At 34.1% G+C, this 139183-nt stretch overlaps 20 protein-coding genes, 1 long non-coding RNA gene and 1 pseudogene across 26 annotated transcripts in view; 14 read left to right on the top strand and 8 right to left on the bottom strand.

Annotated features, from left to right (window-relative positions):
* Positions 1-1915: 1915 nt before the first annotated feature.
* On the bottom strand, positions 1916-5419 carry LOC125212868 (homeobox protein knotted-1-like LET6). The gene is made up of 4 exons (XM_048113148.2): positions 4724-5419; positions 4345-4603; positions 2451-2695; positions 1916-2365 (listed from the first exon to the last, which is right to left on the bottom strand). The coding sequence occupies exons 1-4, from the start codon at positions 4982-4984 to the stop codon at positions 2162-2164; spliced, it is 969 nt and encodes a 322-aa protein (XP_047969105.1). The 5' UTR covers positions 4985-5419; the 3' UTR covers positions 1916-2161.
* Positions 5420-19972: 14553 nt separating this feature from the next.
* LOC125215830 (uncharacterized) lies at positions 19973-21917 on the bottom strand. Of its 2 annotated transcripts, none has more exons than XM_089067772.1 (5): positions 21554-21917; positions 20874-21284; positions 20619-20708; positions 20481-20548; positions 19973-20368 (listed from the first exon to the last, which is right to left on the bottom strand). In XM_089067772.1, the coding sequence occupies exons 1-5, from the start codon at positions 21767-21769 to the stop codon at positions 20338-20340; spliced, it is 816 nt and encodes a 271-aa protein (XP_088923898.1). In that variant the 5' UTR covers positions 21770-21917; the 3' UTR covers positions 19973-20337. The 2 variants fall into 2 exon arrangements, with proteins under 2 accessions (XP_088923898.1, XP_047973355.2); XM_048117398.2 differs by having other exon boundaries at positions 19973-20372; positions 21554-21916.
* A 13379-nt stretch (positions 21918-35296) lies between these two features.
* Positions 35297-41143, top strand: SRF8 (STRUBBELIG-receptor family 8). Of its 2 annotated transcripts, none has more exons than XM_048116628.2 (16): positions 35297-35612; positions 36555-36687; positions 36768-36839; positions 36928-36993; positions 37081-37152; positions 37250-37321; positions 37531-37602; positions 37695-37760; positions 37876-37941; positions 38050-38366; positions 38838-39085; positions 39432-39703; positions 39804-39939; positions 40215-40357; positions 40457-40613; positions 40699-41143. In XM_048116628.2, exons 1-16 carry the CDS (start codon positions 35507-35509, stop codon positions 40849-40851), a joined length of 2151 nt encoding a protein of 716 aa, XP_047972585.1. In that variant the 5' UTR covers positions 35297-35506; the 3' UTR covers positions 40852-41143. The 2 variants fall into 2 exon arrangements, with proteins under 2 accessions (XP_047972585.1, XP_047972584.1); XM_048116627.2 differs by having other exon boundaries at positions 35300-35612; positions 38826-39085.
* Positions 41144-42214: 1071 nt separating this feature from the next.
* On the top strand, positions 42215-44746 carry LOC125211556 (chromatin remodeling protein EBS-like). 2 transcript variants are annotated; one of them, XM_089066955.1, is made up of 6 exons: positions 42334-42352; positions 42466-42643; positions 43095-43437; positions 43550-43618; positions 44215-44341; positions 44498-44746. In XM_089066955.1, exons 2-6 carry the CDS (start codon positions 42571-42573, stop codon positions 44522-44524), a joined length of 639 nt encoding a protein of 212 aa, XP_088923081.1. In that variant the 5' UTR covers positions 42334-42352; positions 42466-42570; the 3' UTR covers positions 44525-44746. The 2 variants fall into 2 exon arrangements, with proteins under 2 accessions (XP_047967368.1, XP_088923081.1); XM_048111411.2 differs by having other exon boundaries at positions 42215-42643; positions 43084-43437.
* A 12012-nt stretch (positions 44747-56758) lies between these two features.
* Positions 56759-64194, top strand: LOC125213688 (hyperosmolality-gated Ca2+ permeable channel 1.2-like). Of its 2 annotated transcripts, none has more exons than XM_089068075.1 (13): positions 56759-56913; positions 57023-57082; positions 57590-57936; positions 58322-58480; positions 58893-59028; positions 59525-59626; positions 60140-60256; positions 60357-60437; positions 60937-61277; positions 62421-62666; positions 63026-63350; positions 63472-63705; positions 63812-64194. In XM_089068075.1, the coding sequence occupies exons 3-13, from the start codon at positions 57623-57625 to the stop codon at positions 64076-64078; spliced, it is 2322 nt and encodes a 773-aa protein (XP_088924201.1). In that variant the 5' UTR covers positions 56759-56913; positions 57023-57082; positions 57590-57622; the 3' UTR covers positions 64079-64194. The 2 variants fall into 2 exon arrangements, with proteins under 2 accessions (XP_088924201.1, XP_047970317.1); XM_048114360.2 differs by having other exon boundaries at positions 56760-56913; positions 57593-57936.
* Positions 64195-65959: 1765 nt separating this feature from the next.
* On the bottom strand, positions 65960-67627 carry LOC148930299 (uncharacterized). Its single transcript, XM_089066413.1, has 5 exons — positions 67490-67627; positions 67223-67296; positions 67045-67118; positions 66243-66304; positions 65960-66163 (listed from the first exon to the last, which is right to left on the bottom strand). Exons 1-5 carry the CDS (start codon positions 67625-67627, stop codon positions 65960-65962), a joined length of 552 nt encoding a protein of 183 aa, XP_088922539.1.
* A 4028-nt stretch (positions 67628-71655) lies between these two features.
* Positions 71656-72633, top strand: LOC148930300 (F-box/kelch-repeat protein At3g06240-like). The gene has a single exon (XM_089066414.1). The coding sequence runs from the start codon at positions 71656-71658 to the stop codon at positions 72631-72633; it is 978 nt and encodes a 325-aa protein (XP_088922540.1).
* Positions 72634-76155: 3522 nt separating this feature from the next.
* Positions 76156-77046, top strand: LOC125209413 (putative F-box protein At2g02890). Its single transcript, XM_048109015.2, has one exon. It carries the CDS (start codon positions 76156-76158, stop codon positions 77044-77046), a length of 891 nt encoding a protein of 296 aa, XP_047964972.2.
* A 1454-nt stretch (positions 77047-78500) lies between these two features.
* LOC125210311 (hyperosmolality-gated Ca2+ permeable channel 1.2-like) lies at positions 78501-81895 on the top strand. The gene is made up of 12 exons (XM_089066415.1): positions 78501-78814; positions 78895-79053; positions 79154-79289; positions 79490-79591; positions 79774-79890; positions 79979-80059; positions 80205-80545; positions 80656-80766; positions 80842-80901; positions 80976-81300; positions 81426-81659; positions 81767-81895. The coding sequence occupies exons 1-12, from the start codon at positions 78501-78503 to the stop codon at positions 81893-81895; spliced, it is 2109 nt and encodes a 702-aa protein (XP_088922541.1).
* Positions 81896-82043: 148 nt separating this feature from the next.
* On the bottom strand, positions 82044-86046 carry LOC125210313 (Putative pyridoxal phosphate-dependent enzyme, YBL036C type). Its single transcript, XM_048109872.2, has 7 exons — positions 85712-86046; positions 85416-85482; positions 85049-85095; positions 83655-83742; positions 83422-83555; positions 82688-82786; positions 82044-82402 (listed from the first exon to the last, which is right to left on the bottom strand). Exons 1-7 carry the CDS (start codon positions 86021-86023, stop codon positions 82322-82324), a joined length of 828 nt encoding a protein of 275 aa, XP_047965829.1. The 5' UTR covers positions 86024-86046; the 3' UTR covers positions 82044-82321.
* Positions 86047-88989: 2943 nt separating this feature from the next.
* Positions 88990-89566, top strand: LOC125212425 (Stigma-specific Stig1 family protein). The gene has a single exon (XM_048112597.2). It carries the CDS (start codon positions 89026-89028, stop codon positions 89482-89484), a length of 459 nt encoding a protein of 152 aa, XP_047968554.1. The 5' UTR covers positions 88990-89025; the 3' UTR covers positions 89485-89566.
* A 463-nt stretch (positions 89567-90029) lies between these two features.
* On the top strand, positions 90030-91890 carry LOC148930301 (putative pectate lyase 2). The gene is made up of 4 exons (XM_089067342.1): positions 90030-90725; positions 90912-91015; positions 91142-91280; positions 91456-91890. The coding sequence occupies exons 1-4, from the start codon at positions 90030-90032 to the stop codon at positions 91672-91674; spliced, it is 1158 nt and encodes a 385-aa protein (XP_088923468.1). The 3' UTR covers positions 91675-91890.
* A 4054-nt stretch (positions 91891-95944) lies between these two features.
* On the bottom strand, positions 95945-96804 carry LOC148930302 (E3 ubiquitin-protein ligase RHA1B-like). Its single transcript, XM_089066416.1, has 2 exons — positions 96769-96804; positions 95945-96286 (listed from the first exon to the last, which is right to left on the bottom strand). The coding sequence occupies exons 1-2, from the start codon at positions 96802-96804 to the stop codon at positions 95945-95947; spliced, it is 378 nt and encodes a 125-aa protein (XP_088922542.1).
* Positions 96805-101826: 5022 nt separating this feature from the next.
* Positions 101827-104660, top strand: HT1 (Protein kinase superfamily protein). Its single transcript, XM_048109870.2, has 3 exons — positions 101827-102685; positions 103171-103626; positions 104244-104660. The coding sequence occupies exons 1-3, from the start codon at positions 102266-102268 to the stop codon at positions 104493-104495; spliced, it is 1128 nt and encodes a 375-aa protein (XP_047965827.1). The 5' UTR covers positions 101827-102265; the 3' UTR covers positions 104496-104660.
* A 58-nt stretch (positions 104661-104718) lies between these two features.
* LOC125210314 (uncharacterized) lies at positions 104719-107546 on the bottom strand. Its single transcript, XM_048109873.2, has 3 exons — positions 107086-107546; positions 105839-105988; positions 104719-105184 (listed from the first exon to the last, which is right to left on the bottom strand). The coding sequence occupies exons 1-3, from the start codon at positions 107428-107430 to the stop codon at positions 105068-105070; spliced, it is 612 nt and encodes a 203-aa protein (XP_047965830.1). The 5' UTR covers positions 107431-107546; the 3' UTR covers positions 104719-105067.
* A 596-nt stretch (positions 107547-108142) lies between these two features.
* On the bottom strand, positions 108143-110296 carry LOC125210315 (uncharacterized). Its single transcript, XR_016136775.1, has 4 exons — positions 110148-110296; positions 109997-110068; positions 108877-108939; positions 108143-108420 (listed from the first exon to the last, which is right to left on the bottom strand). It is a non-coding gene; the product is annotated as an uncharacterized LOC125210315 (long non-coding RNA).
* A 2030-nt stretch (positions 110297-112326) lies between these two features.
* LOC125210198 (uncharacterized) lies at positions 112327-114800 on the bottom strand. Its single transcript, XM_089067907.1, has 2 exons — positions 114123-114800; positions 112327-113205 (listed from the first exon to the last, which is right to left on the bottom strand). Exons 1-2 carry the CDS (start codon positions 114705-114707, stop codon positions 112501-112503), a joined length of 1290 nt encoding a protein of 429 aa, XP_088924033.1. The 5' UTR covers positions 114708-114800; the 3' UTR covers positions 112327-112500.
* Positions 114801-119882: 5082 nt separating this feature from the next.
* Positions 119883-121054, top strand: LOC125212540 (acyl-CoA--sterol O-acyltransferase 1 pseudogene; annotated as a pseudogene).
* A 2115-nt stretch (positions 121055-123169) lies between these two features.
* IBR1 (indole-3-butyric acid response 1) lies at positions 123170-125536 on the top strand. Its single transcript, XM_048111304.2, has 6 exons — positions 123170-123435; positions 123595-123711; positions 124412-124546; positions 124646-124771; positions 125027-125128; positions 125205-125536. The coding sequence occupies exons 1-6, from the start codon at positions 123304-123306 to the stop codon at positions 125352-125354; spliced, it is 762 nt and encodes a 253-aa protein (XP_047967261.1). The 5' UTR covers positions 123170-123303; the 3' UTR covers positions 125355-125536.
* A 576-nt stretch (positions 125537-126112) lies between these two features.
* LOC125210699 (uncharacterized) lies at positions 126113-128203 on the top strand. Of its 2 annotated transcripts, XM_048110271.2 has the most exons (10): positions 126113-126233; positions 126418-126649; positions 126724-126771; positions 126849-126908; positions 126979-127062; positions 127136-127240; positions 127324-127532; positions 127619-127736; positions 127805-127917; positions 127998-128203. In XM_048110271.2, the coding sequence occupies exons 2-10, from the start codon at positions 126446-126448 to the stop codon at positions 128023-128025; spliced, it is 969 nt and encodes a 322-aa protein (XP_047966228.1). In that variant the 5' UTR covers positions 126113-126233; positions 126418-126445; the 3' UTR covers positions 128026-128203. The 2 variants fall into 2 exon arrangements, with proteins under 2 accessions (XP_047966228.1, XP_088922408.1); XM_089066282.1 differs by lacking the exon at positions 126113-126233 and having other exon boundaries at positions 126315-126649.
* A 2318-nt stretch (positions 128204-130521) lies between these two features.
* LOC125209414 (uncharacterized) lies at positions 130522-131829 on the top strand. The gene is made up of 3 exons (XM_089066417.1): positions 130522-130563; positions 130767-131211; positions 131660-131829. Exons 1-3 carry the CDS (start codon positions 130522-130524, stop codon positions 131827-131829), a joined length of 657 nt encoding a protein of 218 aa, XP_088922543.1.
* A 6926-nt stretch (positions 131830-138755) lies between these two features.
* Positions 138756-139183, top strand: part of LOC125209417 (uncharacterized) — a 1654-nt gene continuing 1226 nt past the window's right edge. The window contains exons 1-3 of the mRNA XM_048109019.1: positions 138756-138968; positions 139047-139094; positions 139155-139183. The exon at positions 139155-139183 is cut by the window's right edge and continues 31 nt beyond it. Coding sequence (XP_047964976.1) covers positions 138756-138968; positions 139047-139094; positions 139155-139183 — 290 coding nt within the window. The remainder of the gene's footprint in view (positions 138969-139046; positions 139095-139154) is intronic.

Below are 139183 nucleotides of genomic sequence, written 5' to 3' on the forward strand. Positions count from 1 at the left end.
CTAAAAGTAAATTTTTTTTATTTTGATCCGTTTATTATAAATTGAAACTTTTTATTTTAGAAAACTTTTTTATTTTAGAAAACTTAAAAATTGAAAATTTTGTTTTTATCTTTATCTTACTTTTATTATTTTTTTGCTTAAAATTTACTATATCATTTTAAAAGTTTCTATTTGAGTATGATATAGTATTCATTTAATTACAACGAGTTGCATGTTATCGAACAATAAGTCTACGTAAAATATATTTTTATATCACTTGATTTAGATCATTTCTATTAAAGATAGTTTACCAATTAAGTTGAATTGTAGACTTTACGTAAGAACAATAAGTCTACGTAAAATTTACATAAGATTCGGGCTTCAACCACAAGAATTTCGAGCTTGAAAGTTTTAAGTTTTAAGTCATATTGTTACTTCCTACAGAACTAATCCATTTCTATTTTTAAAACTTTTTTTTGCTATATACTAGTACTCCCTCCGTCCCGGCTAAGATGACACGTTCCTTAGCCGGCACGGGATTTTAGGATAAATGGGTTAATGTGTTTAATTGGAGAGAGAAAAGGTAAGTGGAAGTATTAAAATAGAGAGGGAAAGAGAGGTGAATATTTTAATAAGGGTGGGTAAAAGTGGTTGAGTATATTAATTGTAGAGAGAGAGTTTTCAAAAAAGCAAATGTGTCATTTTGGTTGGGACAAACTAAAAAGGAAAACATGTCATCTTAAGCGGGACGGAGGGAGTACTACACTACTACTAATATAAACTACTCCCTCCGTCCCACTTTAGGAGTCCCGGTTTACTACTTTTGGATGTCCCACTTTAGGAGTCCCGGTTTACTACTTTTGGATGTCCCACTTTAGGAGTCCCGGTTGAAATATTCCATAATTGGTAATATGCCCCACATTCCACTAACATTTTTCCACTCACATTTTATTATAAAACTAATATAAAAAGGTAGGACCCACATTCCACTATATTTTTTCACCAACTTTTCTTTACATTTCTTAATACCCGTGCCGAACTCAACCGGGACTCCTAAAGTGGGACGGAGGGAGTAATTAGTATTCCCTCCGTTCCATAGTAATGGAGGCGTTTCTTTTCGACACGAAGATTAAGAAAAATTGTGTTAGGTGAGTTAAGTAAGGGAGAGTAAAGTGGAAAATGAAAAAAGTTAGAGAGATGGAGTGAAAATAAAGTAATAGAGAGTAAAGGAGGTGTCGAAAAATGTGTTGACTTTTACTAAAAAATAAAATGACTCTATTATTATGGAACATACCAAAATGGTAAAATGACTCTATTACTACGGAACAGAGGGAGTATTTATTAACACTTCTTTAATTCTTTTTCATTCATTTATTTATTTTATATTAAAACTCGTATATTGAACAAGCCTCCATAATTAGAGGATGGATAAAATATTTTGTAACTAAATGAAAATTACTAATTGCATAATAAAATACTATAATTAGCACTAATAGCCCTAGCCCTAGCCCCGTAGCATCTAATGTTCCAACACTAAGTTTATACTTCCAAGAAAAAAATATTGCCCACGGTTCATTAAAAAATATGGTTGAAGTATTATTAATCAAAGATACTCGCTTCATTACAGGAATAATGATTAATTTGGTGAAGAGACCAAAATGGAGTAAATAATAATAATAATAATAATAATAATAATAATAATAATAATAATAATAATAATAATAATAATAATAAAATATACTCCCTCCGTCTACGAAAATTCGTCTCGGTTTGACCGGGCACGGATTTTAAGAAATGTAATGGAAAGTGAGTTGAAAAAGTTAGTGGATTATGGGTCCTACTTTTATATATTAGTTTTATAATAAAATGTGAGTAGGAATGAGTTAGTGTAATATGGGTACCACTATCAAAAATGGTAAAAGTGAAATGGGACAAATTTTGGGGAACGGAAGGAGTAATAATAATAATAATAATAATAATACATTTAGTAAGACCAAAGTCCAGGTCCACTTTAAGCATTACTACTGAAAATATATATAGCAGTGGCATACGAACTGAAAGCTACAAACTATAGACTTTCAGCAGTTAAAAGTTAGCTACAGCACTATAGACACACATACTAAATAGCAGTTCTTGGATTCATTGGTGACAAATAATCGGATCAACGTCTCAAGCCACCTCTTTAGAGGAGCGCAGGCGATATATCCATCGGGAAAGGATTGCCTAAAACATTGTCCATGTAATAGTGAGGGTGTGCAGCATCCATCACCACGAACTGCATGTCCTCAGACGGCTTCCAGTGCCGTTTCCTTTGGTTGATGAACCAGTTGTTTATCTGCTTCTGATCCAGACCGGTCGATTCAGCCAACGCCAGCTTCTGAGATTCCTGAGTTTGAATAATGCACTTTACAATCTTGTTGTGTTGATCATTTTCATGAAAAATGTTTTAAGTCCTGAGATGATTTGCATACCGATGGATATGGCCACTTGTAATGCCTGCTCCACCAGTCGAGGAGTTGTTGACGGGCTTCTTTAGGCAGCTTTCCTTTCTTTCGTTTCTTCATGAATTCCTGTTTGAGGCTGCCAAGATATCCGCTGTATTTCCGTAGAAGCTGGCCTTTCAGCTCTCTGTCTTCTGCTTGAGGGTCTATGAAGCTGTTATTAATGTCGACCTCTTCTTCAGACGAGCCGTTAGTCTCCATTGCTTCGGTACAAGCTGATAAAATGGAAGAATAATTAACCAAGTAAAAAAAAATGATGTCTTCATAACTTGAACATTGGAAATGTTTTGGACTGTAGAAGTAAATCGTCGTCGTTGAAGAATTGCAATAACAAGACATTATTTCAGGTATGAGAAGAGTGACTACTACACATGGCTTCTGCTAAGCATCAATCAAATATTGTGAATTAACAATAAAAAGTCACCATCTTTAAAGTTCAAAATGTTATCAGAAATTCAATATCCACACCTGCAATTAAAAAGGTCTTACATAGATTCTGAGCCAAGAATTTATAGTATAACAATTATCATGTACAAATGTTTTTGACTAAATGAGAGTAGGGCCACAATGGATACTGATTGTTCATGTAAAACAGAAAGGGCCGCCAATCACAAAAATTACAATTTGAAATAAGTTAAATGGTTAGCTGGTAGTAATAAAATATAGTAGTAGTACTACTTAGTATGTGCATTGAAAATTTGAAATATCCTTAAATCCATATAGTATAATCAGTAGTTTTATAAATGGAGTAGATAAATCTGTCTGACACATGCAACAAATTTAAAATATCATATCTATGTCAGGGATACTGTAGAATAAAAGAGCTCATAGACTGATAGACATCTTAATGGTAACATAGAGTATTTCTCAGAATCGAACACTCATTAGCAGACTATGTATGCACATCTTTCTGACTTACCATAAAGCATAATTAAGAGCAATATTTATTGACCATATCTAAGTGTAGCCGAGTTCAACTTGAAGGAATGGCTTATACACATATAGAAGTGTAACCACATTTAACCTATAGAGCTATGGTGAAATTTATGAAAGTAGAAGTTTAAGTAAAGAAACAAGTGTCTCCTTATGAGCAACTTCAATGGACCTAATTCACAACAAGGATGGCATTATGTGCATAGCATTTTTAATAGTCTTCAAGAAATGCTTGATTTAGATCAATACTCTTTTTTTTTTTTTTTTTTTTTATCAGAAGTTGTTGGGAAAGCTGGTATTGTTAAATTCATACACATTTAATTTATTGTTTCAACCTCTCCACAATTCATGACACTAATACTGGTGCTAGTCTATAAAAATCTCATAAAATAAAGAAAACAGACTAGAAAAACTCAAAGGTGATACACCAAAATAAATCACACATTAATTGCAAATCCATACTAATACCCCCAACATATTATACTCCACATGACTTGAAATAAGACATTATTTAATTATCTGCATCGACAGTGGAATATCTAACAATATATATTTCCAGACTAATGAGTCCGAAATATAAGGGTTAGCAGAGGGCTCTCTTCATGAAACTGAATTTCAGAGTAAAATCAAAATATTATACTACCATATGCCTATATCAGGATATATAGTATACCTAGAATGATTAGCTCAAAATAGGGCATGATTGATGATATCAAAAGAAACATAAAAAATAGTGAATCCAAAAATATTATTTTTTTAAAAAAATTAAACAATGGATCTGAAAAACACCAAACAAAAAATCCTAATTTATTTCTGGGAAACATGCACATGCAGTCATCGATTAGATACAAGAATTCAATTAGTAAACAGTGAGAGAGATCTGTGAAAATATGCATAGAAAAAGAGAGATGTTTGAATTAATTGAATTTACCAGCGGAGGCGGAGGCGGAGGCGGAAGGGGAGAGAGCGAGGGCTTTGAATTGGCACTCAATTCTGGATAGAAAAAGCATGGCTTCTTTGAAGGGTTTGGAGAGCTCTTGCTCGTATTTCGTCAGCATCTCGCAGTAGGCCTCCATGAACTGGTCCAGCGCCGGATCTTCTCCGACGGAGCTCGTGCAGTGCCGGCTCATCGCCGCCGCCGACGCGCACGCCTCCTCCAGCTTCGCCACCACCTCCGCCGGCGCTCCTATCTGTTCCAATTTTCAATTTTCAATTAAAATTTCTACACACCTGTCTCTATCACCTCTCTCTCTCCAGAAATCAAGGGTTTTGAATTAAGCTTTTTTTAGAGAGAGAGAAAGGGATTATACCTTTTGGCAATTGGCATAAGCAGACAAGAGGCGGTGGTAGTGAGGATGAGCCATGATTTTAGCCTTGGTGTCGTTGGTGCTATCCATGAAATAATAGCCTGTGCTGGTGATGTCATTGGTGGAAGGGAGAGGGAGAAAAGGGGGGTTTCCGGCGCCGGAATCAGGCATGATTATGGGGCAGTAACCGTTGATATTGTTGTTATCTCCAAAGGCCATGAAGCAGGAATTGCTGCTTGAGCCACCACCACCACCACTTTCCATGTCTCAATATGTGTGATTGAGTAAGTGCCCTTTGGTTTTGGTTAAAAACCCTTGAAGAAGATTTGATTATGATTTATGTGGTTTCTCTCTCTCTCTCTTGGTTGTACACACGCATAAGCAATCTGTCTTTATTTGCAAAGAGGCTCCCGAGTTTTATGCTTACTTGTTCAGCCTTTTTACAGAAAATCCTAAATAGTGGTTTGTTGTAGTTAGTGTTAGTCTTTAGTCAGTTGATGAGGAAAAGTAAGGGTTATATCTTTAGGCGTTGGAAATGGGAAGGAGGAGGAGAAGGGAGAGAGAAAAGGTAGGGTGGGTAAGGGTAAGGGTTGGATTGTGGAGCAAAGCGTTACCTTCCCAATGAAAACTCTCGCTCTCTTTTCTTTCACTGCCACTGAAACACTGCCAAGACTGGCAAACTAGGGAGGGAGAGAGATTGTGTTAATGTGTAAAAGAAAAAGGGAAAGGGAGAAATGAACGATCAAATCGAGGGTAGTTTAGTGAAGCAGATGTGGTTTTTGGGGCACGGAATCACAATTCCTGTGCTAATTTTTGTTTACTGACCAAACCCCTGCCATACATCTATTTGTCCACTCTTTCATTATTGGTTTTTCGTTTCTCTATATCCAATTTCTTTATTACTGTAATAGCCAGGATGGCAAGGCAATCCATTTCTTTAATTCTTGTAAGAGCAAGGCCATCCACAATGCTGGATGGGGAGGAGGGGCCGGACCGAGGATCACGGCGTTGGAGGTGGCGTAGGCGGGGTTTGGGCTGCGACTGGGGACTCGCTAGTTTGAGGCCCGTCTCGGCGTAACCTCAAATCTTTTTTATTTATATAAAATTCGAACTTTTGCCTATAGATATCATATCATTCTATAATGTTGGAGTTCAAACTCGAGTTGCACAATTAAATGATCGACCACATTCGCTCAAGTATAAGGAAGAATAAGTAGTTTTTTGTCTTTTTAATTTTTTTATTTTTACGAATTGTAAATTTCTATTTTCTAGGTTTTATAAGTTTTAATTTCTAAATGAACAATGAATTTTCCATGTTATAATTGTCCAACATTTTCAATTTTACGACTAAAATAGTTAGTATAGTTGTGAATAATGCAATGTAATGTTTGTAGTCTAGATAGGGCCTGCAAGATTGTGAGAGTTATGGTCTGACACAGAAAATGGGAATGATGACGTGACTGAGACTTGTGGCCAGGCCCCAAGACAGGGTCAAGGATGCCCTCATACATAATGCCCTTTCGTCGGGCCACAACTATTTGTCACGTTATTATAATTTCCTTCATTTTCTGCATCAGATCCTAACTCCCACAATAAGGCATACACTCCCGCACCTCTTCCTGTGCCTTTGACGATAATTTATTATATTCATTGTTTTAGTCGTAAAATTGAAGTACAATAAACAATATTACTAGCATGCAACACAAAATTACTTCATTAAATAAATTATTTTATTTACAAATACTTGAAAACAAAATGGAAAATGCAAAAGTATGGCAGTGCTGGAAAACGTTGGTGCGCGTCCAAATATCTTCGATCGGGTCTTCATGTCCAAATCCGTCAGAGCATTGGAGGAAGTACTTGTCACAACCAACGAGTGCATCAATGACACACAGAAATATCGGTTATCACATCCGAAAAGTCTCAACTATCTTGAGACGAAGTGAATAACAGTACTCCCTTCGTCCCAAGATAAGCGAGTCACATTCCTTTTAGGGATATCCCACTATAAGTGAGTCATTTCCCTTTTTAGTAAAAACCTCTCTTTTACTTTATTCTTCATTACTTTATTCTCTCTTCTCTCTTTTATTTTTCTCTTTCTTATACTTTACTCTCTTCACTTTAACTCTTTAAATATTAGTAATTCTTTAAATTCCGTATCCAAAATAAGTGCATCGCTTATCTCGGGACGGAGGGAGTACTATTTTGTACGAGAGGCCACCTCACTATCACAATTCTAATCTTGATGCTTAATCCTCACATCGCATCATTCGATAAGATCTGATGTTATTTTATACTACCAGTGGCTATACATGTGATTTAGTTTACACCTAAGTTAATTCGGCTCTGTCACAATCATTCATATTTTAAAAATATGCTCGTAGTAACAAAATTTAGAGTGAACTTCAAAAATGGTCCCTGGACTTTAAAAATATCACCAGTAGTCCCTGGACTAAGGGTTAATATCAAAAACGATATTTTGAGACGAAAATGCCCTTTTGAGGGGTTTTGGGGTTTTGGGCAATTTGGTCTTTTTACACTTTTAACATTTTAAATCTGATATTATTTTAGTTATGTACTAAATCTGATATTATTTCAAAATTATCATTCTTCTTCCCTTTTGTCATCCTTCACTTAGTTTCTTTATTTCAATATTAGATTTAATTTTACAAAATTAAATTTTAAATTTCAGTTTTTAAATATCAATAAATTTTTTTAATTATAAAAATTATTAAATAACAAAAATTATTAGTCATAATCAATATTTGATAGTGTCTAATATTTAATCAATAAGATATAACAACGTCTTAGTTTTAATCAATATTTAATAGCTTTAATCATAAATAGACAATATAACACGATTTATTCTAAAATAAATATGCGTCTAATGTAAGACTAATATAATTTTCGTTTATTAATTTGAAAACAATCAATCAAAATGACTAGAAAATTTCAACAAAAATACTCCTATACAAAATTTTTAGTCGACTTCATAATATTCAATCACAAGAAATTATAACAACCGAACGAAGGCTAAATAGAATAGCTCTTATTTTTCCATCACGGTTAACATTATTTTTCTGTACTTCTTCAATTCAGCTTAATATTATATTAAATAATAAAAATTAATAGTTTTAATCAATATTTATAGTTTCCATGAATTAATAGTTTTAATTAAAAAAATTTATTGATATTTAAAAATTGAAATTTAAAATTTAATTTTGTAAAATTAAATTTAATATTGAAATAAAGAAACAAAGTGAAGGATGACAAAAGGGAAGAAAAATGATAATTTTGAAATAATATCAGATTCAGTACATAACTAAAATAATATCAGATTTAAAATGTTAAAAGTGTAAAAAGACCAAATTGCCCAAACCCCTCAAAACCCCTCAAAAGGGCATTTTCGTCTCAAAATACCATTTTTGATATTAACCCTTAGTCCAGGGACTACTGGTGATATTTTTAAAGTCCAGGGACCATTTTCGAGATAAACCCATAGTTCAGGGACCATTTTTGAAGTTCACTCCAAAATTTATGAAGGTAAATAGAGATTTTTTTAGTGACTGGTCAATTAAAATCATAAAGGTAAAAGTAATTTAAACATGATTAATTTGTTTTATTTAAACTTTATATTCATAGCGTCCCAATTTCTATTAATTCTTGAAATATTAAAAATTATGAAATTTTAGTTAATTACATAATGCATCAGAACTTCCCGCATCAGATATATCGCAATTTCAGTATGTTAGAATATTGTACAAGCTAGCTTAGTTAAATGACAACGGACTATCAGTTTATGTATCAAGAAAAAATTTAACAAATTTATAAGTTTGATACATCTAGCAAATAAATTAAATAGGAGTCAAAGTTATTCGAAATACTCCATACAACTATAACCTTTGGCAGAGCATGCATGTTTACACTTGAATTATGTAGGAGTAATATTTGGGTGTAGTTTCCTTTAAAAATTAGTAATCCACATCTAATTATCGCGTCATATTTTTCAACACAGACTAGTCACGGCGCCTATCTAAGTAGATATTTGTAGTAAAGAATTGAATAGGGCAAAAGATATACGTATAGGTATAGGGAAAGCAACTAAATAATTTGAAAGCACTAAATAATTAATTTTTCTCATCCTCCCTTCCCACCACATATTAAAGTCAACTTCAACAGTTACGGAGTACTATGTTTAGATTAAATCATTAATAAGTATTACTCTTTTTTCATTTTACCGTAGTTGAATATTGGTAGTTCCCTCCATAGTAATTTTAATTTTTTCATAACAAAAATTAATAATTGTAAAATCCTTTTTACTAGTGAAAAATTATTTTAAAATATAAATATAAATAATTGAGTCTAATCATTTAAAATAATTTAAAATTAATAATTTAAAATCATTTTTTCATAACAAAAATTAATAATTGAGTCTTTTAATGAACTTATGTTTAAAAATATTGAAAGAAGTGTCTAATCATTTTGAATAAACTCAATATACAGACGTCATGGTTGGAGAAAGTATAGTAAGATGTTGAATTGGTGCAATGAGCTGTGCAGCAATAAATGTAAACACAAGCCAAACTAAACTAAAAAGATTGATTGGTATAAAGCGTAGACACACGAAAAACCAATTGTAAATAAGGAATGCAGTTTGATAAATTTTGAAAAAGAACAGACTACCATATATGTTGTGGATGAAGCAGAAAATTGGTTTAACTAAGTGGTTTTCCACTGCACTTGTCAATGTGCAACACAACACTTGCACAATAATAAAAACAAAAGAAACAGATATAGAAAACGATGAAGTTACTTTTGCGTCGCGGAAATGTGAGTTCGACACTACTGTTCATTTGATTTTGTGGTTTTTGGGTATCCCCAAAAATAATATCGTGACAGCAAATAATCATATGGAGTAGTGTTATTTGTCTGATTCCAATTTACGTAGGGAAAATACATGTAGCTCAGCTTTCATTTATCGATTTTTTAAAATTCATGTATGTATAATAAGAAGAATCATATTGCATACAATTACACTAGATCTATATGACTTGATGCTGTAGTATAAATTTTGGTGTCCCATTTAATTTTGTAATCATCAACTAGGTTACTTCCACCAAATTAAGGGCATAAAGTTATTTATCACTTGATTACGAGAAACGGCTAAATGTTTACTATACCGAAAATTTGGTACTAGTAAAATCATATAGTAGCTTTTATTATACCAAAATTTGCATTATACTAAATTTTTGGTATAATCATGTTCATCACGGGGTAATTACAATGTACATACAAAATGTTGCACCAATGTTTCAATTGAGTACAAAATATTTTAAGTTAACAAATATCATACAAAAAGTTTGATTAGTGTTACGAATTAGTACATTTCATCTAAAATCACTAACACTATTACTTTTTCTTATTTTTCTCCAAAATTATGCCCTAAAAAATATGATATTATTTCTCTAAATAATACCTTATGCATTGCCATATGGACATTTTATCAAGCAATGAATTAACATTTAACTTTCAGCTAATATTTGTAGCTAATTTAGAGTCGAAAGGATGAAAAATAAGAAAAAGTAACGATGTTAGTGATTTTTAGACGGAATGTACTAATTTGAAACACTAATCAAATTTTTTGTATAATATTTGTTAACTTAAAATATTTTGTACTCAATTGTACCATTGGTGAAACATTTTGTATGTAAGGTGTAATTATCCCTGTTCATCACAGATACTATAATATTTTATTTTTAATATGGTGTATCGAAATTTGGTATACATGAACTTTATGGCATGCATGCCTTTGGTACAGTATATTGGAATCGCGCAATACCATTATAATACTGTTATTATATACTCCCTTCGTCCCCGATTAGGAGTCACACTTTTCCATTTCGGTCTGTCCCCAATTAAGAGTCATACTTCATTTTTACCATAAATAGTAAGTAGGTCTCACATTCCACTAACTCAATTCACTCACATTTTATTATAAAACCAATATAAAAAAATGGGTCTCACATTTCACTAACTTTTTCATCCAACTTTTCTTTACATTTATTAAAACTCGTGCCCGGTGAAAGTGTGACTCTTAATCAGGGACGAGGGGAGTATTATATATGTATGATATGGAGTATATAAATGTATAAAATATTGTATGAAATTTTTGTATGTCGCAGTATATGAAATTTCATACTGTTACCGTTCGATAAGGTATCATATCAGGAAAAAAAAAAACTGATAAACCCAAAATATGATATTATAAATATCTGAAAGTATGATAAATCCGTATTTTGATATTTTTCTCTGCCACTCATTATTTTAACCACAGTATCAATTATTAATCAATCATTTAGCATTAGGAGTACATTATCTTTCATAATTATGATATGACCTCAAATATTTGAAGAAAAATGTTGGTTTATAATTGAGTTATTTATGTAAATAGGAGTACATTATCTTTCATTATTTTTTTTTATTTTTTCCTCTAGACTTCAAGTTTTTAACACAAATAAACTAATTCTAATTTTTCTAACTTTTTCATAAATGAAAAATCAAAATGATCTGAGTAAATTATAACTTATGTGGTACTACATCATCTTGATATTAATAATTAAAATATAAATTTAAAATTTCATGTCATCAAATTCCACCTCTTGTGTCATATTCATATTACTCCACTTCTATTTTCCTTGCTCTAGTCTTTTCCTTTCCATTATATTCCGTGTTTTCTCCCGAGACTCTCTTCACGCATCTCTTATTTTCGTCCCACTCTCATTTCAGATTATGGGAGAATATTCAGCTGCTAATATTCACATCTTGTAAGAAAGTATTGGAGTGGATGTTGAATAAATACTTTTGAAATGGGAGCTGGATCCCCTGCTGTGCAAAATGCCACAGCAGGGGATGCTGTGGTGATCCAAACCCTTCATTCTTAAAATGAAAATAAACAATACAAGTATATAAAATTAGTTTGTGGTGTAGATCACCACAGCATCTCCTGCTGTGGCATTTTGCACAGCAGGGGATCCAGCTCCTTGGAAATGTTTATGATAGGATACTTAGCTATATAAAAATCAACTTTTTGGTAATCGGGTTTATTTTAACAATGTATGGTTATGATGCCAAGTTTCATTCAAGTCTTGTGTTCTAAATTAAAATGAGGAAAAATTTATCCCTCATTTAAAACTCTAACTTTGAGGATTATAATTTTCGGCCTCAATTTAGCAAAATTTTAATTTTCAGCTGCCACATACATATACTCCCTTCGTCCTGGTCACTTTTGTGCACTCATTTTATTAAAATGATAATAAATATTTAAAGTGGAGAAATGGTAAAGTAAGACAAAGAAAAATGTTGAGGAGAGTTTTATTAACATTATTCTCTCTCTTGCTTTACCATTTCTCTACTTTAACTATTTATACCCTCCGTCCCATAGAAATTGGCTCTTTAGAATTGACACGGATTTTAATGCGTAATTTGTTAGAGTAAGAGAGAAAGAGAAAAAGTAGTTGAAATTGTGTAGTAGATGGTGGACTCATAAATGAAAAAGTAAAAAGAATGAGAAAAAGATTAACATAAATGGATATGTGACTATTTCTATAGAACAGACGAAAAAGAAAATATGGCCAATCTCTATAGGACGGAAGGGAATATAATCCAACCTCAATATGGTTCCAATTTCTTCAATAAGAATATACTACTAGTATACTCCTGATTACAGCACCAAATCAACTTTTCCAAATTAAATTCTTAAATTCAAAATAAATATACTCTCTTGATCTGTATGTTATTAATTGACATCAATTTCATTTTTCTTCCATCCCTAATTAATTGATACCCTTACATTTAAATAATACTTTGGATAATTGACCCCACATTCCATTAACTTAATCCACTGATATTTTATTATAAAATTAATACTCCATCCGTTCCATAGTAATGGTGGAGTTTCTTTTCGGCACAGAGATTAAAAAAAATTGTGTTAGGTGAGTTAAATAAAGAGAGAATAAAGTGGAAAATGAAAAAGGTAGAGAGAGAATAAAGTAGATGTAGAAAAATGTGTTGACTTTTACTAAAAAGGAAAATGACTCTATTACTATGGAACGTACCAAAATGGTAAAATGACTCTGTTACTATGGAACGGAGGGAATACTTCATATAAAAGTAGGATTCTCATTCCACTAATTTTTTCCATCTACTTTCCAATGCACTTCTTAAAATGCGTACCAAGTCGATCAATATCAATTAATGAGGACGGAGGGAGTAAAATATAATAATAAACTATAAGTGAAAAAAATAATGAAATATGATCTCAATTTTATCAAATACTCCATCCGTCCTATTAAAGATGAAACATTTGATTTTCGGTCCATGATTTTATGTAGCGTTGTTTTGTGAGTTAATGAAGAGAGAGTAAAATAAAAGTAGGAAAAAGTAGAAAGAGTGTTTTTTTTTTAAAAATATATTACTCCCTCTGTCTCCAAAATTCGTCACCATTTGACCCAGCACGGGTTTTAAAAAATGTAATAGACAGTGAGTTGAAAAAGTTGGTGGCATGTGGGTCCTACTTTTATATATTAGTTTTAAATTAAAATATGAATGAGAATGAGTTAGTGGAATGTGAGGTTCACTACCAAAAATGATAAAAGGGAAAAGTGATAAATTTTTAGTGACGAACGAAAAATTAATTAGGTGACAAATTTTCAGGAATAGAGAGAGTAGTATTTTTAAAAGTATAATTCAGAATGAAAAATGTTTCATTTCCATTAAAAAAAAAAGGTGCAACCTGTATCTAATGGATAATCCAAAATGAGAATGGACGGGGTGAAGCATTGAAAATAGTAAGAAGGGTTCAATTATTTACCTGTAAATATTGACGAGAAGTCGAGAACTGTTATTTAAAGCTGATGATTTGTGGGGTAGTCTAAATGTCTATTCACATTCGAAATTTTCATTTTCCCAATACGAAATAATTATTGTATTCTATGTAGAGAGTCGAGGAATCTCTATTCCACTTGTCCAATGACAGTGGTGAATAGATTTAATTTGAACATTTTTTGTCTGAAAATATTCTGGGGAACACTGTTTCAAATTCTCTACATGCATAAAAATACATACGAATCAAATGCTACTAAGTACTAGTAGTATTTTATACGGAGTAGGAGTACCTATTTATTTAATGGCAACTTTATGTGTTGTTACAATTGCATCAATGTAATCTATGTTTTCTTGTCAGTTTTATGACAGCAATATTTGAAGAAACATTCCAACCTTTTTAGGAGTTATGGTGTATGTTTTATTTCCTTGTAGTAATATTATAGATTATACAATAGTCACAAAAATAAGCTTATGTGACATTTCAATTAATTTTTTGTTCAATTATTGTGTGTGAGACATTTCAAAAAGGGGAATACAGTATATTTTTTTTAAGTGTGATAAAGAAAATAAATTATTAAGATTAAATAGCGCGGGCAGGAAAATAAAGGTTTAAAATTAGATCATTTTATAGGATAGTGAAAATGCTTGCTATTAGTAGTATTATTAGTGACCGAGGTACTAGAAGAATTCTAAATCAATTTCATTTTTACTTTATTTTTTATGACTTCTGAGTCGGTACACAGAAAAAAAAGCAGTGAAACATATAACTAAAATTACGACTCAAAGTCAAAATCTATGCATTTAGGGTTTAACATGGTTATCATCCCAATCAAGGGAGAATAATTAAAATAGTAATAGGCTAATTCTAAGTATGCTCTACAATCCCCTCTCAGATAATTCTTATGAGAAGATAAGAGGAACCTAAAAAGCAAACAACTAACTAAGTCATCTAAAATGATTGATAGATTGAAGAACATTGCCTTCATGGGATGTTGGGAGACTAAATATGGCTAAGATATAATGAGTTATATGGATTTATTTGATTGTATGGTAGATAACGTGAGGCCTATGTTAGGAAATTAAAACTTAAAGTTATTTTTATCTTAAAGCTTATTTTACTTTCACTCAAATTTTATTACTAGGAGTATTAAACTACTCCTTCTGATCCATTAGATGCGAATTCATTATACGTGAGACATTTCTTTTGGATATAGGTTTTTAGGAGTGCAAAAACATTAGAGAAAAAAAATAGTAAGAGAGAGATAAAAGACTTGCTTTTTTACATAAAAGAAATTTCTCATTTAGTGGATAGTTTAAAAAGGAATACGCTAATATGTTAAGATTGGACTCATATTTAATTTTTTTATCTACTTTTTTCTAGTAATATTTGATGTGGAAAAATATCACGTCAAAATGCAGGTGTAAACTAGATGAGTAGTACCATGTAGCAAAAGCAGTGAAGCTGAATTGTTGATTGAAGGCACGGTGGAGACAGTAAGAATATTGAGCTGTTCAAAGCTTAGGTTTTAAGTCATGTACGATTAGCATTATGTTCTGTCATATGGATTTTACACCCCAATTAATTTTCAACCATTTTTAAATCAATACTAGTGTTCAGACGTTACGGAGTGTATGTAATTGAAGACTGATTACAGCTGAATTGTTAGTATAATCATATACAGTAGTAATATTATATTTGTAGGTAGAAAAATATAGGAAGCTAGGGTTTATGTAGGATAGCTTTTCTGAGTAGCATTTGCTTTAAGTCTTGTCTATCACCAGCAGTCTATCTGCCTATGATAGAAGATGAGGAAAGAACAAATTAAATGAACACATACTAACATACAAGAAAACTACAGAGAGCATCCTCAATAGCGGACGTTCCGGAAGACGTTCGACTGACGAGCGGCTCCTCCATCGCAGGTCTCATCGGAGATGTTGGAGGGCATCATCCAAAGTATGAGGCGCGATTTGGGGCTCCCACCTCTCACCGGGAGTGCCGTCGGGACTGACCAAGGGGACGACGAGGAGTGAGACAAGGGTTGTGTGTGTGAAGGGATGTCAATGTAGCCCGTAACCTGTGGGCTGATCCGAATAGTTCGTCTCAATTGAATTGAGTCTTTTAGTACTAATACTCCTTCCAACCCAATTAAGTTGAATCATTTTCCTTTTTTTATAACACAAAAACAAAACATTCAATCGCTCTTCTTTTATTCCATCACTTATTTTACTCTTTTTTTTAACTTTTCTATATTATTCAACTTTTTAACATAATTTCTTAATCTTGGTGCAACTTAATTGGGACAAAGTGAGCGGAGTATTATTTTACGTTAGTGACATTTTCAACATACATAACGAAGAGAGTGATGAATATTTTTCAACATACATAATGAAAAGAGTGATGAACAAATATAAGATCGTTAATTCTTTTCTAAAATAGGAGTAGTTTGGAAAATGACGTTGGATAATGAAATCTAATTCGATATACTTTCAAAAAGTAAGTTCAGCAAAAAATAACACTAGTTACAATGCCAAAAGGAAATTTAGCTAGTAATCACCAATTTGGGCATCTTCAATTATTTATACTGGCTCAAATTTAAAGAATATTCTCTATATTGGGCGATTTTTAGTTTTTAGTTTTATTTTAGTGTAAACTTAAAAATATGTACTTCTTTTTGCTCAAAAAATAAAAATGGGATTAACTTTAAAATACTATTGGAGCTAATCGTCTATCTTATTTTTTATTTTAGTATCCAAGAAACATGTAATTAAACTTTCTTTTCCTTGCAATTTTCATAGTCTCCCCGATCCTTTATTTCAGTACTCTCTCTTCCTTCAAAATAAGAACTTTTAAAAATAATAAATTTTAATGTATAATTGATAAGGTAAAAGATAGAAAGAAAAAGTGATTGAATCATTGTCATGACCAATGAGTCTCACCTCGTTAAAGAGTAAAAAGTTTTCTAAAATAGAAAAATTCCTGGTTGGGCATCATTTAATTGTCGTGGGTTTTAATTTTTTTTAAATATGAAATTAATACTACTCCTGTTCATTAAAAATAGAAATTATTTTCATATTGATATGTTCCTTAAAATTAGAAACTTTGTAGTACTAGTTAGTAGGAGTACTATTTTAGGAAAAAAATTTCTCTCTAATAAGGTGTGACATATTTATTCTCTACCAAAATACTTCATGCACTATTTTTCCTATATCTTTTATACTTTACCAATTGTGCATTATAGCTCTTTCAAAAGTTTCTATTTTTCTAATCATGAATCGATTAGAAAAGTAGTTCACCAAATTTCTTCAGTTAAATCTTGTTAGAGTTGTCGTAGGTTTTGCAATAGCATATCGACTCACTCGCACAGACTCCTACTTCTTGCAAAACGGATTCTTTTGGGATTGATGTCATCGACAATATATTAGTAGTTCAGTTCTTAGCGACAGCTATTAATCGTGTATCGTATAGTCTCCCTATCACCCAACACATTGCTATAGACGTAGAAGTGGTTGAGGACTTTGATGTCGTTATTGGAGCCAGTGAGACTAAAAATGCATATCAAATCTATAGTCATTGGCTGGTGATGAGAGCCCCGTGCTAGCGGATGGTACATGTGCCGGCCTTACATAGTGATGGATAATATTTCTATTCCAAGTGCATGCACTCAAATGCCCTTTTTAGCTAAAACACTGCCCTAATGCTCTTTATCTCTTTTAATATCTATCAACTCACATTCAATTGACATTGATCTTTATAAATTAGTATAGTAATAAAAAATGGTTTACTCCCTAAAGTGTGATCGGCAAAACCCCTTTGGTAGAATACAAGAACACAAAACCCCTTTTCTGAGTAAGCTATAAATGCTTATTACTCGGGGGAATATTTCTTTTGGAGTCTTTTATTTTCCCAATAATAAGCAACAAAATATTTTTTTTAGATAGAAAAATGCTACTCCTACGTCATATATTAATCTGATCTCTTTGGTGTTGTATTAATATTGGAGCTCATCACTTTCTACTTTACGCCAAATTAAAATTTACCACTTAGGTTTGTCAATTGGTTTTTTAGGTGACCTTTTTTCAACAATTGTATTTATGCTTAAAATCAAGAGAGAAATTGATAAGTGGGGGGAACTTGAGGTGACCTTTTTTCTTTACTCTTTCTATGTGCTAATTATCTTCTATTTGAATGAGGTTCCATATTACGCAATTGCCCTTTTTATGGAGTATGTTACTATTTTTCTAGGGAAAAAAAGTTGCTTAATCTAACATGAGCTATATAACTAACATCTCTACTAACGTTTGTCACTTACATAAGTAAAATAGAAGAAACCCTCATTGAAACACATGAGTGTAACAACATTTAAATACATATAAATCAACTTATAAAGTTTTTCCATGCAATAGGCGATCACAATTAGTGTCACATGTTAAAAAGGGTTAGTAAATGAACACTCTTTTTTGTAAGAAAGAGGTTGTTGTCAAATGATTATTTTCACTATCTCTGCTGTGGACATGACTCTCAAAACTCACCTCCAAACATTGTAGTATATGTGATTGGGCAGCAACGAATAATTAGAAATAGTTACAGACTTACAGGAGACCACCTTTTACCAATAATATAAGTAGGCTACACATCATAGACATATGTCTAGATCACCATATATAAGGTAGCTGAGAAAACAAGACATTCTTTAATTTGCAGAGACAGCCCAGAAAAAAGAAAACAGAAACCCCCCAAAAATTAAATAAAATTTTAAAAAAAAGCTGCAATTGGAACAAATGGGATAAATTCCAAACTTATCTATCAAGAATATAGTACCCTATGTTTGGGTGTTGATGGGATTATTTTGCAAATAAAAGCTATTTCAAACTTTTTCCAATTTGCATTTGTGTAGCTTGTTGTTTTTCACGAGAGGGAAAGACACCCATTACTGATTACCCCATCCTATTCTTTTTACATGACATGACTAATAAAAGCACTCTACTCCATCACCATGTAATTTTCTTTCTTTTTACTTATATTGTTATTTAAAAAAATTATTAAAAGTATTTATTTTTGAGCGATTTTAGTAAACTATTAGGCACGGTTTTGGTGCTGAGAAAACCCTAGATGTGGAGAAAAATATATTTTGAAGATAGCTAGTACAATCGAGAGTATAACTTTTGACCGACAAACTTATTGCTTTTCTTCATCAATCCATGCCACTATGAATGGAGAAAATTTGTTGTGGGGATTGCATACCACATCATACTATATATTCTTTCATAACTTTTCTAATTAACACAAGTTAAAGTATATAAGCATACTACAGTCTACACACACAAATATATACATATATATATATTGGGTTTTGTATACTATAAAACCTTCGTAGTGTATAAAATACTAAGGATTAGGAGTATATAAATCTAATGTCAGTATTAATACTAGAATTTAATTATTCACTTATTCGTTGATTATTTACATATATATGCAGTAGTTTTCAAGTACTCCCTTCGTCCGGCATTAGGAGTTCCGGTTGAGTTAGATGCGGGTTTTAAGAAATGTTTGAGTGTGTAATAATTGGAGCGTGTGATAATGGAACGTGAGATCCATTTGCATTATTATTTGCTTTATTCTTTGGGTGTGTTTCTACTTGTGCTTTTTAATATTTTATTTTATAATATTTTTAATTCACTTTTTATGGAAATGTCTAACCAAGACTCCTAATGCCGGACGGATGAAAATAGTGAATCGGAACTCCTAATACCGGATGGAGGGAGTAGTAATATATAATGAAAACTGAAATGTGACATCATCGACTTTCCGACTATATGATTCCCACTCCATTCATTATGAGAATAACACTTGATGGTTGTCTGTTTGAAAAATAATGATATTATATTGCTTTTGGGCACATGCTGGAATTGAGAGTAGTGTGTTTTAAAGAACATTTTAAAAAGTGTTACTTAAGATAAATTTGTTGGGAAAAAATGGACTTCTAATAATAAGGCCCATCCCAAGTATTCTTTAGGTTAAGAGTCGAATTCATTAAATATAAGGCCCAATGGCCCATGCCAAGTATTCTATTGGTTAAGACTCGAATTCTTTAAATATAAGGCCCATCATAGGCCTCGTTATATAATTCTAGGTAGAATGGGATTTAGGTTTTGAGGAGCCTGGGTATTAGACTCTTTTTGTGTTGTTATACCTAGATTCAATTGTAATTGTAGAACAATTGTGTCGCCTAGGTAGAGTGGGATTTAGGTTTGGAAGAATTCTAGGTAGCCTGGAACTATGTTTATTAGAGTTTTTTGTGTTATTATAAATTGATTCAATTGTAATTATAGAACAATTGTACCCAAGAATAGTTCCTAGATCAGATCAAAATATATGTGGTACCAAGATCAATAACTTTTTTTTTTCAACCAAGATCAATAACTTATATAGAAAGGTTACATCACACACACTTTAAGGTATCCAAGAAAATCCACCAAAGTTTCCATCAGTTCAAAAGAACAAATTTAAGACCACACCTACTAGAAAGGAAAGAAAAAAAAATGAACAAAATCAAGAGTTCACATTTATCTAGAAAAAAAAGACAATAATTCAATTGCCTATATAACTAATACTACTAGTATATAGCTTCATTTGGTAGCTTCTTCATCCAACTGCAAGGAAGCAAGAAATTTCTTGAGACAACTATTGTAGACACAAGGCCTTTCCAAGTGAACCAAGTGACCTGCTTTCTTTATGCCCTCAAATGTGGCTTTGTCTCCCAACTGCCTAAATCACACAAACATCATAAATCAAAAATCTTAATTAATCTAAATTGTTTCCCACAATCTCCAAAATGAGCTAATTAAGTGTTCTAGCTAGTATTCAAGAACATACTCTTTCATTTTTTGGGCAAGTTCCAGCTTAAATATTTGATCTTCCTCTCCCCATAGAAGATGTATTCTCTATAAGAAATGAAGATACATAATGTTATAGATCATTTGTTTTTATTAGATGCTTAATTTTTTATAATACCTGAGAAAAACATGGGATGCTTGTCTCTTTGGTGCTAACCACAAGGCCTTCCAGCAGCTCAGCCCTTTCCTTTCTATTGCTAAACATCACCTGTCATTACCATTAAAAATGAAATATTTATTTTTTTAGATTGCCACTCTAAACATGACAAATTTCCTAAAATAGAATTAATATCAACTATGTTTTTTTCTCTATAAATTATTTACTCTCTAATTAACTCATATAACAACACTGCATAAAATAAGTCCATTCCACCTCGAGGAAGTCTCTATGGAGGCGATCGGGGAACCATAACTTCTTGTATGCGGCGACTTTGAGAAGTGCCTTGCAACCCTTGACGGAGGTGGGGAGGAGAAGCTCAGACGAGGAAGAGAAGCCGAGCTCCTCGAGTGTGGCGTTGCTAATGGAGTCCGTCATGGCCAGTATCGACCCGGAGATGACCATGGCGTCCACCATCTCCGGGTGGAGCTCCGCCATCTTGAAGGCCACCATGCCGCCGTAGCTGAACCCCACCACCGTGCATCTCTCTACACCCAGCTTCTTTAAGCCCTTCAGCAGACATTGTGCCTGGAACGTCGGCGACCTGTCCGGGCTGTCGGAGAAGGAGCCGCCGAAGAAGAGGAGGTCGGGAACGTAGACGGAGTACTTCTTTGTTAGAGATCCCACCTACCAATTCCAAAACACGAGGTTTAAGAGTTTAGATTTGACTCAGCACGAGATTTAAAAAATGTAAATAAAAATCAATTGAAAAAATTAGTGATATTTGAGTTTCATTTTGATATAGTAGTATAATTTAATTTTTAGTGAAATGTGATACATATTTACTATTTATAGTAAAGTGGAAATGGACTTTTATTATGGGAATGACTAAAATGACAAAAATAGACTCTATATATTATTAATAGGGGACGGAGGGAATATAAAATAAAATATACCTGGAATTGCCAGGTGACTATGCCCTCACCGGCGAAGCCATGGACGAGCACTACTACAGGTTTAATGCTCGTCTTGGGCTTCTTCTTGAGGGTGTCTCGAGGGACCCAAATGTTCATGACGGTGCCCTCGTCGATTTGGACGGTGTGAGGGACTATGCCGGCCATCTTCATCAGCCCATGTATGAGTGGCTTCTGAGCTGCTACTAGATTCACCATCCTCTCTCTATTCTGTTCGATCAGCTACAAATAATCAAAAAATATAGTTGGTGGTAGATATATAGTTATAGCATTATCAATTCTCCCTATGTTGAATTTGATGAAACATTATGTGTATGCATCTTGTGATTGAGAGATCTTGTTTATGAACTAATAGCTGCTGTTTATATACTTCACCAAATTAGATGTGTATAATACTCCGCTGTAAGTATTTTCATAACATATTTTAATCGGTTAATTTCATTAATTGTGGGAGTGGGCCCTCCTCCTACGCACAAAGCAATCCAACATATGCCAAAAAAATATCCTTGCTTTGTCACGCCACCAAATTCATTGTTCCTTGCACGAAATCATCCTTAAATAATTGTTGAATTTGGGTAACTAAGACAAGAATTATACTATGTTGTTGTTTGAGTTTAGGTCAACCACAACTTTAAATAAACGAAATTGCCTTATAATAGTGCGTTATACGGAGTCATTTAAATTTACAAGAGAGAATACACTCTTATTTTTATTAATTGTCAGGGAAAATAAATTTAAATTAACAAACTATACATTTATAATTTCGTTAACATGGATTATAATTTTGCAGGTTATTGTCGTTCGGTTGAGATTCAAGTAGTCAATATAAATCTATTCTTCCTTAAAAGAAAACCAAAGAAATGTAGTTGCCAGTAGGGTAGCCAATATGAGAAACAAGTGTTTTTATTTCATTATTATTCGTTATTGTCACTCGATTTCAATATAATAAAATGTTGGATATTCGTTAATTTGTTACTAGTAGGTTGCCTACTTATGATGTTGCTGGTAGTTGAGGTCAAAATAAGGCGCTTGCTATATTATTATGTAATTTATATATCTTTAATATATCTTTTCGATATATTAATATTGATGCTATAGTAAATGTTTTGGTCGACGCCTATTATTAGAATCTACTAAATTACGAGATTGTTACCGTTTAAAAAATTTTGAACCGATTGGATTTTTGAATGATTAGACATATATGTATAGGGATGTGATCAAATGAAAACTCTAAATATTGTACAAACTCAAAACTATGATCTGGAGCATTGAAAAATATCAACAGATCACAAAAAAGCACAAACATGAAAATGTAAACAGAATTTCAACGGAAGTCAATGAATGATGCTGTGTTGATATAGTGTTGATACTGTGTTGACATTAAAATCTTGAAATTTTACATTGTGTTGATATTGTATTGTGTCGAGGAGTTTTGAGTTTGTACAATATATAAGGTTGCATTTCATCACTACCTATATAAGGTGAGGTTAATATAATCATATTTATATCAAATTAAGGTTAAATTTGGACCATAAAATCAAAAAAATGAATTGTGGAGATCTAAGATTTTTAGCGGTCATCATTTTGATGTGAATAGGACATTAATGGATAAAATGATATGACTTTCAATTATTTTAAATATACATATTCAATTCGAAAACCCTTCCCAAAGTTGTGTATTTTTATACAATTAATTCTAGCTAAAATAAAATTATATCTATACATATATATTAATATAAAAGAGAGTTTTAGCTTTCCTTTAAAATATTTATAAATTATCCTTATTCCAAAATATTTATAAGTTATGGTATCAATTTAAATATTTGTGGAATAACTAATCACCATTTTATATTTATGTATATTTATTTAACATTGTCAATTACTTTCGCAATTATTTTGATGATTATTACTTATTAGTCTCACTCAATTTAGGAGTTACTTTGTTGACCACAATATTCAAATTAGTGATTGGACAAAATATAATTATTCGTTATTATTTTGTAACCGCCACATTAATGATTCATTTTCAATACTTTATATCTATAAACATGTATCATTTGCAAGATTTTATTTCACTTCTTCATCGTCTCCCCTCACTCCATCACAAATTTGCGGCAAAAGTAAAAATTAGCTTATTACTAATTTTTAGTTATTTATCTAAAACAAAAATCATTCATTGTTTATTTTCCATGCATGGAACAAGGATTCAAGGCAGGGTTCCAAGGAATTTATATAATACTTTCAACTTTTTGTCTATAAATATGTATCATTTGCTAGCTTATAATTCATTCCTCATTGTCATGTCCCATTGCATCATGGATTCTTTGCGAATTTTTCTCGATATGGTTCTTACTCTTTACCTATAGTAGTACATTTATTTGAGATTAATTTGTTTCAACGATGTTAGTTCATATTACAGTTTTTTCTTGATGCTAAGTTTGTTTTATATTTTTTTAGTTTTATTTTAATTTTTATGTCCAAACTATAATAGTTCTATCTTTACAAATATAGAAATCACATAAGCTCTGACTATCATAATATTTTGAAACTACAAAATTGCACATTTGTCACCAACTTCATCACTCCATAGTATGTATGTTGTAACGATAAGTGTCGTAATTAACAAATATTTTCATTTTATTTAATTTTATATCTATAATTATTTAACATATTATTCTATATAGTACTACTACATTTTTTCATTTTTTAATCTTATGTAATGATGTTGTTTTTAATTTATATAATTTATGCAAAATATCTAATTAATAGAACAAAAATATTATGTGTCGCCCATAGCGCGCGTAGGCTAAGGGTGTCTCCGGTGGCGCCCCTTCCACTAGCCCTTCCCATGCCACGTCAGCACTAGCCCTTCCCATTCCACTGCCACATCACTAGCCCTTCCCACTGCACTAGCCCTTCCCACTAGCCCTTCCCACAATTAAATTAAAATTCACTGAATTAAAATTTGACACAAATACGAACGGGAAATACAAATATTTCATTAAAAAAAAACATACATCATTCGAAAAAAAAAATTACATAGTAGATAGAAAAAAAAAACAACCACATCAGTGTCCACCCCTCCGCGTCCAAACCTCTTCGATGATATCCTCCTGAAGTCGAATATGGGCATTTCTTTGCCGCATGTCGGCAAATGCGCGCAACCGCTCAACCTCTCCATGAGGTACCCCCATGTTCACATTCGCGGTGGCCACGCCGTGGCTTGGACCGGCACCCGTGTCATCTTCGCTGGTCCACTGAGTCAGTTCGTCCCCTTCACTTTCGACAATCATGTTGTGCAAAATGATACACGCGTACATGATGTCGCCGATGTTGGGAATATACCACTGCCGTGCCGGACCCCTCACCATCGCCCATCGACTCTGGAGCGCACCAAATGCGCGCTCAACATCCTTGCGCGCTGCCTCTTGCCGGGTCGCAAAGTAGGACTTCTTTGGCCTGATTGCATGCTTGATCGTCTTCACAAAGACGGGCCAGTTTGGGTATATCCCATGTTGTGCTGGTTGCCGTTGGCGACGAAACTGATGGCGGGACCAACGCCATTGCACTGATCGTTGAACAGGGGCGACGACTGGAGGACGTTGATGTCGTTGTTCGACCCGGCCACTCCAAAATAAGCATGCCATATCCATAGCCGGTAGTTAGCTACAGCTTCAAGGATCAACGTGGGATGCTTGGCTTTGAAGCCGGAAGTGTGTATCCCCTTCCAGACGGCGGGGCAGTTCCTCCACTCCCAATGCATACAATCGATGCTGCCCAACATCCCAGGGAACCCGTGCACCGACCCGTGCATATTAATCAGCCGCTGGCAGTCTTCGGGGCTCGGACGCCGAAGATACTGATCCCCGAATATCGCTCTAACGCCCGCGCAAAACTCCAACAGACACTCGACGGCTGAAGACTCCCCAATGTGGAGGTACTCGTCGAACATGTCGGCCGGGCCTCCGTACGCCAGTTGCCTGATTGCGGCCGTACACTTCTGTATTGGCGTGTGTCCGGGTTTGCCAGCCGCATCCTCCCTGATTCTGAAAAACTCGTACCTTCTCTCTAATGCACCAACGATATGCATAAACAGAGGACGATGCATCCTAAAACGTCGGCGGAATAAGGCATCCCCAAAACGCGGTTCTGGAGCAAAGTAGTCCTCATACAATCGAATATATGCAGCAATGTGGTCCCGGGGTACATGCCGTCGGCGATGGATCGGCCGAGGCACGGCCGCCGCCGCCTGCTGCCGCCGCTGCTGCCTCTACCGGATCCGTCGATCAATCGCCGCTTACACAGCGAGATCCAATTCATCATCACTAAAGCCATCACTATCACTAGCGACTCCGCCACTACCACCCGCACGACTACTCGCCATTATAGATAATTGAAAAAAGAGGTTAGAGAGAGAAACTTGTCAACACAAGTGGTGTAAATGAAATGATGTTGGAGGAGCCCTATTTATAAAGTTTTTTTTTTTTTTTAAAAAAATTAAAAATTCCGGACGTCCGACCTTCGCCACAGTGGCGGACGTCCGGTCGGACGTCGACGCGAGGGGCGAGCCCTTCGCCGGGGCACTCGGGACGGGCGTGGGCGCCCTTCCCGCTCCCTACGGCGCCCGTCCGGTCGGACGTCGCCGACAGGCGAACGGAAGGGGCGCCGATGGAGACACCCTAACACTAGTAATAATAAAATACGAAATGGGAAATATGTAAAATAACTAAGTCCAACTTCGGGTCAAGCTTTTGTGGCCCAATAAAGTACCACCATAAACCGAAGGGCTTTTGGTTATAAATACTTTAAAGCCCAAAAAAGAATAATCTCTCTCAAATTCAAGCTCTAGTTAATGGGCCAAAACATTGGGTTCACTATATATTATGAAACAAAAGCATAGTTAGCAACATTAATTTTTTAATATTACTATAAAATACTATTTGAAATTACTTCCTCCCTCCACTGATAAATTTTTCATTTTACCATTTATATCCGTCCATCAATAAACTTCTCATTTGTTTTCATTACTTTTCATAATGGATCCCATATTTAATTAAATTTATCCCACTAAGCTTTTCAAAAAAAAATTTCATTATTCTTTAAAACTTATGTTGGGTCAAAACTTCCCTTATATTGGTTGACGGGAGTATAAATTTTAATGGCAAATTGTTGATTATGGTTTCCTTTGGTTTTTTTAACACTTTTAGTAATTCTGCACAATGGAAACTTTAAAATTGGCACTCTACCGACACCTTTTCCAAATTTAAAATAAACAAATATATATTTATTTGTAAATGCAATAAAATGAATAAAATTGTTGATTATGGTTTTCTTTGGTTTCTTTAACACTTTTAGTAATTCTGCAAAATGCAAAATTTAAAATTGACACTCTACCGACACCTTTTCCAAATTTAAAATAAAACAAATATATAGCACTACTATTTATATGTAAATGCATAAAAAATGAAATATATATAGAAGAGAATCCAATTCATTGACGAAGACAGAAAATATTCATTGTCAGGGAGTCAATTATGTAACTAGTAGCCGTGATTTAAATATTATTATAATCCTTCCAGCACATAATTTCGTTAAACAGCATCTGTGTTGGGTAGAATCTAACATTAAACTAGTTATGACTTTTACACGTAACTACATAGTAGTAGTTTATAAAAATCAGTCACCAGATGGTACAACAAGGTAGACTTTCTAAATTAACATTTTATTAAATTAGAAATTATAGTAGTATAATAATTGGGCACACTCACATTATATATTAAGTCAATTAGTGTAGTTGAACTGCAGCTCCAAGTAAGGCGAAAACAATGTAGGAGTAATAATAAAGCAATTGAAAAGGCTAGAGACAGAGACCTGATTGGTCCGAATACGGAGCCGTTATATTGGAACGTCAACAATTATCAATATTGAGACCTGATGTAGTAGTTGCTTGGGTTCGTCGTTCAAACAATATGGTAGTACATATTCTACCTCGTAGCTCCTTTATGTATCCTCCCTTTATGTTTTGGTCTTTTATTCTGGATTGTATCGGTGAATACTTTTAATCAATCCACCGTTGTTTCTTAAAAAAGAAGCTAGAGACAGATTATGATTTCAAATAGGAAATTAGGAATTCAATAATTAATTGAGATCTGCATGAAATTGAGCTAAATAAAGACAGATAATTTCTAGAAGAAGTAATAAAAGTATTGTATATTTATCTTTTATTTTCATAATATTAATGATCAAAAAATATCCTGCATCATATTTGGACAAAAATTATCGTATATTTGTCTTGATGTATGACAAATTAGTATATTTAGGGCTTATTCAATTTGCAAGATTATATCTTGGGATTAAATATGTATTGTATTTGATTTATAAATTGAATCTCACAACTTAATCATACATGGATAATCATGTATTAATCAATCATAACCTTCATCTCTAACTAAAATAATTTCACAACTCAATCCTGGATTATATCTTGATAACTATTTTATCTAGAGTGCCATATTAATTGTATCATATATGTATATATAGGCAGGGATGTGTTAAAATGACAACCCATCTTAAAATAACTCCATATCACCATTCCTAGCCAATCATTTGTACATGTGGACGAATAATCAGCTGCCATGTGGCAATCATAAAAAATTTGCAAGGGTAAATTTACGCGGACTGCAACATCCAATACTCTAGACTGCAAGGTGGCGCGGCCTGCAATATCCAATACGCTAGACTGCAATCTATAGATTGTTATAAATTGTTGTCTAGCGTTTATAATATTGCAGTCTAGCATATATAATATTGTAGTCTGGCGTGGTATCACAGTATCATTTTAAGAGTGTTGTCATTTTAACGCACCCCTGACAAACATGTACAATGTGCTAAATTTAAGTTTGTTTTAACTGTATTGTGTGTTGTGCCTTGTGGTGCGAGTCGATTTGTTTCAAAAATTAAACACACTAACATCTTATAAATTGAATCATATGAATTGAATCTATTTTGAGAGATTTACTTATAGCTTACTATATGGATTCACATTATTTTGCTTTTAACATAAAGAAGGTTGTTTGAGCAACGTGATTAATAAATGGGGCTTTAATTCCTTATCAATTAATAGCAAACCCGGGAATATACGAAATTCATTAATAAAATTACCGACAACAACCATAAAATTGTTCGTGATTATCGTTAAATTCCGTGCTCCAACAAATTAGACTTCATACTTTTTTTGGGACCTCTAACTAACTCTATTAAAGATTAGAAACAAACCTTTTTGACATTTGGATATATAACATAATCACTTCATGTTCTAAATATTTTTTTATTCACGTAACATTAAACTCAATTATTACGACAACAAATTGCAATTTAATTGATCGACGTTGTTCGTTTAAATATTTGGTTGATGTATGCGACGGGTAAGTTATAACTTAGTTATCAAAAATTTTACTCCCTTGCTTAAAGTAAATGTGGATGTGACCGGTGTTGATTTCAGCAACTACTTGTTTCTAAGTTCAAACAAACTATATTATCAACTACTTCATGGTGTTGATATTTCACCTATATTAATTTTTTGGCATAAAATAAATAAGTACTATATGAAGAACAGGTGAAGAATGGTTGGGTATGGTTATGGCACAATAACATAATGAATTCAAATAGTAGTAGGAGTATTAATTAATTAGGTAGTACGAGTAGTATTTTATTTTGCAATAACTTTTTAAATTTTTGATCTAATTATGGAACTTTTGGAGTGTCCAAAAAATCAAATGTACTTAAATAATGCTATTGAAAAAAGAACACACACACATATATAAAGTTAATAAAATCAAAATGTTTCAATTTAAAAGTAAGCTTCACAGGATTAAATAGTAGTGTGGGAATCATTCTCAATTGATTTTGGAAGAAATCGAGGTGTTTTATACTATGATAGTTGTATAATTGGGTAACAAAGGAATTGCATGGTTGCCTTTACAGCAAAATTATAGTATTACTAGTATCATTGATGCTGCCTCTTTTCTCAAGTCAAGCTTTCTTGATTCTAGAATATATCATCCTATAAAATTAGGTTTGAGTGCAAAATACATTATTGTGTTACGTAAATGCTCATATCAATAGTGTAACACAATACAACTAATATCTTATTTTTATTTTTATAAACCAATTAGTATATTTTTTTTAAAATTAGTATTTTGACACGAGTATTCATGTTTCATTGGTCTATATATAACTTAATTAGACTAGGTATTTTTATTGTATCTGCTGCTCTATTTTCTTTTTACTTAACTCTCTTTTCTAAACACTATTTTTTAAAAATTACGTGTCAAAAAAATACTTTACTTATGGTAGAACATAGGGAATACTACACAATTAATATTAAGAATACGATATATTCCTCTGTTCCACACAAATTATAGACATGTGAAATGTACAGATATTAATACACAATTAGTAAAGTAAGTGAGAGAATGGTAATGATACTTAAAATAGCGTTAGTGTATAGTATGACCCACACTATTATTAGTGTTTAATAAGTTGTAATAATGTACCATAATGGTATAAGTTGCAAATAAATTAATGGATATAAGTAATGAGTTGGGAACAACTTTCCATAAATAGAAATGTCCATATATTTTTATGGGATGAATGAAAATAAAAAATACACATATTTTTATAGAACGAAGGTAGTAATATTTTTTTAAAAAATTCATAATAATAATTCTCTATTTATTATTTATTCTGTAATAGTGTTAACTCAATCCCAATCTACTAGCTAAATAGGAAGCGTGTTATAAATTTAGTTATGCTTCATTGTCGATATGACTTTGAGTCATACCAAACTTGCAACTGATGACTGGGGGGATGACGCAATGGGTGGTCAAATGTAAATAAAATCAGTTGGGATTTCACCCAGAGTTATCGATTATGTACTAACGCAAAGATTTTTTGTTTGGTTTTTGCAGTATAGCATAAAAATTGAACTTTTATTTGAAGATCTGAAAATTTATATACTGTAGGAAACAATCATAAACCCTTACAATTTAATAGTATTATTAATAATAAAGAATGCAACTTTAACGGTAAAAATTTTATTTTGATTGATCCAATGCCAATTAATAATTGTAAAAAATATTAAATGAGACATATATGGGTGTGACACCAGGTGTCTCAAATACATAGTCGTTTTCATTAATATGAGATCTGATATTTTGCATTCATGCTATTCACAATCGTTACATTTTCGTTTTTAGATTGGATAAACTCATTTTTTATACAAACACTGTACCATCTAATTATATAAACATTATAATATGTATTTGACGACACATGTTTGAGATAGACGCATCGATATCATAGATGAATTGATTTGTACTTCTAAGGTTTTTTATATTATATAGTACAGTATTAAAGTTCTATACATGATATAGTAGTAGCAAGATTTAGAGTGGGATCGAGAATTAATTAGTGCATTTATTTGATATATGTATTGATGGGGCCATAACTCCCGAACATGTGATCTGTCACATTAATACCTCGCAACACTATATTGCACCTTGTGCTTTTAACATTTTTTGCCATTTAAGTCATATATTATTCCAATCATGCACGGCTGGAAAAAGTTAAGCAATGGGAAAAGGTACCTGGGGTGAATATGTAATGTAGAAATAACAAGAAAGAAGCTCTGTCTATACCATTTTTCAACTACTATACTTATTTCTCTTATAATATAACAATTTGGTACACGATAGTAAAATAGAGTGAACTACATGAATGGTACCTGATCTTTCACTTTCGCACATAAATAATAGTGCCTGAATTTTATTTTATATTATTTTTGGTACTCCGTGACAAAAATAACCTTAGGTACCAATCATGTGATTTCTTTGTTATGAAGGATATTTTTGAAAATATTAATTAAATGGTACCAAACATGTGATTTTTTCCCCTTACTTATTTCTTTTTTTCTTCTTTCTTTTTAGTATTTTATCCTCATTTCTTCTTTCTTTTTTCTCCTAAGTTTATGTTTCCTCTTTTTTCTTTTCTCTTCTTTTTCTTCTTTCTTTTTAATGTTTTATACATACATCTAATTGCATTCACAATATAAATCAAGAACAAAACACATAATTAAATTAATTATTTCAAGTAATTAAATCAATTGAATATTTTTTGTAAAATTATTTTATACTCATTTTAGGATTGAAACACCTAACTAAAAATATTCAACTCTTTATATCATTATGAATACAATTCACAATTTTAAATTTTTATTAAGACTATATTGATTTGTTATTAATTTTATATAAAGTAATAATAATAATAATAATAATAATAATTATTATTATATAATATTATACTATGATTCATAATTTAAATAATTATACTATAACAAATTATTAATTACTACTATTTTTTATTATAATAATTAAATATAATTATGACTATAATTATAATTAAGTATATTGAAATAAAAATAAAATAATTATTAATTTATAATATCAAAATAATAATAATAATAATATCAATTAATAATAATAGTACAAAGACTGAGGAGAATGAAAGAAGATATTATAATATCACTTTTGGTACTAGTTTTGTGTATGCCCAAAATATCCTCTATGACACAAATAGGGAAAATGTACTACTACTATTTGAGGTGAAAATTGCATTGAGTACCTAAAAATGTGATTTATAGGTACCAAAAACGATATAAAATAAAGATCAAGTACTATTTACGTACGAAAGTGAAAGATAAGGTACCATTTATGTAGTAGGAATAAGGAATATTTTATAGAGTCCTATTATCCACAAATCCACTCTTAAAGACCAAACCACCGAACCCTACCAAATTAGGGCTTTTAGATCTAGTTTTTTATGGATGAGATACAGAAATTTATAAATTATTTTCGCCTTCATCACGAGCCTATTTTAATTCATCTGAAGGTAAATAAGTCATACTAACATGTTACGAAGATTTAACTTCGTTCCAGAATATATTACTTCATTCAAGTAGGTTTTTACTTCATTCTAGTAGGTTTTTACTTCATTCCAGTAGGTTTTTACTCCATTCCAGTATGTAAATGTGGTTTCGCCGTCGCGTGTCGTTCTTTCTCTCTACAATATCTATCACCAACGCCATGGCGCTAATATGGTTTAATAAACACATGGAATAATGTAATAAATTGTTGGAATGAAGTATGTGTAGAAACATTTGAAGTATAGAATGAAGTAATAAACCTATATAATGAAGTAAAATGGGCTTGTAATGATGCCGAAAATTTTTTCATAGCAGCACATCTCATCAAAAAAACTAGATCTAATGGCTCAGATTTGGTCTTTAGTTCGGTCTTTAAAATTGGTTTGACATTGATCACAACTCATATTTATAGTAGTAATATATAGATATAAAAGAACTTGTACTAAATTATCTGTAATTATATTAGCGGTACTCCTAGGATATATTAAAAGATAAGGAGTATATAATCAATACTTTTATATGATTATAATGATTTGTTTTACACGCACCACCAATAGTATTGGGTATGTAGAATCACATGCTATTGTTAAATATTTTTCTGATTTTTAAAATTTAAAAACTATGTGTGTTATAGAATCACACATTATACACTGTAATCACTTGTACCACCACACTAGTCAAACTGTGAAATTAACTTCCATGAACTTCTCATGCAATAAATTTACTTTATTCCTCCATTAACTTCATATAGTGCTCCAAAGTCCAAATGCCACTCTAACCTATCACATGCTTTTTAATAAAAAAAAAGCTATAATATTTTTAAAAATAAATTGAGAATTTGGGATTAAAATGGACAAATTTTTTTATAGGATTACCGTAAAAAAGATGCAATACCCAAATTTGTGTAACTTCCAGTTTGCTTTATTTCGACCCAAAAAGAAGCCTAAAATAGTAAACACACATTGAAGCAGCGGCGGACGTAAATTTCGCTATCAGAGGAAGAGGACAATATTGTCATTTCCGACCACTTATTTTCCTCCTGCCATCGCATTTGTTTTCATCCAAATGTCTAATGCCAAATGGGGCCCAACGTCGGTGCCAGTGGCCTCTTCGGAAATAGTCGACCTTTCAGGGGCATTATCGTCAACTCAACCATGCCCCACAAATATTTAGAAAGTACACTGTCTTTCATAAATGAAACACCCTTGATACGTTACTCCCCCGCCTACTCCCAGCCAGCTCTAAATTTTATGTTAAAATTCGTTAATTCTTTTTTAATAATTTGGGTCAACATGCAAACATTATTTTCAGTAAATTCTCTTCCTCCCTACGCTACAATCTACATATAAAGGCAAATATCCTTACTCCTTCGGTCCAAAAAAAATAGGACATTGTGAATGACATGAAAAGAGAAGTAGTGTTAATGGAATGTGAGATCCATATTATTAGTAAGAAAGAATAGAAAAAAGTAAGAGATTATTATTGAAAACTTTCCTTTTTTGAATGTGCTCTATTTTTCGTGGACAACAAAAAATGACAAATATGCTCTACTTTTTGTGGACGGAGGGAGTATTTGGGTTACTGTATCTGTATCCATTTCTTATTAATAGAGATGACACCGATATTAATAATACTGTGTTACGTGGATATTGATTAAAGTAAGAGATAATAAAGTAAAAAAAAATGAAGAGAAAGTAAAATATTAAGAGAGATGATTACTTTTTGCCAAAAATAAAAATGATTTAATTGTCTAGTAGCTTTCTGAAATAGAAAAACGACTTAATTGAGATGAAATGGCACAGGTAGTACTCCCTCTGTGACTCCGTCCGCCATTAGGAGTCACATTTATGAGCGGCACGAGTTTTAAGAAATGTTAAGAAAAATTGATGGAAAAAAGTTAGTAGAATAAGAGTCCCACTTGTATATATTAATTTTAAATGAAATGTGAGTGAAATGAATTAGTGGAAGGTGATACCTTATTAGCATTTATGATAAAAGTAAATTCAGACTCCTATTCGCATACAGACTAAAATGAAAAAATGAGACTCGGACAAAGGGAGTGCAAATAAAAAATACTACTGCTACTAATATTTACTTTTATTCTAACAACTGGGAACTATTTTCTGTATAACTATAAAATAAAGTTTAGATACTCGTTAAATTACATAATCGTTCTAGATTGCATGACAAATGACATCACACTATTGACACTGACATCCACATAACAATTTCAACACTTTGAATTTAGTAAAACCCTACCTCATCACGTTAAAAACACTGTATTCATCCAAAATTTCAATTTTCCTAATTTTTTCATATAAATAAGTCCGGATATATATACGTGTCAAATTTGGCAGTATATACCTCTCATAAAAAAATACTACTCCTATTTTTCTATTTTTATCAAAAAAAATGTAATTAACTAAAGTATGAAGAGTCTTCATCACCCTCACTCATAAGCGGTTATAACTAAAGCCTATAACTGTAGCCACATTTTCTGATTTTCAGCAACAAAATATTTCGAATATAACTATAGTCTATAAATATACTGATTTAGGAACGAGAGAATAGTGCGATTTATTTTCACGAAACACACTTTCTCGAAAGGGAATATCGTATCAGAATTCCCAAATTTTTCCTATTTCCGAATTCTGAATATTTAATCGTATAATTTGGAAGAATAATAAAAAAAAAGCTTCCAATAATTAGATTCTTACTAATAATTTCCTATTTGAGTCGACAGAATTAATTATAGTTTACTCAAACTGGCCTCACACACACTCTCTCTCTCTCTCTCTCTCAAGCTTCGAATCTCAGAAGAGTGCTTTTAAGGCTTACCAATGTTGACAACTCAGAGGATCACGCCTCCTCCTCTACAGCTCAGCTCTCCGGCAATGCGAGATTAGGTTAACTTTCGCGCTCTCAATTTCAGTAGCTTCAGCTCAGCAGCGGCGATGGAGCGCCGACCGGCGGCGTCGTTTTTAATTGAGCTCGCGGTTGTCGCAGCGGTGATGCTCAATTCGTGTGCCGCGGTTGGTGGAACTACTGATCCTAGCGACGGTACGGATTTGAGAGCTTTTGCTCTGCTTCTTATGGTCCTTTTTTTGCTTTTGTCTTTTTCGTTCTCATCCTGCTGCTGTTTGGCTTGATTTGATTGGAGAATTTGTGAAAGTGAAAGAGCAAATGAGTTTCATGGAAAGTGCCTACTTTCTTTTGGCAAAACTGAAGTTATTTTTTTTTTTTTATTTTACTATTGCGGCGTGGCTCTGTTTTTGTGTGAGAAGATGAATGCTTGAGATTTTACATTCGCAGTTTCTTTTTATTTTGAAGTTTATATTTCTGCTTTTTGAGCTGTGTGGTTTTAAAGAGTATAGTAATGTTGTTGTGAATATTTTGGAGCCTCGTGCAGGCGCCTTAGTTGTGTATATGGAAGGAATGAGGAGAGTGTTATCTAGTTTTTGGTTTCTTGAAAATGTATAAGAAATGATTGTATATAATTAGCTATAAGTACTCCTATTTACTAATTTCTGCATCCAGTTAATCTAATTCGTATCACTTATCTGATCTTGTGTGCTTTTCTTTTGTTCGAAGAAACAGATCCGAAGAAATGAACATTGAAGATTTGCTGCATTTTGTGTCTTGTTCTGCATCTTTTGTATATACAGAGAAAATAACCAATCTTTTTGCACATAAAAGATTGACCACTTATCTGTAACCAATAAACTTAAAATGTTTTGTGGTACATAAAAGATCGATCTTTTTTCCCCTGACATTTTTCATCAGGAATTGACTGAAAATGACTCTACTGCGGGGATTTAAATAACCCAATTGCTGTTTTTTTATTAAATGATCTCCTTTAGGGCACAATTCATGTAGTTGCTTGTGGAATAGGCTTGTGCATTGGTCTTGATGCTTCATGGCAATTCCTGATTATTTGTGTTTTAATTATTTGATTGATTGCCTTTGAGGATGCTGAACTGAACATTTTCATGCAATGTCCAGCTCAAGGGCTCCAAGTTCTCTACACTTCATTGAATAGTTCTTCACAGCTAACAGGCTGGAAATCAAGTGGTGGTGATCCTTGTGGAGAATCATGGAAGGGGATTACCTGTCAAGGATCTTCTGTCGTCTCTATGTGAGTGTACTACCCTGTGTTTTTGTTGCTTTATTTTACATGTCCCCTAGATATGAGAAGCATTGTTATGATTTAAACAGCCAGATATCTGGATTGGGACTGACTGGAACAATGGGATACTTGCTCAACAACCTTGTGTCACTCAAGACATTGTAAGGAAACAATTTTTTCATTTATAGTGATAGTTCGGATTCTTTTTATTTTCTTTACGCTAAATCTTTTTTTCTCAATATGTGGCAGGGATTTGAGTAACAATAATATTCATGATTCGATTCCGTATCAGTTGCCTCCCAACCTGACGAGCTTGTAATGTCAACACTGTATATGCTTTCGTTTGCAGTCAATAAATCTTCTGAATCATCAGTTCTAATGTTAGTCCGTGTCCTGATGCAGAAACCTTGCAGCAAATAATTTGAGTGGAAATATTCCGTATTCCATATCTACCATGGGCTCACTTAATTATGTGTAAGAGGCTCATTATTTAAGAGTTAGCATATTAACAGGAAATGCTAGCATTGTGTGATCTAATGGTTTTTAATCTTTCTTTTATTCATGGTTTTAGGAACGTCAGCCGAAACGTATTGTCTCAGGCAGTTGGAGATATGTTTGCGAATCATTCTGATCTAGCAACTTTGTGAGTGGATTAATTATCCATCTTCTGATGCCAATTCGTGAACAATATCCATGCCCTTCTGAGACTACCGTGATTCCATAATTTCCTTTGGCTTACTCACAATCATCCTAAATCTCACAGCGTCTCTCATTTTTTTGATTAAAACTTTACTCTTTACTAGTAACTCTGGGACATTTTTGTCTAGGATGTCTAATGCAAGCCTATTTCAGGGATATATCCTTCAACAACTTCACTGGTGATCTACCACTTTCATTTGCCTCACTGACTAATCTTTCAACACTGTGAGAATGACTGATTCCTAATTTTTTCTTTTCCACTCTCATGTTTTTGTCTTTTACCTTCTATTAAGATCACGTTAATACTTCGTTGACAGCCAAGTACAAAGCAACCAATTAACAGGTTCTCTCAACACCCTTGTCGATTTGCCTTTGACAAATTTGTAAGTATCGCCTATGGACCTTATCATGAGTCCTTTAAATAAATGGAAGGCCTGACAAGGCTACTGCTTTTTCATCAATATATCTTATCTGTTTTTCCTCTACTAAATTCTGCAGAAATGTTGCAAACAACCATTTTAGTGGGTGGATACCACAAGAGCTAATTTCTATCCCCAATTTTGTGTAAGTGATTGATGTCGTTTATGTATGTTGAGGATGATAAAATTAACTGAACATTTTTAGTGATCTTGTCATTTTAAACTGTCCCAGCTAACTTTTCTCACATATCAGATATGATGGAAACACATTTGCAAATGGCCCCGCTCCCCCACCACCACCATATACCTCACCTCCTCCCGGTAGATCTCGCAACAACAGTAGGAAAGCTCCTCCATCTGGTCATACACCTCAATCCAATACTCCAAACAAGTCTCATGATGAAAGCAAGAATGGGTCAAAAGTTGGACTTATAGTAGGCATAGTTCTGGGATCTTTGTTTGCTGTAGGCTTCTTTCTGCTTGCACTGTTTCTTTGCTTTAGATGGGGAAACAAGAAGGAAATTGCAGCACGTCCCTCGACAGGAAGTCTTCCTCTCAGTGGTCATAAAGGTGACAACTCTACATCCTCATTAAGTTGCAATTTAAAAAACTTCTTTTTTTTGTTAACATTAACCTACCTTTCAACACTTACCCTGACTTTCAACTGTAATAGTACAATGAAAACCTATGACCTTATAAGTTTTTGCTGCGTGGAGTTTTTTGTTTAGATGCATGAATATTGCTATAGTTGGCAAATTCATTGTTAAGAACCATGCTGCTTTTTCAGCCTCAACTAATCAGCTCTTTCAATCTATCTCTGGCTGGCTTTAATTTTCGAGATAGCCACTCCTCTCTTTTTTCTGTAGCCTTGCTTGCTTCGAGTAGCAACCTTTTAATTTCATATGATTTGAATAAAATTAAGTGCTTAGGAAATTGAAACAGAGATACAAGTTTATTGTGGTTTAATATGTTCATTTGTATTACTGCATGAGCTTATTATCATTCATCTTCATTGTATTTTATCTTTAGTGAATGTTGTAGAGATGCAAGAGCAAAGGTCAATGCCCACAGCTACTGCATCTGATCTAAAGCCCCCACCAGCTGAAAGTGTTCCAGTCGAAAGGTTGCAAGGGAAAAATGGATCTTTGAAAAGAGTGCAGTATCCTATAACTGCTACTTCTTATACAATTGCTGCTCTTCAGACAGCAACTAATAGCTTCAGTCAAGAGAATTTGGTTGGTGAAGGTTCTCTGGGTCGCGTTTATAGAGCTGAATTCCCCAATGGAAAGGTAACAACATTATGGTCCTGGGTTAGGTGCCATCTTTATTTTTTGAAATCGGAATACAGTTAATAAGAAAGAGGACTAATGGATAGTTTCTTAGTTCATGTTCTTCTAGAGCGATTATATGTTTCATTGCTCCTACAAGTTGTTGCTTTCAAGTGAAATGTGCTTATATACATATATTTCTTACTCTTTTTAGCCTAGGAACATGAGCAATAGATTTTATGATTTCTGCACATGCTAAGATCATTTTTTGAAGTATGAGTTATATGAAGGATGACTGTTATTATGGACAGTGATGTGCTTACCTGTGTCTGTAAGTAGGATACCTTATATATAATTGTGTCTTCAGATAATGGCCATCAAAAAAGTCGACCATGCAGCACTGTCACTGCAGGAAGAAGATAATTTCCTTGAGGCCGTCTCAAATATGTCACGTCTGAGGCATCCAAATATTGTAGCACTGGCTGGTTTCTGTGCTGAGCATGGGCAACGCCTTCTTGTCCACGATTATATAGGAAATGGTAGCTTACATGATATGCTGCACTTTGCGGATGAGAGAAGCAAGATGCTGACATGGAATGCACGGGTTAGGGTGGCACTTGGCACTGCTCGAGCTTTGGAGTATGTTAATCTAGAATAAGTTTTGAAACCTTAGTTTTATACATGAAAACACCATCACGTTTTACTGGATTGATTCCTAAAATTGATTCATGTTGCTTAGGTACTTGCATGAAGTGTGCTTGCCTTCCGTCGTCCATAGAAACTTAAAGGCGGCGAACATATTACTTGATGAGGATTTCAACCCACATCTTTCAGACTCCGGGTTGGCCTCGCTGGCACCAAACACAGAACGGCAGGTAATCTATAGGGTGGATTTCCTTTGTAATTGGGTTCGCTTCTATTCACTTTTTCTTTAATACGAATTCTCAGATAAGAAGCGATTGATTTAGATTTGAAATACACAGCTGTCCTTATCGGATGAAATGCATGTTTGTGGCTTAAGTAAGCATAAATTAGGAAAGTCTCTGTTGGATTTTCGTATCAATCTGATCCTTAAACGTTTAATTTGAAGCCGCATTGCTGACTGACCAAGGACTAATGAAAGGTCTGATTTTCCTGATAATGTTGATAGGTTTCTTCAACCCAAATGATTGGCTCATTTGGTTACAGTGCACCTGAATTTGCCTTGTCCGGAATATACACTTTAAAGAGTGACGTATACAGCTTTGGTGTGGTTATGCTGGAGCTTCTGACAGGACGCAAACCTCTTGATAGGTACATATGATTTCACATTCCTGCTGATGGTATTGCGCTTTTGAAAATCTAAGTGACGCGTCCAATCTGTTTTTCCAATCTATCTCTTTCTTTGTTCAGTTCACGAGTAAGATCAGAGCAGTCACTTGTTAGATGGGCGACTCCTCAACTCCATGATATCGATGCTCTAGCAAAGATGGTCGACCCGTCCCTAAATGGAATGTATCCAGCAAAGTCTTTGAGCCGTTTCGCTGACATCATAGCACTGTGTGTCCAGGTAATGTTCTTCACCATTAATACGTAGTGCCATAATACATGAAATTGAGACAACAACTAGCTATAACTGTTGTTTCTCAATGCAGCCCGAGCCAGAATTCCGACCCCCAATGTCGGAAGTTGTGCAGGCACTGGTCAGATTGATGCAAAGAGCAAGCATCGTGACCAGGCGGCCGAGCGAAGATACTGGTTTTGCGTTCAAGAGCACTGCAGACCATGAGGCAAATGACGTGTTATAGCAGGTATCAATAATCATCATCAATAGCTGAACTCACATCCTTTGCAATTTTGTACGCAATTGTACGAGGGCGAATATGCAGGCGGGTTTAAAGCTAAGGGGAAAGGAAAGAAGAAGGAAGCTTGATAACTGGAAAAACATAAAATGCAGATAAATGTAATTAAGATGCACAGAGTAACTTATTTATACATTATCATTGAGGTATCTATTATTCCATGCCAATTGTCTTGTTTATTTTCCATTTGCAAACTATTTCATTTTTCACTTTTAAAGAGGATCAATATTTATTATTAGCTAAGTTGCACTTTCATTTTGCTAGCTATGTTTATTTTGGTTTGTCGTTACTAGTTGCACAAATGTTAGGCTCTGCTTTACTATGTATTCCACACACAACGATGAAGCAATACTAAGTCCATATGAATGGTGCATGTAAGGCCATTTCACAAATGCTCAAAACCTTTGCTTTTCTCTTTTCTTAATCAATGCAATTTATTTGATAATAACTCAAATTAATCATCTCATTTCTGTTGTTTGAATTGATTCTATTAAAAGGGGAAAAACACAAAAACAATCCATATCCAGTTGGGTTAAAAGGGGTAAAACACAATCAATCCATATCCAGTTGAGTTAAACAACTCCATCTGTCTCAATTAAGATGACTCCATTTTTATTTTTCGCATGTGTTTTAAAAAAATTATAATAAATAGTTAAAGTTGAGAAAAATAAAGTACTAGAAGAGAAAATAATGTTAAAGAGAGTTTCTTCTATATTATTCTCTCTCACTCTACTTCCTCCACTTTAACTATTTATTATAATTTTTTAAATACGTTCAAAATATATAAAAAAGTCATCATAAATGAGACAAAAAATACTTAACCTATTCAACAAAAGAGTCAAATAATTCTCTTATTAGTCGCTAAAGGACATGGAAATTTCATTTTCAATATCTCTATTTATAATTTGAACTTTACAGCTGGGAGTTTTCATACTAAAATAATACTAGTATTAAATGTAGTAAATATTGCACATCAATTATGCCACCTCCCTAGTCTCATCCCAATATCCAGATTTTTTTTGTCAAACGTGTTTGTTCTGTTCTGGTTTCTAGCAAATTCTTTTTCTAGGTGATGCCATATTAATTTCCAAAGTTTAACTATTTATAAAAATCATGCTTATTTGGCAACCATTTAAATAAACACTACTACTAAGTAATACCACTTGTATAGTCATATTGAGTAATATTAATTCCCAAGGAAAATATCCCAAGTTATTTTTCTTTTCTGATTTGATTTTCATGAAGAAATTAATGGATTATAATTTCAAAAGGCAGGTCCCCTCCTCTTCCATTGGCAGTAGGTAGTACTGCTAACTGCATCATTAATAATGACTGCAGCGGGATCTGATTAGCAGCACTTAAATCAGGATTAGTGTTCTTAATTCTTTCTTAAACTTAAACACTCAATAAATACCATATGAATACGGACAAACCGTAGTTCGATTAGGTTTTTTTTTACCACAAAATTTTACCCCCAAAAGTAGTTCTAGGGTTTACGTAATTCCATTTCCGATTCAGCCTCCATTTAAATGTGCTTTTGATTTCTCTATGTTTTGACAGAATACATTTCACCGGCGTTTCTGAAATCTTCGAGAGGAAGATTGCTGTTTCTCGAGGGAGGGAGGGAGTTAGATTGAGAGAGTAGTTTCTTTTAGTGGACCATCCATGGCGAAAACAAGACCTGGGAAGAGAGATGCGGATTCCTACACAATTAGAGGCACCAACAAAATCGTGAAAGGTATATCGAGAGATGTAAACTCTTGCTGTTTTGCTTTGAGAGTGCTGCTGCGGAATTAGGTTTTCTTGTTTCATTGTGATTAATGGTGGAAATGTAGCATTGCAGTGGGGAACTCGTATTTTGCATGCATGTTTCTGGATTCTATACATTTTTTTTTCCTTTTTCTTTTATTTTTATTTTGATAGCAAACAAATCTTTGATGTAGTTGCGTGAATATTCCTAATTATGAGATTACGTGCATAAATGTTGCACGTATATTCTAGTATCAAGGAATAAATTGGTTAAGATTTTTAGGTGAATTGGCATTTTCTTCAATGTAGGACAAGTTTCTGTTTATTGTTTTTGTTTTAGCCATGAAATTGGGCTTCTGCTATTCACACACTATATGGATGTCTGTGGACATTTAAGTGTCTAAATTTAGTTTTTTGATTGTGTTTGAGTGGGAATTCAGCTGGAGATTGTGTCTTGATGCGGCCATCAGAGAGTAACACTGCGCCTTATGTGGCACGGGTGGAGAAGATCGAGGCTGATAACCGTAACAATATGAAAGTGCGGGTGAGGTGGTACTACCGGCCAGAGGAAGCCGTTGGGGGAAGAAGACAGTTCCATGGAGCCAAGGAGTTGTTCTTGTCAGATCACCATGACATGCAGAGTGCTCACACAATTGAGGGAAAATGCGTTGTTCACACTTTCAAGAACTATACTAAGCTGGAGAATGTTGGTCCTGAGGATTACTATTGCCGCTTTGAATATAAGCCTTCGACTGGAGCTTTTCTGCCAGACCGTGTGGCAGTGTGAGTGGTGCATTTTATATTGTGTGCTTTTGGCTAATAATGATGAATTATGTTGCTCTATCTTATGTCTTCTGGAGACACTAAATTGTTTTCATGTGATTGTGTTTTGAAGGTATTGCAAATGTGAGATGCCCTACAATCCTGATGACCTGATGATACAATGCGATGAATGCAAAGACTGGTGTGTGAAAGCTCATGTCTTTTGTTTGAAGTACCTTCTCCTTTTGATCATTATTTTACCCAGTCATCTTGTAGTCATTAAGCTGATATAATATGCTGAGAAAGCTCTTTATCCTCTTTTAATCATTCATAAACAACTAATCTACTGCCTAGGGAGAATTGCTCTTAGTTGTCTACATGATTCCTTATTTCTTGGTCCTATCTTCATATGAAGCACGTCAATTATTCTCACATTCTTCTCTTGTTGTATTGTGCTCTTCGTCTGTATAACTGCCAGATGTGCAATTTGCTCTCATACTCTCATCCTAAGATATGGAGAATTTCTTTGCACCAGCCTATACTATCCCTGTACTTGTTGATTTAGATCTCAATAGTATGTTTTTATGGTACGGGGTGACTTGGTGAGTGGATGAATCAGGACAGGCACCTACTTGTGTTTGGTGCATCTGAAATGTTGTTGCCCTTATCGAGATATTCTGAGCAATATGGAATTTTCGTTATTTGTCATGTCCCTTCCCCTGAGGAAGCACTCAAATTATCGTGGGTTTAATGATTTTATCATGACGTTTTTCTTCATGTAGTGTGATCCTTTTGTAGGTACCATCCTGCTTGTGTAGACTTGACAGTGGAAGAGGCAAAGCAATTGGATCACTTTATTTGCTCCGAACATGGATCTGACGAAGACGCAAAAAAGCCCCAACAAAACTCACTTACAAATGGCAAAGTAAGCATGCTTGTTTTTTAGGCAAACCTATTTAGTGTTTCGACCTCACCTATCTTGTTTAAGTAATCGTACAAAACACCTTTGCCGATCCTCGAATACATGTATTGTATTTGTGCCACCATAGTTTCATCCGATCTATTTTTCATCCTCGTGCAGGCAGAGACTAAGCGCCAGAGGAAGTAAGACCACTATGCATTCTGCTGATCTCTTAAACATTGTTGTATAGGTCGAGGTCGAGAACTCTCCCCCTGCTTTGGTTTGTGGTTATCTGTAAATAATGACCTAGCAGAGCATATACTATGCAACTATGTAGGTCATGCTTCCTAAACAGGTTAATCTGTGTAAATTGTAGACTTGCTCTGCAAGACTTTTTATATGCTGCAATCTAATTTAGTTGCTAGTGTATCCACGTTGTACCATGAGGTAAATTGATAGCTTTTGTGATCAAAACCTTCTATTAGTATCAACAAAAGTTTTACAATACCTGTTTACAATTGTTCATAGAACTCAATGAAATTTAGAAATATGATGAGTTCCAAAAGGCATAAAGTTTATGTGGTCTGTAATTATGATTTTTTACTTGGTTATAAAGTGAAATTTGACGATAATTTATGTATTCACGTATAATTAACTCATAAGCATGTGAATTACTATAGTTTGTGTATTCACATACAATTAATGCATTTGATTATTTATTAATTGGTAGATGGGGTTTTGAGGCATTACTGGTAGTAATGATAAGGCCTGGTTTTTAGTTGGAGAAAGATTGAGAAGCTTTTGATAGAGAGAGGAGCATATTAGCGTGAGACAAGTGGAGAATATAGACAAAATAAGTTGGAAAATAATTTCTTCATGTCTACACATGTTCATAGACCTACAAAGATATATTCTATACTAAATAAATAAAATAAAATCAAACAAAACATTACATATACTGTTAACTAAATTTAAATACATATATTCTATTATGTTCATAGACCTACAAAGATATATTCTATATTAAATAAAATAAAATCAAATCAAATCAAACAAAACATTACATATAGTCTTAACTAAATTTAAATACTTATATTATAGTAGTATGTATCGATCGAGCCCAATAACAAAATCAGTTAAGACTTTATTACCTATTACAATAAGCTATCAGCCTATCATACCCAATTTAGGTCGAGCCCAACAAGACCTTTGTTACACAAGAAAGCCCAAAATAGATAAAATAAAAATATATGCACAAAAATAATACTCTCATCCACAAAAAAATGTCGCATCAACACTACGATACAAATATTACTCCCTCCGTCTACGAAAATTTGTCCCAATTTTCCATTTCCGTCCGTCTCCCAAAATTTGTCCCATTTCACTTTTACCATTTTTGGTAGTGGATCCCATATTCCACTAACTCATTCCTACTCACATTTTATTATAAAACTAATACTTTAAAAGTAGGACCCACAATTAACTAACTTTTTCAACTCACTTTCCATTACATTTCTTAAAACCCGTGCCCAGTCAAATCGGGACGAATTTTTGTGGACGGAGGGAGTAATAAAATGATGGTTGTATGGATTCTAAATGAAAAATTACAAATATTTGTTTTCTAGATAAAACAAAAAAGTTATAGCAATTTTTTTAGAACGGAATAAATATTTAAATTCATCCTAAATACTTCTCACTAAAATTAGTCTAATTTCTATTCAATAAACATTTTCATCATTTTCTTTTCTTTTTCTTCTCTCTTCAATTTTTAGTAACTATACATTAAAATTTATATTGTCCATAAATAAGAGTATTTGTATGCACAGAATAAATATAAAAGAAATTAAATGTACATGCCGTAATATTTCATTTTATAAGTAGTGCACGCAAACATACGTGGCTTTTCGTTGTGGAGGACCAATTACCATGTGAACTTTTCCCCCCAAATGACGTGATTAAATGTAATATAAAATGGTCAATAATGTGTATTAAACAATCAACTAAACGCAATTTGCGTCTTTTTATCTAAGAAATAATATATTTATATATTGGGTATGGTGAATATGAATCTCAATGTCATCGACAACTACGGTTTCTTGTTTCACTCGCACCAAAAAGAAGGTTATTATTTAATTCAATTATATATATGAACATCCTACGATGAATAAATAAACTACTAGTACTTGTTTTATGATTAATTACTTTAAATTTAATCGAAATTTATATCTTTATCTATCGTTATAGTTTCTCCCATGTTTGGCTTATCCTTCAAAGGGTATTAATGAAAAGATAACACAATAATATAGTACTGTATCTCATACTTTTCGATTTAGTTATTTAAGTTGGATAAATTTCAATCAACATTACTCGATCCAACGAATCCTAAAAAAACCATAAAGCTAGTGTTCTTCATTGGAACTGACATAAAAATTCAATTCAGTTTGCTTTGGCTTCAAATGTTGCAACTCCAATTTTCTAATAATTTTTTGCATTTCGTAATTGGGGCATGTAAGTATATTGATGGGATGCCTCACTAGGTTAATTACAAAAATCGACTTAGCCAATTCCGCATTATATAAGTAGAAAATAATTGTAACAAAGGTAAACTTCTTCATATACATATTTCCTTTTGTGGTGAAAAAATCTAGCATGTCTCAGTATTTGATCATAAAATTTGAATAACAATTTAACTTTGAAAGAAAGACTTCGAATATTTTGAATTCGAGTCTATGTGACACAATCTTTAAATTTATGAAGGACTATTAATTTGCAAAATTATATGCAAAAAATGAGATGGTGAATTAACATTCGCAAGCACGTGAAGCAACCATCTCTCCTCTAGGTCAGATCCATATAAATGGGGACAAGGTCCCCTTCCTATTGGTAAATTATTTTACTCTACTTTGAATTTGAAATGATAAATTTTGTCATTAATTAGGAAAAGTATTAGCCCAATTATCATCAAGGTACGGTATCTTTAGATATCATGTAATTAAAATTGCGTTGAAATTGGAATTTTGTTCAACCGAGTTTGAATCTGTAATATTTTAATTTAATTCTATTTTTAATAATTCATAAAATATTATATTTTCAATTCTTTGTATAATACGTAAAATAAACTAAAGCAAAGTATTATTTTTAGTTTATTTTTTTAATTTTTATTGTGCACAATTTTTATTTTATTTTTCCATATATTTTGAGTTGTTTTGTGTGAATGCATGCTTTATGTGTTTGATATGTGTGTGTGCGCATTGTATTATCTATGTATTTTGTGTGTGATATGCATGTTTGTATATGTGTACCGTGTGTGTGGGTGCGATGCAATATGTGTTATACACATTTTTCCACATCTACTTTACTTTCTCTTACTTTTTTTTCTTTTCATCTCCCTACTTTTTTCATTTTCAATTTTATTCTCTCTTTACTTAACTCACCTAACACAATTTTTCTTAATCTCTCTAAAAGAAACGCCTCCATTACTATGGAACGAAAGGAGTATGCATTTAGAATTTTAAATATTTATTTTGACTAAAATTCAAGCAATAGATTAAAAGAGTTGAAATTACTCTCAATTACATGTAATAAACACAATCTAATCTTTGTATCCTAACCATAGATTAAAAGAGTTGAAACTGAATTTACTGTTAATTACATGTAATAAACATAATCTTATTTCTCTATCCCAATGCCGGAGTTTGAAATTGAAATTACTCTTATTTACATGTAATAAACACAATCTTATCTTTCTATCCAATACCAGAAATTATATATTAATAGAGTCAGGAATTGAAATACTAGTTAAATGTTTTAAACACAATCTCATCTCTCTATCCAATACTCGAAATTATAGAGTTTGAAATGAAAATAACTCTCAGATCTATTATCTATAAATGTAATAAACGCAATCTTCATCTCTCTGAGTTTGAAATTATAGATTAAAAGAGTTTGAAATTGAAATTACTCTCATTTATATATAATAAACGCAATTTTATCTCTCTATCTCAATACTAGATAACAAACGTTGCCTCTAATTTTACCTTCAAACTATTCAATAAAAATAACATACTCCTGTATTAGTATTGACTTAGTAGATATGATCATATGAATATGACAACGCCAATCCTACTTCTTATCCCCATTTATGTATCACCCATTCTAACCCATGCTTTCTTAATAAATTCACGTTGCAAACGTCTCTCTCCACAGAATTTCAACAAAAATACAGTGGATGTGAATCAAACAATAAATTTGGAATATTAATTTGGGTTACTAAGACACGAAAAAGATTTCATAATTGAAAATTTTACTATTTCATTACACGGCGACCAGAAGTTTGTCTATTTATTTCAATCTAATTTTACTCATAAAATAAGTAGAATCTATATATTTTATGATGGTACTATGATTCACTATATTTTCAGTTGAAAAAATGGGAGTTTTCTGTTATTGAATCTAAAAAGTATTTTGTCAAAGTATCAAATCATTTTGCTCACGACATGATTGAAAAAACTTTTGCCGACCTAGATTTTTCTTGTACAACTTATTTATAAATATAGTATAGTCGTAGTAGTAGGTAAATGAATGCACACATGTTGCATCCGCGTTATGGCCAACGTTACAACTATACTAATTCTATTATTTCTATATTGCCGACATTATAGGCGAAAAGAAATCATAAACAAATAAATAATTAGTAAATAGGAGTATGTAATTGAGTCAACAATTGGTTATTTTAATTTGTGAGTGTCGATTCTGTTTTTTCAAAAGGGATTTGGATTTTGGCCTCCCTTGATTGAATCTTTAGAGACCCACTAAACCGCCACCTGGCCTCGCCGACATGATTTCCACACTTTGATACGAATATATATAGATTTCTTAAGTGGAAGAATCCAAGTTTTGATTGAGAATTTAAATTTTGTCTTTTATTTAAGTTTTATTGACGCTGGTATCACTATAAAAAACTTATTTTCTAAAAATATAAAAATTGAGTTATTACTCACATTTGAAGTGTTTTAAATATAATCATAATTAATAATGAAAAAAAATGTTAAATTGATGATAAGTTTATAATCTTTTATTTTTAAGGTCGCTTTTATTTATGTCCCTAGTTTAAATTAGGATACAAATAATAAGGATATTTTATAAAATGTTTGAAGTATTGTTATGTACATAAATTAGTATTCTTAATAGCATTAAAAAAATATTTTATCTATTTTTTTTTTGTTGTTGTAGCGTATGTTCATGTGTTTGAAGAGTATTTGGTATAGTATACTATCTTAATAATTTAGTTTCATAATATATTATGTGTCGTGTTTCTAAAATATAAAATAAACATAGTGATGAATTTTAACCATTTTCCTCTAACTTGGATATTTAGAGATGTATCTAGTAACGTGATCAGATGAAAACTCTAAATATTGTATAAACTCAAAATTATGATCTGGTGTTAGTATGCCTTGAATTTGTATATGATTAGGTTTCCTAATTGGGATAGGATTATGTTTCTTAGGCCCAGTCTGTCTAATATGTGCCTATATATATGGGAGTAGAGCACATAATCTGTATCTGACAACTGCAGTCATAATACATTTGTTCTCCATTTTTGCCCGTGGACGTAGCCAACATAACGTTGGTGAACCACGTAAATTCTGTGTCTATTTACGTTCTTTTGTTTCTCGATTCACAATTGCCCTATTTGTCACAACAAACTGGTATCTAGAGCCTTGGTTTTCGAACTAGGGTTTTGAATTCCGCTGCGAGGGTTTTGTCTGGTAAATCGAGATGTCTGCTCTGAACGTGAAGGTTGACAAATTCACCGGGAGAAATAGTTTTGGTTTATGGCAGATCAAGATGCGATCTCTGCTGAAGCAGCAGGGTTTGTGGGAGCCGCTCAAAACAAAGAAGGCTACGGAGGATGATAAGGAGTGGACAACCCTAGACGAAAAAGCCCACTCGACCATCATATTGAGCCTGTCTGACGATGTTATCATCGAAGTTGCGGATCAGGAGACGGCTGCTGCTCTTTGGGCGAAGTTGGAGAGTCTATACATGACGAAGTCTCTAACCAACAAGTTGCTCTTGAAGCAACGTTTGTTTCGGTTACGCATGCAGGAAGGTACGCCCCTTCGGGATCATCTGGAAAATTTGAATAAAATTTTGCTAGATTTGCGTAATGTTGAAGTTAAAGTAGAAGACGAGGATGCTGCTTTAATTTTTCTTGTGTCTCTGCCTGAATCTTACGAAAGTTTTGTTGAGTCTTTTATGACTGGCAAGGAAACTCTTTCGTTGGAGGATGTTCGATCTGCTCTCCACATCAGAGAGGATCCCCAACAGGCAACGAGTTCAGCCACAGAAGATCTGCCATCGGGATTATCTGTTACGGGTAAAGGACAGAAGAAATTCGGACAAAAGAAGCAGAACTCAAAAGGTTCAAAAGGTCCTAAAGGCCCTAAGCCAGATGACATCTGCAGATATTGTAAAGAACCAGGGCATTGGAAGGCTGATTGTCCAAGGATAAAGAAGAAATTGGGCAAGAAGGAAGATGCTAACGGTTCTGCGACTGTGGCAGAAGCTGATGACACAAATTCGAAAGAAGAATTGGCCTTGGTTGCGGATGAACAGCCACACTGTAATGATGTGTGGATTTTGGATTCTGGAGCGTCATATCATCTCTGTCCTCACAGGGAGTATTTCAACACTTATGAGCAGATAGATGGAGGCAATGTTACCATGGCCAACAGTGCTGTCTGCAAGGTTGTTGGCATCGGCTCAATCAGGATTAGGACTCTGCACCTTGAACGATGTTAGGCATGTTCCACAGATGACGAAGAATCTGATATCCCTGAGTACATTTGATAGTAAGGGGTTCAGTTTCAAAGGTGAAGGTGGAGTAATGCGTATTTTGAAAGGTTCGAAGGTGGTTCTGACAGCTTTGAAACGGGGTACCTTGTATGTTCTGAGAGGTTCCATCGTAGCAAATTCTGCTGATATTGCATCATCCGAGGTTGCAACCAAAGATATGACCAAGCTGTGGCATATGAGGCTCGGTCATATGGGAGAACGTGGCATGAGAATCATGTCGAATCGTGATTTTCTTTTGGGCCATAAGGTGCAGAAACTTGATTTCTGCGAACACTGTGTGTTGGGGAAGCTTCATCGCAGCAAGTTTCCAAAGAAAGGTGTTCATCGAATGAAGGGGACACTTGACTACATTCATATGGATTGTTGGGGTCCCTCACATGTTGAGTCTATTGGAGGACACAAGTATTTTGTGTCAATGATTGATGACTACTCGAGAATGACTTGGGTGTTTATGATGAAGCATAAAGGTGAGGCATTCAAGAAGTTCAAAGAGTGGAAGACTCTAATTGAAAACCAGACTGGGAAAAAGATCAAGCGATTGAGAACAGATAACGGTCTGGAATTTTGTTTGTCTGAGTTCGATGAGTTTTGTAGGAGTGAAGGGATCGTTCGCCATCACACCGTTAGACATACACCACAGCATAATGGTGTGGCAGAACGCATGAATCAGACGTTGTTGGAGAGAGCAAGATGCATGCTCTTCCAAGCCGGTTTGACTAGGAAGTTTTGGGCAGAGGCAGTAAACACGGCTTGTTATCTGATCAACCGTGGACCTCACACTGGCATTGACTGCAAGACACCGTACGAGGTATGGTCTGATTCACCTGCAGATTACTCTATGTTGAGAGTTTTTGGGAGTACTGTTTACTATCATGTGAGTGAAGGTAAATTGGAGCCAAGAGCTAAGAAGGGAGTATTTGTTGGTTATGGAGATGGAGTTAAGGGGTACAGAATTTGATCATCTTCAGAGGGTAGAATTATTCTCAGTCGGAATGTGGTATTTGATGAAAATTCTATGTTAACTCTACTGTCAAGTCTATTGCTACAGAGGATTTGGATGGTGTTGATGAACAGGTGGAGCTGCAAGTCACTCACGATGTGAGTGAATCACAACTCCAAGGTGGAGAAGATCAACACACTACTGCTGAAGTCGCCGATACTTCTAGTTCGGATGTTCATCCACAAGCTCGTCAGAGAAGCATTGCTATTGACAGAGCAAGGAGGACAAATGTGAAGCCTCCGTTGAGGTATGGTTTTGAGGATATGATGACATATGCATTGCAGGTTGCCAATGAGGTCGAAGATGAGCCTTCGGCAGATGAACCACCTACCTACAAGGAAGCTATTTCAGGCAGTGAGCGTGCCAAGTGGCTCGCTGCAATGCAAGAAGAGATAGAATCACATTTGAAGAACCTAACTTGGGAATTGGTTCCACGGCCTAAGGGGAGAAAGATTGTTACTTGCAAATGGATTTTCAAGAAGAAGGAAGACACTGCACCAGATGAGGGCATTAGATACAAGGCTCGTCTAGTTGCAAGAGGGTTCACGCAAAAGGAGGGGGTTGACTATAATGAGATATTCTCACCAGTGGTCAGACATACTTCCATCAGAGTGTTACTTGCGATAGTTGCACATTATGATTTGGAGCTTGAGAAACTAGATGTGAAGACGGCTTTCCTGCACGGATTGCTTGAGGAGGATATCTACATGTCTCAGCCAGAGGGATTTGTGGTTCCGGGCAAGGAGGATTATGTGTGCAAGTTGAAGAAGTCCTTGTATGGACTAAAGCAGTCTCCGAGGCAGTGGTATAAGAGGTTTGACAGTTACATGATCAAGCTGGGATTCAGCAGGAGTCCGTATGATTGTTGTGTCTATCACAACAAAGCTGACGATGGTTCTATGGTCTATCTTGTTCTATATGTGGATGATATGCTCATAGCTGCGAAGTCGAAGTCTGACGTACAGAAGTTGAAAGCTCAGCTTAGTGTTGAGTTTGATATGAAGGATTTGGGTGTTGCGAAGAAAATTCTGGGCATGGAGATTTCTAGAGATAGAGAAAAGAAAAAGCTTTCTCTGTCACAGAAGAGCTACATTGAGAAGATTTTGTCAAGATTTGGCATGTCTGCATCTAAGGCTATTGATACTCCAAGTGCCACAAACATTCATTTGTCATCTGATCTTGCACCGAAATCCGAAGTTGAGGAGGAGTACATGTCTCGAGTCCCGTACTCTAATGCAGTAGGGAGTTTGATGTACGCCATGGTCTGTACTAGGCCAGATATAGCGCATGCTGTCAGCGTTGTTAGTAGGTTCATGGGAAATCCTGGAAAGGAGCACTGGCAGGCTGTGAAGATGATTTTTCGTTACTGGAGAGGTACGTCTGATGTTGGTCTCATTTATGGAGGTGATACTCACTGTTTAGTGACTGGTTATTCTGATTCTAACTACGCTGGAGATGTCGATAGTAGAAGATCTATGACCGGTTATATTTTCACTCTTAGTGGTTCTGTTGTTAGTTGGAAAGCAACTTTGCAGGCTGCAGTTACTTTGTCTACTACTGAAGCAGAGTATATGGCATTGACAGAAGCTGCTAAAGAGGGAATATGGTTGCAAGGGCTAGTTGGTGATCTTGGTTTACATCAAGATCAAGCTGTTGTGTTATGTGACAGTCAGAGCGCTATTTGTTTAGCCAAGGATCAAGTCCATCATGAAAGGACTAAGCATATTGATGTGAGGTATCATTTTCTAAGAGATGAGAAGAGAATTGAGGTGAAGAAAGTAGGTACTGCTGATAATCCTGCTGATATGTTCACCAAGTCAGTCCCGCAGAGCAAGTTCCAACATTGTTTGGACTTGCTTAATGTCATGAGCTGTTAGTTGCCCGTGGAGGGCAAATCTGAAGCAAGAATGGAGAAGTTTGTTCGTCTGGTATTATGATGATGCGTCTGCAAGGGAGAATTCAAGTCAAGGTGGAGATTTGTTAGTATGCCTTGAATTTGTATAGGATTAGGTTTCCTAATTGGGATAAGATTATGTTTCTTAGGCCCAGTCTGTCTAATGTGTGCCTATATATATGGGAGTAGAGCACATAATCTGTATCTGACAACTGCAGTCATAATACAATTTGTTCTCCGTTTTTGCCCGTGGACGTAGCCAACACAACGTTGGTGAACCACGTAAATTCTGTGTCTATTTACGTTCTTTTGTTTCTCGATTCACAATTGCCCTATTTGTCACAACATCTGGACCATTGAAAAATGTCAACAGATCACAAAAAAACATCAACAAGAAAATGTCAACATAATTTCATCGGTAGTCAATGATTGATGCTGTATTGATATTGTGTTGATACTGCGTTGACATTAAAATCTTGAAATTTTACACTGCGTTAAAATTGCGTTGAAACTGTATTGAGAAGTTTTGAGTTTGTACAATATATAAGTTTGCATTTTATCACTACCCACCGTCTATCTTTGTATATTATAGAATAATATTTGATTAGATTGAATAAACTTCATTAATTTGGTATCACATATTTTTCCTCAACTAAAAAAGTAGTTGAGTACTATATTTTAACGATTTTTAAAAAAATATTATATTTCTTAAGTTGGATCAAAATTTCCTAAATTTGGTCAACATTTTTTATTTTCTTAAAAAGCACATTCATAATATTTTAACGATTTTACTTAATTACTACTATATTTCCTATGTTCGATAAAAATTAGCTAAATTTGGTCAACGTTTTTTTACTAGCACGTTCGTAATATCAATCAAAACAAATGTTCAAATGATCACTGGAGGCCAGTTAAATATCATTAATAATTTAAAATTAATCTACGTGAAGTAGTTGCATAAAAGTTTGAACTAATCAAGTGGAGTATCATAACCTAATTAACTAACTATATGAAAGTAGTCATTACTCATTAGCTCTAGCCTCTAAATGCTAATTGAAAAGTTTTGTCGACATGCACACGGCACCACACACGTAAAAGAGGCTAGAGTTGATTTAACTACTAAACGCTAATTAAGAATGTGAACTATTTAAAGTCAATATATGATTTAGTACATTCTAAATATTTTAATGACACTATCAAACACAAAACAAATTATCTTATGTGTTCCTAGTCCTACTATTAACACTTCAAATGTATGTGTTCTTATCTTATGTGTTCCTAGTCCTACTATTAACACTTCAAATGTATGAAAACTAAATAAAATGGCTAGAGTCCTTAGCAAGGATATTTTAATAAATACAATTAACTACACTAAATTGCATTTTTAACTATACCAACAACGCTTTTAAAAACGTTCTTATTTATGGTGTCCCAACTAAAATTAGAAGACATAAATAAAAATGGCCCAGAAAATAAAAAAAATTTAGATAATTTATTAATTTTAAACTTAAGGATCCTATCTTTTGCGTTCTAATAATAATTTTTTTTTAAAATTTTCCAATTTAAATAATTGCGTATTTGTTTTTATGTTCTTTAAGTTTTTTATATTCAAAATTTGTACGATACCAAGAATGAATTTTATTTGCCAAGATTAAAGCAAAATGAAATCGTTTCGTAAAATCGAAAAGGAATAAAATTTATTTCAAGATAATTGAAAATGAGTCATTTTAGTTTTTCGCAGTCATTTAAAAAAAATGATACTACTAATAAATAATTAAAATAGAGAAAAGTAAAATAAGAAAGAATAATATAAAAAAGATTTTTCTCTTTGTTATTCTTTTTCTTATATTAATCTCTCCCTATTCTAATTATTTTTTATCATTTTTTTCAAAATTAGTGAAAAAATAATTACTCAAACCTGAGACGAGACAGATAGAGTAATTTAAAAAGAGATAACATAAAAATAAAAATAAAATAAAATAAAATAAAATAGCATTACAATGAATGATGCTTTATGTTTGTGTAACGCTACAGCGAAAAAGTGCGTTAGCCACGACTCCTATGGGTGGCGGAATATTAAAAAGTAGCCGTTATTTATGCATGCACGTGGGCCCTATAATCTGTTATCGGGTTTTTTCAACTTTGTGTTGTGAGTATTTAAAGTTGCCGAAATTTGATAATTACAAAAAGTAGTCAAAATACTGATAATAAGTAAACTGTATTAATGTACTACTACTATTATTGTTGTTATAGTTGTTTATTATTAATTTATTTGTGTTTCAACTTATAATTCAATTAAAAATTACTTTAATTGATACAACATTTAGTTAATTAAAATAGAGAAGTACTCCGTAATAAATAAGTATAGATTAAGAATCCTAATAGTTTTTTGATAAATAATGCTGTCTAAAAATCATATTCTGAGGCATTTTTGTTAATTTTTCGCTTCAGATTTCTTTCCTGTGGAATTATATTTCATAATTAGAGATTTCTTTCGTTATTTTCAAAACGAAAAAAATAATAATTAGTGGACTAATTGTAGACAATATAATTAAATTCGCTACGTGTGCCACATATATAAATACAATTGTTTATAACTTAAATAATTTTATTTGGACTGCGAGAACATGCTCTCCTTTTCCCCAAGTCTTTATCGTTGCAGAACACTACAAAAGAAGCAAATCACTGCCATTAAAAATAAATAAATTCTTTAAAATTGAGGAAAAAAGAAGTTGCCGAAATTTGCTTCTTCAGAATATTCCAGAAAATCTCAGTTTTGTTGCTGCTCTCTCTCTCTGTATCTCTCTCTCTTCCTGTGTAATTCGGTTATGAAGAATAACTGTAAGTACATGCTGGTGGTTTGTGGATGATTTATCATTTATGTGACAGAGAGTTACTTCAATTTTGATTTGGCTCTGGAACTGACATATTTATTCTTCCTTTGTTACAGTTTAAGTGATTAATAGGCTTTTGAATTTTGGATTTTCGACGCAGCATCAATTCTCCATCGGTATGTGTTTATTGGTGATTTTTCAGCTGTCATGCAGTCATTGTTGGGGGATTTGGTTGAAAAGTATTTGTTACTATCGGTCGAAATTGTTTATTTGTTGATGCGCAGTGAAAAAAATGATTGGGGAAGTTCAATTGCTTCTCTGCTTGCCTTTCCTCTTTTTTGAGCAAGTTTTTAGTTGTTTCTGAAGGTTTGATTGATATGTTGATTTTGTCATAAGTTGGTTCAATGTGCCGATTTGCGTTTATGAAGAAAATTAGGTTCTGATAGTGACAGGTAACTGGTTGAAATGCCACGGAATACTAAGTTCTACATGATTTTCTGTTTTTATGGACTCTATGTTAGGAAAAACGGAGTTGGTTGATTCTTATTAGTGTTTGGCTTGGTTTGTTCAATACAACTTTCATATATTAAGATGTTGGATTTTCAAGATTGAGTGCATTACTTGAATCGTAATGTGTAACATGATTGTCTCCGCTTCGTCTACTCACAATTTCTTGGTTTTAGCAGGAAGTTGAATAGTTGTGTAGAGGTTGAAAGATGGCTACGTTTGGGGATATAGGAGTTGCAGCGGGCTTGAACATTCTCTTTGCTGTGGCTTTCCTAATTGCATTTGCTATTCTACGCCTTCAGCCGATTAATGACGGGGTATATTTCCCCAAATGGTATCTCTTGGGTGTGAGAAACGGTCCTTCACAGCAAGGCTCATTTGTGACCAAATTCGTAAATTTAGACTGGAGATCATATATTAGGTTTCTGAATTGGGTGCCGGATGCTCTAAGAATGCCTGAACTGCAACTTATTGATCATGCAGGGCTGGATTCAGCTGTCTATTTGCGGATTTACTTGCTGGGGTATGTTTACTTGTCTAATATTTTCTTCAACTTACTACACCGGACTCACAGGCCCTTGTTTGTTTTCACCTCTATCAACTTAGCTAGCCTCCGGGTGCATGAAATAGTCCTTTATTTTCAATGTCTGGGAACTTAGGATTCATCTATATACAAGTGAGTATGGTGTGGTGAAATGACAATTTTCTAGTGCCATAGGCTTTCTCTGGTGGTAGAATTGCAAGTGAGTTCGCTAGGATATTTTTGACTATTTTTGTACTTCTGAAAAATTCGCGAAAGGTGGGGATAGGAAGTATAAATATCTTTATGGAGTACTAATTTATCAAAGATATGAATCTTTGAGGTTCATCTCTGTTCTGCATGCTAATTATGTACATTGATTTCACAGACTTAAGATATTTGTCCCAATTGCTTTACTTTCATGGGCTATCCTCGTGCCAATTAACTGGACAAACAACACTTTGGAAAATGGTGGTGCAAGTAAGAAGCTAGAGTACAGTAACATTGACAAACTTTCTATTTCAAATGTTCCATATGGATCACCAAGGTTAGTTTACTGTCAACTACGTACTTCTATAGTTCTATTGAAATACTGCAATTTCTGCAATGTTCCATATGGATCACAATCCTCATATAAGGACTGAAATCGCAATCCTCATAAGGACTGAAACCACAATGTTTGGGCTAAAGTAAGCATATTATTCCAACAACCAATTATCTTAAGCGATATGTGGTGTTTTTCTGAAGATTTTCACATCTAGCTTTAGGGTGAAACTGGCAACCATGAACCATCTATAAATTGACGTCTTTACCTTTCACCACGTTAGTAATTTTGGACCATAGTAATGGTGTTCATTGTTTTAATTTATTTAGCTTTGTAATATAGCAGTCAGGCACTTCTCAGATTCTTACTTTCTTAAGGTTGTGCTCGGCATCTGACTAATGTATGATATTTACAGGTTTTGGACTCATATAGTGATGGCCTACGCATTTAGTTTCTGGACTTGCTATAGTTTACGGAATGAATATGCAAAAGTTGCGGAAATGCGTTTACACTTTCTTGCTTCTAAAAAACGCCGTCCTGATCAGTTCACTGTAAGATGCAACTCTTAGATATTTGTTTATTCAGAGTGTAGCTTGAAATTAGAGTGTTTTTAGGTACAAGGGACATATAATTATTATCAGGGAAAGTTTGGCTTATGTTTTCTGAGATTATTGTTGCTATTTTGAAGGACAATACTCTTGTGGTACTACATGATATACACTATATAAGGCATAGGCCTGTAATAATGACAAATATAAAATGTGTCAAACTTGAGGTATTTTTTCTCCTTTTTCTCTTTTGAACGCGTACCATCAATTATACAATTTACAAACTTGTTAGAAATATGGGCAAATGTGATTTTCATGAAAGCTTGGTCCAATTTCATATGAATCCTTGCTTGTATTACCTTTCCCCATTCACAGCTTTAGTAGCTATTAGTTGACTCCTTTAGATTCATGTGTAGGATATCCTGTATTGACGCTATGGACAGCTCTCCTGTCTCCTATTTTTTTAATTCACGGATGATGATTACTTATATCTTCTCAGGTTCTCGTGAGAAATGTGCCACCAGATCAAGATGAATCAGTTAGTGAAGCGGTGGAGCATTTTTTCTTGGTCAACCATCCAGATCACTATCTAACTCATCAGGTTTCTTAATTTTACTTTCTGCATCTTTGTTGATGTCAAATAAATTTAAGGACTGATAGTTAATATATTTACTACTATCAGCATAAAGTCAGAAACAATTTTGTTTTGAATCTCAACCGTCAACATAACTTTTATTCTCTGTGAGTTTGATGTATACACTGTGTTTCTATGGAAATTCTCTTTTATGACAAAATTTCTGGACTTCGTGCCAAGTTCTAAAACACTTTCACTGCAATTACTATTGTTCATCCTATGTGAAAATTGTTCTTTCCAACTAGGTAAAGGCTTAATGAGTGAAGATGAAATCCATCTTTTACAATTTATTAACAAATGCTTAAATAATACTCCACATAAATTAATGTAATTTTTTTGCACAAGTTCATCTCATAGTATTGTGTCCTCGTCGGGCTACTTGGTTTTTTTGCCATATCTGGCACGTATTTGGACGGGAATTTGGATATGCTACTATGTTGTATGCATTTATATTTTCCTTATGTCAGGATATTTTTGCAGGTTGTAATCAATGCGAATAAGCTTGCGAAACTGGTACAGGAGAAAAAAAGTAACAAAAATTGGCTTGACTATTACCAGTTAAAATTTGAAAGAAAGAAATCAAGGCCAATGACAAAGGTACTTTATATGTACAGTAACTGTTCTATTTCCTTAGCAATTTGTACATATTATTTCTAGATTTGTTAATGATACTGTTAACTTCTTTCTAAACTTGCAGACTGGCTTTCTTGGCCTTTGGGGAGAGAAAGTGGATGCTATTGATCACCAGATAGCTGAAATTGACAGGTTAACTAAGGAAGTAAGGAGACACCCAAAAATTTATATGTTGTTTTGTTTAAAATTTGGAAATGGTCGTCACTCTAACCTGCAAAAAAGATTGTGATCCCATTTTTTTTGGTAGCGGGAATGATACGCTAAATAATATTCATACCGTTGCCGATTTAGAAATGTTAACATAGCCTGCTTTGCCTTCATATTACGATTGAAACGTATTAAGGAATCTGTTTAGTGTTTGTTTTTATTAGTCTCAAGTCTCGAATGCTTTTTTCTTCCATACATTCTTAATAAGAATTTTAAAACATTAACCTTTTAAATTATATACATATTGTTTTTATATAACTAAGCCTTATTTGTGGTGTTAATTTTGTATAAGCGACTTTGCTAATCTGTATTTTGATGATTGTCTGTTTAGGTTACATGTTCCTTAATCACTGATGGTTTGCTTCTGATTTAGCTTAATTTCTTATTTTGATGGACTAATAATCTCTGTATAACTAAAACATTACACACAAATGCAGATAGCTGAAGAGCGGAAGAGGGTAAAAAGTGATCCTAAGTGCATCATGCCAGCAGCATTTGTTTCCTTTAAAACTAGGTGGGGTGCTGCTGTTTGTGCTCAAACACAACAATCTAGAAATCCAACTCTGTGGTTAACAGATTGGGCTTCGGAACCACGTGATGTCTACTGGGATAATCTTGCTATCCCCTATGTTTCACTGACTATTAGGAAGCTTATCGTCAGTGTTGCTTTCTTCTTCCTCACATTTTTCTTCGTGATTCCTGTGACTTTTGTGCAATCTCTGGCAAATATAGAGGGTATTGAAAGAAGAGCACCATTTCTCGAGCCGATAATTGAAGTGTAAGTATTTATGCCAGTTATCTTGTGACTGTGTTGAACTTTATTTATGTCGAATGTTACTTCCATATAACTGATTTCCCCCTATTATTCTTGTCTATTTTTCTTACCATTCCATTTCCTTTTACTATGCATTTTGATCTCTGTTTATCCTGAAACTTTTTTGCCCAATAACTGGTGAAGAAGTGAGGTGCCCAATAATTGCACCGTTGATTTTGGTTATAACTGTATAACTTTGGGAACCTTCCCAGTATATGGTCGGTCTTTCTGGAAATGGTATTATATGATTTTTGAAAAATGATAAAAAAAAAAGCTGTGAAAGAACATGAACTAGGAAATTGTATGGTGTAAAGCTGTCCGTTCATGTGCTATGTATAATTACAACTTCCACTTCAAGGTAAATTAGAGAGTCTTCCCATTGTCTCTGAGCTTTGAAAGATGACTTGGCTTGTCAACTTGTACTTGTACTGAATCCTGATGAGTGCAAAAACTGGCCATGCATTCATCGTTTCTTATTAAAGTCAAAGATGACTTGGCTTTGCCAACTTAGGGGGTGTTTTGCTAAATTTGTTTTGGGCATTTTACAGACTCCAACATATTTAACGATTGCAAGTTTAGGATGACATTAGGGGGTGTTTTGAGGAGCTTATAAGCTCAGCTAAACATATAATATATCATTACTTTAATTCTCTACTGTTGTCTAGTAATGACTGCAAATTTAGGATGACATTACTGTTGTCGATGTTAAATTACTATCTGCTAGATTAACACTGAGAGTTTGATATGCTTACATATCGACACCTTGTTCTTTTGTAAATAAATTGAACTTCCAAGTTTATTGTTAAATTCTTTGTTAAGAGTCAGGCAAACCTATTTCTCTGCGAACGTATTTCCAGTTTTTACATCTTTGTCTTTCTCTCTTTCTTTATGAGTACATTTTTTGCAACCCTTCTGCCCGTTTATTTTCCTTTTATTGTTGTTGTATGTGCTTCTCTGGAGTCATAAGTGGTCCATGTAGGTAGGTTCATTTGAATAAGTGTTATCTTAACCTTTGATTTATCAGCAACTATCAATGTGCGCCACAGCGTATAGTTTTCATGGTCTACTAACCATCTTTCATTCATAATGATTTTTTTAATCATGCAGTCCCTTTATCAAGTCTGTAGTACAAGGAGTTTTACCTGGTATTGCCTTAAAGATTTTCCTCCTTGTTCTACCAACAATACTGATTATGATTGCGAAATTGGAGGGTTTGCTGTCAATATCAGCTATGGAGAGGATATCTGCTTCCCGATATTATATCTTCAACTTTATCAACGTCTTCCTTGTGAGTGTAATTGCTGGAACTGCATTTGAACAACTTGATAGTTTTCTTCGACAGTCAGCAAATGAGTAAGTTACTCAAGCATACACAGTTTTCTTTAAATGTGAGCTAGTGAAACTACTTTGGTTCCCAATTTCAACAATTTTTATATATTTGCCATGACACATGATTATTTCTTCAAGCATCGATTATTATGAGATCATTCTTAGTTTATATAAGGGGTCTGTCTTATCAAATACTTAATGATGAATCTTTATCTCTTCGTTGTCTCCATACTTCCGATCATAGTTTGTAATGCTTGATTGATAGTGGTAGTAATTTGTAACTAATAGATCTGCAAATAGTCAAACAACTGAATATCTTATAAGGATATTTTTTTCTATTTTACGAATGTGCTCCATTACTAAGTTTTGGTAACTAATTGCAGCATAACTAGAATAATTGGTGTGGCGATCCCTATGAAAGCAACATTTTTCATTACTTACGTGATGGTGGATGGATGGACTGGTGTTGCCGGAGAAATCTTTAGACTGACACCCCTGATACTGTTCCACCTAAAAAATTTCTTCCTGGTGAAGACGGAAAAGGATAGAGAAGAGGCAATGGATCCAGGAAGCATCGAATTTCATATGGCCGAACCACGGTTACAATTATATTTTCTTCTAGGCCTTGTCTATGCTGTGGTCACCCCTATTTTCCTTCCGTTCATATTGGTTTTCTTTGTTTTGGCTTATGTCGTATTTCGCCATCAGGTATGTTTATAAATCTTTACTTGATCCTTGTCTAATTTTCTGGTTTGTTTTGCTTTACTCCCTTCCTTCTATTTCATGTTTTAGTTGAACTGAACTGATGTAAGCATCTCTTGCTTTGCAGATCATAAATGTATACAACCAAAAATACGAAAGTGCTGCGTCATTTTGGCCGGATGTCCACGCACGTATAATCTATTCATTGGTCTTTTCTCAGATTATGCTAATAGGATTGATGAGTACCAAAGGGAATTCCCAGTTCACGCCATTCCTCATCGCTCTTGTAGTGTTGACCATTTGGTTCCATTTGTTCTGCAAAGGCCGTTACGAACCTGCTTTTGTTAGATATCCTTTGCAGGTTGCTGTTACAAACTCCTCTCATGTTATCCTTTCAATTTTTTGCTAACACAGTAATTCCTATTGAATCTAAACCTCAAACCGTCACATTTCATTTTGGTTCCCAGGAGGCAATGATGAAAGACACGCTGGAACGTGCAATAGAGCCGAACCTGGATCTGAAGAGTTATCTCCAGAGTGCCTACATCCATCCTGTGTTTAAAAACGAAGACGAGGAAAAAGATGGAGAAGATGATGAGAAGATACAAGAGAGTTTGCTTGTAGCCACGACGAGGTCACGAAGAAATACACCTGCTCCCAGTAAATGTAGTGATGGATCCTCACCTTTACTCCCAGAGTCTGTTTCTGAAAATGCAGGCTCTCAACGATTGTGATTGTCAAAAACTGTAACTGAATGAGAAAAATAGATAAATTTTCGTGTTATATACAAATGATTGGATGTGAATACTACTTCCTCCGTCCCATAGTAGATGTCATACTTTCTTTTTTAGTTTGTCCTACAAAATGTCACATTTTCTTTTATGGAAAAAGCCCCCTCTCACATTAATATAAATACACTATTTTCTCTCTCCATCTAATACACAAAACAACATCTCCTAAAATCCTGTGCCATTCCCCATGTGTGCTATCTAGTATGAGATGGAGGGAGTACATGGTATTTGGTTGCATGTGAGTTAAGGTCAATACCATGCGTCAAACTTTGGGGTTTGCTAATTCAAATCATCTCTAACTATTTACACCAAATTCAAATATATTTACATCAAACTCAAATTTTACACTTTCATTGAGAATGTCTCATAAAATTTTTGCAGTAACTCCATTAAAATATTTAATGTTGTTCCGTAGAAAACTGCAAAAATGAGTTTGAGTTTGCAGTCAGATTGAAAAATTTTTCTGCACCAAAAATGAGATTTGACATATGATACGAGATTGGTCTTAGTCAATCAGTCTGTATATAGTGATTTGCCCTAATCAGATTGAAATAGTTGAATTTCAATTTGAAAGAAAGTGTTTTGCACATGTATCATGTATGCAAGGGAATATGTAGAATTTTAAGCATTTAAGTTTTTGTTGGTAGTGTGTGACCCCTCAATGGGTCATCGATGTGCATATAGCCTTAGCCAGACAACCCATTAGAATAACCTCATTTGTTTAATTTCATTTTTACCCGCAGGGGCTTAGCGCAGTTGGTTCAGGGGGAGCAGATATTGCTACAAGGAGCTGGGTTCGAATCCCATTACTGGCGTGTGGGAGCTTCCATCTCTCAGGCACAAGTGTGAGGCCTTGGGAGATGGGCTCCTGTCAGGACAGTGGGTTGAAGGCCTCCTCTCTAACGGGCCGCTGTGTACCCTGATTGAACCCCCTCACAAACTGTCGGGCCGGTGTGTGGGGGCGGCCAGGGTGACCGCATCACCTTTTTTGGTACAAGAATAACCTCATTTGTCAGTAGCCTATTAAACTATCCGTTATTAACGCCATTAATATGATGAAACCCAATTAAACTACTAAGTACTAACGCCATTTAACGTTATTTAATGTCATTAAACCAGTGTTTAAGCCAAATTAACGCATTTTAAACCATTAAATTAACGCCACATTTACACTTAAATAAATAGATATACACTTCATAACCCTAAACTCATTTGTGTGTTTCTACTTCTTTTTCAGGCCATTCTTTTTAGATGACGTACAAAATATGTTTTACTAACTATATTGTTGGCATGGGTGGCATCGGTAAAATACGTAAAAAACACAAGTAGTTGCATTTTGGGAGATTTTCCAACAGCAAGTCTCCAATTTGTTGGTCATGATTAGCAACAAATTGTCAACCTATAGAACATCTCAATAACTTCATTCTTCAACTTTGTATTCTATTGTTTCATACTCTTGCACATTTTTCCAACTTTTTGGTAGGTAAAGGTTCATGAATGTTACATACATCGTGGGGGATTGCCTTTTGGGGGTGGTGTTCTTATTTTGTCAGTTCTTAATTTGGTGTGTTCTTCTTGAATGTAGTTTGAGATCTGCCAGATATATCCTGACTGTAGCTGACAGAATCCTCATCATCATCTTCCAAGCATCGCTTCAAACTTCCTTTAGCAATTCATTCAATCCCATTTTGTTTAGTAACAACTGATAAATCAGGTGTGACAAAGCCTTTACTAGAGACTAGAAAAAGAACTTAAATGGGACTTACAACAACCTCCAAATATATGGAACAGAGGTCTTCTTAATTTTTTTTGTAAGAATTACCTCTACAATATCAGAATCAAAGAGTAAATGCACCAATGTTCTGGAACATACTTCTCAACAATTTCTGGAATATTACAAATTTTGTTAACTGTATATGGATATCTACGATAATACTCCTTGCTATTCTTGCTTTGAATCTTAAACAACACTTCTTGACCCACAAGCAGCTCCTCAATTTTCCAAGGAATATACTCCATAGTAGAATTCTACAACAACCAAAAAACAGAATAAAAATCTAAAAATAACTACTACTGAAGTTGAATTATTTTATTGATCTTTTAATACCTCCATATTACTCCCTATCAAGTCAGTGACCCCTTTTCCAATAAGTTGAACCAGCGGCGGATCTAGTAAAAATCAAAAGGTATACCCCAATTATTATAAGTAGTCTTGTGGTAAAATGCTCTTTTCCATAGCATTGACCCAGGATCGATCTCCCTCAGGTGCAGTTTTGCTATTGTGCTGTTTGGAATAATTAATTGTGTATAGTTTCTATCTAATGTTTGATTTGATTAATATGATATCAATAGAATATTAGTTGTTCTTTCATTTGTTTCATACACAATAATGTTCTTTATTGTTGGATATAATTTATTATCTGTTCCCTCATTTATTTTATACTCTACAAAGTAATGGATGTATTATTGGAAATCTTTATTATTTATGATTTCTAATGCTCATATTTGAGATTATATATAGAAAATATAATGGGTTTTGTTTTAGTTTAAATATTTGAAACTTTTCTAAACTAAAATAAAGTCATTGTTATACAAATATCCTATAACCTCCACTGAAAATAGTAAAAAAAACTCAAGTAATAACATGGAAAAGTAATCTATTTTTATATAGATAACATTTTGTTTTAGTTTAAATATTTAAAACTCTTTCTACTAAAACAAATTCTTTGTTAGTTATAGAAATATTCAAGAACCTCCATTGAAAATAATGAAATTTTTTCAAAGTGATAATATGAAAAATTAATCTGTTTTTTTGTATAGATAACATAAAAAAATAGATTGGAATTGAAATCTCCAAGTCGGTGTAATTATTTATCGTACTCTCAATATGAAATTTCCGGATCCGCCACTGAGTTGAACAACTTCTCTATCCCACAACAAAAGGGAAGCATTACTTGAGTAATCAACAATGTTCACAACAAACCTGAATCTAAATAAGGAAAAGAGGGTATTGAATTTAATAACTTCTTGCAAATATGAACACAAGAAACCAATAATGAGAAAAAAAAAATGGAGGCAGATTAACACCTTTCCACAACAACATTATAATTCTTAATACAGAACTCACAATGAAACTTCTTGTCATTCAACACTGTGAGTTTCTTCACACAAGTCTTACATGCTAAATAATAGTACCATTTTCCAAAATGAGGCTCAATTGATTTAACTTTATCAAAAACCCAATAGAATCCATCCAGATGACCAAAATCAGAAATAAACTATTCCAATTAGATTCTTAATGACTGTTTTTTTAAATTATATAATAAATAATTTACAGATAAAAACTTTCAATACCTCCAAATAAACAACATCACCAAGAAACTTGACATCAAGATCATCAAACTCTCTACTAACCATTACTCCAGTTTGATCCACTGAAACTTGTTCACGGAAAGTATCATCATCCTTAATCCTATACATTACAATCGACATTTGTTAGAATCAATCAACCTTAAATAACTATCGATATAATCTTAAATAACAATACATGTTCCTAAAATCCTTAACTTGATCATTGATTAAAATCTTGGATGTTTGATAATGAGTGGATACACCAACCTCACCTAAAAATATGATAAATAAACATTAATAATGATACATGACAATAACAAAACTATACATAAATAAGATAGAAATACAACCTTTGAATACATTAGGCTTACAAACCTGCACTATGATTATAGGAACAATCCCTTTAGCCTTTTACAATTGAGACAAATAAGATTCTACATTCCACATTGGAATCCCAAATTGTACACAAAATTTTATTATGGTTGTTAAAAAGGTAGTACAATTTTGCTTCACAACTCTTCCAAGGCAGCAATGACCGCAATGATATCTGCCAAAATAAAAATCAAATCAGTGCACCAAAAGATTGTAAAATAAGGCGTGCAACACAAAATATATCACAAAACTTATACTACCAAAAGAGGATGACTGGTCTTCATTCTCATTGCTTGCTATATCACCAAATGATTTAAAAGAAAACCATTATCTCTTACCTCATACATCATACATCTCAGTTCTGAAATTCATAATGAGTATGTATGGGTGATTAGTAGCTTTGTTTCTGAGGATGTTGTCCCTAACAAAGAAATTTTTTATATAATAGATGCCTCCTTCATTAAGTTTGTGTTCCAGATTCTGAAGAACTTTTTTTTGGAAATGTGGCTTGAATGTATGTCCCCTGAAAATAAAATAAATTAGATATTAGATATTAGATATTAGATACTATATATTAGACATGATAAATAGATCATTATATGTATAACTCTTTGTTTATATGCAAATATATAATATAATTTTACAGAGATAGCTAACATATACACTAATTTTTATCTCTATTGTTTAGCAGGTTCACAATATTCCAATTCCAATTCCAAATAAGATTAAGGTTGATGACAACGAAGATCAAATGGAAAACTAAACAATGACAGAAAGATGGTAAACATTTCTTAAAACAAACTACATAAATCATTTTATTCTTAATAACTTCCTAAACAATTTCATACTCAATAGGCTAAAAACTTTTGACCAGTTACATGGCAAAGAAGATTCAATGGATTGGAAAAAAGGTGAAGAACAAAAAAAAAGAAAAGAATCAACAGAAGAAAACAAACATCAAAGGTGAAGTAGTAAAGTAGAGTTGCAATAAAAGAACACCCTAAATAACTAAAGATATTGCATATAAGATTAGGTTGAATAGATGATTACTAGGAGAATTAGACAGATGGAATTCTATGATGGTGTGGAAGATGTTGCAGGGTGAGTAAAAAAGAAGTAGAAGAGGGTAATTATAGATGTTTAAATGCAAATACAACAGAAAAAAAACAAATAAACTTTGGAAAACAGACATAATCATGGGTGAAACCTTTCAAATAACAAAAATAAATTATAATAAAACACAATCAGGTATAAAAAATTCAATTACGATAAAAAAAAAACTGCTGAAAATCTGAAATAAGTTAGTTAATAGAACTACTAAATAAATAGTATTTAAATAATGTGGATTTTTATGCATCCTGTATTAAATATAGGGCCTATTAATTGGGCCACCTGACATCCCTAATAAATGACTTTTTGTTAGTGTTCCCCTATTAATATCAATTCTATTTTACTGGAATACCAAGAACAAAAAGAAAAAAAATTCAAATAAGAGATCAACCGCCTCTCATTTTCAAGGATGAAGAGAGAAATATAGCTGTAACCAGTGGCGGAGCCAGAATTTTAAAAGTGGAGAGCCCAAATTACCATTAAATATTTTGAGTGGTTCAATGCTAACGACGCGTAAATAGCTTAGACATGAGCAATGTAAAAAGGCGCGGTTAAAAAAATAAATGATGAAAAAATTAATTAGAGAATAGATTTTTTAAGCATGACATCGATTTAACTAATATTCCATGGTATAATTTCATATATTTATTAGATCAAAGACTTATTTTCTATTTTGATTTTCTTATAATAAAGAACATCAAAAAGTTATCTTCTATTTAGATATATTTACATATTAAAAAATTGATTTTATTTCTATAATTCAATTATTAAATCATTCTTTATGATTATAAATTAAAATGATTTTCACAAAATTACTAGTGAAAAAAATCCATACAAGTTAAGAATGTGAGAATCCATAAAATATAAATGAATATAAGAATACCAATAAAAATTACTCCTACTATTTTGAGAAAATAAAGAATAGCCACAATTGAACTACGTCTACCAGCATAGCTTTAAAATCAATTTTTCTATAATTATAGTATTATATTAAGAGCATATTTTTACATTTGAAGAGCTAAATATTTTTTAATGATAAGTTAAATTATTTAAACAAAACTAACAATATTATTATAAATCTAATAAAACAAAAATGAATACAGTACAGATGAAACAGGTTAAAAAATATTGGATGCTCCCCGAAGATTTCAACCTCAGCACCTCATGGGAAGAAGACTAGAATCTAGTCCAACTACGCTAACATTACACATATTTTATTTAATGATATAGTAAATACATAAATAGCTAAGGGGCCCAAGGGCCCCCCGGCCCCACCGTGGCTCCGCCACTTGCAATCAATATAAAGGAGACAGAGAGAGGATGCACGTCTATAAACCTCTTCAAATCTGCAAATATAACTCATCTTGAAGGAGAATGAGAAAGAATAATAAAAGTAATCATTACACAAAGAAGATAGAGAGAGGACGCACGCCTTAAACCTTTAATATTCTACATTCTACAATGTGGAATGGAAAAGAGAAGAGGAAGAAAAAAGAACAAAATATAGGTAACTTTTTCCATTTAAAAGCATTAATAAATATATTATTTTCCATTTATTTAGTCTTTTAGGGAGATGTATTATGTAGTAATTTATTTAGATAGTCTTCTAGGGAGATGTTGAATTTTTTTGATGAGAGTGTAATCTTCATTATCTTTTGTACATGGAACGACAAATGCTGCAATATAATGTGCATATTTTAGACACAACATCATGTCATTTTAGTAAGATTTTCCTCTTAATATATTGCTTGTAATGCTATATAATACTATAAAATTAAATTATAGATTGACAAAATCTATTTTATCAGTTTGAAATATACAATTGTGAATCTTACTTATAAAATTTATAAAGAAAATTTATAAATAAATATATTAGTAAATTTAATTAAAGAAAATCAATCCTAGTGGAAATGACAATTAATTGAACAATTTAATTTACTATTTCCTGTATTCTATTTTTTAAAATTTAATTGAACAATTAAAATAGTTTTTAGATTCAAATAAAAATTCAATTGTTCATTCTAGTAAGATTTTCCTCTTAGGCCATTTTTTAATCAAATAAATGGAAAGTCTAAGTCAGAACATAAAAGATGAGAAAAATAACCAATTGCGGAATTCTCAAATTTAAGACGTATATTTAGTACTAATAATGCTCCACCTTTTATATAAATCTTGGTCACCAGTACCCGTGGCAAATCCATGATTATTCATTTTGGTATATGATAAATAATAATAGAAGCTTTAAAATCTAACCAATTCTTTTTATTTTTTAAATTTATTTTCTCAATCAGAATTTGTGATTTTATTTTTGATATTAAAAACATCATAAAAGATGTGCATTAGAAGGGAATTGGAAAATAAAAACTAATTATATATTATGACGACATAGGAAATTAAAATATTATTAAAAAAGCTAATATGATTATGATGAAGAATTGAAGATATAAAAATGTTTTAAATGTTTTACAAAATTATTAAATTAAAATTAAATAAAGCAATTAGTAACACTCGTGAAACTAGAAAAAAAAAATCTAATCAATAGGAAATAAGTTGATTTAGTTTCCAAATATTTAGGATTTTACGAGATAAACATATGTATTAAACCCTACCTCTATATTTAGGGCTAAACAAAGTCTATGTATATATGTATATGGCCGTCCATCGATAGTTCCATCAAACACACCGCCATGAACTATGATGTGTTGAGAGAAATTCTCTTGCATCTGCCTGTCCAATCTCTCCTTAAATTCAGAGCTGTCAGCAAATTTTGTGCCGATGTCATCAATTCTTCATGTTTTCGGAAACTACACATTCACAACAACAGATCAGATGACACGGTATGTCTAGAAGTAATTTTATCCAATGATGGAATTCAAGTCCAACACACGAAGTCATTAATCTCGTATAATTTCAAGGACTTAGGGTTAATCTCCGATGTTCGAGTTATGTTATATGGGCCAGTTAAGGGTCTAATCAGCTTCGACCTTGCAAAATGGAACCATGTAGACCTGAAACCGAGGCCGCCAATAGTCATATGCAACCCTTTTCTAGGCCAACTCAAGCTTCTCCCACTAATTATAACCTCTTCGTGTAGAATACCCTTGCGCTCGGTTGCAATTGGTTTCATCGATGAAGATTACAAAGTAGTGCAACTGTCGATTTGCAAAATGCACCATTGTCTACACGCCCATGTGTACTCAAGAAGCGCGGATTCTTGGAGGGAGTTGGCCTTTGATAATGATATAGGATATGTTAGTCGTATAAAATCCATGTGCGAGAATGGCCACTTTGCCCACTGGATATCGGAGAGTAAGTCGAATGGAGAAGTTGCGATACTAAGCTTGGATATGAAGAATGAAGTGTTTAAGAAAATCATGTTGCCGGTGGATGAATTGTATTATTATCTTCATAGTACGATTTTTGAAAAAGATGAGCACTTGTTTTGGCGCTTTTATTTCCCGCCCGATATATCATCAGTGCATATTTATGAGTCGAGATGTAAAGGAAGTAAATTGAGTTGGATGTATATGTTGCGTGTGGAACTGCCCTACACTTGGACTGGGATAATACCTCGATGGAGGACTGGTTTTTTTGTTATCGAGCGTGAGAGGGATGCATATGTGTATGATTATCGTGCACATAAATTTGTCTGTATAGGTCCCTGATTGAGTATAGAGGTAGCTTCGTTTCACTTCAAAAAGACAATTGAGATAGTCTTGCTATACATTATTACGCTTTCGATATTAAGTCTAGCATTTTTTGAAGTTTTCAGTTATATTTTCTTTTATGTTCATATGAAATGGTGTGGTATAACATAGTACTAGATTTTATCACTTCCTACTATAGAAAACATACCACACACATCTCTCGAATACGTGTAAATTTAAACGTGAATACGCCTCTATTGACTAAATCACGTAATCTTATTTAAGCAACATAGTTAATAGATTATAGTGATAAATTAAACCAATTTAATCACGTTATATAATGTCATTAAACCAATTTAGTGTTTAAACCAAATTAACGCCTTTAAACCATTAAATTAACGCCACATTTAATTAATGAAAATCAATCCTAGTGGAAATGATAATCGAACAATTTAATTTACTATTTTCTGTATTCTATTTTTTAAATGTAATTGAATGATTAAGGTAAATTTTAGATTCAAATGAAAAATTGGAGTTGTTCATTTAATCTAAAGCTCACATCCAATATTTAATTGAATCTTAAACATTATTAAATTGTTCAGTTTGATGTAAGATCCAATTGAATTAAGTAGCACTGTATAAAAAAGAGTCTCAAGTGTATCGAATGAAACTATTACTACCTTTTGCTACATGTTCTATTTTAAATGTATTTAGACAATTAAGGCGAATTTTGAACTCAAATGAACAATGCAATTGAATCTAAGAGTATCCGCATTGGTGCTCAAAACTCCGTCTGTCTGTCCGTGCTAGCTGCAAGGATGAGTTCGTCTGCCGCTGCGAGTCGTCCGTCCGTGGCAGCGGCACGGCGCTGCTCTTAGCTAAGAGCACGTCCATGCCGCTGAGCACCCTTACGTGACGTGTTCTGATTGACCAACGGCATAGCCGTTGGCATATTCAAATTTTTTTTTAAAAAAAATTCGAAAATTATTTAAAAAAATGTTTTTAAATAAAAAAAATATTTTCCCACTTCCCAAAAAATTATATCCGTTTTCTACCCACTTTTAATTTATTTTTCAATTTTTTCCCCCAAAATTCACATTTTCATCTATAAATACCCCCACTTCAACACAAAAAAAAATCACATTCTCATCTATTATATCATCTACATTCTCTCATCTTTTTTATAATATTCTCTCATCTAAATTCCCACCACAGTACACAATGTCCGGCTCCGACAATCACCCCTTCGGCAATCGCGGTTGGAACCACGATTGGTTCGACTCCGACTCAATCCCTAGTCTAGAAACGCAACTTACGGCCCTCCTCAAACCCAAGGTTCGCAATTTCCGGGTGGCTACCGTCCTTATCCGGTGGACGACCAAAATGCCTCTGGGTTCGGGTGGCACCCAAACCCACCCGAACCCGGATCGGGAGAGAGCAGCAGCTCTACTCTTACTCCTACTTCTATTCCTACTCCTACTCCTACTCCTCCTACTCGTGGCACCCGCACCCCGTACACTCCGGGTGGATGATGGCGATGTTCAAAGCCTACTTGGCAGTCTCCGAAGATCCGGACGTTGACACGAACCAAACCGAGGATACGTATTGGTAGCGCATCACTCGTCTTTACAATGAAACCCGGCCGGAGGGAACCATTTATCGCAATGATAGTATGGTGCGCAATTGCATCTTCAGATGCAACGAGACAATCGGTAAGTTTCAGGGTTACTTCCAACAGAAAAAGCGGGCGGCAGGGAGCGGCAAGAGCGAGCTTGACATCATCAGTGCCGCCTTGGCGACCTACCAAAGCTTGGAGTTCAAAGCGTTCAAGTACCTCGCTTGTTGGCAGGAGGGGCTCCTTCATCCGAAGTATAGGGGCGGCGTAGTAGCCTCCTCCAGTAAACGGTTGAGGTCGATAGCCCTATCCGACGGCGCCTTCGATGATGTGGCTACCCAGCTTGCCGGAACTAACTTGGGTAGCCCCGACGCTGGCACGAGCAGTTCTCGCTGGCCGCAAGGAAGGAAGAAGGCGACGGCCACCCGCCGTCGCGCCCCGACTCCATCCGCCCCCGCCCCCCCTCCCGCTCCCGTTCCCTTTGTGCCTCCTCCACCCCCGAACAACACGTTGTGGACCCTCTTGGGTCAACTCTATTTGAACGATACATTTAAGATGACTCCGGAGCAACTTGCAACACATGAGCAAATGATCCGGGGTCTCAAGAGGCAATTGGGGATAGATGACTAGTCTTCCACGTGTGTAATTTTTAATTTGTAGGATTTTAATTATGTATTTTTTTATTTTCTAGGATTTTAATTATGTATTTTTATTTTTTAAGATTTTAATCATGTAATTTTTATTTTTTAGGATTTTAATTATGTGATTTTTTATTTTTTAATGTATTTTTATAATATAGAAATTTTTTTAGTAATTGAAGTATTTAAATTGAATAATAGAATGGTGAGACCCTTGAGCTTGTCCTTAGCTAAGAGCACGGATATGAGTGTTGTGCTCTTAGCTAATGACAAGGAGTAAAAGTGGGTCCGGGCCCACTTCCGTGCTCTTAGCTAAGAGTACAGATGAGGATGCTCTAAGTACTACTCCCTCCGTCCCACTTAAAATGCAACATTTGGGAATCGACACAAGATTTTATGTAGTGTTGTTTTGTGAGTTAATGAAGAGAAAGTAAAGTAAGAAAGATGGGAAAGTAGAGATAGAGTTGTTTCCATTTTAGGAAACATTTCATTTTTAATGAGATAACAAAAAAAAAAAATATTTCATTTTTAATGGAACATATGGAGTATTAAGTTATTCAATTGATTTAAGTTGAATTGAATTATTTAGTTAAATCTATTTGAGAAAATCTAAGTACGGTTGAACTATTCAATTGATTTTAAGTTCAACTAAAGTATTTAATTACGTCTATTTGAGAAAATCTAAGCACTATTGAATTATTCAATTAATTATGTTTAATTGAACTATTTAGTTACATCTTAAATTCATGGTTAAATTACTTTCTAAACCCTAGCAAAAATAACCATGAATTAAAAATCCTCAATTATTTAAATACATCTAAGATGTATTAAATTTAAGGTCAGTTGAAATTCCCACTTAATGTTAGATCAGTTTTGCTTAAAACCCTTAACTTTATACGGTTATGTTTACATCAATTTGATGTATATCATTTTTGATTTAATTATTAGTGTATGTCATTATTGTACAATTTTTGTAATTATTATTATTAGTATTAATTAATTGGTAGGGTATATAATACAGTATTCAACAACACGTGCAAAATTCGGCCGAGGAGGCGACCGTGTTATGGGAAAATAAATTTATAGCCCATGTTTTGATAAAATTTTTAATACAAAATAAAAATAAAGAAATTAGTAACAATCGTGTAACTAGAAAAAAGATCTAATTAAAAGAAAAGTTGATTTAGTTTCCAAATATTTAGGATTTTACTAGATATACACATTAAACCCTAGTTTTATATATGCATGTCGCCGAATGATGGTTCCATTAAATACACCGCCATCACCATGAACAACGATGTGTTGACAGAAATTTTCTTGCATCTGCCTGTCCAATCTCTCTTTAGATTCAGAGCTGTATGCAAATTTTGTGCCGATGTCATCAATTCTTCATGTTTTCGGAAACTACACATTCACAGCAACAGATCGGATGACACGGTATGTCTAGAAGTAATTTATTCTAATGGTGGAATTCAAGTCCAACACAACACGAAGTCATTGATCTCGTATAATTCCGAGGACTTAGGGTTAGCGCTATCTTTATGCGATGAGGATGTTCGAGTTTCGTTGTATGGGCCAGTTAAGGGTCTCATCAGCATCGACCTTACGAAATGGAGCTATTTGGACATGAAACTGAGGGCCCCGCCAATACTCATATGCAACCCTTTTCTAGGCCAACTCAAGCTTCTCCCACTAATCACAACCTCTTCGTGTAGAATAGCCTTGCGCTCGGTTGCAGTTAGTTTCATCGATGAAGATTACAAAGTAGTGCAGTTGTCAGTTTGCACAATGCACGGCCGTCTACATGCCCATATGTACTCACAAAGCATGGATTCTTGGAGGGAGTTGGCCTTTGATGATGATTTAGTATATGTTTGTAGTATAAAATCGATGTGCGAGAATGGCCACTTTGCCCACTGGAAAGTGGAGCGTATGTGGGAAGAAGAGATACTAAGCTTGGATATGAAGAATGAACTGTTTAAGAAAATCATGTTGCCGAAGAATAAATATCAGGGTAGATATATTAGTCAGATTTTTGCAAAAGATGAGCACTTGTTTTGGCGCTTTGAGTTCTCTCGTAAACCGGTTGATAAAGAAGTGGCTATTTATGAATCGAGGTGTGAAGGAAGCAAATTGAGTTTGGACGTATATGAAGCGTGTGGAACTTCCCTACAGTGATATTGGGATGATACCTCGATGGAGGACTAGTTTTTTTGTTATCAAGCTTGCGGGAGGCGCACTTGTGTATGATTATCGTGCACATGGATTCGTCTATAGGTTGACCAAGGGGTCCCTGATTGAGTATAGAGGGAGCTTCGTTTCACTTGAAAAAGAGAATTGAGAATTAGTTATTGTTATAGGAGTACTATTAAGCTTTCGATTATAATTCAAGCATATTTTGAAGTTTTCAATTATATTTTCTTTTATGTTCATATAAGATGGTGTGGTATTTATCAATCTTCCTATTATAGAAAACAGACCACACACACATCTCTCATAGGAACGAAAATTGATCAGTGTTGTAATTATCCTGATGATCAGAGTTGACACCTGATATGTGTAGTACATACCAATCAAACTCTAGTGAACTCTAGATATGATAGTATGATTAAAAAAACACAATTTGTGGAGGCCAGTTAAATATCTTCAAATGATTGAAAATGAGTAGTATAAGTATATATGGATTAATAGTTTAAAAAAGAAAAAATATTGAAATAAAATTACAAACCGCTACACACCAAAAAAGAGCATGAGCCATGAACCGAGGAGTGGGGGGGATAAAAAAAGTTTATTTTACGTGTAATTCTAAACATGAATACGCCTCTATAACTAAATCACGTAATCTTATTTAAACAACATAATCACTAGATTATACTAATAATTTACAAAAATTATACCTATATTTTTCATAATTATTTGAATATTGTTTCCTTAATTTTTGTTGAAATGTATAGGATTCTGGGCTGGAGAAATAATTTGATTCTCCATTATCAAATTTATATCAAAATACAATACGAATATTCAGAACAAGAATTAAAATTTGCGCAAAAATTTACCCTCTAGCTTTTCTTAAGCACTAGTTTTTGAATTCTTACACATTGACATATATTTATATTAATTTATCAAAATTTAGATATAGGTTCTTGATCATACTCTCGTTTGGGTTGTTTATTCGAAAATGTACCATGATTAGGTGATTATCATTTAATGAACATCGTTTCAATTTTGGGAATAAAATGTCCTCCAAAAAATTATGATGATCGAAATATGGACGTGACAACCAAAATTACAAGACGATCATCGAAATTACATGTTGATCACAAAAATCACACAATGATTACTCAATCCACGTTTAATTACAATTGTCACGTCGATAATTCGATTATCTGCATTTTTTGTTGGATAGCTTGTTTTAAATGACAACTATCTAAACGGCGACACATTTTCAAGCAACGTCTCAAATGATACGACAAAAATTGACCATTTGTGCGACATAATATACGAGCAATCATATTTTTAAGAATCATATTATGAGAAGCTGTATTTTCGAGCTTTTTCGTGACAAATAAGTGGCAGCCGGCAGGCATGAGATTTGTTTGGTTATTTTCGAAGAGTGGTGTAGAAGTTGAAAGATGGCGACGTTTGAGGATATAGGAGTTGCAGCTGGAATGAACATTGTCTTTGCTGTGGCTTTCCTAACTGCATTTGCTATTCTACGCCTTCAGCCGGTTAATGACAGGGTATACTTCCCAAAATGGTATCTCTTGGGTGTGAGAAACCGTCCTTCCCAGCATGGCTCGTTCGTGACCAAATACGTAAATTTGGACTGGAGAGCATATGTTAGGTTTCTGAACTGGGTGCCAAATGCTCTAACAATGCAAGAACCACAAATTATTGATCATGCAGGGCTCGACTCTGCTGTCTATTTGCGGATTTACTTGCTCGGGTATGTTTACTTATCTAGTAGTATGAGTCTTTGAGGTTCATCTCTATTTTGCATGCTAATTCTGTACATTGATTTTGCAGACTTAAGATATTTGTCCCAATCGCTTTACTTTCGTGGGTTATCCTGGTGCCGGTTAACTGGACAAACAACACTTTGGCAAATGGTGGTGCAAGTAAGAAGCTACAGTATAGTAACATTGGCAAACTTTCTATTTCAAATATTCCATATGGATCACCAAGGTTAGTTTGCTTCTATTGAAATGCTGCATATTCTGCGTGTTTTTTCTTCTTAAGCGATACGTGTAGTTTTTCATATCTGACTGATGTCTGATATTTACAGGCTTTGGACTCATATATTGATGGCCTATGCATTTACTTTCTGGACATGCTTTTGTTTACGGAATGAATATGCAAAAGTTGCCGAAATGCGCTTGCACTTTCTCGCTTCTACAAAACGTCGTCCTGATCAGTTTACTGTAAGATGCAACTTTTACATATTTGTTTATTCTGGATTTAGATTGGAATTAGAGTGTTTTTAGGTACCTTTTCTCCATTTTCACAGCTTTAAGTTATTTAGTTGACTCTTTAGATTCATGTGTAGTGATATCCTAAAACTAATGCTGTGGAAAACTCTCCTTTTTCACATATTTAAAATTAAGTGGAATGATGATAACAGGTTCTTGTCAGAAATGTGCTACCAGATCAAGATGAATCAGTTAGTGAGGCAGTGGAGCATTTTTTCTTGGAAAACCATCCAGATCATTATTTAACTCATCAGGTTTCCTCATTCTACTTTCTGCATCTCTCTTGATGGACAAATAGGTTTAGGGGCTGATTCTATTCTCTTTACTACTATTAGAATAAAGTCAGAAACAGTTTTATTTTGAATATCCATAACTGTTAGAATGTCTACTAAGCCATATGCATTTATTTTTTGCTTACATCAGGATATTTATGCAGGTTGTAATCAATGCCAATAAGCTTGCAAAACTGGTAAAGATGAAAAAGAAAAAGAAAAACTGGCTTGACTATTACCAGTTAAAATTTGCAAGAAATCAATCAAGGCCAATAACCAAGGTACTTTATATGTACAATAAGTGTTGTATTTCCTTAGCAATATGTAAATATTATTCATGATACTGTTAACTTCTTTCTAAACTTGCAGACTGGTTTTCTTGGCCTTTGGGGAGATAAAGTGGATGCTATTGATCACCAGACAACTGAAATTGACTGGTTAGAAAGGGAAGTAAGTAGGCACCCAAATATTTATATGTTGAAGCTTTTCATTCAAAATACATGGATATGTTTTAATATAACCAAGCCTTATTTATGTTGCCTGTTATTTTCCTTCATCGCATTGATGAACTAATAAGCGTTTCTCACCAACGCAGATAGCTGACGAGAGGAATAGGGTAACGAGTGATCCTAAGTCCATCATGCCAGCAGCATTTGTTTCCTTTAACACTAGGTGGAGTGCTGCTGTATGCGCTCAAACACAACAATCTAGAAATCCAACTCGGTGGTTAACAGATTGGGCTTCGGAACCACGTGATGTCTACTGGGATAATCTTGCTATCCCCTATGTTTCACTGTCTATTAGGAAGCTTATCGTCACTGTCGCTTTCTTCGTCCTCGCCTTTTTCTTCGTGATCCCTGTGTCTTTCGTGCAATCTCTTACACATGTAGAGCGCATTTTAAAACGCGCACCATTTCTCAAGCGGATAATTGAAGGGTAAGTATTTAATCCAGTTATCTACACAACTATATGATATGTCAGCAACTGTCAATTTGTACTAAATCGCATCGATTTCATGGTATGCTAACCATCGTCTAATCATGCAGTCGCTTTGTCAAGTCTATGGTAGAAGGAGTTTTACCTGGTATTGCCTTAAAGCTTTTCCTACTTGCTCTACCAAAAATACTGATTATGATTGCGAAAGTGGAGGGCTTGCTGTCAATATCAGCTCTGGAGAGGATTTCTGCATTCCGATATTATATCTTCAACTTCACAAATGTCTTCCTTGTGAGTGTAATTGCTGGAACTGCATTTGAACAACCAGATAATTTTCTTCAACAATCTGCAAATGAGTAAGTTACTCAAGTATAGCTATTGACACTACTTTGTGAAGGAAAATATTCTAAATTGTGGTAACTAATTGCAGCATAGCTAAAATAATTGGTGTGTCGATCGCTATGAAAGCAACATTCTTCATTACTTACGTAATGGTGGATGGATGGGCCAGTGTCGCCGGAGAAATCTTCAGACTGACACCTCTGGTACTGTACCACCTAAAAAATTTCTTCATGGTGAAGACGGAAAAGGACAGAGAAGAGGCAATGGATCCGGGAAGCATCGAATTTCATAAGGCCGAACCTCGGATACAATTATATTTTCTTCTAGGCCTTGTCTATGCTGTGGTCACCCCAATGTTCCTTCCATTCATATTGGTTTTCTTTGCTTTCGCTTATGTCATATTTCGCCATCAGGTACGTTTATAAAACTCCAATTGATCTTTGTCGAAATTTCATGTTTTACACTTCACTCGCCTTCCTTACATTTCATCTTTTAGTTGAACTCAACTGAACTGATGCATGCATCTCTCTTTGTGCAGATCATAAATGTATACAACCAAAAATACGAAAGTGCAGCGTCGTTTTGGCCGGATGTCCACGCGCGTATAATCTATTCATTGGTCATATCTCAGATTACGCTAATAGGATTGATGAGTACCAAAGGGAATTCCCTGTCCACGATATTCCTCGGCGTGCTTGTAGTGCTGACCATTTGGTTCCATGTGTTCTGCAAAGGCCGTTACGAACCTGCTTTTGTTAGATATCCTTTGCAGGTTGCTGCTACAAACTCCTCTCATGTTATCCTTTTGAATTCTTTGCTAACACAGTAGTTCCTACTGAATCTAAACCTCAAATCATCACATTTCGTTTTGGTTTCCAGGAGGCAATGAGGAAAGATACGCTGGAATGTGCAACAGAGCCGAACCTGGATCTGAAGAGCTATCTTCAGAGCGCCTACATCCATCCGGTGTTTAAAAACGAAGACGAGTTACTGCCTTTCCCGTGTTAATATACAAATGAGTGGATGAGAATAGCTTATAGTATTGAGATATATATGAGTGAAGGTAAATTTCAAACCAAGCGTTAAACTTGGGGTTTGCTTATTCAAAGATTGTCTTATTGCACAATGAAGCTGGAATAAGTAGTAATAATGAAGCTTTCTCTCAAGGATGATATTTATTGCACAAAATATGAAGTCATTACAAATGATGCTTGCTTTAGAGTAGAATTCTAAATGTTTTATAGTAGTAATAAATAATAACAGAGCGCAGCCCCTGACAAATATGATGATACAAAGGTTTAACACCCTAAGTTTAAGAATGGATAACCAAAAATTCTAGCTCAACATGGCAGACATCAAGTGCAGCTTCATAACCATGGTTTTCACCCTGTAATTAATGCGATCATTAATTCTCTAAACACAGAACAGCACATTCTAGGCTGTCTGTTTCTTTGGATACTCCCTTGCTCCGAATATGGTAGACCCAACTCTTACATTTGTACTGCCCATCTCAATCTGCAACAGTATACCAAAGAAACTCGTCAGTTGTTCTTTTTACTAAGGGAGGTTTAGCAGCACAGTGAATCATGATCGAAATTCAAAATTCGAGTATTTGTTGAGGCTTTACAGAAGAAAAAATGTGCGAGTGGATAGAAATCTCGCCTAAGAATTGGAGGATCGTGTTCATTACAGTCGTAGAGGGATATGATTTGGCAAAAAGATTAACTTGAGCTTATATTCGGTATTATCAAAGCATCTCACTCCAGTACAATAAATTTGAGACAAGCATTTTATACTCACCGCAAGCTCAAAGTCACCTGACATGCCCATTGATAACTCTGTTTGTTCTTCTGCTATCCCAAGAGCCTTACAAACATCACTTCTGCAATTTGCTAATGTCTGACATCCAACGACCAATCGGATTAGGACAATTTCAATAACAAAAAAAATTATATAGGACAGCTAGGGTTGTTAAAAATTTAACAAAATGGATCAAATTAAATAAACAATTCAATCCAAATCCAAACCCTGGTCAATAAGTTGTGTTATCAAAGGTCTTGCTAGATGTAAAGAATATCAAATCTATGGTCTTACTCTGGACTAGAAAATGAAAACCCAACAAGTATTATAGAATTAAATGAAACTATAATCTACAGACTATGCTAAAATTTGCTATTTATATAACACAATTTTATGTTGTTAGTTCCATTTCTAATAACCACTTTTGATATATTTGCACCAACTTTCATGGAATTGAGTATCACTACGGTCGTGCTATGAGTTAAGCTAATATTGAATTCGAGTGCCTTTCAAACTATATTCTGTTAACCCATTAATTTCTAACCAGACCGGACAACCCATGCAAATTCATTTTGTGTTGGTTTGGAATTTTTTTGTATTTCTTGTTCATCATGGTTAAAAATATTTAGAAACCAACTTTAATGGCTTGGTTATATATACTTGATAAAAAAAATGACCAAATGAAACAATGAATGCTACAATTAGAAAACATCAACAGTAAGTGATCAAACTACCTTGAAATTCTCAGGTGTAGATGTGTAGTCTGGCATTCCTATTGTCATCAGGCCACAAAATTCAAGATTAGGGCAGTTTCTAGTAACATGTTTGGCAAGGTCCAAACAGCCAGCAGGTTCAACACCAAATTTTGCTGCAAAGGATCGAGCAAATCACTCAGCGTCTGTGCTCATAAAATAAAATCTGAGTAATACCCAGAAAAGAAACTGAAAATAAACTCAAAATTACCTACATTCTTCGCCACTGGTATTTACTTGGATAAATACTTTTAGGGGCTTTCTTCCAATATTTCCAACGACGCGGTTAAGATTATTTGCAATCTACAGAAATAAAAAATGTTAAATGAGTACAATGTTATTCATCTCTAGCCTACTGTCACTGAAATATGAACTGGACCTAGACAAACTCATGTATGAAAACAAATTAAGAGATAACTTCTTACACAAAGATAAGATAATAGTACATGAAAAATCAATTTTGGCCGGCATTTAAATACTCGAAGTTTAAATAAAATATAACAGGATCAATATCCATCCAGTGAATAACTGAACATTCATAATCCACAATACATGATTAATCATTATAATATGACTAGTTCTCTAGGAGATTGGGATACCGAATGACCTTGGCACGAGTACAATCATGGTAGAAGTAACATTGCATATTACCATGGAAGATCTTGAAGTTGATTAGTTCATGTTTATCCTTGTTTGTTTAGTTTATCTTTTATTAGGAGTCTTGTATCTAGTACTCCGTCCGTCCCACAAAATATGTCACACTTTCCTTTTTAGTTTGTCCAACAAAAGATGTCACATTTCCTTTTTTGGTAAAAGTTCTCTCTCACAAGAATATAAAAATTATATTTTCTCTCTCCATTTAACACACAAAACAAAACCTCCTAAAATCTTGTGCCGTCCCACAAGTGTGACATCTTTTGTGGGACGAAGGGAGTAGTACTCTAGTTTATCTTGCTTTTCAATTTGCAAGTAGGATCAGGAGTCTTTTGTAATCAGTAATCACTATTCACTATAAATACTTCCTTGAGGTTTGCAGAGGGGTATCTATGGTCCATTAGTCATAAAAGGCAAGTACCGAAGACCTAAAGTCAGGTTTCACGTTTTCATTATTAATTCCAGTTTCTATTGCGTTCCGTTATTCTCGTGTGTTGTTGTGTTTATCCGCTTTTACACTTATCAGATTGTTTCTTCATCACTTCCTGATCCAGTAAATCAATGTGACACTGAGAGCTCCCTAAACTAATATTTTTGTCTAGATCTGAACACAACAAGAAAAGCAAATAGTTGCGTTTCATAACTCCAATACTAATCAGAAAAAAACGGTTTATATTTATAACTTCTACCGTCTAACTATGTAACATTGTATTAGTGAGTAACTCTATTCAAAGAATGACTCCAACTATCCAAGTAATATGAAAAAGCAGCATCAATCAGAAAATTGTTATCACCTATTGAAGAAATCCTAACAGAAATGACACAGAAGAGTTCATGGAGGCCCATGCCTACCGGCTTAATGGATTCCAGCAAAAACGTTCACTTCAAAGCTTTAAAATTCCGAATGCTAGTTACATTATATGTTACGGACCAAAAGAAATAGACAAATGCTTACCTTTTCATCATCTACAGTCTCCACCATAGCAAGATTTGGTACAGCAGCTGCAGAATAGAAGGGTGAAGGTGATCATAATATTATACTCCTACTATTAAAAAAAGAGAGATGGCTCAACGCGATCCTTTATATCCCACAATCCAGCCAATCAATCCACACTTAAATGCATAGAGAGTAGAGAGACATCCCCAACTTCGAAGACCAATGGAATTTTAATTTTGTTACGTTATCTATTAAGTATGCGACTCTGAAGCAGAAATTCCTAGCTGTTAAATAATTATACGGCTATGAAAACATTCGACACTTTCATGCTTAGTCCAGAATAAAGTGAGTGTCAACTATAGTGGAAGAGGATCCAGATACATACTTAGAAGTGGCTTTACTTTATTGCTCTGCAAATTCCCAATAAAATGCCATTGGATGTCTTCTGGCAACTGCAATCAAACACAAACGGAAATTGGTGACCGTGCACATGATACAAGACATGCTTAATCAAATGAGTAGTATTATCATCACCAACCGAAAACGATCTCAAAATCAGCTTCATATAAAAACGGCAATCATCATTACCACTAATATTGGGGGAAAATGTAACTTTCCAACCCTAATTTTAATTAACTTTAACAAAAAACCTAGAAAACAGAGATAAATTGAGATGCAAACCTGCGGTGCTTTCTCGATGAGCTCCTGCACGTAATTCTCACCGAAGCAGCGGTGGCCGGCGTCGTAGACCTGGCGGAGGATGGGGACTGGCTTAGTCTTACTCACAGCCACAAGTCGGATCCGGTCCGGCACGCGGCCGGATCGCTCGGCTGCCTGTTTAACACGCTGGAGCACGGAGCGCAGAGCCGCCGCAGCGACGCCGTCTGTGGCGGAAGCGGCCGCCATTTCCAATCCTTGCGATGAGGAGGATGATTGATCGGCTGGTTCAGTTGATTGTGATGTGTGTTGATCCTCAGCTTCTCGAGTGTTCATTTTCAGTTTATTTCAGTATTCTCTCTGCGTAAACTAGATATATTCATATGTGGTCCTTAATCAAATATTAATAATATTTGAATACTAGAAAATTTGATTTTATGTGAATAAACAATAATACTTTAATTTAATTCTTGCTTATTTATTTTGAGAGAGTACATTTCAATCACAAAATTGATTTGGATAAACAATTTAGAATTTACCTTGGTGGAGGACTTGTGTGCGCGCTTACTTAATTAGGTTAATTACTATATTAGTTATGATCATTTAGTGCTAATTAGAATACTAGTAATGGGTATATTAGATAAAGCTCACAACTGACCCTTTTCCTTGTTAAGCTACTCTCATGCTCTATGAAATCACTTTCGCTCAGTTTGGAACACGGAATTGGAATTGAATTGGAATTGGAATTCTATGGAATGGAATTGGAAGGAATTTCAATTCAATTCCAAATCCTATGTTTGGTAAAAATGAGAATTGATATTGAATTGACATGTTTGATGAATATACACACACTTCACATATTTCACACATTTCACACACTACACACACTTCATACACTACACACATTTCAAATATTTCACACACTACACACACTTCACACCCTACACACACTACACACATCAATTTTTATTTTAGTTTTTTTTTAATTTTTAAATTTTTTTAAAAAAAATTAGTTTTTTTTTAAAAAGTTTTTCAATTTTTTAATTATTTTTTCAAAATTTTTTAGTTTTTTTTAAAAAAAATATTTAATTTTTTTTATTTTTAAATTTTTTTTAAAATTTCTTTTATTTTCTTTTTATTTAAAAAAAATTTAATTTTTTAAATTTTTTAAAATATTTAAAAAAAATGTTAGTTTTTCTTTAAAAAAAATTTATTGAATATTTTTTTCGATAATAGTTCATTATTATTCTGACAAGTTTTTATTGAAAAAAAAATTTAAAATTTTTATAAATTTTTTTAAAAAATTTATAAAATTTTTTTTTAAAAATTTTAATTTTTTTAAAAAATTTTTAAAAAGAAATTTAAAAAAATAAAAAAAATAATTAAAAAGTATTTATTCAATAAAATATTAAATTAATTATAAATTAATCATAACAAAAGATTGAGAAATTGTTTAATGTGTGAAATACGTGAAATGTGTGTAGTGTGTAGTGTGTGAAATATGTGAAATGTGTGTAGTGTGTGAAATGTGTGTACTGTGTGTAGTGTGTGAAATGTGTGTAGTGTATGAAATGTGTGAAATGTGTGTAGTGTGTGAAATGTGTGTAGTGTATGAAATGTGTGTAATGTGTGTAGTGTGTGAAATGTGTGAAATGTGTGTAGTGTGTGAAATATGTGTAGTGTGTGTAGTGTGTGAAGTGTGTGAAATGTGTGTAGTGTGTGTAGTGTGTGTAGTGTGTGTAGTGTGTGAATAGTGTGAAATGTGTGTAGTGTGTGTTGTGGCTATATAGTGAATTATCTTATTTTATGACAATTTGGAATTCAAATTTTCTACCTTTGATATGAAATTCAAATTGTGGAATTGGAAGATTTGGAATTGCATTGCAATTCCAAATCCAAACATCTTTGTGGTGCCAAACATTAGATTTGGAATTGAAGGCTCCAATTCCAATTCCACACCTCCAATTCCATGTTCCCAAACACACCCTTTGGGGAAATTTTTTTGTCAAAAGATATCTTATAAATTTGGGTATTTTGATAATGAGAATGAAGTTTAAAAATTGACCTTTTTCCTTGTCTAAGTAATGCTTATGGGTTTAACTGTTGATTTTTCAAATTATTCATGCAATTTTATCTTAATTATCATCCAAACCACACAAGTTTGATAAGTTGTCTTCCCATTGTGATCTCATTGCTCAGTAAGTGCTCAACAAATTAGCAACTATTGTAATTAATACTAAGCATTCTTAATCTATTTAAAAACACTTTAGTAGTATTTGTTAAACGCAGTCTTTTTTATAGTATTAATCCCATAGGAATTTGATCAAATCTACACTCTCTATATTGTACAAACTTCAAACTATGATCTGAACTATTGGAAAATATTAACAGATGACAAAATAACAGCAACAAAAAATATCAACACAGTGTCAACGGTTGACGTTGTGTTGACATCAAAATCTTGAAATTTTACATTATAACATTGTATTGATGTTACGTTGACATTGTGTTGAAAAATTTAGAGTTTGTACAATATATGAGTTTGCATTTTATTCAGCTATTTGATACACCTTCAAATCTAACCCAAAAGATTGACCAAAATATGAAAGTTCTATTAGCTAATTTGGAGATCGGCCAAACGCCGTGCCCACAACTTAGTGATTATACAACTGACCAAACATAGGAAACGTCTCATGTAAGTGTTTTGAATTTTATTTGATACTTTTTGCTAGCATGAATTTATTTGATTAAGTAAACGAAAATGTGCCTCAACGTTTTCAAGAGAATCGATTTGAATTGATTTATAATTTTTTAATATTCATACATGCACCCTACCTAGCTTATTTAGAAGATCGAACTTTCAATTTATTAGTTAAAAATAAGGCCATCTACCGATTAAATAATTATGTTTTGTTTTCAATTTATACAGTACTACTTTCTTAAAAATGGATTATATTTCCTCCCAATTTGTATCTTACACACGTAATTCCATATATTGCTGTATTGAAGTACTATCAATTACTATGTGACATCTCAAATACAGAACTATCACGATATAAATTTAATTGGATACATCTCAAATACAGAAATATCAGTGGGTGCATCCCTCTTTCCTCATTTTGCAATGGTTTTCAACATTGTACAAAATTTCTTAGCCTAACTATTGTATTTGAGTTGCACAAGAACTGAAATAAGACACCAAATGTCAAAGTATTTTATATTCTCAAGAAACAAATCCATGTATAAATATCCTTAATTGCACAACACATTATCACTCATAAAAAAAATACTTCCCTTGTCCTTTTACAATTACAAAAGAGAAGCTATATTAGAAAACTATGGAGTCAACCAAGTTGTTTTTCGTAGCTTTAGTACTGTTATTCACTATAAGTTTTTCATCTTCGGCTACTTACGAATCGCTTTCCGATGCTGATAAACACAGCATCGGAACAAATGGACTCCGTGCATTTCAGCACGAAAACGAACAAGTCCTAACAAAGAGGAAGTCAAGCCGGTTTCTTGCCCAAAAACCGCGACCTACATTGAGCTGCGACAAGTATCCTAGGGTGTGTTCAAACAAAGGGAGCCTTGGCCCGGATTGCTGCAACAAACAATGCGTTAATGTGATGAATGACAAGGTAAATTGTGGATTGTGTGGTAAGAAATGCAAGTATCAAGAGATTTGTTGCAAAGGGATGTGTGTGAACCCATCATTTGATAGTAGAAACTGTGGCAAGTGCAACAATAGATGCAAGAAAGGAAGCTCTTGCCAATTTGGGATGTGTAGCTATGCCTAGTTAATTAGGGTCCAAAAATTATTTGTTGGTGTATTGGTATTTTATGGTTGTTGTAATTTCATATAATATGTCACTCCTATTAAATAATTGTAGAAGTGTATTCTATTCTTGGTTCCAATATTATTTAAGAAATAATTAAGTTAAGTGTACCTAATCTTCTTTTAATCAAGTAATTAAGAAGGCCGGACATTTGTTTTTTATACATACACGCATAAAGAAAATGTACATCCATCCTAACCCAAAGATTTAATATAAATATCATAAGTTATGGTCAATTTGTCCAAATATTTTTTGTTAAATTAACCAAAGTCTCTCCTAAATCTCAATTCTCAAAAGGTGAACTAGTTTACATTTCTCAAAAGTCAAGAAGCCTACAACCTCGTGCAATCACGTTTAATATCTCCCCAGAATCTTAGCCAAAGACCAAAGAAACATTCCGACATAAACGTGGCTGCCACCTTTTATTTACTTAACATATATGTGTGTGTATAAATTGTGACATCTCTTTCTTAAATCTTGTACCTAAATCCCAACTGCTCCACACCATGGCCCCAACAATCTCAATCCTACAAAAACTAACTCTAATTCTACTATCTCTCAATTTATCCACTACCCTAGTCTATTCACAATACTCCTACAAAACCTCTAGCAAGGTCATGAACCCTATAGACTCATGTTGGCGTCCCAAATCCAATTGGGGCGCCAACCGTCGCGCCCTAGCTGATTGTGTGGTGGGATTTGGAAAGAACGCAATTGGGGGCAAATACGGCGCGATCTATGTGGTCACCGACCCTTCAGACAATCCGGCCATCCCGAGGCCGGGCACGCTTCGCTATGGAGTAATCCAATCCAAGCCACTATGGATTGTTTTTGCTAGGAACATGGTCATAAAGCTGAAAAATGAGCTCATGATAAATAGTTACAAAACAATTGATGGGAGAGGGGTTAGGGTTGAGATTGCATATGGGCCTTGCATAACTATACAACATGTGAGCCATGTGATCATACATGGTATTAGCATCCATGATTGTAAGCCCGGGAAGTCCGGGACCGTACGGGATAGCCCTACCCACCTCGGCCACCGACGCGGCTCTGATGGCGACGCCATCGACATATTTGACTCCTCCGACGTGTGGATTGATCACTGTTATCTTGCGCGTGCCACCGATGGCCTCATCGACGTGATCCACGGCTCCACCGGGATAACCATCTCCAACAATTTCTTTGCACAACATGATAAAGTAAGTTGTCCACATTTGACTTAGGGTGTGATCGAAATAAATATTTATTGCTCCACTTCTGTTCATGAAAAATAATCTAATTTTTTAAAATAAATTTGAATATCATATAAAATGGTCGGAGATTCCACTTTCATTTAATTACATATGTATTTATTTATAATCTTGGGCAATTATTTTTGGTGGCAGGTTATGTTGTTTGGCCATGATGACAAGAATTTGGAGGACAAAAAAATAAAAGTCACAGTAGCTTTTAACCGTTTTGGGCCTGGTTTGATTCAAAGAATGCCAAGGTGAACTATCTCAATTTGAATTAATTTTACTTGGTTTATGACGAAACATTAAATTTAATTATACTATAATGATTAGTAATCCAAATTGAATTTTACATGTAACAATTAACTTCTTGACTATGGCAGGGTAAGGTTAGGTTATGCACACGTGGCAAATAACAGATACGACCAATGGCAAATGTATGCTATTGGTGGAAGTGCCAATCCAACTATTTTCAGTGAAGGCAACTACTTCATGGCCCCTAACAATCCTTCTACAAAACAAGTAAGTCCTAACAATTTTCGACACGACATGAACATGCATGAAACTATTGGATTACTTCAGTTCTCATCGTACCAACGCAAATTGAATCTTGTGGTTCGTGTCGGTTCGATAAATTGTTATCTTTATATAACTACTAAAATAGTAGCTAATTGTGGATTGAATAATATTTGAACAGGTTACAAAGAGAGAGGCTAAAAATGGATGGAATAGCTGGAAATGGAGATCATCAAGGGATAGGTTCATGAATGGGGCATATTTTGTGCCTTCCGGATATGGAAGCATAACTCCTGGCTACACCAAAGCGCAGTCGTTTCGTGTGGCGGATGGATCGATGGTGCCTTCGTTAACGACGGATGCAGGCCCATTGAACTGCTATGCTAATAGGCCTTGCTAAAATGTTTCATGTGAATAGTATATGATAGTGATTTTGTGACATACAAAAATCATCATATATCATTGTAAAATCAACCTGCCGTTTTTAGAGAAAAGCAGGAATAAGGCTAGTTGAACATTTAAGTGTTTTTTTTTTCGTTTAAGTATCAGTTTTGAGGGAGAGCTTGTGCTAAGTTGCTAACTGCAAATATAGTGTTAGCCAGCTTTTTCTCTTGGAGATTTGGCCACGCTGTAAATTATTTGTATGCACGGATGTTTATTTGATTTATATTTATGATCTTGGCATCTTGAATTTTTGGTATTAAATCGAGTGTGAAACCGTAGATATAGTTAAAAGTTGGAGAACCAACCCACAAACAAATAAATTGTAATTTTATCAAAAATCCCTCACTTGTATATCTTGAAACATTTCTTTTGAGTTTCAGATAATAAGAAAGGTTAATTTATAGTGTAAAACTGTGAGTGATGAATGCTACTTAGAAATTATAGTTAATTCAAAAAAGTATATACTAAAAATTGGAAAAAAAACAAAATCAAATAACCTAAAGAAGTACTCATAAAGTCATAATTGGATTGCAATACTGGGTAGGTCGGCCCATTTAACTCTATGGGTCAGGGTCAGCCCATTTAACTCAAGTTTTGGACATTTAACTAATACCAATACCAAATCAAAAGTTATCCAGGTCCAAACGGCAATCACAGCAAACCATATCTCTAGGTGGCTTTAGGTTTTCTTAATAAAATAATATCAAAATATAATCTAACATTGAATTGTAAGATTATTTTAGTTCATGATCGGCTATGACTAATTATCTAATGATTATTCATCTAGAACTGAATTATGAGGTTGAATCTCATGAACAAAACACACTAAATATTTAATCTTGGGATACAATCTTACAAACCGAACGCCCTCTAAAATATTGAATACATTATTAATCATCGTATGTAAAAATAAATAATTTGGGCACGACTGTAAGTGAAAGACTTTGATTTTGGTTTCACACACGATTGATTTTAAAATCTTGTTTGAAATTATACGAATTAAACTTTCTTTATACTCCGTAATTAATTTTCTTAGAAATTTCATTATCGAAATTGAGATAAAAAAAACTATTTTGTTTGAATGTCTGGGCTTAAAGCCTAAACGCCTCACTACATTTAAAAAAGAAGAATCCCCAGCTTCAGCCCCAAAATGTTTAAAGAAATGAATTCAAGAAACCACGTTTATGAGATGATTTTTCTCATTGTCTAGATTTTCGTTGGTTATTTTGATGTTACAGAGATGCAACATTACATTCATCATTCGCAACAATTAGGATTGACTTTTATCCACTGTTTTATTGATTGACAGTACTTAGATTGTGTAGATTTCTACATAAATGAAACACTTGAATATAAATTAGGTAAAGTAAGATTTATTATAGTATGTGATAAAATTAATCTTCAATGTATCTATCCATCATTAATTGTCTTCAATCAAGTGAATGGTGCTCCCTAGAAATATATTTAATTAGCAATATAAGCTCCATCATACATTGTTTATGGAAATAGCCGGTGCAAGTTCTGTATTTAAAATGTTTTGCTGTAGCAAGAATGTTGGTATATGATTTGGATTTATATATGTTTACCTATATATGTACACTGCACAAAGCAGCAAAATATACATATTTTTAATATATATGTAGACTGCACTCCACATGCTAAATCTATGGGTACAAACCAGAAACCATACAAGAATTCATTTTGAATCCTTCAAAAGCAGAACTGATGAAATTATCTAACCAAAATAGAATAATTGGTGTTAATTTTGAGAAGCAATCAAGCTATATAAGCTATAGAGAAAATGCCTCGTATATATAACTACTCCAAACAATTAATCTTAGTGGGACTTAACTACAATATTCACTCAAGTCCTATAATTTTTTCTTATAATATTAATATTAATTTAATACTTTATTTTATGTAAATTATTGTGCAAAAGCCCCTATCATTGAAATAAATTATATAAAAATTTTCCTTTCTACATTTTAAAAACCAAATCTATAAAAATGCAAAATTCCTGGCTTTGCCCCTATGTAGTGTCTAGGGTTGAGTGAGATTTGTGATATGAAAATTAATAAACTTGAATGTATGATCCATAATTAATTGTCTTTATAATCAAGTGATGGTGCTCCCGAGTAATTTATTTAATCAGCTATATATAAGAGGCTCTACTAGACATTATTTATGGAAATAGGGGCTGCAAGTTTCTGCCATTAAAATGTTTTGCTGCACCAAGAATGCTGGTATATTATATTTATTGACTAAGAATCTAAGATACAACACAACACACAAACGAAGTGGAGTATTTAATAGAAATTATGGCTGCAACCACATGCCAAATCCGTGGATGCAAACCTGAAACCATACTACTACTGAATTTTTTAATCGAAAGCAGACGGTTAAATAAGTAGTACTAGTAGTTAGAAATCTAACCAAAATAAAATACTACTCCTATTAGGTTTTGAGAAGCTAATTAAGGTCTAGGGATAGGATAGTAGTGGTACCATAGCTGCAATCACCATTTAAATCTCCAATGCTCAAATAATTAGTGTTAGTGGGACTTCATTAATCATTTACCTAGGTTAACATGTAGATGAGATATTCAACTCCCGATAACACAATTTAGCTTTCTTGGATTGATAGAAATCCAGAATTTTAAGAAAATGGGTTCTCTTTTTGACGGAAATGTTTATTTTTTTTCATTGAAATATCTTTATGATATTATTTTTGGCTATTTTAATTTACGGTACTAATTTGTGGGGTATTATAATTTTTATTTCATATTTAAATGGTTATTAAATTATAGTACTCCGATGATATACAGAAGAATCCAGAATCTAATTTCTCAAAAATAGATCCAAGTAATTTCACCAAGGAACACAATCAATTAAACACCAGTAACATTAAAAATCGATCACTTATGTTATAGATTTTAAAATCATATTATGAATTTTGGCAGAACCAGGATCTTACACGAGTTTTATTTATAAAAATATTTAATGCGTTCACATTAATCCGATGCAAGTTGTCCCTTTTATTTGTTTTATTGAGGCAAGAATGTTGTTATCTAAATATGTTTGAATCATATTTGTGGAGTTATGCTATACAAAGAGGGACAATTTAGTGGAGTATTTAATTGAAATCTACACTATAGTCTAGATGCTGAATTTATGGTGGAAATCTAAAACCACGCAACTTCTAATTTTTCTATTCAACGAATTAGAAACAATAGTATATGATGCATGGTTGGTATTCGTTTAATTCCCCAACTCCAAAATATCTACTATGAATTGTTTTGATTTCGTGAGACAATGATTTGTAAGCCATAGATTTGTAAAACTATTTTATATATGGGCTATATAATGCAAGAAAGGAACCATTATTTCAAGACGGATAGATGTTCTTGTTTCATTTGATTTTAAATAAATAGGTAAGTTATTGGTGCACACCTCATCTTAAAAATTTATTCAGTAATTAATGATGTTTTTATTTCATTTTAATTTTCTAAACCAGTTTGACTCGGACCCAATTTAATTATGACATTATATACTTTCAGGAATCGGTCTAGTCGGCAAAATTAAATTCAACTAACTTGTGCCTGAAAATTTTACTTTAAAAATCACAATTTTTTTAAAATTTGTGTACAAATCAAAATTTTGTCAAACCAAGTTCACTAAGTTATTATTTATTTTTGGTCAGAAAGAAAAAAACTTCCATATTTAAAAAAAAAAAGCCATGGTCAGATAACTTAGAAAGTCCACATACATGAGCCGTTTTATCTTTTATGAAAAGGAGTTAGAAGAAAAATAAAATTTAAAATCTTGACCAAAAACTAAAACAACATAAAACTATTATCGCTGACAAAATAACATCCATCCTCCTCCTCATTTTAACAATACTATTACAATGAAACAGATTAATTTAGTTTAATTTACAAAAGTAATTAACAACATACATAATCAGAGTATTTATGAATTTATTTGCTTCACTAGGGCGTCGGCTAGCTAGCCTATTGCTGGATTGTGGAAATTAAAGTCCTTGATGATATTGTGGATGCTCTAATACTAGAAAATTTGAAATTAACGATGTCAAAAATTCCCAATCCATCTTAATAAACAATGAATCAGCATACACTATTCAACAAAACTTGTTCAATCAAGATTCGATCATATATATACACAAACTGGCACATATCTACTCTACATATAAAATTTCAAGCTTAGACATCAAGATTCAAGCTCAATGCAAATCGGAGGAGGCCACGATTTGCAGGGCGAGGAACGAGCCCGGAGCAATGATGATCTGCAAAGAGGGCAACTAAACCGGCACTTATCCAACCATTTCTCAATGCATTCACCATGGAATACATGGCCGCATTTGGGCAATTTGGTGACCGAATCTTCTCCCTCGAACTCAACTAAGCAAATCGAGCACATCTCTTCTTCATCACTCATCTCCAATTCTTCGAAAAGGGTGACCGGAAGATCCAGTTCCCAGCCATGATCACTCTCGCAGCTCCGAGGCTGATGGTGGGGATCAACCACAAAGCTGCAGAATCTGACGATTGTCTGCCAAATTTGGAATATGGAACCAAACAAGATCAAAACAAAGGTGGAGAGATGTGTTTCTCCATGTACAATCATTTTAGCTCTTTAACTATGATGGAAAGAGTGTTTGGAAATAATGGTGAGTGAGTGAGTGAGGGAAAAGAGGAGAAGGGATGTTGTTTATATATAGGGAGGAAATGGGATTGGTGTGGTGGTATAGTGTATGCATCAAGTCAACCCTTATTTCTTGGGCTGGTGTGGTATTTTATTTTTTGGTGCAAGTCAATTGAGGTTTTTTTATTTATTAAAAGATGGTTTGATTTTGAAGCAGCCAAGAGGTATAAAATCTTGTGAGGGGGTGGTGGTGGCCGGCGCCGGCCCCACATTCATGCCATCATTTTAATGTAAATAATTACAAGTATTAGAGCACCTGCACACTCCAATTAGTTTTATGCAGGTACTAATATTTTTGTTTTTCGCTTATTAATTCATTTTATTAGTACCTGAGTACGATCTGGGGAAATTGATTTCTCATACATTAGAAAGACAGTTATTTTTCGATGAATACTACTATTTTTTATTTTTGTGGAAGAAGTTTTTTCAAATCAAACAGCAAATTTAGTCTAACGAGAGTTCTGATAATATTAAAATTGATCTGATATTTATATATAGCATATAGTATATTATTTATGTGGCGCTTACGTGTTAATACCAGTCAATACTCTTCATTGAGACAAAAACAACCTCTTCTAAAGAAGATAACAATGTTGATTTACGTTTTAGTACTAAAATTGACTGTAAAAATAATTGACTTCAATTCGTGTAAAGTGTAAACACTTTTATTATGTCTCTTTCGATTCTGTTGAACTCAATTAATCTACTTTTCGTCCTTTTCTCATCTTTTCATTTTTCACTTGAAAAAGTGTTGTTGTCGTAAGAATTTGAACAAAATTAGAAATTTGAGAACGGAATGATTTTGACTCTAGGGTCCAAGTCATTGTTAAAAGTCTACACTAAGACATACGTATTGTCAACTAAATTTGTATTGACATACTAATGTCATTATATTGACATTTTTAATACAGTGCGTTGATTAGTTAAAAATCGTATTATACAAAAGGTGAAATAGTTTAAGGTGAAATAGTTAAAAATCGTATTATACAAAAGGCTTCATTTTATGTAATTCTTTGTGTGATAGATTTTGATGCCTAAGCTACCAATTATAGAGTTCAATGAATGAAGAATTTATAGTCAAAATGATTAGAGTGCATGAGAATTGACGAGGACGCGGGTATTAAGGTGATTAGTCTTATTTTGAATTTGAATTTTTTCATTTGTTGTCTCTTGTATTATTTGGTTTTGGTGTTGCTTTAATTCTGGATTATACTTTCAGTAAATAATGTTTTTATTATTAAGGAAAGGTTGTGAGCAATCCCTTCTTTAATTATCATTGTGGGTAATTATGTAACTTGAACTAAAATACGATTAATAACACCAATAATCCCTTAACATTTTCCAACCAATAAATACGAGAGAGAGAGAGGGGAATACTATAAAGTCTTTCCCTGCCCTTAATGAAGTTGACATGACTAGACTATCTTAAAAAAAATTGCTCAAGTCAAACTTTAAATAGTTCAATAAGTAAAACCGAACCTGCTTAATTCTGCAACTATAATATTTAAAGTCTTTAGAATGCAGACACATGCCCTATTAAAAATGGACTTGAATGAAAACAAAAGTTAAATTTGAAGAAAACTTAAACAACATAACAACTATTGGCGCTGACAATTAATATCGATCATATCTCAAAGAGGAGTTTACTATTCATGAATAATGGAGTATATACATTTGGTTTTTTTTAGCTTCAAAAGTCACAAGGACATTTGTGATTAAATATATTTAGCCATATATTTGTATATTTAGGTTAATTCAATAAATGATATTCCATATAATATGACTAATTTTTGACTAAACCCATCCACAGAATGGTTCAATTAGAGTATATATCCACAGTAACAAACCATCTATTTCTCTTCTATCAAGTCAACATTTTTAATTAATTTCAGCCACAACTTCATACTTCAGCAATAAGGTAACTACACTTTCAGTCCCAAAATTAGCCACATCTTATTTCTCCATTTTTCATATTATATTCTTTAAATGTCAATACGATTTAAATAACACTACAATGATAATACTTATTTTTATTTGATTAAAATTCCAACATTAAACATCAATTGTTACACACTTGATAAATAGAAGGAAAAAAATGAATATTTAGAAATAGAATGCATTAAAATTAAAAAATAAATAAATATATTTGATTTCAGCCGCGTGCTAGAACAGCCGGCAATAAAGCCACAAAAGTAGTTGCAAAGCCACAAAAGTAGTTGCAACAATAAAGCCACAAAAGTAGTTGCAAAGCCACAAAAGTAGTTGCAACGTCTGTTGTGGCTGTTTTTTGCACCGGCTAGAAATTTTGAAGGCTGCAATAAGGCTAAAAATCAAACCGCATGAGGACGGCAGATTTTGGGGCCTTATTGTGAATGCCATTAAGACCCATTGTGAGAGAAGTTAAATAATTTTCAATTATTAGATCACAAAAATCTCAAGAATATACAATTCAATATTCTTATGATCGGGCATACAAGTGTATTATACCACATTATATAAATAGATAATAATATAAAAATTGTTAGGATTGACAATTTTTAACTTACAAATACGACACGAATACACACAAAATCAATGGATTATGATAGCCTGATTATCATTATTTTAATGAATTAACCCGATAAAATTATGATAATTCCGGTTTGAGTTTTTGAGTTCGTATTATCAATCCTTTGATGGTGGTATGTATATCAAGTCAACTGCCATTTCCTGGGCTTGTGCAATAATATGCTAACGGTTTTCTAAATTTAGTTAAACTTTTGACTTTTTGGAAAATTTTAAGGGCCTGTATAAATTAAAAAAAAGAAGAAAGAGTTTTGATAAGTAAAAATGGTACTCCATATTATAAAAAAAAGGGTTTGATTATGATGCAATCAAGGGCATAAAATCTTGTGGCCGGCGCCGTCCCCACATTCACGCCTGTTATCCCTCTTTTTTCAAATATAATATTTAGAATTATTAAAACACCTGACATTCCTTGTGGTTTATTACTGAATTAATATACACATCAACCGCATAAACCGAAAGTTGGATAAAATAAAACTATAATACTAATTTCCACATCTCACACTCTTATTTTCTTAATCTTTTAACAATTGACCCTGCACGATCTGGTGAAATTTATGATTTATTCTATATTACAAATTCAGTTTTTAATTTTTTGTCAACTGAAATTAATTTGATTATGCTCTGAGATTAATTAAAGATGGTTGAGCTTTGATTGTCATACTTGCATGTGTTGAAACTTTAAAGTGTTTTTAAAGTTAGTCAATAATTTACTATCATCTAACCACCTATTCATATGTTTTTCCCTCTTGGCTCTCGTTAATTGTTATTTGGATACACACAATGGTTTATGCTTTTTAGTTATTTAAATTTAATTCCTAATAGCTATATGGGAGAGAGAACTCGGATTAAAATTGACCAAGAGCAAGCAGTAACAAAAAGATCACCATATGCAAAAATATGATTTTGAAGTTTTTCGTCTACATATGTCGTTGAAACTTTAATCAAGATCATCTCATGGATTTATTAGAGATGCATTATGAGGTGAAGAATATACAAATTATTTTATTTACTCTAATTCCAAAAATTCGGAAAATAAAATTAGTACTACTCCCTCCGTCCCACAAAAGATGTCACATTTGTGGAACGACATGAGATTTTAGGAGGTTTTGTTTTGTGTGTTAAATATAGAGAGAAAATATAATTTTTATATTCATATGAGAGAGAATTTTTATCAAAAAGATAAATATGACATCTTTTGTGAGACAAACTAAAAAGGAAAGTGTGACATCTTTTGTAGGACGGAGGGAGTACTATATTGAGAGAAATTGATTTTGTTAGAATAGTGCCTAAAGGTAATCAGAAATGAATAAATTTCATAAATCTATATATAAATAATCGCGTGGGCCGAAATTGATCGCAGTCATAATTGATCAAAAGGCCCAATGGATTAGCTAAAGGCTCAATGGGTGGTCACAGGTTTAGGATTTACTAATTTTTATCTTTTACAAAATAGTACTAGGATATAGTACAATTTGTATTTTTATGAAAAATGTATAGCGTGTGTGGAGCTCTATTCCAAGTTTTATACACTTGAACAATTTCTCTACTACACAATAATTGAATGCATTAATTTTGTTTTGTCGATATTTTAATGCTATTTGGTACTCCACTTTATGAAATATACTATATCTCTCGTCCTTAAAAAATCCTCCCTCCGTCTAGCATTAGGAGTCTCGGTTGACCATTTTCATCCGTCCGACATTAGGAATCCGGGTTAAACATTTCCACAAAAAATGAAATAAAAATATTATAAAATAAACCATTAAAAAGCACTAAGTAAAAAACACATCCAAAGAATAAAGCTAATAATAATGCAAATGGGTCCCACATTTCATTATTACACACTCCAATTATTACACATTCAAACATTTCTTGAAACCCGCACCCAACTCAATCAGGACTCCTAATGCCGGACGGAGGGAGTAGATTTTTATCTCTTTCTTACTTTTTTTCATTTATCTCTTACTTTATCAATTGCATATTAAAATTCGTGTCACTTACAAGATTGTCTATTTTTTTAGGATGAAAAGAGTATTATTTAAACGGCATATCAAATAATCAAATTTTTCACTCCGGAAGAGAAGTTAACTTAATCTCTTCAAATAATACAAAACTCATACTTTTAATATTTCTATAGATTGGAATGTGGAAAACTGCGATACATTGAAGTTTGAGGATCATAACATTGTAATGAAGACTGCATGTCGGCATATATAAACAAAATATTTTTTCGTAAATTTGCAAAATATGGACCATAGGGGCTCTTTCTTTTACTTTTTATTTTCTGAGTTGGCCGACTGCTGGTTGTGCATGAGATAAAGTGTTTGGGCAAAAGAGAAGAACAAAAGGAAATGAATCCAATTTTGTTAAAAGTCGTCGTTTAACTTTATTCGTGAGACAAGCAAAGCCACGTAGAGTTAATACAACGGCTTACGATTTTCTTTATTGGATACCCTTGCTTTTTCTCATGAAAAAAAAAATGGAAAATACATAGTATGATTATATTCTTTTATTTGGGATAATTTTTCTATGGATAATTAAACCCTATTTTCTCTTCTTTTCACTAAACTTCAATCCATAAACCCTAAACTTCAATCCATAACACTAACTAATATTATCATGGTATTGATGTTACAACCACTAAAATATGATGAAAATTTTCATTTTCTCTTATATATTTTGATATGTTTATACTCACTTACAAAAAGTGCTAAAGTTTAGAAACCGTTGCTACTAAAATCAAATTAGTATTGAATGAAAATAGGAGGGTCGAATCCATTCGAAATAAAAGCTCTCTTTCTCTATTTCTCTCTCTCTCCACAATACTACACTTTATAAACGAGAATTCACGAGACATCCATGAAATTTCAAGTTGGAATTCATCTTCTTCACCCAAACAACCTACTTTACATCTTTACCTTACAATATACCAAAGCCAACTCACAAATCTCTCTCCATTTTTCATAACAAGCCCTCAATAATTCCTCTCATCTTCTTAGCTTACTACACTTCTCCATCTCTGCAAATTTCAAGAAACCATTTTACCTTCCAAATCCGATTGATAAATGAAACACCACAAAATCTTCTCTTCACCATCACCCTCTCGCCCTCATGTTTCTCAACCAGTTCATGCACTTCTTGAAATCAATGCACACATTCAGAAGGAAACCAACACCTTTTGATCACAACCATTGATTCTAAAAATAAAAAAAAACTCAACCCTCCAAATTTTATACATATATAAAAATAAAAGAAGAAATGGCTGCTTCGTGTTTCAATCCGTTCCGGCTGCGAAAGAGCAAGAGCAACAAGTCTCTATCGATCCCTTCAACCTCAAGAAACCAGCTGAGAATCGAATCAGACAACATGGAGAGGAAGAGATTCGACAGCCTGGAATCGTGGTCGATGATTCTGGAGTCGGAGAATGTGGAGACGTGGGAGGCGTCCAACGAGGAACGGGAGGAGTGGACCGCGGATCTCTCCCAGTTGTTCATAGGGAACAAGTTTGCTTCTGGGGCCCACAGCAGAATCTACCGAGGAATCTACAAGCAGAGAGCTGTGGCGGTTAAGATGGTTAGGATTCCTACTCACAAGGAGGAGACTCGAGCTCTCCTCGAGCAGCAGTTCAAGAGCGAGGTTGCTCTCCTCTCCCGTCTCTACCATCCTAACATCGTGCAGGTTCGTGCCTTTTTTTTGGTAATTGTGACATTAAATTTAGATTCTGCGCTTGTATCTCAGACGTTAACCACTCTACCAGTCGCAAACACACACTAGTAGCATGTGTCATGCAATTTTGGTTTAATGATGATTGATAGGAAATTTTGATTATTTTTTTTGCTTGAAATTTCTTACATAACTATGAGTTGTGTTTGGCCTTAAATCTTGAGAGTTAACTCATTGTGGAGTACATATTAGATTTTGTACTTATGTATAGAGAAAGTGATATCATGAACATATTTGTTGCTTGAAAGTATCATCTAAATTTTGTCCTTTAATTGTGGAAAGCATAATTTGTGCAATTTTGAACAATTTTGTAGTAGTATGTAAGCTTGTATCATAATGTAGCTTTGGCAGTTGTATGATGTAACACAATAAATTTAATTTGTTAAATTTCAAGAACATCTGCATATTAAATGTAACATCTACAATTTGTGTCACTGCAGTTTATTGCAGCGTGCAAAAAGCCGCCGGTATATTGCATCATCACAGAGTACATGTCACAAGGGACTCTGAGGATGTATCTGAACAAGAAGGAACCATACTCCCTCTCAGTTGAGACGATTCTGAGATTAGCCCTCGACATATCAAGAGGGATGGATTATCTTCACTCACAGGGTGTCATACATAGAGATCTCAAGTCCAACAACTTGCTTCTGAATGATGAGATGCGCGTCAAGGTTGCTGATTTCGGGACGTCCTGTTTGGAGACGCAGTGCAGGGAGGCCAAGGGGAATATGGGGACTTATCGTTGGATGGCGCCTGAGATGATCAAGGAGAAGCCTTACACGCGCAAGGTTGATGTATATAGCTTCGGGATCGTGCTGTGGGAGCTCACTACGGCTTTGCTCCCGTTCCAGGGGATGACGCCCGTGCAGGCTGCCTTTGCTGTGGCTGAGAAGGTTGGATACTTATTTCATGCTAAGTGTGTGTGTGTGTGTGTTTTACTTGAAATTTTCATTCTAGCTAGCCATTGCTTCTTGAATAGTGGAGTGAGTATATGCATTTTTATTCCTCACAAGGCTAAGACATGATTCCTAAGTAGAAAAATTGCAACTATATAAAGCGGGGGGCATTTTGGGAAATGGAGATATGAAAGAAACTAGGAACCTCTAGCCTTAAGCCCTATAAGCTATTCGAGACATGCGTTCAGTGTATAGGCAAATGCAGTTACTTTATACGTTTAGTGCAAGAGTTTGTAAATTTTATGAGAAATTAGATTTGCTTAAAAAATCGGAATTCAATTTCTCACAAAATTTACAAACTCTTGCACTGAACCTATAAAGTAACTACATTGAACGTATAAGCAATCAACGATATGTGTGTTGAGTGTAGAGGTTAATACAATTGTTTTATAGGTTCAATCAAGAATTCATAATTCGACATGTGTCTGAACCGTATAAGGTTATCAATGATCATATGCATTCATTTGAAAAATCAGAACAACTGAGTGTTTGCGCATTTGGAAAGGAAATTCTTAGTTAATGTGCAAAATGTGACTAATCCATGAATGTTACAGAACGAGAGGCCGCCGTTGGCAGCAAGCTGCCAGCCAGCAATTGCGCACCTAATAAAACGATGTTGGGCCGTCAACCCCTCCAAGCGGCCAGATTTTAGTGAGATAGTGTGCGCGTTGGAGAAGTACGACGAATGTGTGAAAGAGGGGCTTCCTCTGACTCTTCACTCGGGGTTAGTGAGCAAAAATGCGATTATCGAACGCTTGAAAGGATGTGTATCCATGAACTCATCATCCGTACCTGTACATGCCTGAGCCTGACTTCTTATGCTATTAAATTGTTTGTATTCAAAGTTGGTGTTGTGATCATAGATTTGTTATTTCTGATATGTATATAGCTACTATAGCACTTACCTCACCTCATCTGTTTTAACTTAAGAGCTTGTGGCATGAATAATTTCATGTTACAGTACTAATTAATTAGTCATCTACCTAGTTTGTTACTAATCTTAACAAGAATAAATAGATTTCTTGACCATAAAATAATACAAATCATTTATAGATTCGAGATGTGGAGATGTGGTATGTTGTTACCATTACATAGTCCCAAATCAAATCTAAACAACTGCTCCCAGAAAATGCTGATTCGAGTAAAAAATTTGATTCCATCTGTCACGAGATGAAATCGTACAAATACAATCACTTCAACAAAGAAGCAAACTAAACCTAAAATTACAACATTTAGTGACCTTCAAATCTACTTTCTTAGGCATAAGAAACGCAGCAAACACTGTACTCAACAGGCTTAGATTGCTCATCTGCTTCTAACCTTTGGCTTTTGCATAAATAAACCAGGGTCTCAATAAATGAAGAGCTGGCTCGCTCTACTAATCTCTGTTTTGATCGTTGGACTCATTTTCACCATCATGAGCATTCAACCCCAGACTCAAATCCAAGGTGCTTTCGTTCAAATCTTGCCGTTCCTCACGACTGCTCTCTGAAGCCTGATACAGTGCATATCGATAGTTTAGATGCCAAGCATAGACGACGCTAGCAGCTGTTAATACTGAGACTGATCATATATATTCTAGTAATATCTTGGATATGTACCAAATAGCTAAACTTTAGGCATAGCAAAATAAAGAATCCACAATCGCTCGAACGGAAACAGTTTGAGAAGATGGAGCTGCCAATTTCCTCATGGGTGTGTTTCTCTTTGATGGTAAAGGGCAGAAAACATAGACTTTGACCAAATTTTTTTTTACTATTTTCACATGTTAGTGGGATGGATAATATTATCAACCGGTATTAATGTGATAATAATTTCCCCTTTATCACATGTTTTCCACCCTACAGACCATGGAAAAATAAAAAAAGGCTGGAGCCACTAAAGAGTGGAGTAATAAATATTTTTCACATTTTTTCTTATCCCTTATTTTCCTATGATAAATTTACAACCATAGTAAAAGCACTCAAAAGGTAGAAAAAACTGCTTTATAGTTTTTTCAGAAAAAATATCCTCAATTGTGAAAACCAAGCAATATTGGACTTGTCCACAAACATAAAGAGCGCAGGTTTTGATACAGAGATCCAAGAAGGATAGCACAGACTAAATGAACAACAAGAGAAAAAGACGAGAAAAAAGATGCAATGCTCACCTGGTTTTCATCCATCGGTGTATCATTCATGTCAGGTTTTTCATCACCTCTGGACGTTGTCTCTATTGCATCTGAGTTACCGTCATCTGGCTTATTTTCATCCTCCATCTGCTCCGAGGATTCAACTTTTTGTTCTTCAAGCACAACAATCTGTCCAGTTAACAAAATCAGTAAATGTAATTTACAGGAGCTATAAGTAACCATGCAGAAGGTCAGTTGGCATTAAAAGTAGAATGCTTTTGAACAATCCATTAACAATGCTGGAGAAACAAATAAAAGAAGGCGTAAACACTGAAAGATATTTACTTTTTCACTTTCAACAACAAAACAATAAGTACATTGAAACAAACTAGCAATGAAGCAAGTGTTCATCCATACCGACATACAGCTCATTCATACTGCGAACGTATAGAGAGTATATAAGCCACTAAGAAAGTCATATTGACTTCAAAACAATAAACTTCATCTACAGGGCTTTAGATAAGTTTCTCATCATTATTATCAGCATTAGTTTACTCATAACACTCGTTTTCCTCAACAGACCACAGTAATAAAACCCAAGAACCTATAAGGCAATCTGAAGTTTATATTCTGACTTCAAAACCATAAACAACGTCATGTATATGGTTTTAGGCTCGCAACAAGAAACTGGTCAAAAATGAGTTTCTCATCATTATTATCAATAAGATTTTCCACCCAAACACTTGTTTGCCTCAACAGACCACAGTAATAAAAGCAACGAATCTAACGCAAACAAGTTCGTTCTAAAACCAATCTTCGTGAATCTCTTCATGCCTAAGAAGGGTCACATGTAGTAAGCATTTGGAATCACTCCAAGTAAGTGTTTCACCCAAAATTAGTTTGGGACATATGTGATGAAATCAGATCCACCATTAAGTGAAACAGTCACATAACCTCATCGCATTTATTATTTATGAATCCCATATCCATCTTCCAATTCTTCCAAACCTATGCATACAACAAACATACAACCCAGAGGGCAATAAAATCAAAACTTCCAAAAATCCAGTCTACAACTTTTGACTGATCCCCAATTACGGCAATTATTTACCAAAAAAAACCCTAGACCGCCAAAAAAACTCAAAATCACACCAATCGAATCCGATATTCCGTAATTCAGATGCAACAAATCACAGCACACATCCTACCTAAATTAAAAACATAAGCAATTAAAAACGATTCAATCAAACCGAATTGGGACAAAATCAAATAACTAAAAAATTTACCGGAATATACTTGAATCGTTTCTTCGGAGGCTCCTCCACCGCAGCATCGTCGCCCTTACTCGAATTTTTAGGTTCAGCATTACCATTATCGGCGCCGTTGCTATCATTGTTGCTACCGTCTTTCAATTGGCTGGAAGCGATGGGCGTCCACTTGTAAAACTGCACGTGGGACGAGCCGTTGCTTCCATTGGCAGTTCCATTAGACGCCGTGTGATGGTGGCTGTTGGAATTGGGCGGCGCGTGAACCCACTTCTTTTCCCACTTGCGAACCGGGCCTGTAAAGACGGCAGCGGGACCGCCGTAACGGGTGGAAGATCGGCCGAACCTGGCCCCTACGCCCTCCATTTTAGAGATGATCTGGCGGCGGCGGCGGCGGCGGCGGCTTTGTGATTACTAGATTTGGAAAGGGAGCGGAAGTAACTGTAAAACGTCGTTTGTCAATAATTCGATTTACGAAGCCTTCAATTTTCCCAATTTTAATAGTCTTCAATATTTTCCTTCTTGTTTTTTTTGGAAACAGTAATATGTCATTCTTAATTCCTTATATAAATATTTTACTCGAACGTTTATTCTAGTTAATTCTCTTAATTGGTAGTAGTATTCTTTTTATAATGATTTTTATGAGAAAACTTAACTATTTTATTTTCAAATTTTAGTTAATTCTCTTAATTGGTACTAGTATTCTTTTAATAATGATTTTTATGAGAAAACTTAACTATTTTATTTTCAATTAATCAATCCTATATTTAATATTAATGGGATATATTGGCCTTTAAACTGTTTTTAAAATCAAATTTGGTAGTAGTGTATAATCTACAAATTTAAAACTTGGTCTTTAAAATTAACAACTTAATGGTTTGTGGCAATTGGTTGATCTATGTGTATATGCTGGACTTTGATTAAAACTTCATTTAAATGCTTTGAATATAAAATTTGAAAAAATAAATAAAAACAATGCAGCACCTGTCACGCCCGTATTTTCTAAGGATAGAAAACACGGTTGATCGCGACTAGGGGATGATTAAAGAAGCGGGGAAGAAAGGGGGAAATACACATCTTTGACCAAAATATTTAAATAATTGAAATAACTTAGAAAACAACATAGTATCATTTCAACAAAGTACCAATTCTAAGAAATAAAGACTAGAAAGTAGACAATTTTGAAAAGAGTTAGGTTCTCAATACTAAAACAATTTTAAAGAAAAGCACCTAGCGGAAGCGTTCAAGACACGGAAAATGCCGAGTATGAAGACACGACATATCCAACAATATTAAGCCAAACATAAATAATCCATGAATTCTACTCAACATCCTCCACGCCCGTCGTCGCTCAATCTGCACATTAAGAAAAACAAATATGCAGAGCTGAGTACTTGATACACTCAGTGGACACATGCCAAAATCAGTTTGTCAAGCCATACCGAGTGATATTGGGGTTTTAAATGAAAAGAACCCAAGTCACTAAAAACATTTTCACATAAATTTCGGTTGCAACCATTTTCCATCCACATCACCATCACCATATCTGAACATACATGACAAGGAACGTGGCCACGAACCAAGTCACTAGACCGGCCAACTCCAAAGAGATAGCGCACGATCTACTGGGTGTACACTAGTCCGAGCAGGGTTTGCGGCCCTACTGGGACCCGAATTCGATTAAACATACATGGCATAGCCCCTTCAGATAGGTTCATTCAAACACAAAACATGGCAAGACAAACAATTTTCACCTCCTTTCACATAAAAATAGTATTTAGGACATAGTCCTTATTTAAAACGAAAGCCCACCTCAAAAGCTTAGCTCCTCCACAAACTTCCTGTCCCAACCTCAACAACGTGCAAAATTTCACCCTTTTCGTAATAACATGATATGCAAAAATCAGGCTTTGCAAAAAAGTAAATTAATTTAAAACAATGCATGCATCCTATGTGCGTGTGCTCAAATTATCCTTCATTCTCTCATAGAGAAAATATATATACATATATATAAAGTCCTCATATTTTTTTATTAAATTCTTCGCCAAGTAAACTGTCCAAAACAATTTCTGTCTACTGCTCAACCATACAATTAAACTGAAGTAGTCCACTGCAAAAAAAATTATTTAGTCTAACAACAAAAGTAATAAACTAAATAAAGTGAATTAATATCCATAGATTCTCACATCACTACACGTATTTACTCCCCTTCCAACACTAACTCTTTTTTTTTCACAAAATTAGTCTAAGATAAGAATATCAATCAAAAACTGAGGGATACTCCCACATCACACGTCTACCTTATAGGAATCAATTCTTCTCTTCTGGTTCTCAAAGAACAAAACAATACAGTATTCCCTATTTATTTAATTATTACTCCAGCCACCTACACGTCTCTCTCTCTCTCAAATTTTATCGCAAAACAACAACTTCCTCTCTGTCAAAAATTCACCAAAACAGAAGAAACAGAGTTCCCACCTCTTCTTCCTCTCCTTCAATCTCACTCTCTCTTTCTCTCTGTCATCTTCTACGATTCACCAAGACAGAAAAGATCCCAACTCTCCTATCTCCTTCTTCACTCCCTCGCAACAAGGAACCACAAACGAACATCTCTCCTTTCCCCGTCTTCGGTCACTGTCGCAGCGCCGCTACTCCCAACGCTAAGTCCCTCTCCCCTTTTCCTAAATCTAAAAATTTTATTATTTGTAATTGTTTGATTTCAGTTATTAATGGGCCGACAAAATTTGCAGAACTAAGATTGGAAGAGAAATCAAGAGAACAAGTTTAAAGTTTGCAACTTTATCAAGAACGAATCATTCAAAATTTCCAGAAATTCAACAAGAAGTCTTAAGTTCGTTTTTGTGAACTACTATGATTATGTGAACAATGTCATGGAATTGAATGCAGAGACTTTCAGAAATTATGTATATACCTTCCGGAAGAGGCAAAACTTGCAGAAGAGAAAGTATTGAAAAATCACAACTCTCTTGGTTTCTCCTTCAAACTGTGATGTCGAGAATTTGTGTTATGGAATCAAAAGTATGGAGATTTTTTTTGTATTCATGGAATGGAGGAGAATTTACCTTTGTGGAAGAGATGAAACTGCGTTGGGACTCTTAGATTTTAAATGTGGATTTTATGGAATGGAGTTGCAGAATATATGTAGCCTAAGTTGATGGAGTTTTAGTTGGAGATTTATTAGGGAGTTGAGATGTGGCCATGTGGTGGAAACCGTGTGGTGATGGGGTTGGGGGAAAATATATTGACCAGGTAATTGACTACAGATTAGGTTAAGAAATTGATTTTTGGGCTTCTCAAAATTAGTCCCAAACTAAAAGAAATAAAAAGGCTAGAACAAGACAGATAAAAGTAATAGGCCCAAATATTTGATTTAGAATATTTGTGGTGTTTTTATTTTAGTACTTTGGTGTTATTCCAAGTACTTGTAAACAGACGTCCAATTTTCCCATCGATGAATCTCACGTCAATCTCATCGACTACTTTCACCACACGATTAACCAACAACAATTCACACATTAACTATTTCCAATCGCAACCAATCAAAACAAATACGGTATTTTACTCGAGGTCTATCACTCGTTCGTTCATAAAACAAAAATCTTAACATAAAAAGGTAATAATAAAAGCGGGTATTACTCTGCCTGCCGTTTTCCATTTTTGGTATTGAACATCAATTGGTGCCAATTGTGCCTCTTGTCGTCCTAGTTCCTTCCTTGATCTCTGTCTGTCTCATCTACAACATCACACATCCCTTCAACCCTTCAATAATACTCCCTCCGTCCCGAATAATTCGGGTCACTTTGACCGGACACGAGTTTTAAAAATTATAGTGAAAAGTGGGTTGAAAAAGTTAGTAGAATGTGGGTCCTACCTTTATATATTATTTTTATAATAAAATGTGAGTAGGAATGAGTTAGTGGAATATGAGGTACATTACCAAAAATGGTAAAAGTGAAATGAGACAAATTATATAGGACAGACCGAAATGGAAAACTGGGACGAATTATCTGGGACGGAGGAAGTATTAAACATTAGGGGTAACTGCTTTTAAAGTCACCAACTTTCCATGAATTTCGGTTTTTCCCACAAACTTTAAAAAGTTCGTGTAATGTCACAAACTTTATTGTCGGTTGCCATTTTCCCATGTCAGGTTTTCCGGTCTGATACAAACGGTTCGTTTCCTATTAAGACAATGTCTAAATTCTTTTTTCTTACTATCGTTATCTTCATCTTTGAAATAGCTTCGTTGGGTACCTTGTACACCTCAATCGGAACTCGGATGAAGAAGTTATGGCCATTTGATGAAGGTTGCGACCTTTGTGCGACCTTGTACCATCATAATGGCCATAACTTCTTCATCTGAGTTCCGATTGAGGCGTATAAGGTATCCACACGAAGCTATTTCAAAGACGAAGATAATGATAGTAAGATAAAAGAATTTGGACATTGTCTTAATAGGAAACGGACAGTTTGAATCAGACCGGAAAACCTGACATGGGAAAATAGCAACCGACAATAAAGTTCGTGACATTACACGAACTTTTTAAAGTTCGTGGGAAAAACCGGAATTCATGGAAAGTTGATGACTTTAAAAGCAGTTACCCCTAAACATTACATATAAATATACTAGTATAAAAGTATTTATCATCACAACTAAAATCAATAATATAATTTATTGTCGATTCATCTATTTATTAATCTGATTTTTTTAATTATGTTTACTTGATAGAGATTAGCTACCCCTTAGCCTAATATTGATCGAGTGTGATCAATTGATTAGCTATTTAAGTTTTTTAAAATCAATTATTTTAAATTGAGATATTGGTCTCTAATATCATGAAACTTTTCAAGAATTGAGTTTTTCCCAGGAACTCTAAAATTGACAAATAACATAACGAACTTTATCTCGGGTTTGTTTTTTCTATGAATGAAAAAATTCTCACAAATAATTATGATACAGATTTTTTTTTTCGTAATTTCTCGACAACAATTTTGAGAGCTTCAAATTTTTCAATGTTTGAAGATAGTTTTTCTTGAAGCACACCCTCCAAAATTGTTCTTCAATCTATTAAAATAACATGAATTTTATCATTTGTGGGAAAAACAAACCCAGGATAAAATTCGTAATATTATTGCCAATTTTAAAGTTAATGGGAAAAACCCAACTTTTTGAATCCCTTTTAAATTTACTTATTTTGGGTTAAAAAGTAGAAATGAAGAAGAAAAATTAAGAAGAAGAAAAGCAAAAACTGAAGGAAACTTAAATCGCCAAGAAGATACTCAATGAAGTAGTGTAGTATTTAATTGGATATAGTCAATGGACAATTTTACTTATTAGATCAAACGAAATATAAACAAGATCAATGTAATTGTTCACCATCCTCGAAGTTCAAATTCTCTTGTCTTTGATCCCCGTTAAACTTCACCAGACTTCCGAAAACATCTCTCCGACATCCAAAATCCCACTCCGACCCGCCTCAGCCACCGGAGAAGCAGCCGAATAATATTCCCAGCCAGCAACACCACCATCACACCACTCCAAACACTAATCCCGGTCTTGATCACTTGGCTGAGCGACCGCCGGTCAAATCCAGGAGTCACCACCATGATCGAAGCCCCATACGTCACTCCCACGGCCGTCACCGACACCCACATGATCGCCATCAGGGCCCACATGAAGAACCTGTACTTGAACGGCAGGCCACTGATCAACAACAGGATGGTGCTCAGTGACGTCACGAATGCCACTGTGTTGGAGCGTATGAAGTTCTTGTATATCTTGGGGTTGTTGTAGGCCATCACGGCCTCGCCCGCCCTGTGAGGCGGCGTGTCGTCCTGCCACACGCCGCCTGCGGGGCTGACAGCGGCCTGGAAGGCCATGGTGGCGATCAGGATCGCCACCACCATTATGGAGTCGCGCTTCTTGGTTAGCCACTCCACTGGTGGGGATTGGGAGGATTGGTTGGTGGATCGTGATTTGAGGATTTCCTTGATTTTTTGGATTGTTTTTTCTGATCCTGACTTGGAAATGCTCTGTTTTAGGATTTTGAGCGGCGTTTGCCCTTTCGAATTCTTTGATTTCTTGTTGATTATAGTGTTCTCCACTAAGTACTGAATCATCTGTCATTTAGAATGTAAGATATGCAAAATAGACAGTGAAGCACATATTATTATTGGTGTAATGATATTTTTATATGGTGAAAAGCTTTTTAAAAATAAATATAAACTAATTACATGGGACTAAAAGAATAGCAAAAATGAACTATATTTTGGAGACAGATATAATATCCATAGGATATACTAGCATATTAATCCTAGTACACGTGGTACAAAATGAAATTATCTACTTCCTTCGTCCCACTATAAGTGAATAGTTTCTTTCCGAACGTTGTTTTACAAAAGTATGTGATTTGAAAATGGAAATAACTGAAAAGAGGCAGACGGACGAAAGGTGAAAAATTTAGGGACGATTGAAAATAGAAATAAGTGACAATTTTCAGGGACAGATGAAGTACACAGTGTAGCCACAAGATAATAACAACTCAACAATAAAGAATCAATACAAGAAATAAAGAATCAATACAAGAAAAAAACCCGTTAAAGACATCTTTTAATACAATTAAAGATGTTAATTTGTGTTTCTAAATATGTCACCAACGCTTCAAAAAGCGTCGTAATTATTGTTCGTGTCCCAACTAAAATTAGAGGGCGCAAATGGAAACGTCGTAAAAATAAAAGATTAAGTTAATTTATTTTTAATTCAAGAACTCTTTCTTTTGCGTCCTAAATTGGTGTTATTTTAAAAAAAAATTAACGCAAATAATTGCGTCAATTTTTATGTCTTATAAGTTTTTTGTGGTGTATCATCATATCCCGAGCAAGATGCCCTCTATAGAAAACCAAATACATCTTGCAAAGAAAACCAAGCACACGCGGAGACTTAAACTGAAAATTATTAATCATTTGGCTCGGTGACTCTATCTACCTATGTGTCTATGCCCAATCAATGCAAAAGACTTGGTCTTAAAATTAAATACCTCAACTTGTCTGAATCTAACAGCCAAATGCAAGACTGTGTCTCCAGCATCATCCTCTTCACACACAAACTCACCCAACTTGTCCACCAAAACCCTCAACGCCCCAAGCTGACGATGTTTCACGCACAGATGCAGCACCGTCTCCCCGCGATCCAGCTTCTCCATAGCAGCAAAACCATCCTCCTCAACAAGCCTCTCCACGACATCGACACGGCCATTCATGGCTGCCACGTGGATAGGGTTCATGCCGCGGCAGTCACGTGACCAGCACATGTTTGGGGCCTGTGCTAGCAATATCGAGGCAATTTCTACGTACCCTTTCGCTGCTGCTATGTGAAGAGGCGACGATTTTTGGGAGTCTAATTCCTCAGCTAGCTCGGGGCTTTTGTCCATGATTTGTTGCACGATGTTGAGATTTCTTTCGTATGTTGCTATGTGTAGAGGAGATTTGTGAGTGCTTGAAAATGAGATTTTGTTGAGAAGGAATGGATTTTTTTGGAGGAGTTTTTGAAATAGTGATGCATTGCCTTCTATTGCTGCATCGTATAGCTTCTTTTCATCTGATTTAATGAGCGTTTCTTCCATTTCTTGATGACCTTTTTTTCACACACAACACACACTAGCTAGGTACAAAGTGGAATTGGAGGATATGAATTATGCTGAATTGATTTTGATGTACTACATGAAGTCTTCTCTAGATAGGTTTTAACTAGTTAGTGTGATGAAAACAACTTCTTAATTAGGGAGTATACTATTTTGCTTAGAGTCAGTCAACTTTTAGTATAAATGTAACCTGTTTTTGGTACTATACTATTAACTATTAAGTGGTCACATTGATAGGGACTTGGTAGTAACTCAGATTTTAGTTTTCTAACCAATGTAGAAAGAGATAAATTAATTTGGTAGTGTATATGCATAAATAAAACTAAAATCTCGTTGAAAAATCAAAACTAATGCATATACTCTTAAGTAGCAACTAATTGGCAAGTTGCATCCCTGTTTATAGTATCCAAGGTTATTTAATTTGTTACTCCCCCGTTCCACTATAAGTGAACAATTTCTTTTTGACCATTGCTTTGCGAAGTTAAAATATGAATATGAATCATATAAAAGAAATAAATTATTACAGCACATTAATGAATTCTATTTATATGCTTGGTAACTATAAATGCCATATATAATTTGAATGGAATACTATAAAGAATTTTTCCTTTTAACAAAAAATCGATTCCTACAAAAGTTATGTTAAAGTCCTATTATTATGGTAATTTGTGTAGAATGATGTATATTTTCGAGTAGTGACATCATTTTGAATCAGAGTTGAAACTTCTGAAATATTTCATAAAATTAATGCATATAACTTTAACTCGTTTAAATTAATTTTTCGCATATTGCACATGAATAAATTTACATAAAAAAATGTTATGTATGTATCTATGTAATAATGACAAATAGATCTTATACTCCATCATGATAAAGTGAATTCAATATATAATGAAGTGTGTTCTTGTCGAATATTACAGTGAAATTGTGTTCTCGAATATTACAGTGGAGTGTGATTGCGTATTTTTCCATGAGCGAAATATTTCAATTGTCAATTTGTAATACATATGTTTTCCAAATTGATGATGTGCATATACTATGTGTCAAGTGTTGAAAAAATGATAAAATTCACTGGCAGATGTCGTCCATATAGAAGAATGATAATTTCAAATAGGATAACAATTTTCATAAAATAAAATTGTACCAAAAAAGTTGAAAATAATAATAATTAATAGTAGTATATCATTTCCTCCTACATTCCACCATCCTAATGATGCCCTAAAAAAATAGATCAATTTGATGAATCTGTGCTTTGCAGTATCTAAACACTCGGTGATAATTTAAATATTGATTATTAAACAAGAGAGAGAGATTAATATTTTCATGTGGCATGGAATAAACCTTTCATATGAGTAAAACCCTTTCATATGTTTCTGGACCTTTATATGGTGACTTTACAAACTATACAAGTTTAATTTTATAGATGGGCTTTAATTTCACCATATTCAACTAAGGAACTGGGTCCGATCCATCCGATAAGCGCTTTGATTTGTACGCATATTTTGTATAAAACCCATATCATATTATTTCCAGGTTGTAATATCTTATTAATTGAAGTGTAATTTATGTCAAATTAAAATTATATATTCTTTTATTTCAAAGTTAGTAGTATCAAATAATATTAATATTAGTTTTAGGGTCAATTGCCGTAAAAACCATCAAGATTGGTCAATCCAGCAAATATATAAAATAAACAATACTAGTAAGGACTCGTTTGATACAAAAGATGGGATATGAGAAGATATGTAAAACAAGATAAGAAATACGGGCTTCATGTCAAGATATGCAAAGATATGATTTTTTCCGTTGTTGTTTGATAGAAAAGAAATTATCTAAATTTGTATTGTATATTTATTAACATGGCTTAACTTGACAAATTGGTGGGATACATAAACAAGGTTAATGTTATAATTTTGGTAAGATTAGATAGGACCCGATCTTATATTGAGCTTTGAGTTAAGCTTAACTATGATATCAAACAATTAGAAATGTCTATATATAATTTTCTACCTTGGTATTACTAACTTATCAAACATGCCCTAATAATATATCTCAATTGTCCTGCGATCTCATATTTTTGGGAAATTAAGCTTGATATGACAGACGGAAGCTAAACCTAGTCAAAGCTACTTCTTTAATTTTTACAAATATACGCATTACTTTAATATTTAAAAGCACCTAACATGACCAAAGTTTCATAATGGAATAAGTGAATAGCTGAGAAAATATCTAATTTATGATATAATCAATTATATTTTAAAATTAATTACTTGAACGAAAATTGATTAAACATAATAATTATTCTAGCAATTTTCCTCAATTTTGATGAACTAATTAATTGCAAACTCGTTTAGCCACTTTATAAATCAAATAGACAGATATACTAGTAAATTTAAACATAATAATTATGTCATCGACAGAAATGGATGGGCTACAACATGCATTCAGCTTCTAGAAGTCGGGACCGTCTACTTTAATATTGACCACCCCCAATTGGTATATTAATTCATCATTTATTTTAATATACACTTTGTTTCCAGTTTTAAATAAATTAATAAACTTCACAAATTAGTACCTAAAAATAATTAATACTCCCTCCGCTGACAATAATATACACTTTTACTTGAGCACAGATTTTAATGCATGAATTATTCATTTTGTATAAATTTACAATATATATTTGAAATATCATTTCAAGTATCCAAACATTAGGAAACAATATAGTAATAATATTTATGTTTGTGTGAAAAGTCTAAAAATGACCTCCATGATTTGGGAGGACTTTGGGCCAAAAAAAATGTCCAAAATACTATGAATATGATTTTCAAGTTACTATCCATATTCATTACTAAAACATGATAGATTATTTATATAGTTTCTAATAATAAAATGTAAAGTAAAATAAAGTTAATAAAATGGATGAAAATGACCTAGAGGAAATTTGTACTCCCTCTGTTCCATAGTAATATGGACGTTCTTTTTTTTTTTTTTTTTTGCCCGCAGGGGCTTAGCGCAGTTGGTTCCGGGGGAGCAGATATTGCTACAAGAAGCTGGGTTCGAATCCCACTACTGGCGTGTGGGAGCTTCCATCTCTCAGGCACAAGTGTGAGACCTTGGGAGATGGGCTCCTGTCAGGACAGTGGGTTGAAGGCCTCCTCTCTAACGGGCCGATGTGTACCCTGATTGAACCCCCTCACAAACTGTCGGGCCGGGGTGTGGGGGCGGCCAGGGTGACCGCATCACCTTTTGCTACAAGGGGTGTTTTCCATTTCCGTCCGTTATATAGTAATAGAGTCATTTCTCTTTCTAGTAAAAGTCAACACATTTTTCCACACCTACTTTACTCTCTCTTACTTTTTTCTCTCTTCATCTCTTTACCTTTTTCATTTTCCACTTTATTCTTTCTTTACTTAACTCACCTAACACAATTTTTCTTAATCTCCGTGCCGAAAAGTTTTGCCTCCATTACTACGGAACGGAGGGAGTATTTTGTTGATAGTCTCTTTGTGTTAACCTAGATAGGCTAATATGACAGGAGGCCTTTTTTCTACACATAGGCTTTCAGACTTATAGGCTAATTAAAATATGACAATAGGTAGAACTAAAAAGAAGAAGACCGACCACTAGAGCCAAATTGGACATAGGTTGATGATTTTCGATTAATATATTTAATATTAACCAGTATATTGGCGTTTGCCACATAGTAAAATTTAATTTGGACACACCAATTTTGGTTTTACCATAATCTTATACTATATGCTATTATAAAATTAAAACTAATACTAATAAGTATAAGTTCATAGAAAATATAAGATCTCATAAAAAATTTATAAGTTTAAAGACCAATAACTCTTTATTAAATTCATGTTGTATCTTGGAGTTGTAACAATTTTTTTTTTTTAATTATTGTTAATAAGTATATCATGTTTGATTTATATAACTGTTCTGTTTATAATTACGATAATAAATTTATGCTACTCATGCACATAACCATCTATTCTCTCCATCTGCGATTAGGAGTCTTGATTGAATTTGTCACGAGTTTTAAGACGTAAAATAAAGTAGGTGGAAAATATAGAAAAGTATGAATTCCATTTTTATACTGTATTAGTTTTATACTCCTAATAAAAGTTAGTAAATAAGTTGGTGGAATATGAAATTTACTTATTAATTATAGTAAAAATGAACTGGAACTCCGAATCGCAAACAAATTGAATGTCAAGTCAAGAATTTTAATCGTGAACATAAGGAGTAATATTTAAAAAAATTTCTGTACTAGTAAAAATATGGAGAGTAGTAGTATAATTACGAGGGACGAATAGAATATAAAAAATGTTTGAATAATATATAAACATAAAAATGAGAGTTAGAAAGTTGAACTCATTGATATTCATTTTTGTCTTTTGAAAAAGTATTGTTAGAAAAGAAGTTTAGTTTTAGTTAGGCAGTTGATATCTAAGTGAGGTAGCATTGATGAGATCTATAAATTTCACTTAGAAGCAACCACTGTGGACTGCGGTCTGTATAATGTGCTATACCGTTTAAATTCAACAAACTAAAGTTAGAAACTGACACGTGTCATCATAATTTGCAAAAAAGATATCAGAGATTAATTACTTGTGGTGTAAAGTATCCCATTCGAGTAGGGAAAAGGTAATAACAATAATATCTAGTGATGCACTAGAATCGTTGCATAAAGACATTATAAACAAGTGGAGAACACTATAGACACATCTTTGCTCTCTATTCTCTAGATAGAGAAAGTCATGGAAGGAGATAAAAGTTTTAATTATCTAGTGATGCACAAAAAACGCTGCAAAAGTACATATCACAACAAATTTTATTTCGTGTTCCAAATTCTCACCTTTTGTCCAAAATAAAGAGGAAATTAGCTTACCCTTTACTTTATATAAAAAAGTTTGCAATTTTTTGAAATTTTTAATTCATATCCTACTTGACATAAATTAGAGAGAATATATTGAATTGACTCTCGAGATTCTTATATGACTAATTAAGTTGATACAATAATTAAATAAAAATTCAGTATTCCGGACCACTGAATTATTATTCAATCGCGCAAACTATAATTCAATGTTGCGATATGATTCGAATTTGTCGGAAACTCATTTTGAGATAATTGTGGACACAAACAAAATGTAACCCTATCCTATATAAGTGGAGCAAATTATAGACAAAAGTATAGTTTCTTTTTTTACAAAATTAGTGAGGGAGATGGAAGGAGAAATCAACAACTTGATTCTAGTTTGGAGCATTGTAATAGCCTCTCTTTGCTACATCCACAAAGTAGCCCAAATCTTCCCCACCGGAAATCCAAGAATCATCGCAATCTTCCCAATCATAATCCTCTTCCTCCTCCTCCCTCTCAACTTCACCTCCATCCACTTTTCCGGCATCACCTCCTTCTTCATCTCATGGCTCTCCACCTTCAAACTCCTCCTCCTCACCTTCAACCAAGGCCCCCTCTCCTCCCACCCCCCAATCCCCTTATCCCTCTTCCTCCCCTTAGCTTGCTTCCCCATCAAAATCCAACAATCCCCCAAAAAACCCCACAAATCCCCCCTAACCCCCGTCGTTAAAGTAACAATACTAGCCCTTCTCATACGCGTATACGCCTACAAATCCCACATCCATCCCCACATCATCATGCTATGCTACGCCCTCCACATGTACCTCGTGCTAGAGATGATCCTCTCCCTCTTTGCCGCGGCCGTCAAGGCCCTAGTCCGGGTCGAGCTCGAGCCCCACTTCAACGAGCCCTACCTCGCCACCTCGCTCCAAGACTTCTGGGGGAGGCGGTGGAACTTGATGGTGTCCAACATTTTACACCCCACGGTTTATCGGCCCGTGAGGTCGGTGTCAACCCGGCTCGGGCTAGGGAGATGGGCCGCGATACCCGCGGTTTTGGCCACGTTCTTGGTCTCGGGGCTTATGCATGAGCTGATTTTTTACAACATTGGGAGAATGAGGCCGAGTGGGGAGATGATTGGGTTCTTTCTTCTACATGGGGTGTCTTTGTCAATTGAGATTGTGGTGAAGAAGATGTGTGAGGGGAGATTGAGGCTGCCGAGGGTTGTGTCGGGAGTTTTAACGTTGGGGTATGTGATTTACACGAGTTTTTGGCTGTTTTTTCCGCCGTTTTTGAGGGCGAAATCGGATCTTAGGAGCTGTCGGGAGTCGCTTGCGTTCATGGAGTTTGTTAGGAATCGTCGGCTTATTGAGCCGAGTGAGGTTTCTTGTCCATTTCTGTGAAATTCATGTTAATTTAAGGTTGTGATGAATGATGAGATGTATGGATGTGTTTGTGTTTCGGTTTACGTGTGCAAACGGTAACAAGCGGCATTAATTGTGGTGGATTCAATGAATTTATGATCGTGAATTTGAATTTACATTGGTGGCTAAAATTTGAAATTTGGAAGCGTAACTTTTTCCCAATAGTCGATTATGTGTCTTTGTTTTTTACTATTGCATTCAAAACTCTAAAGTGCATAGGATTGGCAATCCATTATACTCCCTCCGTCCACGCTAAGCGAGGTGGAATACTATTTTATTTTTAGTTTGTCATTTAAAATTTTGAACTTTTTAATTTTAAGAAACTATTTTTTCTCTAATAAGTATGGAAACTTTAATAACTTTTTCTTTTTATCTTTTATTCTATCAACTATTCATTTGACTGTGCGATTTCAAAAGTTTATATTTTCAAAATGAAATACTAAGTAGTACTACTGTACTACTATATATTTCTTCCAGCTTGGCATGACTCGTATTCTTTTAGGATTTACCTTGTTCGTTTTATGGCAATCTATAGAGTTTGGTAGGAATCATCGGGTCGGTGATATTTCTTGTTCTTCTCTTGAAATTTCGAGGTTGTGATCATTTGGTAAATGATGAGAATATGATAATGATGGCATTATGTTTGTGTTTCAGAATATCTTATCTCTTGTCCCTTTTGATTCTTGGTTGAATACAATGGCTATTCATGACTAGTAGGCTAGTAGTTAGTCCATCAAAATCCACCATAAATTATTATTTCATCGGTTCACAAAAAATACTCATATTTGTGCATAAAACAGATTATAAAAAAATTAATAAAATAAAAAAGGTAAGAGAAAAAATAGATAAAATAGGACATAAAAGAAAAAAAATTAAAAGAAAATAAAAAAAGTGAATAAAATATAATTGAAAGTTTTCATTTTTAAAATAAGACAAATTTTCATGGATATACCAAAATAGTAAAATGAGAGTACTATTTTTCATGGACCGAGCACAAAGGGAGTAGTTAATATCGTGTTATGTTGAGTACAAACTCATCCCACATCGGGTGTCTGAGAGAAGTTGGAAGGTATATAGTATATAATTTTTGTCCAACCCCAATCAATTTGGGGACTTTTAGAAGTGACCAAAATACAAATTCGTGCGGGTTTGACCAAAAAGCGAACCATATCAAACGTCTGTTGCAATCGACAATCTCAACAAGTAGTATCAGAGTCAGGTCGAGTGGGACCCAGGATTACTCAAGTTCGAGTCGGGGCCGTAATATCTTGTTGAAGTCAACAATCCGAACAAGTATAAGAGCCAGGTTGAGTGGGGACCAGGATGACTCAAGTTCGAGTTGGGCCTGTAATGTCTCGATGTGTCTACTACGTCTGTTTGTTCGTGATGTGATCATCTGGTTTGTTGAGTACAAACCCATCCCACATTGGAAGTCTGAGGGAAGTTGCAAGGTGTGTATAATTTCTGTCCAACCTCAATCAGTTTGAGGCATTTTAGGAGTAACCCAAATACAAATCTGTGCGGGCTTAACACAAAACGGACAATATCAATCGTCTGTTGTAGTCGAAAATACGAACATGTTTATACTTACTATTTTTACATTAAAGAGTTAAAAAGTTAGAGGATTCTCAAAAATGTTCCATCATCTAACTAATTATGTTTGGTATACTGTATACATCACCTTAATCTTGGGAATATAATATTATCGCAAAAAATTGCCGACGTTCGGAATATTGCCATGGCCATCGGAATACACGTTTCTTTGTCTAATGACAATTGTAATGTTGCATATATTGTGTAATTTTTAAGAGTTATAAAAAATAGAGGCCAAACTACTAAAATTAAACCTCTTCTCCCCAAATGCAAAATCTTGACGAGGACATCTCCAAAGAAAGAGTTAACAGGAGTAAATTCTTTTGCTTTTTCTTTCCTTTCCTATTCAACCAAAATTGAAAAATGAAACTCTTACTATTAGTATTTAGTACGTCCTTTGCATCTAGCAATTGTAGTTTGGTACTAAAAGGTGGGCTTTTGAAATGGCATGGGCATCGAATAGATCTGGGCTAGTCTAGTAATCTAGTAGGCCTTCCTATAGGTTGGGCTTTTATTTGAACCGGGTTCACGCACTCAGCTTTACCCTGAACCGGGCCCACCTTCTCCATTGCCGGCAATCATTTCTTGTAATCATCTCCAATCTCTTAGCCGAATTCCGAATCCCTCGTTTTGTACAAAAATCAAGTCTGTCGCAGCGTTGACTCAGTTCGTACATTTGTAGAAACCGAAAACAATGGAGAAATTCGGGAAAAGATTTGACGGCAAAGTGGCCATAGTCACTGCTTCAACTCAGGGAATCGGCTTCGGCATAGCTGAGCGCCTTGGATTAGAAGGCGCCGCCATCGTCATCTCCTCCCGCCGCCAGGTACGCTTTCAATTTCTATTTTTTTTAGTGAATGAATTGCGATCAGCATATTTCTATATCTCTGTGTAATTGGTATTGAATTTAGGTTTGATTCAGCTTTATTTTATCATTTCTATAGTTCAATTGTTTTGGTGATACAATTTGTGATTTTGTTTGCAGAAAAATGTTGATGAAGCAGTGAAAAAGCTCAAGGATCGGGGAATTGAAGTGACTGGTTTGGTGTGCCATGTTTCAAATGAACAGCATAGGAAGGATCTGATCAAGAACACAATCGAGGTGATTTTATGATTTAATCCTATAATCTAAGTTTAGGTTCAAGCATTTGTGGTATTGACTATTTACAACTGTATTGGGGATACGAAGATGTGTTTGTTTCAAACGTTGGCTATTAACTTTTGAATCATACTATTTGATAGGAAATTTGGTTTTGTATGTGATCAATTTGGCTCTTTGGTTGTCTATGAGATGCTGAAATATGATGAGGTTTTTGTGTTCGTTTAAAGCGTGGCGAATTGACTTACAAAAATTATAATTTTCGTCATATGCTCAAGTAAATCGTTCTACTTCTAATTCTATGTTAATAAAATGGCAAAGCTTTTGATTCATGATTGTTGATAGTTTGCTTGATGGCCTCTAGAAAGGTGTTTTATATATCTTCTTTCTACCGAGTTTTCGATTGAAAACGAACTGAATTGTTAGAGATTGTTTGTAGGAATTGAGTATTCAGGGGTGTAAAGTATTCTATTTATCATTAGAGTTTGAATCTAACGCCTGCGAAGGAAATTTTGAACTAGCCTTTAATCTTTGCAAGCTGCATTCTTGTGTCTTTTTCTAATTTTCTCCCCCAATGTATCTCACATAATTAGATTTTGAATAGCATGCTCGAAGTTAGTGCCACTTTTGGTGTTTGGAATTTGTATTTCTCTGATTCATACCATATCTACTCATTGGAGCTGAAACTCTTCTTGATTTACAGAAATATGGAAAATTAGATGTCGTTGTGTGCAATGCTGCTGCAAACCCTTCTGTCGACGGCATTCTGGAAACTAAAGAATCAGTGCTTGACAAATTGTGGGAGATCAATGTTAAAACCTCAATTCTTCTGCTACAGGTATGTCAGTTCAATATGAACTATGAGTCCCATTTAACATTTACTGTCAGTAAACATCTTTGTTTTTGTTCGCTAATGGTGTGTATTTCACTATCCCAGGAAGCAGCTCCTCACTTGAATAAAGGCTCTTCAGTTGTATTCATATCATCTATTGCCGGATTCCATCCACCCAAAGGCTTGGCGATGTACGGTGTCACCAAAACAGCCCTACTCGGACTCACAAAGGTACATATTGTATCATTTGAAATATTTTCTACTACTTAGGATGTGTTGTGATATCATTGTTTTGCAAATTTCTCATAAGAAAATGAGGGATATGAAAAGATGGATTTTTTTTCTCACATCAATACAATACCCATGAAAATATTAGTATGAAGTAGAGTGAAAAGAGTGGAAAATATTGAAACTATGTTTCCAATCAAAGAGATTGCATCCTTGCATTCTTCATATAAAATTCATGAGTTTCTCCGCCTTTCTTAGGCACTTGCGGCTGAGATGGCACCAGATACTCGCGTTAACTGTGTTGCTCCTGGTTTCGTTCCAACCCACTTTGCATCATTCCTTACAAAAAATGAAGAGATGGTAAGTAATCCTTCAAAACATTAACCTTCAAATCTGAATCCTCTGGATTCACATGTTACTGTCGTTATGTTTACAGAGGAAAAGCCTCGAGGAGAAGACGTTGCTGAATCGACTTGGAACTACACAAGATATGGCTGCTGCCGCAGCTTATTTGGCTTCTGACGATGCTGCTTATGTGACCGGAGAAACAATAATAGTTGCAGGGGGAACGCCTTCCAGACTCTAATTTTTGTTATGATAAGTTGTAAAAATCTGAATAAAAGGGCCGTGTAGCTAAAAAATAGAGCTCAGCATTTGTGTTTGATTTGTATTAGACACTCCAAAACAGACTAAAAAGTTACGTTGCTTTGTATTTTACTTTGTTTGCAATTCACTGGACTGAGACTATCAATGCAAAATTCGTAACCAGTCTGTTAGTACATATTTAAAAATAGGTTAATCGATGCTTAGGATATGTTTGGTTTGTTTGTTAGCCCAGAACACTAAACTCTTGCATGAATTTATGGAATTGAGTATTTTTCATTTGTTTTTAGTATTTTTTTCGTTACGATAAGTCCCGATATTTTTCAAAGGGTTATCGTTACTTGGAGTTCCTATTATTTTTATTAGTTTAGTTTATTTAATCTATTTGCATTTTAATAACTAGTTAGCGTATAAATTTGAAACTCATTTTCAGATCCCAGGTTTCTATATTCTTTTAAACTGTTAGTATTTTTTTTTGTTTAAAAAGTCGATCAAATTAAGGATACATTTATGAATTTCTTTCCTTGCACAGAATGAAATAAACAGACCTTTTTGTTTCTTATAATAATCAAGTTATATGCACCAAATTAGGAGTGTCAACATTTAGGAGTGTTTTGGTTGCCATACATTAAATTCATTCAAAACTCATGGCTTACGGTCATACCTAATTGAACAATATTGATTGGTTGCTATACATTAAACTCATTCAAAACTCATGACATACCTAATTGAACAATATTGATATGTCTCAATCTTACCTAGTTCATCAAACTTAACACATCTTCACTACAAAAATTCGCTAGTTTACCGAAGGAATTACCGACGGATGGAAATCCCTCGGTGATCGACAAAAACGCCATTGGTAATATTATCCCTTTGTTATATATCCTTGTATTTTATTCTTAAGCTGAATAAATATTGTTATCCATTATATTTCTTTATTTTTAATGTTAAATATTTATCGACGGAATGAGACCCGTCGACGGTAACAATATTATAAAAAGTAGGAGGAAGAAACCTAATTTATAGGGTAGTTATTGTAGCAGAAGACAAAAAAAACGGAAGTAGCCAGAGATGTACAGAGCAAAGAGTCTCTACCAAATCACCACACCTTGTCAGCAGCGGCTGAGTCACTCCTCGAGAGTCGGTTATGAACGTAGAAGGAGGAAGTGGATGCCGCAGGAGCTCACGGGAGGTGTGGTGGAGCTCACGTGCAAGTCGCCTGCGCCTAGCGGCATCTGCAATGTCTATTTGGTTGGAACTAATCACACTTCTCTGGTAATTAATTTAATACAGTAGTATTTTTATCGTATTATAATATATAGCTAAATTTAATTGTTCTTCATCTTCAGGAATCTGCGAGATTAGCTCAGGCTGCAGTGAAATTCTTCAAGCCAGAGGTACTTTCTAAGTGATATATTATTTGCATTCTCTCCAATATTAATAGAGCAATGTTATGATTATGCATCTAGTGCAGGTTGTTTTCTTGGAGTTGTGCGACTATCGCAAATCTATTATAACGGGTCAACCTAAGAAGGTAAATGTATTTGATTTCTTTTTGTGAAGAGTTACTCGGTCAATCAATAATGCTTCCTTTAGTGTTGCAGGTACCAACCATTCGAGAAATGGTGGATATGTGGAGGATGAATATGACTGCTTCGTTTATTCTTTTCGAGTGGTATGTTAGAAAGGTATGGTTTAATCATGTTAATTAAGTTAGTATAGAGAAAAATCTTTTTGAATTGGTCCCTTAATTTTTACTAGTGTGCTGAATCATGGGATGGAATAAACATTGGAGAGTCTTACTTGGCAAATGCGGAAGCACTGAAATATGGAGCCAAGGTTATACTTGGTGATCGACCAGATCCGGTGTGAGCTTTTATCTCTTTATCAAGCCACAACCCCAATTTTTTGCTCCCCATAAAACCGTTCACATTAGTTGTTTTTGGTAGGTTACAACGATGAGATATATAGGCAAGACGTCTCTCGTGCATTTGTTGATTCAAAAAGAGATAAGTTTGCCAAAAGATTGGTGTGTCTTTGAAAAGTGGAATGTTCCTTTATGTAGATCCGTTCATGCAGGCACATTGGATCGAGTCAACGAGGAGTATGCCAAGCAGGATCCTATCGCGGCCGAGACTTTCGTAGATGAGCGTGATCAGTTCATGATCTCAATTAACTTTCTAATTCATTTAATTCACCAATTGTTATTTCTGGTCATTTGATTGTTTTCATTTTTGTAAATAGATATATGTCAACAAAGCTACTAGAAGTCGCAGTCCAGCATGAATCCGTTGTAGCTGTCGTTGGAATGGGCCACGTACTAGGAATCAAAAAATACTGGAATCGGAAACACCCTATCGACGTAAACAGCTCATTCCAAATACACAAAATATCAAATATAAGAATGTAACTTAAGATTGAATTTTTCAGGTTGAGCAACTTCTTAGCATTCCAGAACAGCCAATAACGGTAGGGAGTGTACTTGGTTTTATTGGAGGAATACTAGTCATAATCTTGGATGCCATACACATTAACGTCAAAAGGTACATTCTGTTTGTAACTGTCTTAATATCAATTGAGAGGCAAATGCTTTAATTATTTTCCACTACTCCTTTATTAACAGGCGCAGGGACAGGGTCAAGAAGATGTAAGATATTACAAGTCGAGCAATTCCTTAATTTGCATCATCAGAAAATGAAGGCGACTTCTCTCATTTGGATCAATCGCCAAAATGTCATCTTGTGTTGAACTACATATGTAGCCATGACTTCTTCAACTCTGGATTGTTTCACAACAAAAATTAAAGTTTGATACTCTAGACTTTTTTCAGACGAGCAAGAGAAAGAAAAAATATTTGCGCATTTGCTTCATACATAGAATTATAAATTAATTATTATATTAGTATAATGTTGTAAAAGTAAAATTTAAGTACTTCCTTAATCCCATAAAAATATAGGGACATTTGGGACGACACGAGAATTAGTGTACATCATTAGCAAAGTAAGAGAGAAGAGGAGGAAGGGTACGGAGTTAAAGAAAATGTTAGTGGATAATGAAACTCACATTATTACTAGTGTTTAATGGTGGACCCTATTGATATAAGTTGTAAATTGATGTACATAATGAGTTGGGGAGAACTTATATGAATAGAAATGAACTATTTTTACGAGACGGACGAAAAAAGAAAGGATAGTCATATGGTGCCATGTATGAAGACATGCACTGCCGAGAGTTTAGATATAGCATTTATCAACACCTCCTTAGCCATCACGCTCAACCTGTACAATTTATAAAGAGGGAACATTTTTTATGATCTGCTAACTTTGTCAAACTATCATTTTAGGTCCATGAACTCTGAAAATATTATTTGAGGTCCTTCACCTATAAGTTAATATCAATCGAATTAATTTTTTACTATATCCAAGTTATTCCGGATGGAAATACCCTCAATGTCATGAAGAGCAATTCCGTCAATTTATTAATAGTTTATCAAAATTATAAAATATTTTAATATAATTTTTAAAATAAAATAGTACAATATATCAATATTTAAGTATCACTAGTGTTTATTGACTGTGACATTAATTTTACGAGTATCCATATCTCAAAAATATTTTAAAATTCTTTAACTATAAAAAGTTGAAAAATGAACTTTTCGTGCATGAAATTAAGTGATAAATTGAAGGTCAAATTACATTTAGAAAATTCGTCAAAAATATATAGTAAATTTATTTATAAAAGATATGATTAAGTGATAAGTTTAGTAAGTACTCCCCCGGCCCTGAAAATTTGTCACTTATTTTCATTTTCGTCCTTCCCGAAGATGCGAGTCAGAGGCCGTGAGAGAGAGTCGTGTGGAGTGAAAGTGAAAGGAACTAAACACTTTTAAATCATATTTTAATGATCATTCTCGTTTGAGTGATGTTAGTTCATATTTAAGATTTTTCTTAATGTTAGTTTGCTTTATTTTTTTAGTTTTGTTTTAACTTTTTCCGTATTAGCTATAATAGTTCTTTTTTACAAATAAAGAAATCACATAAACTGACTGTTTTTATGGGATGAACGAAAATGGAAAGTGCAACATATTTTTATGGGACGGATGGAGTACTATATACTACTCCCTCCGTCCGTGATTAAATGTCTCATATTTGACCGACACGAGTTTTAAGAAATTGTTTGACCTACTTTTATATATAAGTTTTATAATAAAATGTGAGTGGAATGAGTTGGTAGAATTTAGGGTGCACTTATCAAATATAGTAACAGTGAAATGAGACATTTTTTGTCGGACAGACGAAAAAAGGAAAAATGATACATTTAATAGAGGATGGAGGGAATAGTTGCCACCCGTGCTACACACGAATTATATACGCCCTTTGTTTCATCTCAAGTTTCAACTTTCCGTTTTGACATATCAAATGATTGATTTTTATTTAGTAAAAAAATAATATTTTACTCTCTTACTTTATTTACTCTTTATATTCTCTATTTATCTCACTTACATTGTTTTCTCCACTTAACTCAATAAATATCATTTCTTAAATCCCCAAATCCCCCAAGAAAAGAAGTTGTTCGCTTATAGCACGACTGGAAAGTATATAACAATATTTTGATTATAAAAAATAATACTCCATCCGTCCCACAAAAGATGTCACACTTTCCATTTTAGTTTGTCCCACAAAAGATGTCACATTTTCCTTTTTGAAAAAAATTCTCTCTCACATGAATATAAAAATTATATTTTCTCTCTCCATTTAACACACAAAACAAAACCTCCTAAAATCCCGTGCCGTCACATAAGTGCGACTTCTTTTGTGGACGGAGGGAGTAATAAAGTACTGTAGATATTATTATTTTAAATTGAATGAATTATGGTTAAAGAATAATAATAGATCTTAATACAAAAAAGTCTAATTTCAAAAAAATGTCTAATTTCAAATGACGGATGAGAGGTCGTCCGCGGGTGTGAGCTAACGTCTGCTGTGTCGTCCGCTATTGTGGTGACTCGACAGACGTCAACATTTTTTGATTTTTTTTTTCAAAACTCTATATCTACTGCTCGTTGAACTTCATTTCATTTGCACCACTTGTATTAACGAGTTACTCTTCTTTCTCTCTATGTTTCTCATTTGATCGGTAGATCCAAAATGGCTAGTGGTAGTGGTAGTGGTGCGGGTAGCAGTGGTCAGGTGGTAGTGGTGGGAATGCTAATCACATAAGGCGGCGAATTAATGAAGAGTTGAGGGCTTATACGTCTGCCGAGATAAATCACTTGATACAAGAGTGGTTGCAGCAGCCGGCGGTACCTCGCCCCATCCATCATCGAACTGTAGTACTCCGGGACCACGTCACTGATCACCAACGGTTGTTTGACGACTATTTCACTGAGCAGCTGCGGTTTGGGGACAAAATTTTCAAGCAGCGTTTTAGGATGTATCAGAATCTATTTATGCGTATCGTGAACGCTTTAGAGCGTCAGTACAAGTATTTCAGGTTCAGGGAGGATGTGAGTGGTAGACCTGGTCACACGCCTATACAGAAGTGCACTGCCGCAATCAGGCAGTTGGCCTATGGAGACGCGACCGACATGTTCGACGAGTACCTCCACATCAGCGAGACGACTGCCCGCCAATGTCTCAAGTATTTTTGTCAGGGCGTCATTGAGATATTCAGTGAGAGGTATCTTCGAAAGCCTACCCCCGAAGACTACCAGACTCTGATGGATATGCACGGGAATCAGCACGGGCCAGAGATGTTGGGTAGCATAGATTGTATGCACTGGGAATGGAAGAACTGCCTCACCGCTTGGAAAGGGCAGTGCACGACCGGCTTCAAAGGCAAGAATCCCACGATGATCCTCGAAGCCATAGCTGATTACCGACTATGGATTTGGCATGCGTATTTTGGGGTAGCCGGGTCGAACAACGACATCAACGTCCTCCATTCGTCGCCCCTTTTCAACAAGCAGTGCAAGGGCGTTGGTCCGACCATCAGTTTTGTCGCCAACGGCAACCAGCACGATATGGGTTACTATTTGGCGGATGGGATATACCCTAGGTGGCCCGTCTTTGTGAAGACGATCAGATGCCCAATAGACGAAAAGAAGATCTACTTTGCACAACGTCAAGAGGAGACGCGCAAGGATGTGGAGCCGGCATTTGGTGTGCTACAGGCTCGATGGGCGGCATTGAATGGTCCAACACGCTTGTGGTATCCTGACTGCATTGCTGATGTCATGTACGCATGTACTATCATGCACAACATGATTGTCGAAGATGAGTCCAGAACTGACTGATTGGGCCAATGAAGATATTGATGTTCTTGGTCCAAGCCATGACATGGCCATCGCCAATGTACGAATGAGGATACCTTATGGAGACGCCGATCGGGTCCGTGCATTTGCCGATCTTTCGACAAAAAGAAGCTCATATTCGACTCTAGAAAGATATAATTGAAGAGTTATGGGCGTGGAGGAGTACACGTTGAAGAAGGTATTATTTAATTATGTATGTTTTTTATTATTGGAAATAAAATAGTTGCATTTTCCCCGTATTCGTATAGAAATTTTAATTCCGATTCCGTAAATTACATATTTGTGAATTTTCATTATTGTTCTTGTCCGCCGGGATGTCCTTGGGATGTCTGCTATTATGCAGTGAGATGTCCTTATGACGTGGCAGGAGGTATTTTTAGGATGTCCGTGGACTTGTCCACAGTGACATCTGTCCCTATTGTAGATGCTTTAAGAAGTTTAGGACGAATTAATCAGGGATCAATTGCTTAGAATGATTTAATCAGTGGATTAATTACTTTAGATCTTAATTAAGCCCTCTGACTAAATTAATTAATCAGAGATCATTATATTTGAAAACTTTAACTAAAGCAAGAAGATTTAATAATTTAAAAATACGTATTCAAGAGATCAATTAGATTGGGCTAAGCCCAAACAACATTTAAGTGCTAATTTGTCAATGATATCTCCATGTGAGACTCAAAATCCGCATAACCAATAATATTTAATTGAACGTACCAAATAATCCCGTTCAAAATATAAGACTGAAATATTCCATGTAGTAGCATACTTCCAACAAATTGAACTGAACGAGTATTTGGGCTTCCACATGACTAATTTAATGTGTATGGCTATCTTTCAGTTGTCCAATTAAAGTGATCCAATAAAGATTAAAGTTTGGGCTAAAGTGTATTTAATTGTTACGGAAATAAGTGTAGATACCATAAAGTGATTTTCTATTTGATGAGGGACCGAATAGAAAATAAAGGGGTTTATATTTAATATAAATATAAGCTAGGGTTATGGTCCCCAGACGTCAGAAGAACATTCAATATCTCTGTATTCTCTCGGCAGACTATTGCAAAGAATGTCTCTGATCGTTTGGAAGATCCATAGCCGCTGCAAAGCAATTCCGCTGTTCAATTCATTATGAATCAAGGTACGCTTCCGCTCTACGGTTTATGCTCCTTCTCCGTCGTTCTCGGTTAATCATCATAGAGAGCTTTATATAATTGTTCATTCAATTATTCCAACAAGTGGTATCAGAGCCACTCTATTGATGATTCTCTGAGAATTGGGAAAAGGATATTAGGTTTATAATTTGATCGTATTTCAGTATTTTGAAATTCAAGGAATTAGTTTTCGGTTTTATTCTTAAAGTATATTTATAGCCGCCGTTTAAATTACTTGTTTATAAACAAAAGGAATTGTTTATAATATTTTGAATCAATGTTTCGGTGGTTGTGGAATCTGTTTTTGGTGTACTAGAATTGATTCTTATTATTTCAATTCATATTTTGAAGAGTTCTAATTATGAATGTTTATGCACACTTACCGAGATTGCATGATTGACCTTGTTGTATAAACATGTTTTGCATAATTGACTTCTTTGGTTTAGGAATTGATATTTCAATTCATGTACACGGCGTAAGGTAAGTCTAATTTGGTTTACGAATTGGTTATTACTTGTGTGCTACGTACTTCAGTTTATGTTGAGAATTTGCAAATTTTGGTGGTCTTGGTTGAGAATTAGGAATTACATGTTCAGATTCATGGTTAAGTTCATGTATGCGTAAATCTAGTCTTTTGGTTTAGGAAGGATATTTCAGTTCTTTGTTGTTATATCCACGTATACATATCGCCTTGGATGAACTGAGAAATTAAAAAATTCTGCTTACGGATGTTTGGTCAAAAGTGTCTGTAACTTGTAAACTGCAAATCTCATAAGGGGTGATTAAGATTTATGTTCTTATTTGCTATGTGAATTCATAAAGTTTAGAGTTTGTGTTTTATGGATTTTTTGGTTGTTTTGATGTTGCTTTTGGATGTGTTTATGTTCGTCGCTTACGATCTTGGGAACATCAAAATTCGGATATTTTGTCGATTTTAGTGAAAATCGGATTTGGAAAAATTTTATGAAATCCCATTAGGAGTCAGCAATTTGCGATTTGCTGGGGAACTATAGGGTTGGCCGTCAGGATTTAGCAACTTGCTGAGTTCGCAAGGTATGCGAACCCGGTGACTCGTTGGCTAGCCACTATATTCCAGACAGTTAACAACGACTTGCTTGCAAGCGTTTGTATTCAGTTTTAAAATTTTAAATTCAATAATTTTGGTGCATCTCATGTTCCTTTATTGATGTGTGTGTATTTTAATGCGAATATTAGTCGGCCCACAGGAAGATTAATATTTGGCACGAGATACACACATACCTTTAGTGATAAATACGTGACAATTATTTAGTTTTCATGTAAGTAATGTGTGATGCCCACAGGTGGACACTGTTTAACATGATCTTATTGTCAGTGTTTGATCATTATAAAGAGAATACCACTTACAAATTCACATTACTGTCAAAGGACTTATTGTGAATGTTGTGCTCGGTACCTCGATATAGTTTACTAATGTTCAAATAGATTAGTCGAAATAAGACGTTGCAACAGTAACCTCTCTTGTCTAGACTTCTTTACTGCGAATGTTAGGACGGTAAGTATGTGTGTATTTTAATGCGGATATTAGTCGGCCCACAGGAAGATTGATATTTGGCACGAGATACACACATACCTGTGGTGATAAATATGTGATGATTATCCAGTTTTCGTGTGAGTAAATGTGAAGCCCACAGGTGGACATTGCTTGACATGATCTTATTGTCAGTGTTTGATTACTGCAAAAGGTTACCACTTGCAAGTTCATATTACTGTCCACAGACTTGATTTGAATGTTGTGCCGGTACCTCGAGATGCTACCATTTTATTTGAATTTTATGATGTGAGCATGACAATTAATTTGGTTTTGTTCTCTATTCAATTGTGATGTCTGTTTCTGCAGTTTCTTCCAACATGAACAATATGTTAGTATTGAATGAGTCAAAATTTAAGGATTACAAAGATTATATTTTGATTGCTCTGGATTGCATGGATCTAGATTACGCGCTAAGGATTGAATAACCTACTTCTCCTACGGACAATAGTACTTCTTATCAAAGGAGAAACTACGAGAAGTAGGAATACTCGAATCGTGTAAGTCTACTGATCATTGGGTTTAGCATCCCAGAAGCCTTTCAAGGCACTGCATCTGAGTATATCACTAAAGCCAGTGAATACCTTGCCAAAATTAAGGAACGTTTTGTGAAAAACATTAAGGTTGAGACAAGCGTGCTTGATCTCAATAAAGTATAAGGGCAAGGGCAACATAAGGGAGCACATTCTGAAAATGTCTCACGTTGCTTCACTTAAGCTTGAATTCTAAAGACTTGTTTGCGCATTTGGTGTTGCACATCTGGTCAGTATCTCAAGAAATAAAGTAAAGGGCATTAAGAAAAAGTGTATTGAGAATGCTGCTATGGATAAGGGTTCATCACAAAGGTAACAACATAAGGACAATGATAGTTGTTTCTTTTGTGGTAGACATGAATATAAAAAGAAGAATTGTGACAAATATCACGCATGACGTACAAAGGAAGTTACAATTCTTGTTTGGTCTGTTCTGAAGTTAATTTGGCTTCAGTCCCTAATGATATTTTGGTGGGTAGTTTCTGGTGCTACTGCTCACATAAGGTTATCAATGCAAGGTTGTCTGAGCTACCGAAAGTCAATTGATGGTGAAAGATACATCTATGTGGGATAAGACAAATCGGTGGAATTATAGACTATTGGGCATTGTAGATTGTTATTAAAGACTGGAATTATTTGGTTTTGAAAGACACTTTATTGTACTGTCTTTTAGACAAAATTTATTTCTATTTCTGCTTTGGACAAATTTGGTTTCTCTCGTTCATTCAGAAATAGTAAAGTTCTTCCTTCAAATAATTCTAGTATTGTGGGCACTGTTTCTTAAGTGCATATAACAATCTTTGTATGCTCGATTATGTTACTTCATATTCAGAAGCTTTAAATGTTGAATAAAAAGGGACTAAGCAAATTAAATAATGAAAATTTGGTTAATTTATGACACAGGTGTTTTGGTTATATCTCAAAATAAAGGATTGTGAGACTTGTGTCAGATGTTGTGTTGAATACACTTATCTTTTCAAAACTTGATTTGTGTGTTCAATGTATCGAATGAAAGCAGACCAAACTTAAGAAATTAGGTGCCAATAGAGATATAAATTTTAGAATTGATATATACAGACATTTGTGGTTCATTCACTTCGGTTTCTTGGAATGATCAACAATATTTTATATCATTCTTAGGCGAATATTCTTGTTTTGGGCACCTACATTTAATCTAGATACCATAAAGTTTAGGTGCCAATAGAGATATAAATTTTAGAATTGATATATACAGACATTTGTGGTTCATTCACTTCGGTTTCTTGGAATGATCAACAATATTTTATATCATTCATAGGCGAATATTCTTGTTTTGGGCACCTACATTTAATCTATTAAAAGTCTGGGGCTTTAGACAAGTTCAAAATATTCAGGGCTGATGTTGAGCTCCAACTCAACAAAGACATTAAGAAAGTCAAATCTGGTTGTTGTTGCGAATACTACGACAGAAATGACTGCCCGGGTGAACAATGTCAAAGACCTTTTGCCTTCTATTTTGAAGAGTGTGGGATCGTCCTTTGTACACCATGCCGGGATCGCCTTGCATGAGTGGTGTAGCTAAAAGACGAAATAAAACTCTTACAGATATGTGAAGGAGTATGATTTATCATTCTTCCTTGTCGCATTCGCTTTAGGGAGAGGCATTAAGACGGTAGCATATATTCTCACTTTGGTCTTCTAGAGAAAATTTAGGGGTTTTTAAATTTTATGTTCTCACAAAAGGAACTAATTTTGGGAAGAGAAATATAGTATTCCTTGAGGATGTTGTATTTGGGGGAAGAATGTGTTAAGGAGCATTACTTTTGAGGAGGAGTCTGTATAGACACATACTACTGCTTCTGACAATGATCAGGTATCAATTACTATCATTGAAGAAGAAGCATATCAAGAACCTCAAGATGATATTGTTGTAAACATTCAATCTCATGCGGATGATATCATTTAAAGTCAATCTCAACAACCTCAATTAAGACTCTCGTCAATGGTACCACAAATTTTATGAAGTAATTCTTTCATTTGGAATCAGAAAGAATGCTATTGATGGTTGTGTGTATCACAAGTTCAGTGGGAACAAATGCATCTTCTTTTGTATTTGAAATCGAAAGAAATAATTTTCGATTGTCACAGAAGGGATATAGTGAAAAGGTGCCTAAAGTATTTGAGATGCAAAATTGCAAATAAAGAAATACCCCTATGACTAAAGGAGACAAACCTAGTCTCATTCAGTGTCCTAAGATAAATCTTGAGATTTAGAAAATGCAGAAGGTTCCATATGCTTCGGTGATTGAGAGCCTAATGTGTGCTCAAGTGTGTATTAGACCCAATTTGGTTTTAATTGTTTATATGTTGGGAAGATATTTCAATAACCCGATATAGATCATTAGGAAGCAGCAAAATGGGTTATGAGATATTTATAGAGAACTAAGTATTACATGCTCACATACAGAAAATCAGATCATTTGGAGAGATCTTTAGGCATTTTGATTCTGATTTTGTTAGATGCCAATACAGTAAAGGATCCATTTTTGGTTACGTATGTCTGTTGGCTGTAGAGCCATTTCGTGGAGAAGTGCTGAGCAAACACTTGTAGCTACTTCTGCCATGATAACAGAATTCGTAACTTGTTTTGGGGCATCTAGTTAATGAATATGACTGTGAAATTTTGTCACTAGGCTGCATACTGTTAAGGTAATGAAAGACCACTTAAGTTATGTTGTGACAATAACTCTGCAGTATTATATTCTAAAACAATAGGAGCTTCCTGATTGTTAAATAAAGAGTTCGGAATGGAAAAATACATATAGAGCATAAGGGAGCGGATTTGATGATGACAAATCCGCTCATCAAGGGACTATCACCCAAGGTCTTTCATGGGCATGTAGCTCAAATGGGTGTTATGTTGTTTAAGGGTACTTCCGTTCAGTGGGAGTAGTTTTGGTTATTGCTCTATATTGTATTTTGAACATGAAGTTATTATGTTTTGTCCATTATTTTTGGTTTGATCTCACTTTGGGAGGACCAGTTGGAAATAGGCATGTATGATCACCTTGCATGAAATTTTCATGCTACACTCCATAATTGATCTGTTGTTGATTATATTTGCATATGTGATTACTGATGGGTTTAATCATGAAAAAATATGGTGACTGCCCCTATAGTCCTATGTCGATATGGTTGATAATAAGATTGTTCGGAAATACACTATGTGATAGCACTTTTGAGCGCTCATTCAGTTTGTACACATTTATTTGGTGTCATGTGTTGCCCAAGTGGGAGATTGTTAGAAATTTGGGCTTCCACATGCCTAATTTAATGTGTATGGCTATCTTTCAGTTGTCCAATTAAAGTGATCCAATAAAGATTAAAGTTTGGGCTAAAGTGTATTTAATTGTTACGGAAATAAGTGTAGATACCATAAAGTGATTTTCTATTTGATGAGGGACCGAATAGAAAATAAAGGGGTTTATATTTAATATAAATATAAGCTAGGGTTATGGTCCCCAAACGTCAGAAGAACATTCAATATCTCTGTATTCTCTCGGCAGACTATTGCAAAGAATGTCTCTGATCGTTTGGAAGATCCATAGCCGCTGCAAAGCAATTCCGCTGTTCAATTCATTATGAATCAAGGTACGCTTCCGCTCTACGGTTTATGCTCCTTCTCCGTCGTTCTCGGTTAATCATCATAGAGAGCTTTATGTAATTGTTCATTCAATTATTCCAACAAATTACATACCCAGATTCGATCCGCAACAAATAATTTGAACGTATAAATAGATAAAAAAAAAAAATCCAAAAACGGAAGTAGCCAGAGATGTACAGAGCAAAGAGTCTCTACCAAATCGCCACACCTTGTCAGCAGCGGCTGAGTCACTCCTCGGCCGCATCGAGAGTCGGTTATGAACGTAAGAGGAAGAAATGGATGTCGCAGGAGCTCACGGGAGGTGTGTTGGAGCTCACGTGCAACTCATCAGCGCCTAGCGGAATCTGCAATGTCTATTTTGTTGGAACTGTTCACGATTGTCCGGTAATTAATTTACTAGTAATTTTTTTTATCGTATTATAATGCACCATATAGCTAAATTTAATTGTTCTTCATCTCCAGAAATCTGGGAGATTAACTCAGGCTGTGGTGAAATTCTTCAAGCCAGAGGTACTTTCTATGTTATTTATTATTATTATTTGCATTCTCCAATAATATAGTATTGTGTAGGTTGTTTTCTTGGAGTTGTGCTCTGAGCG

This window comes from Salvia hispanica, chromosome 3 (assembly GCF_029641045.1).
Source record: "Salvia hispanica isolate PSC_SH4W2 chromosome 3, Shi_PSC_v1, whole genome shotgun sequence".
Classification (NCBI taxonomy): Eukaryota; Viridiplantae; Streptophyta; class Magnoliopsida; order Lamiales; family Lamiaceae; genus Salvia; species Salvia hispanica.

What these genes read in the sequence shown, in the direction of transcription:
- LOC125213688 (XM_089068075.1), top strand. Translation starts at nt 57,623, where the DNA reads ATGGCTACGTTTGGGGATATAGGAGTTGCAGCGGGCTTGAACATTCTC. An exon ending in CTCGAGCCGATAATTGAAGT is followed by an intron (nt 61,278 to 62,420) that starts GTAAGTATTTAT and finishes TTAATCATGCAG; the next exon opens with TCCCTTTATCAAGTCTGTAG. An exon ending in CTTCGACAGTCAGCAAATGA is followed by an intron (nt 62,667 to 63,025) that starts GTAAGTTACTCA and finishes AACTAATTGCAG; the next exon opens with CATAACTAGAATAATTGGTG.
- HT1 (XM_048109870.2), top strand. Translation starts at nt 102,266, where the DNA reads ATGGCTGCTTCGTGTTTCAATCCGTTCCGGCTGCGAAAGAGCAAGAGC. An exon ending in ACCATCCTAACATCGTGCAG is followed by an intron (nt 102,686 to 103,170) that starts GTTCGTGCCTTT and finishes GTGTCACTGCAG; the next exon opens with TTTATTGCAGCGTGCAAAAA. An exon ending in CCTTTGCTGTGGCTGAGAAG is followed by an intron (nt 103,627 to 104,243) that starts GTTGGATACTTA and finishes TGAATGTTACAG; the next exon opens with AACGAGAGGCCGCCGTTGGC.
- SRF8 (XM_048116627.2), top strand. Translation starts at nt 35,507, where the DNA reads ATGGAGCGCCGACCGGCGGCGTCGTTTTTAATTGAGCTCGCGGTTGTC. An exon ending in ATGGGCTCACTTAATTATGT is followed by an intron (nt 37,153 to 37,249) that starts GTAAGAGGCTCA and finishes TCATGGTTTTAG; the next exon opens with GAACGTCAGCCGAAACGTAT. An exon ending in GGCACTGCTCGAGCTTTGGA is followed by an intron (nt 39,704 to 39,803) that starts GTATGTTAATCT and finishes CATGTTGCTTAG; the next exon opens with GTACTTGCATGAAGTGTGCT.
- LOC125209414 (XM_089066417.1), top strand. Translation starts at nt 130,522, where the DNA reads ATGGCTAGTGGTAGTGGTAGTGGTGCGGGTAGCAGTGGTCAG. An exon ending in GTGCGGGTAGCAGTGGTCAG is followed by an intron (nt 130,564 to 130,766) that starts GTGGTAGTGGTG and finishes TTCACTGAGCAG; the next exon opens with CTGCGGTTTGGGGACAAAAT. An exon ending in GTGCACGACCGGCTTCAAAG is followed by an intron (nt 131,212 to 131,659) that starts GCAAGAATCCCA and finishes AGATGAGTCCAG; the next exon opens with AACTGACTGATTGGGCCAAT.
- LOC125212425 (XM_048112597.2), top strand. Translation starts at nt 89,026, where the DNA reads ATGGAGTCAACCAAGTTGTTTTTCGTAGCTTTAGTACTGTTATTCACT.
- LOC148930302 (XM_089066416.1), bottom strand. Translation starts at nt 96,804, where the DNA reads ATGTATGAGAAATCAATTTCCCCAGATCGTACTCAG. An exon ending in TTTCCCCAGATCGTACTCAG is followed by an intron (nt 96,287 to 96,768) that starts GTACTAATAAAA and finishes CAAATTTGGCAG; the next exon opens with ACAATCGTCAGATTCTGCAG.
- LOC125210699 (XM_048110271.2), top strand. Translation starts at nt 126,446, where the DNA reads ATGTACAGAGCAAAGAGTCTCTACCAAATCACCACACCTTGTCAGCAG. An exon ending in TAACGGGTCAACCTAAGAAG is followed by an intron (nt 126,909 to 126,978) that starts GTAAATGTATTT and finishes TTAGTGTTGCAG; the next exon opens with GTACCAACCATTCGAGAAAT. An exon ending in TTCGTAGATGAGCGTGATCA is followed by an intron (nt 127,533 to 127,618) that starts GTTCATGATCTC and finishes TTTTGTAAATAG; the next exon opens with ATATATGTCAACAAAGCTAC.
- LOC125210311 (XM_089066415.1), top strand. Translation starts at nt 78,501, where the DNA reads ATGGCGACGTTTGAGGATATAGGAGTTGCAGCTGGAATGAACATTGTC. An exon ending in CTCAAGCGGATAATTGAAGG is followed by an intron (nt 80,546 to 80,655) that starts GTAAGTATTTAA and finishes CTAATCATGCAG; the next exon opens with TCGCTTTGTCAAGTCTATGG. An exon ending in TTGTTAGATATCCTTTGCAG is followed by an intron (nt 81,660 to 81,766) that starts GTTGCTGCTACA and finishes TTTGGTTTCCAG; the next exon opens with GAGGCAATGAGGAAAGATAC.
- LOC148930300 (XM_089066414.1), top strand. Translation starts at nt 71,656, where the DNA reads ATGAACTATGATGTGTTGAGAGAAATTCTCTTGCATCTGCCTGTCCAA.
- LOC148930299 (XM_089066413.1), bottom strand. Translation starts at nt 67,627, where the DNA reads ATGTCGATTGTAATGTATAGGATTAAGGATGATGATACTTTCCGTGAA. An exon ending in TATAATGTTGTTGTGGAAAG is followed by an intron (nt 67,119 to 67,222) that starts GTGTTAATCTGC and finishes ATTTAGATTCAG; the next exon opens with GTTTGTTGTGAACATTGTTG. An exon ending in TAGAGAAGTTGTTCAACTCA is followed by an intron (nt 66,305 to 67,044) that starts GTGGCGGATCCG and finishes GATTTTTACTAG; the next exon opens with ATCCGCCGCTGGTTCAACTT.
- LOC125215830 (XM_048117398.2), bottom strand. Translation starts at nt 21,769, where the DNA reads ATGGTGAATCTAGTAGCAGCTCAGAAGCCACTCATACATGGGCTGATG. An exon ending in GCATCCCATGTTTTTCTCAG is followed by an intron (nt 20,549 to 20,618) that starts GTATTATAAAAA and finishes CATTTCTTATAG; the next exon opens with AGAATACATCTTCTATGGGG. An exon ending in CTTGCCCAAAAAATGAAAGA is followed by an intron (nt 20,373 to 20,480) that starts GTATGTTCTTGA and finishes TGTGTGATTTAG; the next exon opens with GCAGTTGGGAGACAAAGCCA.
- IBR1 (XM_048111304.2), top strand. Translation starts at nt 123,304, where the DNA reads ATGGAGAAATTCGGGAAAAGATTTGACGGCAAAGTGGCCATAGTCACT. An exon ending in CCCTACTCGGACTCACAAAG is followed by an intron (nt 124,772 to 125,026) that starts GTACATATTGTA and finishes CGCCTTTCTTAG; the next exon opens with GCACTTGCGGCTGAGATGGC. An exon ending in TTACAAAAAATGAAGAGATG is followed by an intron (nt 125,129 to 125,204) that starts GTAAGTAATCCT and finishes TTATGTTTACAG; the next exon opens with AGGAAAAGCCTCGAGGAGAA.
- LOC125212868 (XM_048113148.2), bottom strand. Translation starts at nt 4,984, where the DNA reads ATGGAAAGTGGTGGTGGTGGTGGCTCAAGCAGCAATTCCTGCTTCATG. An exon ending in CTTATGCCAATTGCCAAAAG is followed by an intron (nt 4,604 to 4,723) that starts GTATAATCCCTT and finishes AAATTGGAACAG; the next exon opens with ATAGGAGCGCCGGCGGAGGT. An exon ending in CTCCGCCTCCGCCTCCGCTG is followed by an intron (nt 2,696 to 4,344) that starts GTAAATTCAATT and finishes CCATTTTATCAG; the next exon opens with CTTGTACCGAAGCAATGGAG.
- LOC148930301 (XM_089067342.1), top strand. Translation starts at nt 90,030, where the DNA reads ATGGCCCCAACAATCTCAATCCTACAAAAACTAACTCTAATTCTACTA. An exon ending in TCTTTGCACAACATGATAAA is followed by an intron (nt 90,726 to 90,911) that starts GTAAGTTGTCCA and finishes TTTTGGTGGCAG; the next exon opens with GTTATGTTGTTTGGCCATGA. An exon ending in TTGATTCAAAGAATGCCAAG is followed by an intron (nt 91,016 to 91,141) that starts GTGAACTATCTC and finishes TGACTATGGCAG; the next exon opens with GGTAAGGTTAGGTTATGCAC.
- LOC125210198 (XM_089067907.1), bottom strand. Translation starts at nt 114,707, where the DNA reads ATGGAAGAAACGCTCATTAAATCAGATGAAAAGAAGCTATACGATGCA. An exon ending in TTAGATTCAGACAAGTTGAG is followed by an intron (nt 113,206 to 114,122) that starts GTATTTAATTTT and finishes TCTAAATGACAG; the next exon opens with ATGATTCAGTACTTAGTGGA.
- LOC125210314 (XM_048109873.2), bottom strand. Translation starts at nt 107,430, where the DNA reads ATGGAGGGCGTAGGGGCCAGGTTCGGCCGATCTTCCACCCGTTACGGC. An exon ending in AACGATTCAAGTATATTCCG is followed by an intron (nt 105,989 to 107,085) that starts GTAAATTTTTTA and finishes TTAACTGGACAG; the next exon opens with ATTGTTGTGCTTGAAGAACA. An exon ending in CACCGATGGATGAAAACCAG is followed by an intron (nt 105,185 to 105,838) that starts GTGAGCATTGCA and finishes GCACTGTATCAG; the next exon opens with GCTTCAGAGAGCAGTCGTGA.
- LOC125210313 (XM_048109872.2), bottom strand. Translation starts at nt 86,023, where the DNA reads ATGAACACTCGAGAAGCTGAGGATCAACACACATCACAATCAACTGAA. An exon ending in TCATCGAGAAAGCACCGCAG is followed by an intron (nt 85,483 to 85,711) that starts GTTTGCATCTCA and finishes GTTTGATTGCAG; the next exon opens with TTGCCAGAAGACATCCAATG. An exon ending in CAGGTGACTTTGAGCTTGCG is followed by an intron (nt 82,403 to 82,687) that starts GTGAGTATAAAA and finishes ATACTGTTGCAG; the next exon opens with ATTGAGATGGGCAGTACAAA.
- LOC125209413 (XM_048109015.2), top strand. Translation starts at nt 76,156, where the DNA reads ATGAACAACGATGTGTTGACAGAAATTTTCTTGCATCTGCCTGTCCAA.
- LOC125211556 (XM_089066955.1), top strand. Translation starts at nt 42,571, where the DNA reads ATGGCGAAAACAAGACCTGGGAAGAGAGATGCGGATTCCTACACAATT. An exon ending in CACCAACAAAATCGTGAAAG is followed by an intron (nt 42,644 to 43,094) that starts GTATATCGAGAG and finishes GTGGGAATTCAG; the next exon opens with CTGGAGATTGTGTCTTGATG. An exon ending in TGCGATGAATGCAAAGACTG is followed by an intron (nt 43,619 to 44,214) that starts GTGTGTGAAAGC and finishes ATCCTTTTGTAG; the next exon opens with GTACCATCCTGCTTGTGTAG.